This window comes from Monodelphis domestica, chromosome 2 (assembly GCF_027887165.1).
Source record: "Monodelphis domestica isolate mMonDom1 chromosome 2, mMonDom1.pri, whole genome shotgun sequence".
Taxonomy (NCBI): Eukaryota; Metazoa; Chordata; class Mammalia; order Didelphimorphia; family Didelphidae; genus Monodelphis; species Monodelphis domestica.
Window position 1 is genome coordinate 191,860,775 of NC_077228.1, and position 119,260 is coordinate 191,980,034.

The 119,260-nt window shown below is 37.5% G+C and overlaps 2 protein-coding genes across 11 annotated transcripts; one reads left to right on the top strand and one right to left on the bottom strand.

The window, feature by feature from the left end:
• Window positions 1-17,675: 17,675 nt before the first annotated feature.
• Window positions 17,676-73,661, bottom strand: LUC7L3 (LUC7 like 3 pre-mRNA splicing factor). 10 transcript variants are annotated; one of them, XR_008916345.1, is made up of 14 exons: window positions 73,326-73,661; window positions 60,160-60,226; window positions 59,513-59,552; window positions 58,994-59,138; window positions 58,383-58,457; window positions 58,199-58,303; window positions 57,025-57,186; window positions 54,722-55,005; window positions 53,546-53,706; window positions 49,606-49,746; window positions 47,941-49,500; window positions 31,935-32,118; window positions 31,551-31,595; window positions 17,676-24,398 (listed from the first exon to the last, which is right to left on the bottom strand). XR_008916345.1 is itself a non-coding variant. In XM_001364224.4 (12 exons), the coding sequence occupies exons 1-12, from the start codon at window positions 73,422-73,424 to the stop codon at window positions 47,997-47,999; spliced, it is 1,398 nt and encodes a 465-aa protein (XP_001364261.2). In that variant the 5' UTR covers window positions 73,425-73,661; the 3' UTR covers window positions 47,569-47,996. The 10 variants fall into 10 exon arrangements, 3 of the variants coding, with proteins under 3 accessions (XP_001364261.2, XP_056672581.1, XP_007481928.1); XR_008916347.1 differs by lacking the exons at window positions 31,551-31,595; window positions 31,935-32,118 and having other exon boundaries at window positions 47,941-48,009; window positions 49,395-49,500; XR_008916344.1 differs by lacking the exon at window positions 31,551-31,595.
• A 5,135-nt stretch (window positions 73,662-78,796) lies between these two features.
• ANKRD40 (ankyrin repeat domain 40) lies at window positions 78,797-119,049 on the top strand. The gene is made up of 5 exons (XM_001364299.5): window positions 78,797-79,316; window positions 104,075-104,223; window positions 111,522-112,001; window positions 115,300-115,481; window positions 116,509-119,049. Exons 1-5 carry the CDS (start codon window positions 79,183-79,185, stop codon window positions 116,653-116,655), a joined length of 1,092 nt encoding a protein of 363 aa, XP_001364336.2. The 5' UTR covers window positions 78,797-79,182; the 3' UTR covers window positions 116,656-119,049.
• The last annotated feature ends 211 nt before the right edge of the window (window positions 119,050-119,260 follow it).

Sequence of the window (119,260 nt, forward strand, 5' to 3'; positions counted from 1 at the left end):
ACCTCCCTTGTTGTTTCCTCACCACAGAACACCCCCACCTTTTTGATGGACTCCCTTGGGGGAATCTGGGAAATTTCAGTACTAGGAGAAAAGGGAAAAGTTTAGCATCAAGAGAAAAATATAAAACATTGCCCCCATTCTCATCACTGCCCCTTCTCCACCAGTGTTTGTAAATTGCTTCTGGAGGAATGGGATTAGGCAGCCCCCCTGCCTGCCTGCCACTGCCACATTCTTGCAGAGACTTGAGGAGATTATCAGGGGCGAGAATCAGTAAACACACACACACTCTAAGCTGCATTAGAGTTTATCAGAATCACAAGGTTTCTCATGATAGATATTTTTGGTGACTAAAGTTGGATTTGTTCTCAAACTTTGTCAATGAGATTGGAAACTGTAAAAGAGTCTGCTTTACCTAGTCCAGCTTGATCTGCCATAATTGAGAAAGTGGCCAGGAATGGGAAATGGTGATTGACATGAAGCCTGGAGTGTGGAGGATGGAGTGTGGAGGGACTCCTCCAGTGAAGGTCTTAGAGAAGAGACCTCAACTGGAAGAATGATTCATACCTTCTCTATGACTTGATTTTTTTTTTTAAATTACAGTTACATGTTGAAATATATATACTTTTTAAACCCTTACCTTCCATCTTGGAGTCAATACTGTGTATTGTATTGCCTCCAAGGCAGAAGAGCAGTAAGGGCTAGGCAATGGGGGTCAAGTGACTTGCCCAGGGTCACACAGCTAGAAAATATCTGAGGCCACATTTGAACCTAGGACCTCCCTTCTCTAGGCCTGACTCTCAATCCACTGAGCTACCCAGCTGCCTCCATGTTGAAATAATTTTTGGCAATTGTTTTCTGACTTTTTAGGATTTAGATGTTTTCCTTCCCTTCCTTCCCCACAATTTGGTAGGTAGTCTGATATCGGTTCTATCAGTATTTCATGCAATACACATGATAGAAGATACATATCACACATATAATTTAAAATCTCATGAAGGAAATAAAGTGGAAGCTGGCATGCTTTGATCTGCACTCCGACTTCAACAGTTCCTTCTTTGGCTGTGGACAGCATTTTCAACATGAGACCCTTGTGGGTATCTTTGAAACTTTCTTTGTCGATAATGATTTAGCCCTTCACAGTTGATCATTGTATAGCATTACTATTACAGTATATATCATTCTCCTGATTCTGCTTTCTTCACTTTGCATCAGTTCATATAAGACTTTACAGGTTTTTCTGAACTCATCCTGTTTGTCATTTCTTACAACATAATAGTATTCCATTATAATCACATACCACAACTTGTTCATCCATTCCCCAAGTGATGTTCAACCTCTTGTTCTCAATTCTTGCCACTACAAAAAGAGCTACTAGAAATATTTTGGTACAGATATGTCCTTCGCCCTTATTTCTGATCTCTTTGGGATACAGACACATTAGTGGTATTGCTGGGTCAAAGGGTATACTTGGTTTTGGTACTTTGAGCCTAGTTCCAAATTGCTTTCCAGAATGGTTGTGTCAGTTCACAGTTCTACCAACAGGGTATTTATTAGTCTCTCAGTTTTCTCACATCTTTCTCACATCTCACATAAATGTGGGGGGCCACATTTATCATTTTTCTTTTTGGTCATGTTAGCCAATCTGATAGATGTAAAGCGGTATCTCAAGAGTTGTTTTAATTTGCATTTCTCTAATCAATAGTGCTTTGGAGCATTTTTTCATATAACTATGGATAGTTTTAATTTCTTCCTCTGGGAACTGCCTGTTCAGATACTTTGACCACTTTTCAGTTGGGGAATGTTTTGTATTCTTATAAATTTGACTCAGTTCTCTACGTATTTGGGAAATGAGACTTTTGCCAGAGACACTTGCCATAAATCTTTTTTCCCCCCAAATTTGTTATTTCCCTTCTCATCTTGGTTGCCTTGGTTTTGTTTATATAAAACTTTTTAAATTTAATTTGATCAAAATTATACATTTCATTTTTCATAATTTCTCTGTCTTCTTTGGTCATAAATTATTCCTTTACCCATAAGTCTGACAATTAAACTTTTCCATGTTCTCCTAATTTGTTTATGGTATCACCCTTTATTTCTAGATCCTAAAATATCCGTTTTGACTTTATCCTGGTGTGTGGTGTGAATGTTGATCTAAGCTAGTTTCTGCCATACTATTTTCCAGTTTTCCCAGCAATTTTTGTAAGGTAGTGAGTTCTTTCCCCAAAAGCTTGTATTTTGGGGTTTATAGGACATTAAGTTGCCATGGACATTAACTTCCACGTGTTGATTATCTAATCTATTCCATTGTTCCACTACTCTATTTCTTAGACAATACCAGGTTTTTTTCTCTTTTTAATTGTCATGTAAAACACAATTCTATATTGGTCATTGTTGTAAAAGCAAAGTCATACACCACAAAAACCCTACAGTAAAGCCACAAATACACTGATATGAAAGGTGGCTCCAACAGTTCTTTCCCTGGAGGTAGAGAGCATTCTCTGTATTAAGTCTCTCAGGACTGTCCCAGATCATTGCATTGCTGAGAGCAGCCAGGTTTTCACAGATAAGATGATTACTGTTTTAAAATATAGTTTGAGATCTGGTACAGCTACGCCTCCTTACTTCAACCCCCCCCCCCAACCCACATTGATTCCCTCGATATTCTTGGTCTTTTGTTTTTCCAGATGAATTGTGTTATTTTTTCTAGTTCTATGAAATAATTTTTGGGTCTTTTAGTATGGCACTGAATAGATGATTTAATTGAGGTAGGATTGTCATTTTTATTATATTGGTTAGGCCTATTCATGAGCAATTAATGTTTTTCAAATTATTTAGGTCTAATTTTGTTTTGTAATTGTGTTCATATAAGTGCTGAGTTTGTTTTGGTAGATATGCCCCCTGGTAATTTATATTGTCTCGTTATTTTGTATGGAATTTCCTTTTCAGTCTCTTCTTTTGGACTTTGTTGGTGGTAAACAGAAATGCATATGATTTATGTGGCTTTATTTTGTATCCTGTAACTTTGCTGAGATGTTAGTTATTTCTGATAGATTTGGGGTTGATTTTTCTAGGATTATGCCTTGGTTTTTTATCCCAGATGGAACCTCTAGCATTGTTCCTCTTTCCCATTTTTTCACCTACAAGATGAAATGTTTTCTTATTGTCTATGCTAGAACTTTGAAAGGTCATGAATTGAGCTAAGGCTGAGCTGGGATTGAAAGTGAGGAGGAGCAGGCCTTAGGAGTGTCCAAAGGTAGTCAACCCAGAGCTCAAGATGAGGAGCCAGTTGAGCCACCAGGAGTCTATGATCACAAAGAACTAGGCAGTGAACCCTTGGAACTAGTGACCTTCCATTTCTGTAATTCAGTCTGGGGAGCACCAGACTAAGCACCATGGGTTTAGAGGCTGCTGAGATGCTCACCCTTGGACCACCCACTAAGCTTTATGGCAAACATGTATGCCCTTGTTGGTGCAATAGAAAAGAATGCTGAATGTGAACCAAAGGACTTGAGTTCAAAACTTGGTTCTGCTACTTGCTACCTACCTACCTAGGTGATTTAAAAAAAATTAATCAGCCTCTCTGGGTCACAATTTCTTCCTCTGAAGAGTGAGTGATTTGGGGACAGCTAGGTGGCTCAGGGCCACTTAGCCAGGCTTGGAGGTCCTGGGTTCAAATTTGGTCTCAAACATTTCCTAGCTCCATGACGTTGGGCAAGTCACTGAACCCCAATTGCCTAATCCTTACAGCTCTTCTGCTTCTGAATGCATACTTAGTATTCATTCTAGGACAGAAGGTGAGAATTTGGGGCGTGAGGGCAGGAAGTGAGTGAGTTAGAATAAATGGCCTCTAAACATCCTTAAGGTCTAAACCTACCATCCTTGAAGAACAGAATAGATTACAATAAACATATCCATCCCTGAATCTGGGGTGGCATCAGTCCCACAAAATGCTCTGACCCCATGTTGCCCCCAGGTTCAGTGTGGAATGTTTGGAAGCAATCCAGTTATTAAAATAAAGCTCAAGCCTCTAATCTAGTGAATTCTTTAATAATCATTTCAGTCATGTCTGACTCGTTGTGACTCCATCTGGGGTTTTCTTGGCAAAGAAGTGGTTTACCATTTCTCTCTCCAGCTCATCTTGCAGATGAGGAAACTGAGGCCAACAGGGTTAAGTGACTTGCCCATGGTCACATAGCTAATAAGAGTTGGAGGCCAGATTTGCATTCAAGAAGATGAGTCTTTCTGACTCCAGGCTTGGTCTTCTATGCACTATGCACTAACTGCCCTAATAACCATAATAGCTGGTATTTATATTGCATTTTATAGTTTTCACAGTACTTTACAGATATCTCATTTGATCCTTATATCAACCCTAAGAGGTAGGTGCTATTATTCTCATTTTACAGATAAGCAAATTGAGGCAGACAAGTTAAGTAACTTGCCCAGGGTCATGGAACAATAGACTGAATTTGAACTACTGACTTTTTTCTTAACACTTACCTTCCCTCTTAGAATCAATACTATGTACTGGTTCCAAGGCAGAAGAGTGGTAAGGACTAGACAATGGGGGTTAAGTGACTTGCCCAGGATCACACAGCTAGGAAGTATCTGAGGACAGATTTGAACCCAAGACCTTGTAAGGGGGTAAAGGGGGTTATTATAAAAAAGGTTGGACTGGATTATTTAAGAATAGACTCGCCAGGAATTTATATTAACTCCAAAGAGATTTATTTACATTTTATTTACAAAATATAGAAGAGTGAGGTTAGAAAATCAGAGAGAGGATAGGGTTAGATATTTAGCCTAAGCACTAAATAATTTACTCCTGGCCCCTGACTCAACCTGGGCAGAGAGATTTAGTTTCAACCAACCTCGGCAAAGCCGAGGACCTGGGGAAAACTCTCTCAAGAGGTAGGTCTCTCCTGAGGCCAGTTTTTTCAGTAAATCCAGGAAAGGAGGCAGTCTTTTCACTCACCAAGTGTCAATCCAAAGGAAGAGATTTAAGAACAGCCTTACCAGGAACAGGGTCTCAGGTCCAGTTAGCAGATTCTTCTTCAGCTGAAGATCTTAGACAATTCTCCCACGAATCTCAGTCGATTCTCTCTCCATAGGAAGTTGTAACCCCCTTTTAAAGACACTTTCTTTTTTCATCACTTCCTGTGCCTTCCCCCAATTTTACATCTACCAATCACAGTGGAAGCTTTGCTTTAGGACAGCCCAGGGGCAGTCAGTTTAATTCTGACTTATCAACCATTATTGCACCTGTGGGTCACAGACCTCCCCGCACTCAAGTGTGAATAGAGTGTTTACACCTTTGGTGACTAAATCTAAAAGTGGGCAGATCTCCCCACAACTTTAAGTAGGATGTTTACACTTTTGGTGATTAAATCTAAAAATGGGCAGGGGAGTTAATTTAATTTTCACAAACAGGGGAGAGTTCATTTCAATTTCACAATCAGGGGAGAGTTAAATTTAATCTTCACAACCTCCTTACTTCAGGCCTGGCTCTCTATTCAGAGCCAACTAACTGCCTCTACCACCACCCCCCCCCCCTTTGTTAATTTTCAATACGAGCACTTCCAATCTGAAATGGCTACAGATAAAGGCTTGTATTGTTATTTTATTGATTGTTTAGATTTTTTTATGTTCCTAATGTCAATTAAACTTAAAGGTGTGTGTATGTGTATGCCAGTGAAGTAAGCACAACCAGGAGAACTTTGCCCAGTAAAAACCATCATGTATGATGATCATTTGTGAATGACTTGAGGCATAGAATTTTGGACACAACTAATACGAGAATTTGTTTCTCTTGAATGAGCACATTTATTATAATTTATTGCATATTTGTAACAACTCAGATGTATCTTATTATTATGTTATCTATCATATTGTTATATATAAAAAATAAAAGATACATGGTAACAAAAAAGAATAATAGTAGCATCCATCTATAACTGGGAAAAGTGTGTGTGTGTGTGAGCCTGATTGTTAAATATTTATCAGCACATCCAGTATTGCTTTGTACACACTGCTTGAACTCAGCAGGAGAGTCATAGAAAATTCAAGGAATGAAGTCATTGCCAGACTAGAGGCTACTAACAATGATCATTGGCATTAATGCAGTGCTGGAAGGTTTGCAAAGGGCTTTAGCTACATTAGCTCATTTGAGTTTCACAAAGGGCACTGAGGAATGACTTGCCTAGGATCACAGAAACAGGATGGGTCAGAGGCAGAATTTATTATTATTTTTTAATTTTTATTTATTTTTAAATTTGGAAACATTTATTTTGTTATTATTAGTAAACTTAATAAAATATAATAGTTATTGAATATTAATTTTAAAACCCACAGCAGGAAAGTTTTAGAAAAAGGGAAAGATCTACATGAACTGATACAAAGCGAAATAAGCAGAACCAGGAAAACATTATGCAGTGTAACTACAAGAATGTACAATGACCAACTGTGAGAACTTGGCTACTCTCAGCAATACAATGATCCAGGACAATTCTGAAGGACTTATGGCAATGAATGCTATTCACTTTCAAAGAAAGAACTAATGGATTCAGAATTCAGATTTAAAAAATACTATCTTTCACATTGGTTTATTTATGGTTTTATTTGGGGGATTTGGGTCCTATGAGTATTCTCTTACAACAATGACCAATATGGAAGCATGTTTTTGCATAACAATACATATATAACCCAGATCAAATTGCTTACAGTCTTCAAGAAGGGGAGAGGAAGGAAAGGAGACAATTTAGATCTTGTAATTTCAGAAGGTGTATGTTGAAAATTGTTATTACATGTAATTTGGAAGACAAAATATTTAAAAAAAAAGAAAGAAATATTGTAAGATGATCAACTGTGAAGAATTACACTCTTAACAGCAAAGCAAGGATCTTGTGGAGCACATGGGTTATTTCTCCATCATCCACAACTCTTTGGCCCAGGACCAGTCCATCCTTCTCTTCCCGTCAATGAAAGGGATGTGAATTGCCATGTATCTGAAGGGTATTCCATCACACTCCTTGAATCCCACAAGAGCTATTTGTATGTGAGCTTTCATCCTGAGATTTTAACTTTTTTTTTCTCCATTAATGATGATCAACTAACTGTCCTTCACAGGGCCCTATTATTGAAGTAAGGGCAAAGAGCACATCAGTAATGCTGCTGCCAAGGATTAATTTGCTTAGCTGTATGGGGGAGATGATGATACCCCCGTGGGGGGAAGGAGCACAGGGTAGTGATTTAATGGCTGGTGTTGACCTGTTCACATACTAATTATTGGAAGATGGACGAGTCATAGTAGCCCCCCTCACATATAACTTGCCTATCTGTCTTAAAGTTTTATTTGCTATACGCAAATTGTAAGTTATTAATTCATTGGGCAGTTGGTAGCACCGTGGATAGAGTGCCAAGTATGAAGTCAGGAAGACTCAACTTTGTGAGACTAAATCTGGCCTCAGACACTTCCTAGCTGTATGCCATTTGGCAAGTCTCTTAACCCTGTTTGTCTCAGTTTCCTCATCTGTAAAATGAGCTGGAAAAGAAGGAAATAGGAAGCCACTTCAGTATTTCTGCCAAGAAAACCCCAAATGGGGTAATGGAGCATCAGACATAACTGAAAAATGACAACACACATTGATTCCCTAATTTATCACTGCAGGATCTTGGGTGGTGTAGTGGATAGAGAGCCAGTCCTGGATTTGAATCTGGTCTCAGATACTCTCTGGTCATATGACCCTGAGCAAATCAATAAATCTTTCTCTGCCTTGGTTTCCTCACCTGTGTAAAATGGGGGTAATGCTGGCACCCACTTCAAGAGTAGTGAGAAGCAATGATATTTAGATAATATATTTTTATCTTTAAAAGTATTTAGCACAGTGCCTGGTATATAGTAGGAACTTAATAAAATGCTCACACCCCAATCCCCAGCCCTCTTCATGTCTAATATTTAACATTGGTTTTCTGAGTACAATTTTAATTTGAGATTTTTTAAAGCCCTTACCTTAAAATAAACACAAAATGAAAACTTACTGTATATTGGTTCCAAGTAAGAGAAACAAGGGCTAGGCAACGGGGTTAAGAGCCACGCAGCTAAAAAATATCTGAGGACAGATATGAATGTAAATTTTCAAATTTTTGTCTCAAGGCCTGGCTCTCCATCCACTGATAATTTTTCTTTTAAAACCACATGCCCTGGGGCAGCTGGGTGGCTCAGTGGATGGAGAGCCAGGCCTAGAGATGGGAGGTCCCGGGTTCAGATCTGATCTCAGACACTTCCTAGCTATGTGACCCTGGGCGAGTCACCTAACCCCCATCACTCTTCTGCCTTGGAACCAATTGATTCTAATTCTGAAGGTAAGAGTAGAACAATGTACTTGCAGCCCACTACCAACCTCTCTTGTGTTAGATTTAAAATGGTTGAGGTCTTAAACTGTAGTGATTAAAATAGTGGAAGATATAAATTGTGATAGATATAAGAGAGGGTGAGTAAATTTGACCGCAGAAAATATGTTTCACTACAGTGTCTTGGTTTTTAAATCAACTATAAGGTGGTCGCCAGGGAAATATTCCCAATTATTCAAATACCCAAGTCAACTGGGTTTTATAGAGATTTTAATTAATACAAATGTGGAATTAAAGAAAAGAGAGAAAGAGAGAAAAGGAAGTAAGTATGAAGGGCCTTAAGCCAACATGGCCTAGACCTGAGTCTTAAGAGAGATCAGTCAGTCAGTCTTTTAACACTCACCACAAGGTCTGCCTAAGCAAGGATTCTAGTGACACCAGGCCAGCATCATCTCAGCTGCTTTCACCAGCTCCCTCCTCCATCTGAATGTTTCAGAATCAGTCCTTCCTCAATCTGAATGTTTCAGAATGAGTCCTCCTCAATCTGAATGTTTCAGAATGACTTTTAGCTCTTCTCTGAGCTGTTATTTTTAAGGGCAAAATCTCCTATGTCACCTCCCCTAAGTTCTTCCATCTACCAATCACTGTAGATGTTTTCCAAAAGACAGCCCATTTTGAATTCACAGCTGAGTAGATTAATCTCTTTAGTAAGTCAGAAAAAAAATGCTGCTGTGTCGACTAATTTCATTAAGAGAAAACCTCTGAGTAAGTTTTCACCTTTTAGGTCTAAGTAGTTTACAAGTTGCCCCACCTTTATAGGCACTTAGCATCCCATTGTATCAATTCCAAAAATAGGCATGGCTCAAAGAACTCCTTTCCTTTATAAGTATGGTTTTCAAGTACTTTCATTGTTTAGCAAGGAGTTTTCTGCCCTAAAGAATTCTTAAGTATGGGTGGAATAGAGATCCTCCCATAGCAAGGAGTTTTCACATTCAAGTAGAGTTCTCACTATCTGGTAGGGAATTATTTCAAGTGGGGAATTGGAGGATTCCTCAATGTGGAGTAAAATTTTTAACATTCATAAGTCTGCGAAATTTTAAGGTTTACACTTGGAGACAGGGGAGTGATGGAGTGATCACTCAGTCATGGCCCTCCAACCTCTTGTTCCCAACAAAGGTGGAAATTGCAGTCTTCCTTGGAGAGGGGCAAGGCAATGGGGGTTAAGTGACTTGTTCAGAGTCACACAGCTAGGAATAGGTGGTTTTGAAGAACTGGCTTTAGACAGTCCCTTGGGCTCAATATCAAATCACATATCTGTCTGCTTCTGCAACACACACATCAGCCATCTTTACATTAGACATCTAGAGTCCATTTATATTCCCTGTGTTCACAGAAAAGTGCCACCAACTCGTGCCACATATTTGGAAAATAGAAACACTGGTAAATCTTGTTAACATATCTGCTTGGCTTTTTATTCCTGGAAGGAGACAGTGAGAGCAAAAGCTGTATTTTCATGGTGCCTGATCTTTGACCAGGTACGCACGCACATAACCAGAGAGCTTTCATAGCTGCTAAAGTGTCGTGGAAGAAATCTGGCTGTTTAGGGGTTCCCTGGCACAATCCACTTCCACAAAGGTACGAGTTTGAGAGAAAGATTCTCAGGGGAATGTTAGCTTTGGCAGGTACTGAGAAGTCTAGAACTACAACTTCCCATTCCCAAGGAGCCCTGCAGTCTGAGTGTTTCCACCGAACGTTGACGTACGTGCAGGGAACACTGAGACCTGAACAAAAATCTCAGTGGCATTCAACATGTGGCATTTCCAGAACACATTTAGAAGCCAGAGAGGATGCCACTGGCTCCACACCATACTTGCTTGTGTTTGGGTGAGAGCCATGCCTCCTTCTGTTTATGCTTTGGCATCTCAGAAAATGAACGAGGCTATCTCTCAGCTGAGAGAGAAGTTAAAGAAAGCCTGCCAGCTAGCTGGGTTGACTGCAGCCCGGAGGAGCTCTGACACAAATAATAGGAGTGTGATGGAATTCATTTCCAAGAATTGCAGTGTGGTGACAGTTTTGCTGGGAAAAGTTTGGTGTTCAGAAAACAGAAAAGTTAGCAGATCGATGGAAAGCTGTTTGATATTAGGTTGTTGACTGGACAAATTGCTCGTTTATAGAATAGCTCCAGCACATAGTAGGGACTGTATAAAGCCAGTTCATCAAAACTACCTAGACCCAGCTGTGTAACCCTGGGCAAGTCACTTAACCCCCATTGCCTAGCCCTTACCACTCTTCTGCCTTAGAACCAAATACACAGTATTGATTCTACGATGGGAGGTAAAGGCTTAAAACAAACAAAAAAGAATCTTAGAATCAATACTGTGTATTGGTTCTAAGGCAGAAGAGTGGTAAGGGTGAGGCAATGGGGGTCAAGTGACTTGCCCAGGGTCACACAGCTAGGAAGTGTCTGAGGCCATATTTGAACCCAGGACCTCCCGTCTCTAGGTCTGGCTCTCAATCCACTGAGCCATCCCACTGCCCCCCTAAGATAAGATTCTAAGGGTTTGGGGGGAAAAAAACCACCCACTCCCAAAAGGGTACATAGGATCATAGATTCAGAGCTGACAGAGACCATAAAAGTCATTTGGTCTGATCCTCTCATTTTCTGGATGAAGAAACTGAGAACCAAGGAAGTCAATTGACTTGCCCAGTTCAGCTGGGTAGGAAGAGTCCATGGTAGGATTCTGACTCCAGAGCCAGTGAGCTTTTTACTCTGTGACATTTTCTTCCTGATACTTATCACTCTGATGAGTAGGTAGGAAAAAATGATAGATGATGAGCTAAGCAGATTCTGAGGAGAAAGACCCATTGGTCAAGTGGAGAGGCATTTTGGGGGGTAAAATTTTATTTAATTAGTTAATTTAGAATATTTTTCCATGGTTTCAAGAATCATGTTCTTTCCCTCCCTTCCCTCACCCCCCTCCTGTAGCTGAAGAGCAATTCAAGTGGAGAGGCATTTAGTGAGCATCTAAGACACTGTGCTAAACTCTGGGGAAACAAAATAAAAAACAAAAAACAACAAAAAACAAGACAGTTCATGCTCTCAAGGAGCCTACAATATGCAAAGAGCTTGGCAGAAAGAAGCCGTGTATGGAATAACTTGGAGAAAAGCAACGGAGGCAAGGCACCAGAATTAAGGGGCAATCCCAAAGGGCTTCTTGGAGAAGGCAAGATTTGAGCTGGGACTTGAAGAAAGGCAAAGAAGCCAGGAAACAGAGATGAAGGAGAAAAAAATTCCAGGCATGGCAGACAACCAGTGTCAGGAGATGAAGAGGCCAATGAGGCCAATATCACTGGATCACAGAGCATTTTTGAGGAATGGGAATTAAGGAATTAAAAAAAAACTAGAAAGGCAGGAAGAGGCCAAATTATGGAGGGCTTTGAATACCAGATTTTACTTTTTATTCTGTGGTAATAGGGAGCCACAGGAGTTTATTGAATAAGGGAGTGGCAGAGTCAGACCTGAGCATTAAGATGAATTTGAGTATAGACTGGAGTAAGGAGAGGCTTGTGGCAAACCAATAATGTTCCAGACTTGAGATGATGAGGGCTAGCATCAAGGTGGTGGCAGTGTTATAGGTGGTATATATGAGATGTTGTGAAAGTAGAATCAATAAAACTTGGGCCAGCAGATTGGATATGGGAGGATGAGAATGAAGAATCGAGTATGATCCTTTGGTTGTGATTGGCACCTGGAGGGAAACAAGGTTAGGGTACCTTTGATAAGAGGAACTGTATAAGGGGAGGTCCCAAAAACGTTTCAAGAGTGTGACTTGGATGAAGACCCCGCCAAAGAGACTGGGGAGGTGGCCATGATAGCACAGTGTCACAAAATCCTAGAGAACAGTTAGCATGGAGATGAGTGTAGGACCTAGATGCAGCTCATCTAGGAGAGGGGATATGCCTGGGGGGCTGTGTATAGGGGCAGCAGATCTCCTGTCTACAACCTTGGCTTGGAACACAGATAATCGGTGAAACTTGGAAATGCTGATAGCCATCTTGGGCCATCAAGAAGTGTAGGTTAAAAAATGCCAGATTATAGATCTGGTGACAGTAACGAAAGGTGATGGGTGACCAAGAGCTGGAACCAACTGACCTGGGATCAAACTAACTTCCGATGAGGCAGGAGGACAATATAAGTACTTTCCCACCTAACTTATGCTTTCCATGTAATTGCATTGGTCAGTGTACATTGCCTGTGGATTATTTTTAATGCTTTTCATTACCGGGGCTATATTATATACTCCAAGGCAGTCAAAGACCAAAATAAAAATTCGGAGAAGTGTTTTTGTGGTTACAAAGAACTAAAAGCAAAGTATATGCCCACTGATTGGGGAATGGCTAAACAAATTGTGGTACACTATTTTAATGGAATATTACTGTGCTTTAAGAAACTTTGTGTTTTACCTATTAAAGTAAAAGTTTAATCTTGCTTAAAAAAATAAAAAGAAACTATGCATTTGATACAGAGAAACATGGAATTACACAAATGGGCATAAACTGAAGAAAAGCCAAGAAAATAATATATAAAATGGCAACATAAATGTAAAAAATCACCACCCCAAAGCTATCAAAAATGAATAGGGGGGGGGGGCGCGGAGCTAGATAGCTCAGTGGATTGAGTCAGGCCCAAATGGGAGGTCCTGGGTTCAAATGTGACCTCATACTTCCTATATATATGACCCTGGGTAAGTCACTTAACCCCCCCATTGCCTAGCCCTTACTACTCTTCTGCCTTGGAACCAATACATAGTATTGATTTCAAGATGTAAGGTAAAGGTTAAAAATAAATAATTAAATAAAAGTTGCAAAATTCCCAAGATCAAGCTTGGCCCCAAAGAGGAGATAGAGACTTCCCCAGAATCTCTGGCAGAAATTGTAGTTCTCAAGTGTAGAACATTGCATATAATGTCAGATTTTTTTAAATGCATTAATTCTTTTGTTGTTGTTGTTGAAAATTTTATTTAGTCAATTTAGAATATTTTCCCATAGCTATAAGAATCATGTTCTTTCCCTCCCCTGACCTCCTCCTATAGCTGATGAGCAATTCCACTCGGTTTTACATGTGTCATTAATCAAGACCTATTTCCCCATTGTTGATATTTGCAGTAGGGCAATCATTTGGTCTACATCCCCAATCATATCCTCATCGACTCATGTGATCAAGCAGTTGTTTTTCTTCTGTGCTTCTACTCCCACAGTTCTTCCTTTGAATGTGGATAGCATTCGTTTCTCATAAATCCCTCCAAATTGTTCTGGATCATTGCATTAGGGTTGACTCTCTTGGAGGGAATAAAAGAGGAAACCTAAGTGACGTAAAGATGTCAGTGACAACCCATTTTTAAAAAGCAGCTTATCATAGGTCATATAGGAGGAACATATCATAGGATATGTTGGATCTGTAGGGGTCATAGTCTAATCTCATTTCACAGAAGATATACACACGAGTTCTTCTGGCTATCTATTATCTGGGGGATTCATTCTTTTCAACATGCTGGTTGGTTAAATTTTTTTGTTTGTTTTGAACTGTTCTCTGGTTGACTGATAACAAATAAACCTGTTGGTAGGTGCTGGTTGAGTGCTTTGAAATTGGGGTAGTTTTCCTGGGGGCCATGTGAATTCTGGTGCCAAAATTAATTTGGTTTGAGGGAAAGAAGAGTCCATTCCAATTACATGCAGTCATACTTGAAAAACGGGGTAGGGGTTTGGCCTTACCTATGGGATGACTAGATCTATGGTCATATATTGTCCATAGCATTAGTGCAAAAACCATAACGGGGGGACAATGCACAACGGGGAAAAGTTAGGATTGTCTTTCATTTCTTCTGTAGCCTAACAGTCTGGAGCATGGAAAGGAGCCGTATTTCCTTTCTTCTCGTGCCCTTCTCCAGTTCCATCTTAGGTAGCATTGTGTACAATTTATCATTTAACCAATTATTTCTAGCATGCTTTTGCTTGTATTACCAGGGTCTAGCATAGTGCCAGATATGTATTAAGTGCTAAATACATGTTTCTTTTAATACTTGTCCTCCACAAACTGCGCTGGACCATCTTTATTGCCTCTGTACCCTTCAAATCCATCCCACCATCTTCCATCTCTAGTTCTGGGAAGAGTAATGAAATCAGCACTAATATTCCTGGGAAGAACATGTCAATCAGCTGACTGATTGCTTAATTCACCATTGCTGTGATTCCCTGACTCAAAATTCCCCAACTCCTTATACTATGTGTTGCCTTCTTCTATTAGAATGAGGCTCCTTAGGTTTCAGATAAAACTAGGAAGACTTGTATAAACTGGTGAAGAATGGACATTAGCAAAACCAGGGGAAAACATGCAACAGCACTGTAAAAACAAACGATTTAGGAACTCAGATCAACTTAATGCCCAAATACAATTCCAGAAGACCAATGCAGAAACATGCAACCTGACATTTGGGAATTTGTATGAATATTTGTCACAGGGGTCAGGGGGTGGGGTTGTATTTCCCTCTCCAATGAGGTAGGGGAAACAGAAGAGAAAGAAAAATACCTAATGAATTTAATAAATACAACAAAAAAATTTTTTAATAAAAAGTGTAAGTTCTTTGCAGGCAAGAACTGCATTAATTTTAGCATTTGTATTCCCAATGTCATGTAACAAATGCTTAATAGTTTTTATTCATTCATCCATTGCTAATGTCTTTCTCTTCTCCAGATGTCAGTTTGTCTATTGTTGGGCCCTCCTTGCTTGAAGCATGTTGCAGCTACAGCATCTCCAAGTTAAATGTCCAAGGTCAGTGGTTTCACAAGATTATTGCATTGCAAAAAGGCAAGTTCTGCACCTAGCTCACCCCCCTCACCCCTAGGTCTTCAAGTAGTCTTGATGACTACTTCTCGGGAATATTTAGTCAAGATTCCTTTGGTGTATAGGTTGCATTAGATAATTCTAGATAACTTTACATCACATTTTTTGAGGTTTGTAAAGGCCTTTATGTGTTATCTCATTTGATTCTGTCAACAGCACCTTAAAGGGTAGGTGCTATATTATTAACTCAATTTTCCAGATGAGGAAAATGAGACTGAAGTTAAATGAACTGTCCAAGTTCAAACGGGGTCTGAGGCAGGATTTGAAAGTTCTTCCCGATTCCAAGCCCATCACTCTATGCCTAGATGACTGCTGAGGTCCCTTCCAACTCTGAAATGTTTTGATTCTGTCTGGACTATTAAACAACCAGCCAGTCATTTACAAGCTTGGTTTTTCTGTCTTTTACTTTGTCTAAACCTGACATAAGATAGAATAAGATGCAGTGAGGTGAAGGGAGTTAGGAAATTAGTTTGTGTAGGTACTTTTATTATCTGTAAACACATCCCATCCACTCCAGAAGTTTCTCCGGCCAACAGGACTGTCTCATTTTTGTCTCTGTTTCGAGCACTTGTTTGACAAATGCTAAGGACCTAATAAACACTTGTTGATTCCCTCTACAGGTTTTTAATAAGGCTGGAAGGTGTTTAGGGATCAGAAAAAGAACTTAGGGGAAAGTTTCAGAACTTCCTAACACCTTTTCAAAAAACCTTGATTGCATCCTCACTCCTCACTGGGGAAAGTAGAACAAAGTCACATGTGCGTAAGGAGTATTAAGGCTACTTATATAGCCCAGGATTTTCGTCTGTAGTGGCCAGCACAGTCCTAGGATGGAGGGAGAGGCCAGGAGCCTCTGCTCATGGTGATCAACAGTGACCCCTAGTGGATCCCCACAACCTCTACTCTTCCAACAAGTCACCAAGGCCAGTCCACCAAGGACTAGTTTATGGGGATCAAGTGACTCTCATTAACAACCCTTTGAGGCACATGCTATTATCTGCCATCTTACAGAGGCTGAGAGGTTGTGACTTGCTCAAATGTCTGAAGCAGGATTGAAGATCTCTTCAGACCCTTTCTCACTTTCTCCCACTTCCTTCAATTTGGTCCTTTGCCTTTTGTCCTCAATAAAAAAGCCCAAATCAAGTCACACCGACTTGCTGACCTTTACTGCTGATTCCCAAGGGAATTAAAAGTGAAGATCATTGTGTTTGTCTGGTACCATTTCCTCTCATTCTTTTTCTGCATAGAAATCACTCTAGGAATATATTCTATTTTCTTCCTCCAGTCAAGTTTTCTACTATATTAGTATGCAAGTCCACCTCTCTGAAAGATTTTGCAGCAAGTGTTCAATTGACAATTTAGTCAATGTGAGCATCTTCTGGAGTGTTTTACAAAGTGGCCTTGGTAAAGGGAAGAGGACAGTGGGAATGATAAAATAATGGCCAAAATTTTCAAGCACTACCTACTCCCACAGAAACATCTTCACTCTTTTCAATGAAAATGAAGCCCAGATCCAAGTCAACAACAAAAAAAATATACTTCCAAAAGGGAATCCTGTTCACAACACAATATGCCAAAATGGATCAAATGTGAGTTGGCCCTTATCAACTTAGGTATAAACTGCTACCATCACTGTGAGTTGGCTTAAGTATATGACATAGATGAGATCTCCTGCTGCTTGCTGCATTTGACCATTAAGTATGTAAACTCAAAATTTAAAATCTTCATGTGGAAGGTAAAAAAAAATAACATCTCACAATGTCAATCATGAAACAGGCTGGTTTCAAAAAATACAATTTTTTTAAATTGAGAAGGTATATTCTCATTTGAAAGGTTGAATAAATTTAAAATGCATTTCTAAGGCCTAAAATATCACATCGTGACTAACAAGCAGCTTAAAGAGAATCCACTGAAGCAAGCAAAGTTAGAAAAGCAAAGATAATATAATTTCTAGTGAAATATATAGACAACAAAAGCTCCCAAATCCAGAAACGATTATTTGCTAATGTTTATGCTGGGGTTTCACAAGTACTATTACTGATTTGAAAGTATAAAAATAGTTGCTTGGTACAAATATTTTAGCAGCAGATAACATTTAATGAACTGAAAAGAAATCTCTGAAAAGGCACATGTGGGCAGCTAGGGGGCACCAGAGCGCCAAGTCTGATGATAGGGTCTTGGGTTCAAATCTAACCTCAGACACTTTCTAGCTGTGTGATCCTAGGCAAGGCAAGTCCCTTAATCCAATTTTCCTAGCTTCGAAACTGATACTCAGTAATATCAATTCTAAGACAGAAGGTAAGGTTTTTGTTTTTTTTTAAGGTAGATGCAGAATGTTAGTTAGCAAGACAATTTTTCTTGAAAAATATTTGCTTTTAATAATCAAAAACAACCCCCCCCCCAAAAAAATAAACTTCTATGGCACCAATCAATCAACAAGCATTTATTACAGGGTTATCATGTGGTAGACTCTGTGCTACATGTGAGGGTACATAGAAAATATTCCTTGCATCATATAATTGTCTAATAGGAGAACACTGGTGTTACCTGAAGTTATCAACAAGCTGAACCAATGCCCAGTGAGTCATTATGCAAAACAAATCCAAATGGCCTACCAGATAATGAAAAAAAAAGCTCCTTTTAGATGCTTGTGATATGAGAAACTAAAATTTACCATTATAAATGGATGAAACAATATATAGCTAAAGATGATCATTTGATTACATATTGCAACATATTTTGCAAATTTATTCAGGGCAATGCCATGTTAAGAAAATTTCCACATAATTGACAGAATTTTTGGTTAAAATGATATAATATGGAAAAACCATATTGGACTCTGCTGTAATGAACCACGGTAGATATCAGGATGGATGAAAAATGGGTCTAAAGACTGGTTTAAAATTTGGTCCTTTTAATTCTAAGGGACTTATGAAAGAATGCTATCCACATCTAAAGAACCATGGGACTAGAAACAGAGAAAACATGTGATTTAACACTCGTTTATATGGGCATATGATTTGGGATTTTGGTTTTAAAGGATTGCTCTTTTACAAAAATGAATAATATGGAAATGGGTTTGAGTGATATAGATATAGATATGTAAAACCCAGTGGAATTGCTTGTCAACTCTGGGAGGTGGGAGGAAGAAAACATGAATCATGGGGAAAATTTTTTTAAAGAAAAATAATAAAACTTGGTCTTTTGTGCATACTTCATAATCATTTGTATTGAGAAATGGGGGATTTATAGTTTTTCAAGTTATTCCAAAAGTAATTGATTTTTTTTCAAGTTCATTAAAAATAAGATTCTTTGTAACAATGTCCAATGGTATGGGAACAGAGCACATGACAGCTATATAACATACTGCAAAATATACTCTTACCCATTGGTATTTCTAAGGAGGTTTGAGATGAAAGAAAAGTGTCATTTTACTTGGTGATAATAATCATGATGAAGCAAAGTAATTTTTATTACAAAAATCACTTTAAAATGCCCGAGTATAAATAACACAGTATCTTAAAAAGCATACTCAGATCCTGATAACTTCAAGTTACTGCATTTATATAAAAGGTTAGAGCTATGATTAATTTACAAACTATTTTCCCAATTAAAAAATTTTTACCCTACAAAATAAACTGAAGCCAAGATCTAATTATCAATCATCTACAGAAACAACTCGAAAATTTTCTTAAACGTGAATGGCTAAGAAACGCATTTGTCATGGATAAAGAGATCTAATAGGATCTGAGATTCATAGCCATATTTTCATCTTGTATGCTGCTCATGGCTCAGCTAAAAGACGATGATCTGGACATATATTTATATATATATACTGTGTTGTGCCAATTTATTCAACAAGAATTAATCTAATTCCATAAGTGGGTTCTTTGAAGATTTTGGTGGTATTTTTTTTAAATTAGAATCTTCTTAGAATCAATATTAAGTATCAGTTCCAAGGCAGGAGAAGGGTAGGCAACTGGGGTTAAGTGACTTGCCCAGCGTTACCCAGCTAAAAAGTATCCGAGGCCACATTTGGACCCAGGATCTCCCCTTTCCAGGCCTGGCTCTCTATCCACTAAGTCATTTGCCTAGAATTGACAGTTTGGATTTTTTTATAAAAGGCATTGTGATCAGCAGATTGATTCTTTTTGTATGTGGGAAATGATGTAGCAAAGTGCTTTATTCTGAGGTGCCACTACCACAATAAACTATGTGTTCTCAAAATCTGGACATAAATTATAGCCTTCAGGCTCCTGTAGTTAGAAAGTCCCAAAGGATGAAAGAGGTGGTAGGTCCTATAAAAATCACTTCAGAATCTACACGAATAGATTTACACGAAGACCAATAACACTAGGGTTGTGGTATGGTGGATGCGGGACACAAAGATGACTGATAAAATTAAAATGCTGGGATTTTCCTTCTATTTCCAGTCCAATATCTCTTCCCAAATATATCATTCCGAGTTTATTGTGGTAGTGGCGCCTGAGAATAAAGCACTTTTCTACATTTTCATTTCATCCTATTCTCTCCCTTTGCCATAGCTGGGTATATAGGGTCTTCAGTTTGACAAGGATACAGGGGGATGCCAGCACAGACTGTAGCCTGATTTACCTATATCATGCAAGGAAACTCACAATGTGCTCTTAACAGTGTTGGTAAAACAAATTCCTAAATGTAATCTAAGCTTTAAAAAAGTAGGACAGATATCTATGTGGCATCTGAGCAAGAACAGTTAATATACTTGTAGAAACAACACCACAAATTATAAAGACTAACATTTATTTAGCACCTTAAGGTTGGCAAAGTGCTTTACATATGTTGACTGTTTTTATGGGCTTTTATGCTCCCTCAACCTCATTAATAATTATAGTAATTTGTTCTAAATGTTAAAAATGTATCTGGCACATGTAAAACCCAGTGGAGTTGCTCATTGGCTACAGGAGGGTGAGAGGAGGGGAGGGAAAGAACATGAATCATGTAACCATGGAGAAATATCCTAAATTAATTAAATAAAAGTTTTCAGGTTACATTTATTTCTATTTTATGTTTTAAGATTTCTTTTGCTGTTTTAAAAAAAGTGAATTCTTTATTTGAAAAGGACAAAGAAAATGAGATTTTGATAATGCTAATATTTTGATAAGATGCTAAAACTTTGATAAAATGCTAACAAAAAGGTGATAGTCTGGTTGCAGAATATGACATGGACATCATTCTAATAGAAGACAGTATCATATAGAATGTGCTATAAAACAGTAACATGTGATGGTACTCTTAGGAGACTTCCTGGAGGTTATCTGAGATTGATGCTGCAGAAGCAATAGCAGACTGTTCCAGGTTTGCAGACATTAATTTTGTCAGTCCATATGAAGCAGTGTTCCCCTGTATGAAGGAAACTGTCACACACGACTTCAGGAAGGAATTTTGAGCTCTTCTCTTCCATGTTTGTTGCTGACTGGACCTCCCTGTGAGTGTTGCTAGGGGGCCCAAAATGGCAGCCATAGAATAGCCAGCTAAATGAAGTATAAAGTACCTTTATAGTTCTTTCATTTTTCCATTTTTCTTTCTCCCCTACCTTTTATTAATAAAATTATTAATTTAAGGCCAGTCTCATAATTTTCACTCTTACAACCCTAACTGACAAATGAGAAAACTCTTTATGCTTCTGCTTAAGCTGCCCCAACTCTACTAACCACTGGATGGAAAAGGGTTGAAGAGAAAAGCCTCTGCTAGCCCAGGACTCTGAATTCTGGGAGTATGAAAAAGCAGTATTTCTCCCCACTATTAGAAAACTAAATAATGATCTGTGTGATTATATAAAATTCTAATTCCCATTTAACTGGGACCTCCACCCTTCTCAATCATGACCCTCCGTGGTTGTAATAGTAGACATTTCAGCTACTTGTAAAAACTATATGGTTTTCACAAAATTCTAAGGACTTAAAAGTCCTCTTTCTTTGGAATTCTCAGTGTCCCCAACTCCCAAAATTTCCTCAAAGCTCTTCTTCACCCCAACCCTAAAGTTCATGGGGAAGATCAAAAGAAGCACTTGCTTGTCTGAGACCTGCCTAGGGCCTCACCAAACAAGTAATGAGGTTTCACAGAAGCTTCTAGTCTTGCTCTGGTTCCATCCTTGCCACACTTGTCCCAGCTCTTGAGATCAGTCCTGAACTTCTATTTGCATAGCTGACCTTGGCATCCTCCATCACCAGAACTGGTTATAGCACTGGCCTCTACAGGGCCAGAGTGACTTGCATCAGTGCTCATCGACTGATGATCTCATATCCCCTTTCTATGCTTCTGGCCCGGAACCAGAAGGGTACAAATTCTCAAAGCCAGAAAAGAAAAAAAAACACACACACAAAAAAAACACAACACCTAAGCCAGTATAACATCATGGCTCCGTTTTCTCACATGGTCTACTGGCCCATCATAAGTCAGATCCTGTCATCTCTTCCTCAGTCTTCTCATGAGGCTTATGCCAGAATAAAGGAAAAGAATGGACAAAGACTGGATTTCTGGATGTGTGTGGAAGAGCTGTCCACAGCATCCAGATCACCACTTACCCTCTTTAAATCACTTTTTTACTCCAGGTCCAGGGAGTAAATAACAATAATATAAATAGCCAAGAATGTAGATGAATGGGCCCTCTCCCTCTCTCACACTCACAGATGTAAACCTGTGATTTCATTTTTGTAGGGAACTCTTTCAGGGAAAAAAATTCACTTTACTGATACTGATTTTAAATATTCTTCATCTTAAATTCTTAGATAGCGTAGGGGCACTAAGTGATTTACCTACTCTGGGTAGAACTTGATCCCAGGTCTGGCTAAGGGCAGCTCTCTATTTACTATAACACCCTGTACTTGCAGCTGTTGGAAGAATGGATAGAGTCCAAGGCCCAGAGTCTGGAAAATCCAAGTTCAAATCTCCCCTCAGACACTTGCTACCTGTGTGACCCCTGGGCAAATCATATAACCTCCATCTGCCTTGGTTTCTTCAACTATAAAATAGGGATTATAATAGCACCTACCCTTCTGGGATACTTTTTAGATAGAATAAGTTAACATTTGTAAAATGCTTTGTACAGTGGCTGGCACACAGTGGGCACTGTATAAATGCTTATCCTCCCCCCCCCCACACACACACACACACTTAAGCACATATAACCTCAATATGCATGGGATTTTGGTCAGAGAAAATAGTGTCAAGAAGCCTTGGAAGAAAGGTGAGAAGTGAAAAATAACCCCAAACATGGAAGACTAGAGAAGGGTGGTACCACTGAGAGAAATGGCAGAACACGAGTAACAATTTGAGGATTGAAAATTTGGACATGTAGAGTTTGAGTACAGTAAGAAGAGTCCTGGATTTGGAATCAGGAGCCTTGGGTTCAAATCCCAAGTAGTTGTGTGTGACCATGAGTAAATCCCTTAACTTTCTGAAGTCTGAATTTGCTCATAACAATTCTTACACTCTCACAGGGTTGTTGTGAGAAAAACACTCTGTAATGCTTAAAGCACCACAGAAATGAGAGTTATCATCAAAACTAATGAGACTTGACAGGAAGAGAATATTAAGAGAAAAAGGGACTAGGGATGGAACTATGGGGAACATATGCCTTAAAAATGGAGGACAGGGGAGCCAGACAGTAAAGAAGGTCTGGTGTCAGAGAAACCAAAGAAGAAGAATCAAGAAGGGAAGAGCAGCAAACAGCATCAAATGCTCCAGAGAAGTCATGGAGGATGAAAACTGAAAAAAGATCTTTTGAGAATTAGTAATTAATTCAGTAATAGGTGACCTGAGAGGTTGAAGACTCCCAGACCTATAAATCCAGCTTAATCTCTTTAAATTCCAGTTCTATATTAACAACTTCCTACTGGATTATTTTGAACTGAACGTCCCATAAAGAGCTCAAAGTAAACAACAGAGCTTATTGGTTGCCACCTCAAATGCTTCTTTCTTCCAAGTTTTACTATTTCCATTTTTTAAAAAACTCACCTTGTCTTAGAATCATTATTACTAAGTATCACTTCAAGGCAAAAAATTGGTAAAGGCTAGGCAACTGAAGTTAAGTGATTTACCCAGGGTCAAACAGCTAGGAAGTATCTGAAGTCAGATTTGAACCAGGACTACCTGTCCTCCAGGCCTGGAGCTCTAGCTAAACTACTATCTGCAATATTTCCTATTTCTGCTGAAGATCCCACCATCCTTTCGCTTACCCAGGTGCATAACCTTGGTATCATACTGGACTCCTAAATCTCATTCAGATTGCCAAATTTTATCTCTTATATCTCCCCTACCTCTCTCCCATCTATCTCCTCCCACTCACAGTAATTACAGGTTCTCAGCAGCACTTACCTAATACAGTGGCACCTTGACACACAAGTTTAATTCATTCCATGGCCAGGCTTGAACTCAATCTTCTCATTTGTCAAACTGAATTTCCCCCATTTAAATTAATGGAAATGCAATTAATCCATTCCAGCCCCCCCAAACATGCAAATTTTTTATGTTTTTAAATATGAAAATGTATTTTATAAATAACAAATAAATATATTTATAAATAAGAGAATGTAAAGAAATAAAATTGCTCACAAAATATTATTTATCTTCAAGGTCAGGCAAAGATACTGGCACAGGTTTTCATTTCATGCCTAAAATAACTGACTCTACACATGTTATGTGCTGCATTTAAATGCAAAGTTGACCTTACACATTACTGATAAGTTAATTTTATTGCTAAATGTAATTGCTATTTTTTTTACTTGACTTATTTTCTTCATTGAATTTTGGCCATTTCGCCACACTTTCCTCGATTTTACTTAGAAGCCATTTCAAAGAAAATCTTCCCATAGAAGTTTGTTTCTTCCTCCCTTTCAAAATGTTTTGATGTGTGAAACAAGTGGCATTACACAGCTCCAATGCACAACCCATTGCAACTTTTTCTGGGTATGTCTTTTCAATAAACTTTTAATTTTTTTCCCAAATCCTCAACATTTCCTTAATCTCACTTGTACTGATTACCTCATCCACCTCGGGCTCCTCCCCACTAATTTCCTGCAAAACCTCCGTCTGCTGCTGCTGCTGTAACTCCTTCAATTCCTCCGTCGTCAGGACCCATGGTTAAAAGTTAAGAAATTTGCCCAAAAAACTGATAATAAAGACAAAAATAAAGAAGAAAGCAAAAGCAATTCAATATAGATGCTCACATGGCCAGATAAACACTGAACTAAATGAGACAGCCTCATGTAACTTGTGAAATTGAAAGTTTGCCAGGCTATCTAGTGGAGGGTGGCGGAAGCTTGTGATTCAAATATCTGCTCATGACTTAAAGCAAAAAATCCCGATCATGACTGCTCATATCTCAAATTGCTTGTGACTTAAGGTGCTAGTGTATCAAGGTGTCACTGTAGGACTCTTTCCTTACTACTCTTACTCAAGTGATTTTCCTACAGTACAGGTCTAACTATGCCACACACAGATGCAATTCTATTCAGGGAACTCCAGGGGTTCCCTATTAAAGGGTTAAATATAATCACCTGTCATTTAAAGCCCATCACAAACTGATCCCAACCTAGCCTCCAGCTTTATTACACATTACTCATCTTCAAATCCACTAAGATACAATTAAACTGGCCTTCTTTCTACTGTTTTTCATACACACCAATCCATCTCGTCTTCATGCCTAGAATTTACTCCCTCCTCCCATCCACCTCTTAAAATCCTTAGGTTCTTTCCTTGAGGATTTCCAAAGTCAAAACAACCACTTTCTACATAAATCTTTTCCTGATCCTCCTTCCCTGTGGCTGTTAGTGCCTCTTATCCCAAATCCACTCCTATGCCCTCTTTATATACGTATGTATGTATGTATGTATGTATGTATGTATGTATGTATGTACGTACGGTTGCCCTAGGTAGTAAGCTGCTTGAGGACAGAGACTGTTTCTTTACTGCTCTTGTATCCCCAGTACCTAATGCAGTGCCAGATAGTTAAGTACTTAATAAATGTTTGTTGATTGTACAATCAGCTTGATTTGAGGTCTTTTCCAGGAACAGAAAACTACAGCTCCAAAGCAGGAAAGGATAAATCAATCTGATATTAAGGGCATTAACTGGAGATAAACATAAGTGATCAGGAAAGACCAAAGGTCAAGAGGGACAAAGGATTTTAGGGGATGACCCATTGGACTTTGTTTCAGGTTGAGTCCTTGAGTTATCGACTTGGGCAATGAAGACAGGGAAGAGGAATATATTAATCAACAAAGCATTTTTTAAGTATTATGTGCCAGGTATTGTGCTTGGGATAGGGCAGCATTGGTGAACCTTTTAGAGACCAAGTGCCCAAACTGCACATTCAAGCCTCCTGTGAGGCCCCCCTCCCCCCTCTCACCCCTCCCCTCTGCAATTACCCCAGAGCAGAGGAAGTACTTCCATTGGGCAGCTAGGCAGAGGGGAATTGTCCCTAGGTAAGGTGGAGGGGGAACAGACCAGCCCCCTCTGCTGTGGGGGAATGTTGGATAGAGCATAATGCCAAAAATTAGTCTCTGTCTTGATGCCATTCTATTAAATATACAGGTAGGATAGACAAAATAGATACAAGAATGAGGGGGTTGGGAGGGGAAGTTCTGCTACTATGAGAAGCTGGGGGATATTAGGCAAAGCTTCTCATAGAAAACTGCATGTGAGCTGAATCCTAAAGGAAATTAGGGAATCTAAGAGAAGGGAGAACCTTCCACACGAGGACAAGAAACGGACTGCCATTGTCAGGTCAATTTAGTTCATAGGGGGAATGAAAGAGTCATGGGCAGTAAGGATAGAAATGCAAGCAGGGGCAGGCTGTGAAGGGGTTTTAAATATACATTGAAGTCTATCATTAATAAGGCAAGAGTGAAGTTTATTGCCTATATCTGGGAAACAGTCATGAACTCTGGCTCAGTTTTACATGCTATAGTTTTTTCATATGTACAATGGGGAAGAATTATGACATTTTCACCTAGACTCAAAAGAATAAATGAACTTTGAGTACCCTCAAAATAACCAAGTTTTAAGGTCCTAAGATGTCCCTAAATACAGAAGGGCCCATGATTGGGATGCATGAACAATGTTTTATGAAATAAGGGTACTCCCTCCAAACCTGCTTTCAGGAAAGGCTTAGCCACATTCACAGGGCAAGACATATTATTACTGATAACAACTTAAAATGTCTCCCCTCTAAAAAGTACTATTTTAAGAGAGGCAAAATCTTTCAGCTAAAGCAATCCTGTATCCCATAATATGAATAGAAATTTCAAGGTGAGGCATATTTTCCCTTTTAAATAAGAATTTATGTATTATCAAAACACTTATAGAATATGCATTAAATAAATTTTATCTTCTATTGTTCTAAAATTTCATCAACATCTTCTAATCTAGTCTGTCATACATTCAAATTCCCCGGACCCAATACTTTGTGTCAGTAATGATGTCTCAAGGCCCAAAACGGATAGCGGCCACATTAGTTAGTAAATGTTGAGCTTAAAGATATGATCTCTGCTCTTCCAGGTGGGGGATCTATTTTTTTACTTGGAGGAGGTCTCATCTTCAATTTCAATGTTTCTGAAACGACACTAAATAGCTTCCTGGGTAAGGCTGGCTAGATTATGAAGGGACAGGTCTTGGCTTTTTTCCATATGTCAAAGAGATATATTCCCAGACTTGTGGTGTTGGAAAGGGATTAAGCAGCCTGTAAAGGCCCCAAGACCTCTCCCTCCCATATCCTCCATAAAATTTCTCCCACTTCTTTAAATGATCTCTTTTGGTAACATGGTTCACCTCTTATATCCTTCACTGAACTCAAAGGGGTTAGGAGATATAGGAGGTCATTGCTATAGTCATTCATTCACTCAGCATTTATAAGGAGTCACTCTCCCCCAATCCCTGCAAACTCCCAGCTAATGTTGGACTCTTCCCTGTTCAGAATTCTCATAGTAATTTTTCTAGATTTCTCCACTGCACCAATATTCCTGTTCCACAATTTCCTGGCACATCCCCATCCCCAGACACACACAAAACAGTCCAAAGGCAGAGACTATGTCTTGTTCATCTTTGTCTTCCAAAGCACCCAGCACAATGCTTTGAGCATGGCATACATACATTCCACCATCTACTGAGGGCCTATTCTGTCCAAAGTGTCCTGCCAGGCACTGTGGAAATGGCAATCCATGAAAATATTTTTATTAAATGTCTAGAATGTACTAGGCATTGTGCTAGGTTGGAGATACAAATGTACATGTGAGGCAGGCAGTTCCTGCCCTCAAGGAACTTACGTATTACATCAGGGATACAGCATATTCATAGATAAATTAAGGCAGGATAGATCCAAGATGAACAGTGATTGTGGAAGGAGAAGTGGCACTAACAACAGTAGAGCCAGCAAATGCCCATTAAAGGTGGCACTTGAGCTGAACCATGGTGGAGTGTATTCCAAGAGGCAGGGGTCAGGCAAGAGAACATGCCAGGTATGGAAGAAACCCTGTCCAAAGGCATGGAGGTGGAAGATAAAAGTGTTATGTACTAGGAACAAAAATAAGGCCAGTTTGGCTGGATCATATGTGATGGGGGAGTAACATATAATCCAGAAGTAAAGATGAACGGGAGCCAGACAAAGGATTTAATTGCCAACCAGTGGAATTTACTGTTTATGCCAAAGACCAAAGGGAACCCCTGAAGTTTCTTGAGCAGGGGTGTGGCATAGTCAGCCTTGTGATTTGGGCATATTAATTTAGCAGCTATGTGGAAGAAGGATCAGAATAGAGACTAGTAGTAAAGAAGTCCAATTATTATGGCAAGGGGTCCAGTAAGGGATCATAAGGGTTTATGGCTGTGAGTGTAAAGATCGGAGTACGAAGAGATATTTAGGAAACATGATCAATAAGACTTGGCAACTGATTGGATGTAGAAGTGGTAAGGGAAAAGTGGAGAGTCTTGTGACTCCTGGGTAATCAAGTAGGGTGACTAGAAGAATAGTAATATCCATAGACAGAATCTTAACTTTTGTATGTCAAGGCAGCCTGGTAGAGCCTATGTATCCATTCTTAGAATGTTGTTTTTTTTTAAATGCATGAAATAGATTACAAAGGAAACCAATGATTCTGAAACACAATTATTAAAAACAAAATTCTCAAAAGTTCATAAACCCCAGGTTAAGACCCCCTGCTTTAAAGGAACAGGGTCACTGAGGGAGATGGACAGGGATTTGAGCAGAGACAATGTGTTCTGTTTGGAATATGCTAAATTTGAGGTGCATGTGGGACACATCCATGTGGAGGTGTCCAACAAAAATAGTTGGAGATGTGGGATGGGTATGTAGATTTTAGAGTCATCTGCATAGAGTTGACAACTGAGTCCATGGGAGCTGATGAAATCAAAAAGTATGAGAGAAGAGATAAGCTAGGGCAAAGACTACCTTAAGAAGTTTTTAAAAAAGAGGCATAGAAGAAGAGGCTTATACAAAAATAACCAGGAGGTAAGGGGGAAAAAATGAGATCTTAGGAGGGTGGAATGAGAAATCCAGAGGAGGAAACTTTTAGCAGAGTAAGATAAAATGCTGCAACCAAGTCTAGCTTTTCTGACTAATACCCTAGGAAAAATGCAAAAAGTGATAGATGAAGCAGAGCTAATAAAACCAAAAAGCAACACTACAATTCTCTACCCAATCTAAGACCACCAAGATGATGATCAAGAGCTCACAGGTGCTCTGGACAGAGGCAGGAGGTGGCAGAATGGTGGTTGGAGAGCAAAGTCTATATGAGACCTGATATAGAAGTAGGGCCAGGTATAGCCAACCAAATAACAAAAACAATTCTTTAAAAGGAAAAAGAGGAAGAATAAGCCAAGCCTAGTTTGTTCTTTGAGAAACAAGGGTTTGGAGGTACAAACTAGGGACCGAGACTCCCTATTCTCAGACCTTGGCCACCCTATATAGGTACATTGTCTCAGGGCAAGAGCAACAGTATTCAAAATTTAGTGGAAGCAGGACAAGAGCATAAATATCCCATATAAAAATGTTGGAGAAAAGGGGGGGTAAATGGTTCAATGGATAGAGAGCCAGGGCTAGATCAAGCATACATGGGTTTGAATCTAACTTCAAACAGTTACTAGCTAAGCTACATGACCAGAAAATGAGACTGGAGTCATCTGAAAATAAAGAAAAATCTTAATACAACACAATAATACCAAAAAAAAAATCAATATAAGGTTAAGAGCTAGAGATAAATTCAGAAGAAAATGATTTCACAAGAAGTCCAAGTAAAGACTAAAAAAATGCAAAATAAAAAATGTCTCCAAGAGCACATGGAAGAGAAATGAAAGTTGAGCTTGAGATTTAAAAAAAAAATTGCAGAGAAAATAGCTTAGAACACATAATAGAAAACCTTACTCAAGAACCTGATATGCTGGAAAAAAATATAATGAAACAAAAATAACCCAATGATTCAATGAGAAAAAAAAATATTAGAGCAGAAGGCAACTAGGTGGTTCAGTGGATTGAGAGCCAAGCTTAAAGACAGAAGGTCCTAGAGTCAAATCTGACTTCCAACACTTTCTAGGTATATGATTCTACACAAGTCATTTAACTCCCATAGCCCAGCCCTTGCTGTTCTTCTGCCTTGGAACCAATACACAGTATTGTTTCTAAGATGAAAGTTAAGGGTTAAAAAAAAATAGCAGTCAAATTTGACAAAATTGAATATAAGGGGTATATCTCTTCTCAAAAACAACTTGATTTGTAAACCCAGGTTTAGGAATTTTTTTTAAAGAATCAATAAAGTCCCAGAAAATTTACCTACCAAATGAAAAACATGGATACTGTATTTCAAGAAATCATTAAACTGCCTAGATTAGAAGCAGAAAGCAAGATGAAAATAGAATGTGTCCATTCTTTCACCTCTTGAAAGATCCCAAACTAAAAACATTCAAGAATGTCATTCAAAATCCAGAGCTTCCAATAAAGAAAAAAAATATTTCAAGAAGTCAAATACTGACAAATATAATCCTACAGGGTAAAAAATGAAACTTTAGTAAACAGAATTTTCAAGCATTCTTGAAGAAAACCTAAAAGTTGAGGCATTCTCTGAAATGCAAACAGAAAAGCTAAGAAACCTAGAAAGGTAAATATATTTGAGCAACTGGGACTAAATTATGAGGACCAAGTGCTTACATTCTAAAAAAGGAAAAGTGATATTTATTTAGTCCCTTTAGAATCTGATTCTATTCAAGGGTCACAGAAGAAGTAGGGTCTGAGTGAGTATGTTAGACTACAGCTGAAGTATCAAAGCCAGCAAAATTACCTAGTGGGGCAGGAACTAGATTAAAATGTAATTGGGAAATGCTTGACAAAATAAAATTACAGTATGGATGTTTATCTGTGGGTTTTCTAAATCAACATTCAGCCAACAGGGATTGGTTAACTCAGAATCTATCTACATGCCAAAGGAATTAGAAGTGGACATCTTATAAATCTGCTTTGTATCTGAAAAAGGCAAGAGGATGATGATCAGAGTTTGGTGTAGAAATACATTAAATTCATCAGGAAAATAAAAGGGTAAAAGGAAAAGGCAGTGGGGTGGGGGTTGGGGTGGGGGTTGGGGGGTGTAGAGCCAGGGAGGGAATAGTCACTGACAAAATGAGCTTCAGTTATGGAAGGTTGACCACTGAACTAGATGAAGAAGGGAAGGGCAAAAAAGATCAGACCCCTCCAATTCAGTAACCCATTATGATTTCAGAAGACTGAAGATGAAGCAAACTTCCCAGTAAAGAACAAGACATATGTTTTCATATACAAAGTGTTGATTTGTTTTGACTGTAACTTATTCCTTTGTGCAGATTGAGGAAGCAAATTAGTAGTTAGTGATAGTAACGCAAAAGAAAATAGCATAAATACATTAAAAATACACAGAAGAGAGGGCGTTCAGAAGAGATCACAAACAGAGCAGTTTTGTTACTATTATGACATTTAATGTACACTTCTAAAAAACAAATGGCATTTAACAATTCAGTTTCATATATAATCTTTTCTTTTAACTGTGTATTGAAATGTTCGTGTTTAAATTCATAATAAAAAAAGAAAATGTTAAAAAATATAAGGAGAGATCCCTTTTAGCTGCAAGGAATGGCACTCAATCAACGTGAATGAATGACTAAGGCCATTAGTCCATCCCCTCCAAGTTCCTGTTCTCACTTCATTCCCTACCATTCCTCTAGACTCCAGCCTCAGACACCAAGAACTGGTAACTGCTTTGACTAGTCTACTCCTGGGCACACCCACCTAGGCCTGAGCCTGCCTCCTCTTCCCCTCAGTGGCAGCAGTTTCCTGTAGAAAGGAAAAGCCCAGGACAAAGGGCGGAAAATCAAGTGAAACTTATGTATTTCACTGCCCTAGGGTTGGGCATCCAAAGTCTACTGCACTGTACCTCACCCCATCCCCACCCCCACCCATTTTCTTCCAAGGCCATGCCATCTGGAGGAATCCCACCCTTGGGTCCAGTGACACCCCTAGTATCAACAAGGCCATTTACTCTAATGATGGGTTCAACATGTTTAATGATTCCCCCAAAAACTTGGACCTTGAGGTGCCACCCCTTCCTCCTCCATGCAGATTCCCAGCCCAGGACTTTGCCCCTGCCCTTGCCCCTCCCAACCCTCCTCGCACCTGGGGATGGGAGAGAGGCTCCAGGAGCTCCAGCGCCTGTCTCCTCACGTTTAACATTGGGCGTCAGTGGATTTCAGATCCATCTTTTCCTGAGAACAACCCTGGATCTCTGCTAAGGCAGATGCCTATCAGGTAGGATGTTTGTTTCCCATTTGTGCTGTTATTGCTGTCACAGATGTGATTTCTGGGAAGGGGCAGAGAGAGGAGCCTCTTAGTATTAATGTACTAAAGGTTGGGCTTACCCTGAGGCATCAACTTGGAGGGGTCCTAATTATAGTTCACTACCAACTAGGGTGGGCCATCTCTCTCTAGAAGGAAATAAAAGGCTAGAACAGCACCTAGATGCAGTTCTGGAAAGAGTATATACTAGATAAGTATTTACTAACCAAAAATTAACCTATCTTGCTTATGTTTTTTCCAAGAGGCAAGAACAAAGGTCTGAGCCCCTGGGGCCTTAGGCTGTGGCCTACACAGGAGTATTTGGGGCATTTGAGGAAAAGGTGTTGAACTCTGAATAAAGCTTCCATTGATTGGTTAGCTAACACTAAACCATAGATGAAGGTCTATTCTGCCTCCCAATAATTCACACAACAGTGCCTGCATGCTACATGTTAGGAGGTGGGGAAATGGCCCTGCTAGAATTCTAAAGCTGGAAGAGATATCTAGCACAAGCCTTTCTTTCACTGCATGAAGAAAACTGAGAATCCTTGAAATGGCTTGCTCATTGTCATAAAGCCAATGACTAGCAGAGCCAAGCTTGGAACCTGGGTCTCCTATTCCAAGTCTAATGTTCTTGATCCTAATACCAGATAAACTGTTCCTGGCAATCCTGAAGTGGCCATTACTCCAACCTCATCATATATGAGGTGAAAGCAATAGTATACTGGAACTGGTGCTCATTTAGAAAGTAAACCCAGAACTCCTAAATGACTCTTTTTGCTTCAGTTGAACTTCTTATCAGTCATCATAGACACTGGGGATACTAAAACCACAGGTTCTTAACTTTTTTTGGTATTCTGGACCCCTTCTCATTAAATGACTAAAGGAAATGCTAAATTTGTTAGATGTTAGTACAACTAAAGATCCCCCCTTTCCCATTCAAGTTCATTGACCGCCCCCCAAATCTATCCACAGACTTATGGATCCACAGACCCCAGGTTAAGAACTTATGACTTAAATAAATGGACTGAGTAGAAAGCTGCATCTAATTTCAGGCTTTTTTTTTTTTTGCAATGATGGTTCATTTTGCTGAATTATTTTTCCTCTTATTATAAGGGATGACTCTTCAGGAAGCAAAGGGAAGAGGAAGAAATGTATATGATGTAAAATGATATCAATAAAAATATTTTAGAGAAATTATGAATACAAGTATTGAGAAAAGCATAGGAAGAACTTTTATAACTTGATGCAGGATGAAGTAAAACAGAATCAGGAAAACAACCTACACTGACATTATAAATGGAAAGAATAGGAAAAATTTAAACCCTGGGCAACTGTAATCACTAAATTCAGACATAAAAAAATAAGAAAATGCACCTTTCCCCCCCAAAGTGTATGGGGCATAAAACACTATACATATTATTAAGCCATTTCTTTTTAATTCTTGGTTACATGGAAGAGAGGGATATGTGTGGAAATGGAAATGATGTAAAAACAAGACATACACTTTTAAAAAGTAAATATAATTGCACTGAAATTGTCCTTATTGGAAGACATTCTCATACTATGTCAACACTTTAAAAAAAGACGTACTTTCTGTCTTGGCAATTGCAAGGTAGAAAAGCAGCAAGGGCTAGGCAACTGGGGTTAAGTGACTTGTCCAGGGCCACAGAGCTAGTTAGTATGTGAATCTAGATTTAAACTCAAGAGCCCTGGCTTTCTACAACAGAGCCATCTCATTGCTCCCCAATATTGTTCTTACAAGACTGTGGCAGGCCTTAATACTGATTTGGCTACCTACCCATATTTGTCTTCTATCATGTCTTTTAAAATCTGAGTTGGTGGTCCTTTAAATAATTCATTTTTTCTTCCTATCAAGATAATTTGTTTGCATTTTTAGAATTTCCTCTTCAAGGGGACAGGAAGTAATTTGATGATTCCTATTTCTAATAGGGTCATTACACAAAGGTAGCATAATGGAATAGCTGAACCCATTTGAGGCTTTACTTACAAATCTTACTTTTTCATTCATATGAAACAAGAGGGAGAAAGGGAAGGAGGGAGGAAGAGAGGGAGAGAGACAGAGATTATCTCTCTTGGACTTCGCCTGCAGATTTTTAGGCCATGGGATATCCTTTTCTTGAACTATGAAATTTTTTCTTCCAAAATCTGTGGGGTATACTACTAGACTGCCCATAAAAAAAAAATTCTAACATAGAATGGTCACTTTCTCTCAACATTTTCATTATTTCTACATAAGCAATCAATTCCTTACTGATAATCCTCTGATCTTTTGCCTTTTGAAAAATAAAATGATTCTAACAGTAAATCAAAATTATCAGCTACCCTGCTTTTTTGGCAGAGCTCCAACAGTTGCCTATTTAACTTAACTGCCTTCTCACTATTACAATGTCTCCATGCTAGATCTGTGATGTTTTTTAAGCTCATCTATTTATTCCTTTTGGTCACCTAACCAGTTGTATGCTTCCAAAATAGCATCATCTCTATTTCACCCTCCATTGACCACTAAATACTCTCCTGCCATGTGGTTTTTGTTTGTAGTATTATCTAATGAATAAAATCTTGGGCTAGAAATTAGGATCTAACTACTCTAGACTATAGTTCATCTTCAGTAAGTTAACTGCTCTGAATTTCAGTTTTGCCATATGTTATACCAAGAATAATCCCTGGTCTACCCTAAGGTGCTTGTTAGCACCTTGCTGCTAAATGAGGCTAACAACTGTGAAAATGACGTGGAAGTTAAGTGCTTTATGAATGCATGTTTTCTGACACTACCATCCTTCCTAGATTGGGAGTGGAATAACGCTGACCTGACAGATAACTGATCACATGTCTGACCCAGAAAAAAAGGAAAGGAAAGGGAGGAATCGGGAGGTAATTTTATGATTCCTATTTCTAGCAGGGTCTTTACACAGGAATCAGAATATATTGATTCATGAACTGAGTTCTCTTTATCTTGTGAATGAGGAAACTACAGCACTAACTTTGAGTGTTATAGTGACTTTGCCAAGAAACCAGGAGGGTCATCACACATGTCTATACTTGACAAGGGGAAAGAGCAGACTGGTGGCCTAAGCAGTTATTAAATGCTGCCTTCTGACGGCTTACTCTCAAAACATAAATGAGGAAAGATGTTAAAAAGAAACTAATTATTCCTATTCTCATCATAAGGACTGGGATAAAAACAGTACCACTTAGTGAGAACTGTACCCCAATGAAATATTCAAAATCCTAAAGATAACTTTTCTACTCTCCCAGAGCAGTAGCAAAACAGTAGAGATATGGTCCAGAAAATAATAATACAAGCCCCCCCTCCCCCATACCAATGAAATGGAGGCAAGGGTCTAAATGCAGGAATAATTCCACTAACAAATTCTGAGAACAAAGTTATCAGAGGAATTAAAGGAAGTTCCAAAATTTAATGCTGCCAAGCCTGAGGTCCAGGGTTGTGAAAAAGCTAATCTAGGCCCAACTAGGGGGATGAGGATGGTGAAGTGTGCACAGTTGGCTGAAAGGGAGTCAGGTATTGTTCCAGCCTTGGCAAAGAGGCTACATTGCAGGGATGCCAACTCGTCCACCACGTTAATGAACTACAAAATAATATTAGCCATCTCATTAAGTAGCCAGCTAAAGTCATATACTTAGTACATACTGAACATTTCATGCATATTTTTCAAATGTATATTCAGTTTTATAACATTTCTCAATTATCAGATACTATTATAATTACATAACCTCTATAAGCCTATTTCGTTGTCTACAGAAAGGGGAGAAACCTTGATTTAAGAAATATTTAAACACCCACCTACAAAGGGAAGGCACTATGCTAGGCAATGGAGACAAAAACAATGAAATAATCCCTGCCCTAAAGAACTTACACATAAAAGCATGTACAAAATAAATACAAGGCAATTTGGGGTTTCCAAAGATCCTAAAAGTCCAAGAATGGGGGAAAATCAGGGGAGGTCTTACGTTATTAGGTGGTACTTGAGCTGACAGGAAACTATTATCTATTATTTATATCTGCTTACTACTATTCTATTGTATATAACCTCAATCCCTGGTGAAGTAAATGCTTTTTTTTAAGTGCCATTTAAATAAGAGTTATTACCATGTGGAAGTCCAATAGAACTAGATTACTAAAACCTAATTTAGGTTAAAGTTTCAACTCTCGTACTTACTAACACTGGACAATTTCTCTGCCTCGGTTTTCTCATTTATAGAACAGTAACTGATATTTACATAGAACTCAGAGTTTCAAAACTACTACATACATAATTTCAGTGACTCTTTCTTCTAAGAGGTAAGTACTACAGGGTCTATTAACTCTATTTCACAAATGAGGAAATCAATACTCAGAAAAGTTGTGACTAGTCTATAATTAAGAAGTACTAGCAGCAGTAATATATACTCTACTCACAGGACTGAGAAAAATGTTTTATAAACTTTAAGCACTATAAGAAACGAGTTATTTTTATTCATCCCTAGAAACTTCCCCTTTTCTATTCAGAGTCCACATTCTACAAATTCATCCTGACTCTTCATTCTTCCTCACTGTAATAGTCAGCTACAGTCTACAATTTACTAATTACCAGTGTCAGGCACCATACCAAATGCTGATCTATTCTAATTCCACATCTGTCCATCTCTATTTACATAGCTACTTGCCTTAGTTTAGTTCCTTATTTCTCTCCTAGACAACTAAAATGGTCTCATTGGTCTGTCTCTAGTCTTCCTCTCTCTTAGTCTATCCTCCACACATCTGTCAGTGATTTTCCTAAAACACAAGTGCATCTCCCTTGCCTCAACTTCTTTGCAAAGGCCTCTCTCCTCCTGTAAAAAATGCTTTCCCTAATCTTTATCTGGAGGTATCTCCTAGGCCCTTTAAAGGCTTAGACTAAGTGCCACTCTTGACCCTCTCTAGTTTTTATACTCATCTTGTACTCTTCCCCTCCAACTGCTCCCTACTTTTCATATTTCACCAAATAGGATATAAGCTCCTAGAGAACTGTTCCTTTTTGCCTTTATAACCCTACCACATATACAGCAGGCACCTGTTGAACTGAAGCATATGGGGGAGGGGGGATGCTTGTGTGCTTACGGCTTTGGAGAAAAGGCAATGTACTGTGTAAACATTGGTTTTGGATTTGGGAGCTTAAATCTCAGTTCAGATGTTTTGAGTTTCTGTATAACCTCAGGCAAACTGCTTTGCCTTCCTAGGTCCATGCTAGATATCTATAATTCTCTTACCAGTTTATTAACCCATTAAAGTCCCCGGAAATCCCATGACCCAACTTCAGTGTCTGTGGCAAAGAAAAACAACATACTATAACAAACCTGGACAAAAAGATTGCAGTTGCTATGGTTCTCAACAGTCCAATACCTAACTTTGGGGCCAGTTATGCAATAACGTTGTCCACTATTTTGTAGGTAAGAGGAAACTAAAGCACTTCATTGGAGTTTGAACTATATGATATGCTTTTATATACCAAAAGTATTTTTTTGAATTTTATCTTTGAGTTGTAGCAATGTTGGAAATATGTTTCTCATTAAAGTGTAGGATTTTTTCCATATATGTCTTGTGTAGAATTTATATATGTATATCTATCTCTATATATATCTATTAAAAAAACACCCAATCACCCCAATTACCCACCAATAACTGAAGACATAAGACAAAGAAGATATCAACATGCAGCAACACATTCCTTGGCCAGCAATAATTCAATTAAAGTGACACAGAACTATGCCATTCACCACCTTTGTCCATCAGGAAATGAAGAAGCATGACACTGGCCAATTGACTCTACACTAAACTGTGCTGGTGGTAGAGGAGAAACAAAGCATTTCTTAAAACATTACTATAAAATATTTTAAGTATGTTGAGGCTCTTTGCTCATGGATTACAAACATTTCCTCCCTGGTTCACACTGTACTTTAAAAATACTTTGTCAGCTTCTTTATCCTGTTTTGCTAATTAAGAAAAATTAGTTTCACTTGTGAGAGTAATTACTACTCCTTTCATGTATTTTTTTCTTGGGGGGGGGGGGGGGGAACACAGGGGAATGAACATTTGTAGTTAAAAAAAATCTTATGCCTCTTCTTGTTGTTAAAGCCCCAGAGCAGAAGCATGGGGCCAAAAAGATTATGTACTATGCTTCACAGCTATTACTTTTCTTGACTTTCCCAAAAGATTATGAAGAAGATATACATGCAAAAAAAGCCCCTAAGGATCTGGCCCCTCCACCACCACCATTTCTTCCCGGAGCAGAAAATGACACCAGTGCAGGTGAGACCTTAGTCCATACATAGAAATAAAAGTCCTTTCCTGTTCCTTTCTCTGGAAGCTATCAAAAATTTCAAGCTGAGCCTAGTCCAAAAAATGAAACTATTCCTGTTGAGGAAAGTTCTCTCCCAAGTCTGGAGGATAGCGAGTCCCTCATCACAGGAGACTAAAAAAATCACAGTCCTCTGCACCAAAATAACTCATGAGGCTAGCTGATGCCTTAGCCAAAGTGCCTCTGTGGAAAGGCTATTTGTGGACTTGAATCAGAAGTCTTGGATCTGAGATTTCATTAGCATTGAGATTCTGTGCAAGTCATCTTTCTTTGTTGAACTTGCTTCTTTTATCTTTGAAACCATCAAATTATTATCTGTATTACTTATCTCAAAACTCTGAATTAAGTATCGAATAAACTACATTATGTTTAGAAGCAACAACCCAATTAGCATTATATAATCCAACACAAATGCTAATATATTTCTTACATGCCTGCTACATTTGTAATAGCCTAAGCCAAACATAATTAAGCAGCCATATAAGTGCTAGAAATCACGTATTCCATAACCAAATCTTAATTTTAGGTTGGCCTATGCCTCTGCTTTTATTATTGGAGAGTTAATAGCAGTATGCAATACAAATGAATGTTGTCCTCACAAAAATTATCACTTAAATTTCTGAGTAACTTAGAGCTGGTGCTTAAAGTCAGAAAGCAGAGTTCCAGAGAGAATGACTTCATCGAAATTGAACTGGACAGACAAAAACTGACTTATCAGGACCTATTGCAAGTGAGTTATCGGGAATTAGAAATTAACTTCGACCAAGTGGAGAAGATTAGAAAATTACCCAACCCACTGCTCAAAAAGGTAAGTTTCCAAAATCAATACCAAATTGAACCATTGGTTGGAGTTATATTTGGTTAAGTAAAGGGTTCACATTCATTTGGGGGCAAAAAAATCAAAGTAAGGATACACTATTAATCATGTTCTAAAGCATAAAGCTCAGTGTAAAAATCTTGGGTTCTGTTGGTTAGGAACTATGTGCCTTTGGGCAAATCACTGATGAGTGGAGAAATAGAGGAAACTATCAACACTTCAAAACAATATGAAGATCTTATTTTACTAGTAGCACTGATGATTTGTGCACCAAATAAAACTTTCAAAATGTTTAGGTACAAAAGTTTTGTAGTCATCCCATTTGCTTCATAAGTCTCATGGCAGAATGAAACGATCAACAGTGATGGGAGTACCCAAATAACCTGCCTTTGTTTCCTCAGCAGAAGTTAGTTTTAGAAAATCCTAATTGTTATTACTGGATTGCATAATAGTTCTAATACTTGGGAGAATTATGACAATACAAAGTTTTCCTCCTTTGTCAATTGAAAAAAATTAAAGCCCCATTTTAAAATTGTATTTTTTTTAAGTCTCATTTTCTTGGCAATTCTGATGCATGCCATGGTTGTTGAGAAAGCTTTGTTTTCTGACATATACCCTGGCATGAGATTTCTTTAGAAATGTGCAGCATAGATTGTATAGGGATTCATTGGGAAATTCTGAAAAATTGTAGGATGGGAGGAAAGGGGAACCATATGACCAAAATAGGAAGAACTAGTCAAACTGGCTTCAGCACTAACTTGTAGAAAAGTGAAATGTTAGCAAACAATCCTTTCCTGTATCTTTATGTTTCCATAATGATTATACATATTAATCAAAGACAAGTACAGATTTCTTTCATTCTTCACTGACATAAGGACAAAGATATTTCAAGACTACAGAAATTTCAAGAACTAAAACTAGTTCTAGTGAACCATGACCATGGTGTGACAGAATCTACACCATCACTGATAGAAAAACCCTGCTACAATCATGTTGCTGCAAAAATGACTTATTAAGCCAAATTGTATTGCTATGGATCAAGAATCTGGTTCTACTTCCAGCTCCTACCTGTGATCCTTGGCAAGATCTAGTTACTCATCTACATTTTTTCTAAACTTCAATTTCTTTTCTTCCCACCTCCCTCCACCCCCCAAAGAGTGGGTTATATATTTTGTTTTGCTAAGGGAAAAGAAAGTCCACAGATGTTCTTAGACCAGTTGATATACATCAGTACTTCGTTAAACAGAAATACACAAAACAACATCCATCCACCAATAATTTATCATCTTCTAATACCTGGTTGTTCAGTAAGCAACTAGGTCTTAAACCCTTATTTTCCCACACTGACTTGAACTATCAGGGAAGTGTCAAGGAGTGGGTAAAGTTAGTAGTTATGGTATCTCACCTTACATATATAACTACCACGATTCCACAGTGGGCAACTCTGGTCCCTGAACAATCATGGAACCAGTGGGCCCTTTGCTTAAAGCCAAACTAGTATCTGAATTCTCCAAATTTAACATTTCATTTGACTTTAACATTTCAGTAACTGAATTTCTAAGTTGTTAAGTGTTCAATAACCCCTCAAAATGACAAGCCTATCCTGGCATCTTGGTTATCCAAATGTACTTTTTATATACAAATACTTAATACCAGTTATTTTCTTCTACTATGCAATGCTGTCCAAGTGGCTTCCTTTAATGGCTTCTAGTTAAGAAATGCTTTGCTTAGTTTATGTAAGCACTTAATGTATGTTACTAATGAAAACAAACTTGAAGAGACAGTTGGTTTAAAATACCAACCTAAGTCAAACTAAAAAAAAATGACTACATAAGAAATCCTTTGCAGATTACACATTCAAATAAAATATATAAAGCATCTAAAATTTGGTGTTTATACTACTGCTCAACTGTATTAATGTGAATAATGGACTAGCTTATTTCTTCTATGCAGAATGTCATGGTACTCTTTTTAGAAATAAATCTACATAACTGATCATTAGATTCAATGCCCCAAATACAAAACAAGGTAAAATTTTGAAATAAATGTGACTCAAGCACGAAATAGAAAACAAGTTGGGAAATACTTTACAAGTTGAAAACTGGTTTGTGAATTGTTTTGCCTACCCTTTGCATCAACTAAAACATCCTAATTTTTAAGTTACTGTCATGTCACTTAACCTTTTTTGTACCCAAGACTCCTTTAGCAATCTTGTAAATCCTATGGATCCCTTCTCAGAAGGTCTTTAAATGATTTTTTAAAAAGGATTAAAAAAAATCAATGGCACTGAAATGTAGCTATCAAAATGATAAAAATTAAAACTTCACAAAAGAACTCCTATGAGTTTGAAAAACATAACAAAACAAAAACTACCAAGTTAGGAAGCTACTGAGAACCCATCAGTCCTTTGAGAGTCTAACATTGGAGCAGTTAAATTATTTTACTGTAATCCTAACACTAATCAATATATTCTCTTAGTGTATGTAAAATATACTTGCAGGAATTTGCCATTTGAAAAGCATTGTTTGTTTAAAAGTTAATACTTTTAACTCTGAAATGATAGAGAATGGAGAGTCAGGCTTAGAATTGGAAGTTCAAATCTCACCACAGATACTTCCTAGCTATGTGACTCCGGGCAAGTCACCTAACTCCAACTGTCCAGCCTTTACCACTCTTTTGTCTCAGAATCGATAACTTAGTATTGACTCTAAGGCAGAAGGTAAAAATTTATTTAAGGGGAAAAAATGATAGGGAAAGAAACTGATTAAAATGATAAAAATAAGTAATATGTAAGTAAAAGTAACATATAGATAAGATTACTCAAATAAACAATAGAAAAGAATCTGCTCCCTTGGATCCTCAAGATATGTTCACTTAGTCCACTTCTCCCTTCCACAAAGCCAGCATACCTTCTACTTTTAACATATTTTCTTAACCTTTTTTCCCCCCTTTGGTGTCCTGGATCCTTTTGGCAAACATTTAACCTTTTCTCAGAATTTTTAAATAATCAAAGGAAATTCTAAATTTTAACTTAGAGGTTAGTAAAAATACAAATACAAATTCTTTCCCCCATCCAAATTCACAAACCCCCTAAAATCCATCAATGCGTCCCAGGTTAAGAACTCTGGTCTGGTAGTAGTCTCTCGGTAACCGAGGATGACGATTGTCTTTGTGCATGAAGATTTAAGTGGAAAAGTCGATGCACAGAGAGTCCCACTCTCTCGGCGTTGGAAGCCTAGGTCTAGTGGCACAAAGTCATTACACTTGGAGACTTCCTCACTTAAAAAATATGCTAAATATCTAGGAAATGCTGGTACCAAAGTAGGCCTCACCAACTTGGAGTACAAGCAGCCCAGGCTTAGCTGGGAGTTTGCCATAAAGGATCTATGATACTTCCCAGTCTGGAAAGTGATTTATACATACCAGCTATTCCAAAGCACTGAAAGTGCAGGAGCACACAGGTATATACACACATATGAATGCACATCGTTTTTTAAAGGTGTCTTCAAATATCTGTCCCATACTACTAAGCTCATTGAGTTGGAATCAGAAAAGACATCTCTTTTTTGGTGTTGCCCCCTTCCCTTAAATCTAAAACAAAGATCTTCATGTGGTGGGTACTTCGTTGGGAAAATATTAGAAATATAAAAATGTGCTGAAGGTGGTCTGTTGGCCTGGCATTTCTCAGCACAGCAGGCTCATTTATTTGTAATGGTATCGTTCTGAAAGAAAGGTTTCACTGCCTATGGCCTAGACAAGGAAACAAAAGCATCAGTTTTCTGGCAGACACCCAAATGCAAATTACTCTAAGATAAAATGAGATAGCACAAAGAAAAACCGCTATTAGGACCCCAATTTTGACATTTGAGAAAGATATCTTTTTCATCTGTCATAGACACAAAGTAGGAAATTCACTCACCTAAAACAGGGTGATTTTCTAAAACATATGCTATCAATTTCTCTATTTACCTAAACAATCTAGGACCCCAGCCCACTCCCTGAATTCATAACCAATCACTTGATGCTTACCCTAAATTTTGCACTATATATCCTCATATAAGCATTGTGAAAATTGTCCTGCACAATCTTTTAAAAAATAAAAGATTTGAACTAAAATAAAATGCCTAAATCCATTGACCTGGAAATCCCACTGCAAGGCATATAATGCACCTCCCCTCCATCCCCATCAAAGAGATAAAAAGTAGGTCCCTACATACACCAAAATTATTATATAGTAGCTCCTTTTGAGCATTAAAAAAAAAAGGAAACCAAGCAGATGTCCACCAAATGGGAAACAGCTAAGCTCTGTGGCATAAGAATTTAATGGATTATTACTTTGTTAAAAAATAAAAGTGAGGGGGCAGCTAGGTGGCTCAGTGGATTGAGAGTCTGGCCCAGAGACAAGAAGTTCTAGGTTCAAATTTGGCCTCAGACACTTCCTAAGCTAGGTGAACATGGGCAAGTAACTTAACCCCCCCATTGTCTACCCCTTACAACTCTTCTGCCCTAGAACTGATATACGGCATTGATTCCAAGACGGATGGTAAGGGTTTAAAAAAAAAGTAAAAATGAAAAAGAGAAATAGAAAACTTATAATATGAACTGATGCAAAATGAAGTAAAAAGTGGAAAAACAATATTCATATGTCAATATAAATGGAATTTTTAAAGCAACTGAAACTGCATGCTGTGTAATTATAATTACTTAACTTGGCTCTAAAGAAGATAGATGACTGAGTACTTCCTCTTCTTTGCAGAAATGGGAAACTATGAGTGTGGAATATTACATATACTATCAGATCCACCTGATTGATGAGCTGGTTGGCTTTACTCAACTTCCTTTTTTCCCCTTTTTCTCACAAGGTCTGACACAAGAGCGGATTTGGTGTCCCAAAAGTTCTAATGCAGTTTAAAGCTATCAATATCAATAAAAATAAAACAAAGGACTTGCAAGTTTGGTGCAACTTCAATTAAGAATACCCTTCTAATTTTGCTTAAAAAAAAAAAAGAATGTTAATAAACATAGCTTTCCAAATTATTCTTTTGCAATTTTCCCTTATTTCCAAGTCCTTTGAAGTTCCTCAATGACTTTAGTATGTAGCTCATTGAAATGCTCTGCACTCTATTCCTAAGACTTCAATATTCATCTTGCTTACTATTTACAAACTACTCAGATTCATGGAGGAACTTATTTCCTTATAAAGATTTGACCTCATCTCCACATTTCAGCCACATAACACTAGTATTAAGATCTTGCAACTCACCATCACATAAACTATAACACCTCTAAAAATCTAACCTCTAAAATTTTTTCTCAAAAATCATTATGTCTACACTTGTACAACTTCCTCAGTCACATAAAACCTATTTTTTGACACTTATTGTGACCGCTGGTATTTCAGCTCTCTCATCTCCCATTTCCCTTCATTCTGGATACAAAGGACTCCCCTACCCTATACTCACCTCAATAGAAACTTACTTTGATGATATACTAGTACCCAACATCACAGGTTTTCTTGTCTTATGCTGATGGCAATTCCCACCTTGCCAATAATCTTCTATTCCAATTAAATCCTGCCATCTAGTTTCTCTGCCTCTTTGCCTTCCACAAGAGCAGAATAGTATGGAATCACAGGGCGGAACAAGTTGATTTCAACATGATTCTGTATCTTGTTCCCCACATTTGACTATTATATATTATAAACTTTCCCCTAAACTTACTCAACCTCCTGACCTTGTCTCACTCTCAAACAGAAGATGACCACTTATTTCAGGTCAAGACTGGCCATGTGTTCCTTCAATTCCCCTCCTCTAGACTTCCAAGATTTTCTTTGCTTCCACTCAAATACTTTCCCCTTAAAAAGACAATTTAATTTTTGTAACTAGCAATGGTCCAGCAAGTCTGCAATTAAAAAAAAAAAAGTAAAGCTTCCTGGGAAAGAAACACGATTTTGATTCTTCAGGCATACAGAAGGTTTATGAGAACTACTGATGCAAAGAGGTACGGCAAACCCTTGCATATGTTACATAAAATTACAAACAAAACATTTAATACAGTAATAAAGCTAACACTGGAGTGGCACGAGCTTCAGACTGGAGTTAAGATTCCTGGATTTGAGGTAACTGTAACTTTAATGACCAGCCATGAATGAACAACAATGGACTCTATTTTCAAGGTTCACTGATAAGGCTGACACTGACCTCAGTTAAAAAATCAAAATGTTAAGAACACTCTTAGTATTTGGACAAATGGTTTTTATGAAATTTATATAATCCTTTCAGCAGCCTTCTACTCTAGTCTTTATTCTCTAAAGATACAGTGGTGGCTCTTAGCAATTCCATCCTCCCCATTAGGTAGTAAAAATTTGCTCACTGAAGGTACAAACAAATTATAGCCTAAGCAGAGCAAGTACTAAACAAAACATATATGCACTTAATTTAAAAACTTCAATTTCATACATAGCATTACATAAGTTCCTCCACTAAAGTCTTACTTGAGTACTTCATCATAGCCTAGAGAGGACTTGTTTCTCAAAGGCTATGACATCAGGGCACAAGTCTGGTCAAGTCCTATTAAGTTGGGCAAGTCTCAAGACTGCCATCTATTGTCTATGGGCTAATTTAGCTAGTTCAGAATTGAATTTTTGCCAGCCAAAGAGGAATCATAAGGTAGCATGGGAGCTGTGGAAGCCTTAATTTAAATTAAATTAAAAACAAAATAAGAATCCAAAGAGAGGATATAATCTTCAGAGGAGGAGCTTCTCATAATTTTGAAATTATGGATCTTTGAAATAGCAAAATATTAAAAGATGGTGATTAAAAATGACTGCTTAGCTTATACATTTTAAATCAACATTAAAAAGGTAGCATCTCCAAAAAGCTGCAAAATTTAAAAAACTCTCAACTTCTGAAGTTATAATCAAGTGTTATAAATACATATCAGTAATGAAGTTAAAGCATTTAGAAATATCAATACACCCATTTTTCTTTATTTCCCAATAATGAAAACATGTCTGTGTGTGTAAAATATATCACCAACCCATACTTTATTTCAAGTTGTGCTTGCAGAGTTTGCTTGATAATTTTAACATGCCTACATGCCACTTGGAAATTAGTCACTAACCTACTGCAGCAACCATTTTCTTACAAATAAGTTAAAGTATGTGTAGATACTTTGAAAAACAAAGTGCTATACAAAAAATGGCAGGGTTTTTTTTGTTTGTTTTTTTAAACCAATTCCAGGGTCAGGAAAGAAACAAGCATTTGTATAGACTACCAAGTGCCAAGTGCTATGCTATGTGCTTTACAAATATTTTCTCATTTGACTGTCACAACATCCCTGGGAGATAAATGCTGTTATCTCCCGTTTATAGTTAGGAAAGTAAGACAGAAGGTTAGGTGATTTGTTCAGAATCATACAAGCACTAAGTGAGGCCAGATTTGAACTCAGTACATTCTATTCACCATGTCAGCAAGCTGACTCAGTCAGTCTGGGAAGATCCTATCTCTTCCTTTGGGTACATACTCTGGCAATAAATGATTAAATGTGATCTGTCTGAGCAGTGTCTTTTCTTCTGACTCCTCCCTAATTGCCAATGATATCTCTTATAAACTTTATTGTGGTTATTTTTTATGTTCCTCACCATATGTCACTATAACAAGATTAGACAAAAATTTGAACAAACAGGTTTGAATAGATAAACCAGCAATACATGAAATACTCATTTTTCTAAAGACAAGAGGATCTCCCACTTAAGGAACTGTTTTAGTTTAGTTTTTTTTTTTAAACACCCTTATACTGTACTATATAACCCATGTTTCAAAACCAACCTATTTACCAATAGACAAACAGGACCTGCACAGATGAAAATAATCTTGAAATTATTCTGAAGCAATGGTGGTGTTACTTTAACAAAACCCTTAACAGTTACAAGAAAAGGAAAAAAAATCAAAACTAGAATTTCTAGAACAATCCTTTTTCACAATCAAGTATAAGGGATGTTGGTTTGGTTAGATTATCCTTTGCTTTAAATCATTCAAGTACAAAGGAAAACATTATAATACATCAATCAACTCTATGCATCTTTACTAGAAAAGTATAAGTCAGCTTTATTTGTAACCACCTAAAATTGCAGTTGAAGAGTTTAAATTAGTTGATCTTAACAGTATAGATCAAATTGCTGAACAGTACACAAGCACTGTATGATCATTCAAACTAAATTGGGGGACTAGTTTGGAGACAATAACTTTATTAGGTAAAGTTTTAATACTAGAACTTCTCAATGACAGAGACAATCAAATTTGTAACAGAAAGTTCAAAGGTACTTTATTTTCACTTCTATATCAAGAAGCTAAGTATAGCAGTTGTAAAAATGGGATTCAGTTTAGTTTGATTCACACAAATACTAACATTTATTCCTGTCTTCAAAGTCCAAAAATGAAAACTCGCAATTAAGCACTGAGCAAGTCACGTGTTTAAGTAATGTTTATCTTTAAAAGTCTTATTAAAGAAAAGAAAATATGATACAGGACCTAAATTCTCAGTGGCATATAAGCTATTAACACATGTTCTGAACTCTGGGAGGTCACATCAAGTCCTGAATTTATTTTTAATAAAAAAAAATTCTAACTGAGCTTTATACTTTTTCTACGCCACTACAGCTTTCTTTCACCTCATTTTAAAGTCGGTCTTCACTTTACGCTGTCTTCAGAATTCTTCTGAAACTCTTCAGATCATAATCCTACAATGCAAAATTATGGGAAAAATGATAATTAGACAACATATAAAAAGCTCTGATTTTAACTACTAAATGCTGGCCCAGCCACTAATTGCTTAGTGTAATCAACATTTGTGGGTGAAAAATGTTTGAAAAAGATCCATAATTCAAGTTATGTAGGAGTGTATCTTTAAAATAAATGTACCTATGCATAGATATATGTGCTTGTGTAGATGTGTCTATACATACTGTAAATGCACTGTTGTTTTATTTGAAGAAACTAAATGCCCTGAGAATAATCTTTTAATTGGTACTTCCTTTCATTAAAAATATTTGTTCCCACAAAAATCTCTACCAGCCCAAGAATTGAAAGATTATAGGTTTTAAGAACATACTTGTATCCTGATTTTTACAAGTTCTTTAAAAACCCAACTTCTTATATATTTTGCCACTCTATCCAGTTAACAGTTTCCTGGCATTTTGCAAATAGCTGGTGCCTGCCCTATCCAATTATCATTTGCTTTACATATCAGCCAATAACTATTCTGTATACCTATTATGGCTGACTTCAAGTTCTCCTACACAGTAGGAAATATTAAAGACATACCTCTCAAAGACTTGAATTGCATTGAATGTAACAAGGCGATTACTGAGTGTTTATTGTATGTTAAAATTCTTTAAAGATATCTAATTCTGGGCATCACTGCATCCCTACATACAGTTGAAAAAAAATTCCATTCTGTTAACATTAGATTTACACACAATACACAAAAAAAACCCTCTGTGCTTCTTGTAAACAACGAAAGAATACACAACAGTCAGCTTAAAGATCACAGGCAATAGCATTCAAACATGGATGTGGGTAGAGAAAGGAGTACCTGGCATGAGTACCTGCTTAGTTTGACTGAATCCTTGATTTTTAATTTGGCTTTTCAGGGGCCGCTCACAACACCAACGCTGTGTGAGGTATGGTAGTCAGCTGCAATAATTCATAAACCCTACACTTCCATCAATCCAATGCTACTGGCTCTCGAGTTACAGAACAAACTGCATTAGAATGCAAGGCAATAAAGCAAAAAACTAGAAACATCCTTGACAAAGAAATACTAGCAGTTTAAATAAAACAAAGTAGTCCAACATGTGCCTCAGAAATATTTAAGTATTAAAGCAAATGTCTCTGCCAAAGTACCAACACAATATGGACTTAATACCAAAAAACAAAAAACAAAAAAAAATAAAAACAGTTCAATTTTTTTTAAAAAAAGAAATGACAGCAAAATCCCTAAAAAAAAAAAGGATAATTAAATGTTCTATGGCGACTAAATTACAAATGTGGGCAATAGTTCCAAAGAGGCACACTTAATGGGGGCACGAGTCTGCTACAAAATAGCTGAGACAAAACAATGTACCTCAAAATGTTTTGCAGGACTACACTGTCTTTTCCTTCAGAAGGTGCTTTTGTATGTCTTCTTACTCGGCTTAGTTCCATCTTCATCTGTGCATACTTACGCTGCACTGTCAAACAGTAACAAAAAGCCCTAATCAAAGTGAGAAATAATACACTTACCTCTGTCTGATCTGAGGTCTTATCAGATCAGTTTTAATTGGACTGAGTGTCACCTTCAGATTTAATGTCTTCACTGGTCCCATTGACCTCATTCTTAGCATCACTTTCCTTCGATTCAGTATTTGGGTCTTCACTCTGTTTTTCTCGACTACTGGACTTCACACTACTTTTTTTATCATCTGATCCTCTTTTGTCTGTCATGAAAGATATTTAAGCAGATTTTAAAATAAAACACAAAAATAGTTTATTTGTGAGAAGCATAAAAATATGTAACTTTTGGGAAAAGGACAAAGCCAGTATCTATAAGATTATAATAAGAAAATGTAAAGGAAGTAAAATTTAAAGGAAGAAAGGTACAGAAAAGGGACATGTGGGGCAAAATTTACCAAACTGAAGAGTCTAATATAATTAGATCCTCTAACTTAGAACAATAGTGAATTTCATATCAAATGGTAATACTGGCAAAGTTACAACTGTACAAAGTAGGTTAACAATTCTGATAAAGATTTAAATAGCTCTCTCTCCAAAAGGCTAAAAAAAGTTTATAGGTAAAACTGACTATTTTACTGGGTATCATATTTACCCATGAAATTATACAAAGATATAGAAGACTATTACATATAGCATTAGTATCTGATAAAATATAAGTACATAACAAAGACTGTAAAAAAGACAAGAGACTATTAAATCCTAAAATTCTTCCAAGTTCTAAGAAGCTGAACAAACCGCCTTTGGCCTCACAAATAATGCCACTCTAAAAGTATTTTTCCAAGAAAGGAAAATAAAGTATGAGTCAACTGGAAATAAGATTGAACAATGCCAATTTGTAGTTTTCCTAAACGTTTTTAGAATGAAAGGAAGCAATGCCATGCTAGAGATAGAACCAATATCTAGATCAAAAACATTTCTAGCTGTTCTAGAATGCCCATAAGGAATGCCCAAACAAAAAAATTTCTAATGAAAATCTACCATGTTAAAGCACAGCAGGAACTTTCTTTGGATTAAATTTTTTTAGTTTGTACCACAGATGAGAAAATCTGCTGTAGCATAGTTCTACAATTCATAAAGCAGAAAAGTTTCAAGAAAAGTAATGATTGAAAGAAGGTTTAAAAGACAACATTTTTATTAGGACAGAACACCAAATAACAACTGAGGGAGGACAAAGACAAATCACAAATTTGATTAAGATCATTCAAAGAACACTGAAACTGAAGACTTTATGTAAAGGACATCCACTTTAATATTTGCAGGTAATTCCAAAGCTATGGACAAGTAGCTATCTTCGGGACTCTGTCAACATGCTTCATGTTCGCCAATGTGCACTGTGGAAACTTGTTCAGGTACAGTGTGCTCTAACTAACCTTGTGGGAAAGTCTTTGTGCCTTATGGGCTTCTCCGATGCACAGGTAGCTCCAATATGGAAGAGTCGTCTTGTTGACCCGCAGAGGACTAGTAGTCAGTCCAATAATCTTATCTTCTGCCCTATATAAATATGGTAGATCTTAATAGTCCTAAGGACATCCACAAGGTGTAGTGGATTTCAGGGCTATGACAAGAATGGAAAACTCTTCAGATAAAGAGAGTAGCCTATACTAACTTGTATTACAGAAGATCTGTAACCATCAAAATTCTCTCATCATGGAATTAGAGACTGTTTCCTATAAAGCACTCTTGAGGATACTGAACTTATACAACATGCCTTTATGAAGCAGTGTACACTTCTGTGACTATCACTAACTGACTTGTCCATAAATCACAAACTGATAAGTATGTGTACTATATATAGCATTTTTATGTCTTTAAACTGCTTCTGAATAAAATTCAAAAGCAGCAATATTATTTTGGCAATAAGTCTGGATTCTTAGAAAGATGAGTCTTATAATAAGAACTGTTTTGATCAAAAAGTTTTTTTCCCTCCAAATATTACCATGTAAAATCCTATACTCTGTCCTTACAACTTTGTTTAAATGATTTTTTAAAGTTCCTTAAACTTTATGGAAATTTTTGCCTTCTATTTAAAATGGCATTTTGGTTGTTGAATCAGTAAAGCCAATTCCTTGGATAAGTTATGATTGGAAAGAAATTAATTTAAGGCTAATGATAACAAAAATAGCTAACATATAATTCTTAAAGCACTATGCTAAGTGCTTTATAATTATTATCTCACTTAATCTTCCCAACAATTCTGTGAGGTAGGTTATCCCCATTTTACAAATGAGGAAACTGAGATGAACAGAGGTTAACTGACTTGCCCCTGGATCACACAGCTAGTAAATGCCTGAGGCTACATTTTGAACTCCAGTCTTCTTGACTCCAAATCTGGAGTTCTACTCATTACACCACCAGCTATCAAGGATTAAATCTTTTCTCTATAATCTTATCAAAAATTTATATAGATTTTTAGTCATATAGGCAGTCACTACTCTATTCTTAGGTAGTAATGACAAAAACTATATTTAATGGTGGAAAATGAATGAACTGCAAAGGGTAGAATTTAATTAAGTATTATTAGACTTAATGGATCACTAGCAATCACAGTCTGGACTCCAACAATATTAGCACTGAGAAAGATCCTCTAAAAACAATGAAGCAGAGTTCCAAGAAACCACTAGTTTGATCTCTGTTGTCAATACAACTTGGATTTTGAGGGCTGATCTTTTTGCCAATAAAACACACTATCCTGAAAGTCTTACAAATGAAGATCAGACAATTAAAAAAAAAAATCGATGCAATATGAAGGTACATATGACATTAATTGCCTTCTGAACCAGAGATTCACCACCCAGGTAGTAAATTGTCAGCAAAAAAGATCGCAGCTTGATAGTAATTGTGTGATTAAATGCTCTAAAATTATTTTTTATATTTCGTATTCTTTTGAATAAGAGAACTAAAGAGTACTGTAAACCTTCATTCCAGTTTTTTTTAATGGTATACACATAAGGGAGAACTTAGTTATTAATATAGTATATATCACATATTACTATATATAAAATATATATTAATAACATATTTAAACTTCTTCTGTGGACCTCTTATTCATCATTAAAAAAATTAAAGAGATAAGAATAGGAATCCAGGGTAAGACTATGATACTTATTTATTTCCATACTAGGAAGGAATAAAAAAGCATTGTATGAAGACTAGCATATGTACTTTTACGTAAAAGTACATACCAAAGCTATTGATAATCAGATATGGACACAAGTAGAAGGAAGGTAACAATCAAAAGGCTACCAAAACCAGGAATGGGCTTTTCTTTTACAACAATTACAAACTATACAAGACAGGAAAACATAGAAATTTTTTTTAGGGAGGGATAAAAAAAACTAACAACTTATTAGTCTTAAGACTAACAAAGAGACTTAACAGTACAAAGAGAAAGCTTAGATTTAAAGGAATATGAACAAAAAATAAGGCAAAAGTAAAAAGAGGATCTCGATAATGAAGAAAAATGACTTACAGAAAAGCCAAGAAAGTTAGAAAGTTCTTGGGAAGACATGTACAAAGATAAAAGAGATGCTTAAGAATGCCAGGAAAAGCATAAAAGAGTGAGGACTAATGGAGAGGAGAAAAGGAGCATATTTGGTCAACATAAACAATGTAGTTAAGGCTTATCTAAAAGTTGTTTTAGGTGTTAGAATATAATTATTAAATAAAAATACCAATATGGTAATTGACACACTAAAGAACTTCCATTAAAACATACCTAATAAAACGCTTTTATTGTCCAAAGTTAAATACTATTGTCACAAATAACCAAAGAAGGGCAGTGCATCTTCAAAGTGTTACTTTCAGTGTGTAGCACTAAAAGATGCTATCAGAAAGGGATAAACACCAAGCTAATAGACACTACCTACATTAGAATTTTAGAGTAAAAATAAACATTAAGTTCCTTCTGCTTTATATTCCAGTGGTTTCTCAGGTAAAGGAGTTTAGATGGGAGTGGTGGGGAGAGAGAGAAAAATTTCTTATAGAATCCTCATATGAACTAACCTTTTTCCTTAGATTTCCTATCTTGCTCTCTGTCCCGACTTTTGCTTCTATGCTTATATGATTTCCGATCTCGACTTTTTGACCTTCTTCGGTCTCGACTCCGAGATCTATGTTTTCTTTCTGATCTCTCATGGCTTCTGCTTCTCCGTCGATCTCTACTCCTTAATCATTGAAAAAAGAAAAAAATTGAAATTTTAGCCAATGTTACAGTCAAAAGTATTAAAAAAAATTTTTTAGCCTTGAGGATTTTCAAAAAAGGCAAAGCCTACTTTTTAGAGGAAACTGCCTTAAGTTATTTGCCTAGCAGTATATTTTTTATCATTTACAACAAAGTGTAAATGCCTGAAAGGCTTCTTTTCTTTAGAGCAAAGGTTCTTGACCTGAGGTTCATGGATAGATTTCAAAAGATCTTTGACATCTTTTCTTTTTAAACCTCTATCTGAAATTTAGTATTTTCTTCATTTAAAAATATCATTTTTAGAAGGGACCCAAAAGCTTCAACAGACTGGCCAAGTAGTCCATGACACAAAAAAATGGTTAAAAACCATTGCTTTAGTTATATTATACTTAAAAATTTGGCTGCTTCTAAAACAACCATCCCTTAAATACTCATTTAAACAAAACAGCTAAGTTTTGATCATATGTTTTCAAGTGACAGGAAGAGAAATGCTAATTTAAAAAATTAGAAAATGAAAAAAATAACTCATAACATCAGAAAATGAAAGAAATAACTCATTTTGGCACCCCATTTGACACAATAGTGCTGAAAAGGAACTTAAAAGACTCATTTTTAAAATTATACTGTCTGATTGCAATAGATCAGATTAAAGATTTGATGACTATTCTGATAAAACAGGATTAATCTTTCTCTTAAAATCAATTTCAGCATTTAATGATCCTACAACCTTAAAAGAAAAGGGAACTCAAGGGTTGAAAGAACTAACCTTATGCCTAACCCTACCCACAATCAGTAAACCAACTACCTCAAGCTCTCTAAATCAGTTAAGACTGGGGGTAAGACAACTTGCATTACTTAATTTCAAAAGATATGTTTTGAAGAGCGATGAAGAAAAATATGTGGATTACTTTGTATCACCTTCCTCTACAATTTAAAACCATCAAATCCAAGCTACTCTCTGTGGGCAGCTATAAAGTTAACAGAGGGTACAACATTACCTGCTCCGCCTTCTTTCTCTACTTCTTGATCTTTTGTGATCCCGGGACCTACTGCATCTTCTGTCAGAGGTCCGGCTTGAGTGCCTACTTCGAGAACGACTCCTCTTGCGTCTTTCTCTGTCTCGAACCCTCTCCTTTTCCCTTTCTTCCTCTTCTCTTCGTCTCTTTCTTTCCCTTTCTTCCCTTTCTCGTTCCCTCTCTTTCTCTCTCTCTTCTCGTTCTTGCTTTTCTTTTTTTAAACGATCATCACGTTCGGGTTCTTCAGTTCTTTTCCTTAACTTTTCCTAAGGGAAAAAAATTAAGATCCAAACTTCTAATTATTCTTAAAAGACATGTCAGGGGGGCAGGCTGGGTATCTCAGTGGTTTGAGAGCCAGGCCTAGAGACGGGAGGTGCTAGGTTCAAATCTGGTCTCAGACACTTCCCAGCTGTGTGACCCTGGGCAAGTCACTTGGCCCCCATTGCCTAGCCCTTACCACTCTTCTGCTTTGGAACCAATACACAGTATTGATTCCAAGACGTAAGGTAAGGGTTTAAAAAAAAAAAACTGCTCTCTCCAAAATTACCAATGATCTGATGGATCTTTTCTCGATCATCATTCTTCCTGAAGTCTCTGTAACATCTGACACTGTAAACAACTATCTTCCTCCTAATCTCCCTTTTATAGGTTTTCATAACATTATTTTCTCCAGTTCTCTTCCCACCCTAACCACTCTTTCTTAAGTCTTTGAGGCTTACATCCATCTCTTTCACATATACAAAGCTTCCTTCCTGTTGCCTCTATAGTATAAAAAATAAACTCATTTAGTTGGCTTTTAAAGACCTTTACAACATGGTCTCCACATATTTTTCCAGCTTCAGTATACATTACTTTCTTTTGTGAAGATTAAATCTAGCTCTCCCCTGCTTATAACAATGACGGTACTTAGCTCTTCCTTGATTGTGAAGACTGAATAGTAATCCTCTATTTGTTGACTTAATCCCCAGAAATGTAAGCACAGTACTTGAAGTTGAGTGGGAAGATCTGCCCATGTTAGATCTGATCACCAAGGGTGTAAATCTCCCACTAAAGAGGCTGCTTAGTGACCCCCTCCTTTCTGGAGGTGTGAAGCCTCTAGAAAAGGCCCATTGTTTTGAGACTCTTTCCCCCTGGCTGGGGCTTAGAATTTCTTCTAATTGGTATCAGCGGAAGCCAGAGTCTCTCTCTGTGTCTCTCTCTCTCCCCTTTTCTCTCTTCCTTAATATCTTCCTTCTATTATAAATAAACTTCCCAAAGACTTGTACAAGAATATTCATAGCTGCACTCTTTGTGGTGGCCAAAAATTGGAAAATGAGGGGATGTCCTTCAATTGGGGAATGGCTGAACAAATTGTGGTATATGTTGGTGATGGAATACTATTGTGCTAAAAGGAATAATAAAGTGGAGGAATTCCATGGAGACTGGAACAACCTCCAGGAAGTGATGCAGAGAGAGAGGAGCAGAACCAGGAGAACATTGTACACAGAGACTGATACATTGTGGTACAATTGAAGGTAATGGACTTCTCCATTGGTGTCAATGCAATGTCCCTGAACAACCTGCAGGGATCTAAAAAACAATATCCACAAGCAGAAGATAAACTGTGGGAGTAAAAATACCGATGAAAAGCAACTGCTTGACTACAGGGGTTGAGGGGATATGACTGAGGAGAGACTCTAAATGAACACTCTAATGCAAATACCAACAACATGGAAATGGGTTTGAATCAAGAACACATATGATACCCAGTGGAATTGCACGTGGGCTATGGGAGAGGTGGTGGGAGGGAGAGGAGGGAAGAAAAGAAAATGATCTTTGTTTCCAATGAATAATGTTTGGAAATGACCAAATAAAAATAACAAATAAATAAATAAATAATAAATAAATACGACTTCCATAAATTCCATTTACTTTAGTAATTCATTTTGGTGTTTAGAAAATTAAATCCCTGGCGACCACCTATATAAATATTCAGAGTCCAACCATAATTAAATTTAACACTTTCCCCACATACTACAGACCAACCAAACTGGACTTCTCCCCATTCTTCACACATAACACTTCCATCTCTCACCTTTGTACCTTTGCACCACTCATGTTACCAGCTAGAATTCCTTCCTTCCTTGACTTTGCCTGGTAGACTCCTTGTCTGCCATGGAAGGTTTGACATAACTCAAATATCACTGTTTACACATAGCCTTTCCTGATCCCCACCAATCCTGACCACCTTATAAGTGTTTGGTAATTTTTCTCAGTGTTTATAATACATATGTTTTAATACTTACTTTTAGTTCTTCTACAGTGGCTTTAATTTTGGCATAGCCCATGTGTTGTTTTCCCATCAAGTGATCGTCTACTCGGGACTGGGCATCTCCCACTATTAAAAAGGCTCCACACACTTCACAAACTTCCATCTGTTTTTCTTGAGCTGCGAAACTCTCAATAGTCTGAAACAAGAAGTCAGTTATAACAACATGCCCCCCACACCCCAAACTAAAGACAGGCACAAAACAAGATCTAACCTCCAGAACAAGGGACACCAACCTTTTAATGAGGTGCTACTTTTAATTTCCCTGAAGCCTGGAGATTTGGGGTGGTGGAAGAGGGCGCCTCAGGGGATGTGTTGACAGTAAAGTCTTTGAGCAGAGCTGGAATCCTGGCAAACCTCAGTAGGGGGCATGGAAATGCCAACTTGGAAATCAAGCAGGAAAGGATTTGAAATCTAATGGTTAGGGAACCCTGATCTAAAAAAGTCCCTCTCATCAACAACCTGTTTTTCAATAAGACTAAGTTTAAGCTTGAGGAAACATGTTGTTGTATGGATTCAAGGACATATATATTATCCCTTTAAATATCATAGCACATGTTATTTGGAACATGGCAGATTATGCATAAATTAGCCAAACAATGCAAACTGAGCACTTGAAATTCGATCGATATTTTGTCAACATGTAGTATTTGGATATTTCCCAATTAAAGGGGAAGACACTGTTAGAGCACTTTGTTTCACTAAATAAAAACACTAAGTAATTTATTAACTTTTATGAAAATGTGACTCAATGGAAAAGCATATAAATTCTCATCTTAAATTCTATTCTAGTGCCTCTAACACTATGTGTCACTGACATAGAAAATTTAATCTGGTCTTTCCTCAAGTTTTCAAGACTATATCTATTTTCCATAGATCAGTCTAAGTTTAGAGAAGTTTATAATCACAAGGTTGGTCATACAATGATAAATATTTTTGGCTAAAACTCATACAATGTAGAGTGGAGAATGATCCATCACCAATGCAATAATGGATCTTTTGAAGTATTAAATGATAAATGAATACTTGTAACCTTTTAGGGAGGGGGCTAAGAGGATGATGATGTCTACACGATGTTCTTATACTACTCAATTCTCTCTGAAATTCTCACACAAATACAATGGATAATTTAGAATGAAACTGTTACTCACTGACGTTGTAGATCTAAGCAATTCTCTTTCTTCTTTTAATTGTTCAACAAGTTTCATCATTCCTTGGGCCTCTTCTACCTTTCCTTCAGAACCCAATTCTTCAATCTAATAAAATCAGAAATAGTCAGACAGTTCCAAACAAATAACTTCAACATTTTTTTTGAATTATAGCTGTAATACTTACTTGTTGCAGAAGTACATCAATTTTGTCAGTTAGAACTTGAATTTTCTCTTCATTTTTGCCAGTAGGTCCAGCTGCCTGATCAAGAAATAATACAAAACAACACCTCATGAAGAGGAAATAATGGCAAACTTTTATATTCCAACATCATACTGAATACTTTGCAAAATAAAAAGCTTAACCAGAAGTAGTTAGCAAAATTCATTTCTTTCAGATTTCTATTCTTACATTAAGCATAGAGAATATTACAGTTCTCAAATTTCCTTGTTAGTAAATTTGATATCATGCTTACTAGCACTGCATCTCAGCTATAATAATCTTAGGTTGTTGCCTTGGGCCTTGAGCAACTATTAAATGACTTGCCCATAGTTAAAAAAACTGGTATGTGCGAGAAGCAGGATTTTAATCCAGATTTTTCTGACTACCAAGGCTAGATGCCTATCTATTAAACCATGCTGCCTCTCACACTTAACACCATAGAAAATTTTTTAAAAAATAACTGCCTTTATATCTCATGTCATTCTGCAAGTAAACAGAGAAAAACAATATTGTATTGTTTGGAAGATGCAAAGAAAGAAGACTTCAAGACTGAGAAGTCTCATTTCAAAACTTACCCCAGATGACTGCTGGTTTTGAGAGAGTGCCAAACGAGCATGGCCTCGTCGAATTCTGCGCTCTACTTCTGCAAGTAAACTCTGTAAGTATCTCAGGAAATCTCTTTCATAACCAACTTTCATAAAACGAGAGCTCTTCTCATACCTGACAAAATGAAAAACAAAAAACAAGAAAAAACTGTTGAGAGCCAGAGTATACCTTGTGTAGTAACCCTAATTACTTTCATTTGTTACCTTCACTATTCTGAGGTGTTTTTTTGAGCTGAGGTATAGATTACCACAAAATGAGAATTAAGTTGCCACATCACTCTATTACCCTATCTGCTAGTAAGCAAATCATCTCCAAAAGATGCATATATAATAAGATAAAAATGGGATGACTTTGCTACCACTCCTAGTCAAGGATTTAGAAAACAGTGCTGCATACATTCATCTGAAGCCAACTCAAAGGATTCCCTCAATCATTCCCCTTTTAAACCAAAAACTATATGAAAAACTACAAAAGCAGCAGCAACTCACTGTTTCCGAAGATTTTCATCATGAATTTTTTCACATGGGCCTAGGAGTAAAAAAAATAAAATTAAAAAAAAAAAATATATATATATGTACACACACTCATATACCAACCTCTTTCAGTCAATGAAAGGGACTAAACATATCCTAAATTATCATTTCATGCATTACTACCTAGAAATACAATTATATTTGATCTTCGATGTCTTCTAATAACAAATACATGGAAAATGTCTTGGATCAACTCACACTAAAAGGGAATTAAGCATGTTAAATGTATATCAACATTTCAATATCCTGAAAGACACCTATGAAGTTCTTCCAAATAATATCCTTTGATAATACTCTATGATGAAAAAAATATATATACTGGTCTTCTAAATATGTATGTCATTCTTTATAAGACCAAAAGATTCATAGCTAGAAATGACACTGGATAAGATCACCCAGTCCAACATCCCTATTGTTATTATTTTACAAATAAGGTTCGGGGAGGTTAAAGTGACTTATTTTTATATTTTTAAGAGAACTCAAAAATCAAAGATATTAAACTATTGGCAAACTCGAAGAAATCTTTATGGTATTATAAAGAAGAACATTTTTTAAAATCTCTACTTATCAATGATAATGAGCAATTTTTAAAAATTACATACCTAAATCTGAACGGGTATTTGTAAACAATTCAGCAGGACAAAAACCACAGAGGTAATATTTACAAACCTAACAAAGAGAAAAAAGAAAATAGTTACTTCATATTTTTAAAAGGTTTTGATTTTATTTTAACTTACTTAGAAAGGCAGATACCATATACTATTTATTATAGAAACTTACTTATTGCAAAGTAATTATTTTGCTAATATTTTATTTATTAGTTTCTAATAATGAGCTCCATCACTGATATATCAGAGACATTTTCAAATAAGTTGACATTTTACAATACATGTAAAACCGAGTGGAATTGCTGGTTGGCTATGGGAGGGGGGAGGCAAAAGGAGAGGGAAAGAACATAAATCATTTAACTATGGAAAAATATTACAAATTAGTTTAATTTTAAAAAGTAAGTTGGCATTTTATAAACCTCTCCTCAAGATAAGAATGTCCCTTACTAAAGATCTCTTTAACATTCAATGCCATTCAAAGGCAAGTTGTTTTTAAAGCAAGGTACACAGAATCAAAAGCTGAAAGGGTCCTCAGAGGCCAACTAGATTAAAATACATTAACTTTCCTATATACCATTAGCCACTAATCAGTAAACTATCAGTATACAGATTATTGCATCCTGGGAAATATCTAATATTAATGGTCACTTCAAAAAGCAACATCTCCACCCCTTTCCCTCTCCAAAAAGCAATACCTCCCCCCTCTTTTTCATAAAGACAGGAAGTCTATGATTATAAAACACTGCATATGCTATTTATCAGTCTTAGTTTACAAGTTGGTTAGTTCTGCTGAACTGCTTGTTCTGTTTTTATTTTTTGCTAAAACATTTGAAAATGAAACTAGGAAAGTTACTGAAAATTTAAGAAAAAAGCAATGCTAGAATAATCTCAAGAAAATTATATTACATGGCTGTTATTGTACAATACTGCCTAGATTTCAAATGTCATCTTGAGAAGGTTCTGTATTTCCTGTTATATTTTCTAAATATTTGTTTTCACTACCTTTCCATAATACTTAAAAAATTGAGGGAAACAACTTCATTTTGTTATCTAATCTATAACACTCTATATATGTATGTATGAGAAGGAAATTATGATTTACCTTTGAAATATTTTTTTATTATGTTAGTTGTTTGAGGCTTTGTTTGAGTCTTTAAAAATAAGTTTATACTTCTGGAGGTTGGATTTTTAAATGTATAAATATATACACATAAAATTTCTCCGAACTTTCATTTTCATGTCGAGAATTGAATATGCCCACAAAAGTAGTATGCAGTATGTATATAAAAATTTCAAGTACATCTTTTTCTATTCTTTAAATTTAAACCAGAAATGAGTGTCACCACTGCCTATTACCAATATCCTGCAAAAACAAATTAAACTGATATCATTCTTAAATTTTAACTTTCTATCACAAATTTCTTTAAGAAAAGGACCTATCATTTCCCTTTGTAAATCCATAATCTTTTTTCAAACCATTTCCATCATTTTATATGTCCATCAATTATTAAGTAAATTTTCTTGTCTGTACTATCTCTAGCAACACTTGTACATAATAAAATAAGGTTTCATTATAATTGGGTCAATTTTAACTCTGCTAATGCGAAGGTTATGACAATCTGTGGATATGGTATAGTAACATAATGGTGAACCAATGATACAGGGGGGGCATGTAAAAAGTAAGGAATGCCCCTCATGCTCTCATGGAGAGGGGGTGTGGAGTGGCCCAAGCATTCCACTCCCCTCCAGCTTTGTGGCTCATGAGTTACCCACCTTACCCCAGACAGGGGAGAGATGAAGAGCTCCCATTGGGTTGTTGTGCAAAGGGGCAGGTAAAGTGAAAAAATGTCCACAGGCATGGTAGAGGGGGAAGGAAGCAGAGAAGCAGCTCCTCCCAAATCCCTCAGTCTTTCTAGTAATGAACTGTCAGGTGACTGCATGCATGCCCTCTTTGGCATGTACCATTGGTTCACCACTATGGGGAGGGGGAGGGGAGCAGCAGCTAGGGTCTCTAAAAGGTTCGCCATTACTGGTATAGTAGATACCACGAGTCCTCGTGTCAAATCCTGCCTCAGACATTCACCAGTAAGTGACTTGACCTCTCTGTGCCTCAATTCTCTCTCATCAGTATAATGAGTTTGAACTTTAATAGGCTCTAAGGTCCCTTCTGGCTCTAAAACTATGATCCACTCAGAATCCCTGTTTTAGTCAGGCAGCAGTTCCCTTCCTTAGATACTCCTTCCTGATCTCTCAAATCTAATCTATGTCAACCCTCTTCTTTCTTTATACCAATACTATTTCTAATCTCCCCTTTCACCTTGCCCTCCAGAATATCCATTCTTTCAATAAGGAAATCCCCTTAATATTAGATATCTTCTTTCCATGCTCTTTCCAATCACTGAAACCTGGAGGACCTAGAAGACATTGAATTCCTAGCTATCGTCTCCAAGTAAAGTCAACAGACATTTACCAGACTCTGTGCTAAGTGCTAGGGATACAAAGAAAAATCTGTTCTCAAGGAGCTCATAGTCTAATGAGGAGAACTATGTGAACTATGTACAAACAAAATATATACAGGACAAATCGGATATAATCTCAGAAGGAAGGACCCAAGATTAAGGAGAACTGGGGAAAAAAGCTTTCTTCTTTAGGGGACGGGAAGGTTTTTTTTTGTAGATGGGAAGTGTTCCAGGTAAAAGGGGGGGAAGGGAGAGAGGGAGAGAGAGAGAGAGAAGAAGAGAAGAGAAACTGTGTACTAAGCACTCTGGATACAAAGAAAGGTAAAAGACAGTCCCTGTTCTAGAAGAACTCACTCTCTAGCGGGGAGGGAGCTTACAAACAAAATACAGACAGGATAAACCAGAAATAATCAACAAAGGAAACACATTAATTAAGCAGGTTCAGAAAAGACTTCTTAGAGAAAATAAGATTTTTGATGTGATTTGAAGGGAGGTAGGAAGTGGCAATTATGGAGGCAAAGAATTCCAAGAATAGGGAAACAGCCAGTGGAAAAATGTATGTGTGAGAAACAGAAAGGAGACCAAGGCCACTGGAATGAAGAATATGTATGGGGAGGGGGGAAAGGCATGTATGTAGCATGGTCAGACCCCTGAGTTTTAGGAAAGTTAATTTGATAGTAAGGTCTTGAAGGACTAGGCTGCTCAAAGATGCTATACAAAAAAAATCCAGAAGCAAAAATGAGATTCAGATAATATCTTATAAAAAGTTTAAAATTAATTAGTGGAAAAGGAAGTACTTCTTAACCAAAAAAGTCATAAAGATAGCCAAGACAAAAAGTCAATTCTGTAACATAGCTTTTGCACAAATAAAATTAAGACAGCTAAAATTAAGGGAGAAGTTAATATATCCATTTTGCACTTATTGGTATAGAACAGTGATGGCGAAGCCCTAGTATATGGTCAGTTTTTGCAAAGGACCACGAAATGCACAGATATGAGTTCTCTTTAATATTCCTTTTCAAAGGTAGTCATTGGTTAGTCAAATCTAGTTTGGCCAACAAATAAATCATTGACCTCTATATTCTTGTTGGATTCACTCCATTGAACCTGGTCATTGATGATCTCTGAATATGTAATTTTTCAGAAATTCAATCTTATTGTTAGTTCCAAATTCTCTGCCTCTTCCCACCTCTCTCCCCCATCCATTAAGAAGGCAAGAAATACAAAACCCATTACAAATATGTATAGGCATGGAAAGGGGAAAAAAAGAAAGCCTAATTTAATCCACCCTCTGAGTCTTATAATTTCTCTATCTGAAGATATCATGTATGTTTCCATCCAGAATCCTTTGGGGTTGTAGTGAGTCTTACTAAGTTATTACTAAGTCTTTTAAAGTTGATTATCTTTATAATATTGCTCTTATGTAAATTGTCCTCCTGGTTCTACTCAATTTGCTTTGCATCAATTCATTCAGTCTTCCTAGATTTTTTAGAAACCATCAATTTTTTTAAGAAAAATTTTCCATGGTTACATGATCCATATTCTTTCCCTCCCCTCCTCTCAAACCCCTCCTGTAGCCAACACACAATTCCACTGGGTTTCACATGTGTCATTGATCAAGACCTATTTTCATATTATTGATATTTGCACTAGTCTACAACCCTAATCATATCCCCAACGGCCCACGTGATCAAGCAGTTGTTTTTCTTCTGTATTTCTACTCTCACAGTTCTTTCTCTGGATGTGGATAGCACTCTCTCATAAGTCTCTCAGAATTGTCCTGGATCATTTGCATTGCTCCTAGTAGAAAAGTACATTACATTCAATTGTGCCACAGTGTATCAGTCTCTGTGTACAATGTTCTCCTAGTTCTGCTGCTTCTCACTCTGCATTAATTCCTAAAGGTTGTTGCAGTTCACACCACCATCATTTCTTAAAATATAATAGTATTCTATTACATCCATATACTATAACTTGTTTAGCTATTTCCCTTATTGATAGGCATTCCTTCAGTTTCTAATTCTTTGCGACCACAAAAAGAACTGCTATAAATATTTTTTGTACATCTAAGTTCCTTTCTTTACTCTCTTTAGGAGTATGTACCATTTAATAACTTTTTGGGCACAGTTCTAAATTGCTTTTCAGAATGATTAGACTAGTGGGTAATTCCACCAGCCATGTATTAGTATGCCTATCTTCTTGCATCACCTCCAGCACTTCCTTTTTTGTCATCTCAGTCAATCTGATAGATATCTCTGAATTGGTATGCTCTGTTATGGATTTAAAGCATTTTTTCTATTTGGCTATTTATAATTTTGATTTCTTCCTCTGAAAAATGCCAAATCATTGACCACTAGGGATTTTGACTCCATTTCTTATATATTTCAGAAATGAGACCTTTTAAATATGTAGTTTCAATGGAGGTCTCATGCTTTGTATTGCCACTATAATCTAGCACTGTGCCTACCATGTTAAGTGTTTAATAAATGTAATGACTGGCTAAGGGACAGAAGTGAGAGTATAAGAATTAGAGGCATGATGGAGCAGACAGTCACTTCAATCTGGTGATGAAAGGAAAGAGAGGAGATGAAAGCAAAGATGCAACAGGATAGTTAAAATTATTTTTTTAAAGAGAAACTGAGCATGAGAACAAAAGGGAAAGGCACTAATAATTGCACAGATAGTAAAGATATGCTGAGGAATGATTTTAGATTCCAGAAAGGCTCAGAGGATACTGAAAAGTGAAAGAAATAAATCAAGAATACAGCTGAAAGGATTAACATTGGGCAAGGAAAGCCATTTTCTTTTTCCTTGAGATTTGGCAAAAAGGATCAACGAATCAAAAACATTTATTGCTTACTATGTGCCAAGCACCATGCTAAGTATTGGATACAAGGAGAACTAAGGGAGTTATGGTTTTGTAATAGCCAAAAAATGATCAGTGCAACAGGAGAATAGTAATGGATATGACCTTTACAGAAGCAATGATAGTTATTAATTTGATTGCAGTTCACAGAGCAAGTATTAGTTAGAAAGAGGTTCCAAGAGTGCTCAGCTCCTTTTCTAGGCTTATTCTTTGGAGGTCTAGTTTGGAGGATGGAGGTAGAAAATATTAGTATGAATGAAGATAATGTTTTACACTGTAATTCAAGTTCAATTGCTATGTTAACATACAACTTTCCTCTTTTAAAATATTTTAAAGAAAAAGGCAATTAAATTGTTTTTACAGCTTATACATTTGTAGTAATTCATCAAGTCTAAATTCAGATCACATAATTACAGATTTAGAGCTAGAAGGAATTTAAAAATACATAAACTAAGGCATAGAGAAGGTAAATGATTTACTTAAAGCCCCAGAAGTAATAAAAGGTCATAATTCAAACCCAGATCCTCAGATTCCAAACCTACTGTATCTGGCTGTCTCATAAATTTGTGGTTTAAGTTTAATCTATCATTTTAGCCTTTCAAGATTAGTGATGGAAGTAGGGCAATTTTTCATTAAGTACTTCCAACATTTTGTGGACTAAAATGAATCACAACTCCAGAGGATACATGAACACGCTCCCCCATCTCCTAACAAAAATGGTGTTAGGACACTGACATATACACACACACACACCCCACATATGTAAGGGTGAGTGAATGTATCCACACCCATATAATCTCATAGATATCTATTAGCAATTCCAATTTGCTTTGCTTGAGGACGTGTATGTATTTATTTATGTGTAGATATACACATAAAACCCTTACCTTCTATCTTAGAATGATACTATGTATGAATAGTAAGGGTTAGGCAACTGGAAGTGACTTTCCTATAGTCACAATGTTAGGAAGTATCTGAGGCCAGATTTGAAGCTAGGTTCCTCCTGTCTTCAGGCTAGCCATGTATATGCCCCTAAGGATAGATATTTGTTACATTTCTCCCAACTGAAGGGAAAATAATTTTAAATCTTAAAATATTAAGTTTTAACAAGAATATAAAGTCCTTTTGAGTAGGGATTGTTTTTCTTGGTATTTGTGTCACCAAAACCTAGCAGTTTCTGGAACATAAGAGGGTACTTAAATGCTTAATGATAGACTAGTAGCAATGGAAATAGGGGAGGTGTGCCCAGCTTGAATCATAGCATTATCATTTCTGAATATCCTTTCCATGTGATTAAATAAATCATCTCTTCCTAATTGTTGGCTGGACTCTGCCGTGTTTTATTTAGTTCCAATGTTAAGCCTAAACCACCAGACCAGCATAAAATTGGGACTTTTCCAAAGTCAAATAGTCAGTGGCAGAACCAAGACTAGAACTCAGATCCAATTCCTATAAGGTACTGGGTTTTCTCTTTAGACTTTTAGTATTTATTCATTCATTGCTACTTCTTATTCTACTGAATCAAGCCCCATTCATTAGGTTATTTATTGATCTCAGAAGTATTTTTGGGACACAAAAGGATATAACATTTGAAATTTGAAAAGTTAAATTAAATAGAAGAAAACAAGTTAAAATCCCATAGTGGTTTGATCATGCAAATATTGCTATTCTAGTAATGAAAGGTACCAGTAAAATTAATCATTTGGTTTCTAAAAACTCTTAGTTATCCAGTTCAACTATTTCCTTATTTTTCTTTGCTAGGTTTGAAAATATTACCTCTGGGTTTTGCCCTTGAATTTTCTGCAAATGAGTGTCATGAATCAGGAAAGTAAAAAACTTAATGCCTATGTTTCACATGAGTTCCTGAGACTAATAAACTACTAATTTTCTCTTCAACATTGTCTTCTATAAAGTTTCTTCTATTATGTTTCCCAAGCAATTCCTTCTCCTAAATAAGTTCTTTCTTGGCTAAGAAGGTAACAGGCATTTATTAAACTTTCACAATGTGCCAAACACCATACTATTAAGTTCTGTTGATGCAAAAGAACAGATAGTCTCTGTCCTCTAAGAGCTTACATTCTAAAAGGATCAGAGCTAGAAAGGAGCTGGCTACAAATAAGGGATCCCAGAGTGAGACCCCAGTGGCAAAGTCCTTTGAATGAGAAGCACAGAACTTGAATCTAGGAGGGTTAAGTCAGATCAAATAGATTTCTTATCTTGGCTTTTTAATATGCAAGATATCCCAAAAGGCTTAGTGCAAATTTTTTTAAACTGACCTTTTGTCTTAGAATTAATACCGTGTGTTGGTTCCAAGGCAAAGAGTAGTAAGGACTAGGCAATGAGGGTTAAGTGACTTGACCAGGGTCACACAGCTAGGAAGTATCTGAGGTCATACTTAAATCTACAACTTCCCATCTCTGGGCCTAGCTCTCAATCCACCGAGCCACCTAGATGCCCCCTTTGATGTAACTTTTTTTTTAAGCTTAAATTTTTATTATCCCTTTTGGGACATTCTACACATAACTATTTAAGATAACTAAACTCCCTGAACCTTGGTTTCCTAATGTTTAAGGTTAGACTAGATAATCTCTAGGGTCCCTTAGACTCGAATCCTGCAAATATTGAGTTCTTAAAGCTTACAAGACACTCTTAGTTGCTGAAGGAATATACAAAGGAAAATAAAAGAATTCTACTGACATACTGACTTACCAAGAGTAAGGCACTAGAGGGATGCATATGGAAAAAAGGTGAAATTCTGACTTTCAAAGAGGCCCATAGTTTTGGATGGGAGATTTTGGAGGAGAGAAAGGGAATGGGAATTAAAATTTTACTGAAGCTATGTGGAAATTTCTTACCCAGCTAATGAAACAGCAAAACAGTTTACAGGCTAATCTTTTATTCATTCATTATTGAGTGCTGCCTATCATGCACACAGAACACAACTGTTAAGTGATAGTAGAAATACTCCAGAGAAGTAAAGACACCCCTAAAACTAAGCAAACTCTTGATCAAATAATTCAGATTTACTCTCTGTTTGATGGAATGCCATCTTCTTGCCAATCAAACTCAAAAAATTGTAAAATTCAAATTTATTAAGTGAAGCATATGCAATTCTTAAAAACAAAACAGTAAAAAATTTCTAGTGTATTTTGAAAGATGTAAATAAGCACAAAATGTCAACACAAACACAACTTGTACTCAATTATCTGAACAAAATTTTATAGTGATAAAGCTGACTCCATATTTTTGTAACATGCTTTTCACAAAATATCTTAACTACTAGCTGTTATTACTTATGTTAGTTAATACTCAAATATTGTATCTCATGTAAACTTTTTTTTCCAGGTGAAATTTTTATTCTAAATCTCTATATGCATGCTAACACCTGGTTATGAGGCTAGCTGTGAAGGTCTATATATATATACTGCAAGAAAACCTGATGAGATTCTTTTAGTAATATCCTTCAGTATTTAAACTTCTTTGGATTTAATCTTAAACGAACCTACAGGTTCCAATCTTCACTTATGAGTATTCAAGAAATGTTATATGGAATTTAGTATAGTTTAATTTTTAACCAGCACTTTATTTTACTGCCTAGCCTCCATTGGGGGGGCCACCCACTCCATTGGTAAAGAGTACTTAAAGATGGCTTTAGTACCAAAAACTCTATTGTCTATTTTTGAATAGTGATTGGTTATAATTTTAGTAAAATATTTCACCAAATGCCAAGAAGTATACAGAATCTATTAAACAAGAATACTTGGAGAGGGGGATTAGATTCCATTTAATATTCTAGACCATCTGGAAAATTAGAGAATCAAAGAGAATCTTTTTTTTTTAAATGGATGAACAGTTAGTGACATCTTACACACTTTCAATTGAATTATCAATTAATGGCTTAATTCTGATACTTTTGGTTTAGATGTTTCATTTGAAAGGTTGCATTAAACAAAAACCCCAACAAAACCTGGCTATTACAGATAAGGAGTTCTTTGGTTATAGGTTCAATATCTGCCTAGATTTTATTCTTAAATTTCTAACATAAATTAAGAGAGATAACAGAAAATTAAGTTCAAGTAGAATTCAATAAGTAACTTCATTTTTGGACAAAGATGTATAACTGAACCTCAGTTTAGAATTTAAAAATATTTTCAGTTGTTATACCATAAAATCTCCTTCAAATAAAATTAGCAACACAATTCCTTACAATCTTATTTATCTTCATAAGGTACTTCCTAATGTACCTCCTGCTAAACATCAAACAGCTGAAATTCTCCCACATAGTTCAAATTGAGAACTTTCCCTGGGTTGTTACAATTACTCACATCCATGGTTACAGTAGTTACTAGGAACACAGGGGATGCTTAATGTAGAAATAGCAATGTCTTTGATAAATACATAAAAACAAGGAGGGAGATAGAACCAATGATCTCTCAAAACTGCTACAAAATTTTTATATCACTGCAGGTTGAAAAAATATTTCCCACCTCTCAGCTCCCTGAGATTATGACAGTTCTCCCAACCATCTAGAGTAATGCTCTTCACTTGAAAGGCAGAATTTTACCTTTTTCCATTTGCATCCCCCTCTAGTGCCTTACTCTAGGTAAGTCCACCTACAATGTAAAACACTACACCACTACAAATAATTTAGGAGCTTGATAATTTGCATCACAAAACGTTTCTTCATTTACCAAAGGGTTTTTAAGAGTTCTATTTTTAAGAAGCGATCTCTAAAGTGTACAGTTTGGTGGGAGATGATCATCAGTTGAGAAGGTTGGGGTGGAGGAATTGGTAGGAGTCATTGACAGTATCAATTAGAAATGAAGCATAGAGTCATCTATATCCACACAATTTAAGTCTAGGACTAGAGAAATAGAATAAAGTTCCCATTTTGTCAGGAATAGCTAATATATCAAAGTGAAGAATATACTAGATGTATAACATGTAGTCAGAAGACTTAACTACCCTTCTAGGACCTGGGATTGTTTCTCCAAAAGAAAATTGCATTAGATGGCCTCTAAAATTCCTTCCAACTCTCAATCTTTGAACCTATGAAATACAATTAAAATTTAAGAGTTGTTGAACGTCTTAAAGGAGAGGCTGGATGACCATTTGACCAGAGAGTAGAGATTCTTGTTCAAGTATGGGTTGACTACTTAAGGCATTTCCAAGCCTAAAATTCTGTGATTACTGTGTGATCTTCTATTTTCCACCTCTAAAGATCATTATACCATCTACTTCCAGACAGTTGATGGATATAACTTATAGAATAAAGACATATTCTGGAGCTTGGACAATGCCACAATGTTTTTGTTTATTATCAATACAGTGTATTGGTTTTAAGGCAGAAGAGTGGTAAGAGCTAAGCAATGGGGGTCAAGTGACTTGCCCAGGGTCACACAGCTAGGAAGTGTCTGAGACCAAATTTGAACCCAGGACCTCCCATCTCTAGGCCTAGATCTCAATCCACTGAGCCACCCAGCTGCTCCCATAATGTTTTAATCGACATATTTGACATGTTTCTTTTTCTTTTCAAGTTAGGAGAAAATACATACTTGCTAACTGAAATTTTAAATCAAATAAAATAGAAACAAAGGAACTCCAAATTCAAATGGCTTTTCTTGCTGAGAGAAGCCAAGGTGGGGATAAAGGAAAGATGGAACTAAGCTGCTGATAAAAATCTATATTAAATAATCAAGCCTAAATGAGTGTTTTGACTCTAAGAGTAGGAAAGGCTAGATAATCAGAGGCAGGAATTAGTATTATATTAGTCAACTTGAAAATAATATGCAAATTAAATGGATGTGACCTCAGGAGAGTTCATTGTTATAACTGTAATTAGATTCTTAGTAAAACATGGCTTTTATTCTTACCCAATACTACTTGCTTATTACCATGTAAAAAATTATGAAAATACAATTTTTTAACTTTATGAACTTTAAATAATTGCCAACAGCCCTTCAAAAAGCATGACTAACTTTTATCACAAACACTATGTGGGAGGCAGGAAGTGCAGAAAGAATAGCCAGAATCTGTAGACTATAAGCTCCTTGAGGATAGGAGCTCTTAGCCTATTTAAGGATTAGTTTCTCTAAGTTTGCACAGTACTTAGCACATTTTACACATTTTATCGGGCTAGTTAGCATTCTACCACTATCTCTTAAAGCATTAAGACAATAGCATCAAGCATGTCGTAATGCATGAAGGAAAAGACCTTGTTTTCAGGGAAAACAAGAAAAACAAGGTAGCTAAAAAAGAAATTACCCAAGAACTAGAAGTATTATAACTAGGTGCATTTTAATAAGTACCCTTAATCTATTTTACAGGTTTTCTAAGTATAAAGAAAAGTTTCACCTAAGACTTATTAAAGTTCCTTCCGAGCGTTCATTTCTGCAAACACCCCACACACACATTCATTCAGCATGCCTAGCATTGCCCTAAGACACAGCAGGTGACTAAGAGAAAGCTTGCAACTAACTTTAAATATAGTTCTTATCCTCTTTCCATCTCTACTGTAGAGATGAGTGGGTACCAAGTTGGGTGGAGGTGAATCTCCAAAAAATGAAGGCTCTGGTACCTGAAGCTACTAGGGCTGTCTACAGGCCAGAAACTGTCAAGCCCAATGTAGCTTATTATGAATTTCAAGTTTCCTCCTTTCTCACAATTAAGTTCCAATTAAGTGTGAAGAAATCCAATTGGGCAAAAAGATCTTTCGGGAAACTTCCCACATGTTAAAGTATGTGTATGAGAATTACTGTCCACAAAATGGATTAGCTAACAAGCAACAATTCATGATAATTTTAAAGCAGGAAACAACAAAAACCCACAACTTTTTTTCAGTGAAAGGAAGGAGTCAGTTTACCCCCCCCCATCCGTTTCAGGTTCGTCAAACTAATTAGCCACCTCTCAGTCTCACGAATCAGATACTATTTTACAACCTTCCTGGTCTTAGCACGGTACCCAGTATGTTATTAACCACTTAATAAATGTTTGCTCACTTGACTTCAAACCTCACAGAGAGATCTTTGTTTTGCAATTCCTTAAAGCACTTATCTATTACGTCACAGTGTTTATGGAGAAAAAAAAACGACCACCAGAGCAGCAGGGTCTTTCCTTTTGGACAGTGACAAAGTAAAAAAAATTTTTTTTTCACTCTTGGGAAAACTATATACATTGTTTCCCTGCAAAAAAAAAAAGAAAAAAAAATCCCGACTGCACGTTTTAGCCACGATCTTATAGAGTAGACAATCAGCTGTGGAGGGTGTCCTGGCTATTAAGTACCGTCTCTCTCAGGCCCGGGGCCGACGACAGGCCCTCTTCACCAGGCAGGCGAAGTTTCTCGGCGCACACACGCCCTCCCATCCACTCTGACAGGTCTCTCAGAAAGCCACAGAAATGCATACCCCGAGGTGGAATACCTGGGCGGCGGAAGAAGCGCGGGCTGGCCAGGGCAGCGAGGCCCGAAGAGTACACACATATACACCCCACGCTACGCCGAAACTTAACAGGGGCAGTAGAGTGGATGAGAAGCAGGATATGGTGATTCTCTCCCTCCACCCCCCCCCACGCACACAACCCCCGTCCTCCACCCCAGCAGGAGGCCGCGCCTCTCAAGTCTAGGAAATAGAAACTCTCTCCTTCCCGCGTGGGCCTCCATAGTACCATTATTGTTATTATTTACAAAGGAGTTAGCCCCAAGGCGAGCCCCTCCCTCCGGCGGAGGACCGACCCACGAGCCCGAACCACCTGGACCCCTCAGCTAACTCCCCAAATCGCCCCCAGAACTCGCCCCGCCCCGCCCCAGGCCCAGACCAGCCCCAGGCCCCGGAACTCACGCTCTCATGATCCCATCGCACGTTGCTGCGCTTCTCGTCAGGGGCCAAGTTCCTGTCTCGGCCCATTAACTCATCCAACAACTGCGCGGCCGAAATCATGATGCCTCCCAACGGGCGGCTGCTTCCACAGCCTTGGGATCCAGAGAAGAAACTCCCCAGCGACGCCGACGCCGACGCCGTCCCTCGCTCGCTCCCCGCCGCTCTTCGGCAACAGGGGCCGCGGCCGCCGCTGAAAAGGAGACGAGTCAAAATGGCGGCAGCGGCGCGAACAGCTTCCCGGCGTGCCTTGCGCGGGCGCCCGCGAGAACGCACCCAGGGTTGACGGCTCCCACCAATCTCGCGGTCTTCCTCCCGGTGTCTCCTGGGTCTTATAGTCCTTGTTGGACCAGAGCGTCTGGCCCCTCCCACTGCCCCTGCCTCTTCTCTACCTAACCCCTGTGTCAGTCCTTCCAGCCAGTTCCTGCTGGCTCTCTCACTGCCTCATAACCCTGTCTGACCTTTGGGAAGACAAAACAAAAATGGAACATGCTTTGTGAATTTATTTTCCCCCCAAGAATAGTCCTCCAAATCAGTTTCACAGTATTTACTTAAAAGTGGTGTGTTCTAGCAAGGGGGCCAGGAAATCCATATTAAATACACTGCATGATCTTGGGCAAGTCATTTCCTCTCTGGGCCTCAGTTTTCCTCATTTGTAGAATAAAAGGTTGTGCTAGATGCTCACTACCATTGAAATTTATTTTTTAAAAAAATGTACTGTCAACTAGAAAAAACGCTGAACTATTAAATAGTCAAAATCACTCTTTAATCAAGGGAAAAGAGGTTAGCGCTACTAATAGGACCTGGAATCTCTATATTTCCATGTTGACAGTACTAAACTGTTAAAATTTGCGAAGTACTTTCCTTGAAGTAGGACCACTTCCATTTGGAGGCCAGTTAGATCATAAATTTAGAGCTCCCAGGTACTTAGTCCACTCTTCTACAACACAAAATTGCCTTTTGCCTCTGCCTCCCCAGCAATTAGCATAATATAGTACCTGGCCCAGAGTAAGCCTTAATTAAATGTTTATTGATTGACTTAAGTGACTTTCCCTGGTAGATACAGTTAAGAGTCTTAAGCAGAATTTTGTTAAAATACCTTCTAGCTGGAAAGAACTAAATGAACTGATGCAGAGTGAAATAAGCAGAACCAGGAGAACATTGTACACAGCAACTGCAATATTGTGGAACAATCAAATGTGATAAACTTTGCTACTAACAGCAATACAGTAATACAGGAAAATTCTGAGGGACTTATGAAAAAGAATGCTATCCACCTATAGAGAAAGAACTATTGGAGTAGAAATGAAGATAAAACATGATTTATCACTTATTTGGGTATTGTTTTGGAGTTTCAGTTTTATAAGATTATTCATTTACCAAAATGAATAATATGGAAATATTTTACAAGATAATACATGTATAACCCAGACTGAATTGCTTGTCAGCTCCTGGAGAAAGGAGGGTAGAATGGAGGGAGACAATATGGATCATATAACTTCAGAAAAATTATGTGGAGATTTATTTATAAAATAAAATTTTAAAATAAACACAACCTTCTGTCTTAGTACCAATTCTAAGACAGAAGAGCAGAAAGGACTAGATAATTGGTGTTAAGTGACTTGCGCAAAATCACAGGAAGTTTCTGAAGTCAGATTTGAATTAGGTAGAATTTGAAGCAAGGTGTTCTTTACACCAAATCCAGGGCTCTACTATGTAAGAGCCTTCCCCTCACTATTTTGTGATTATTTTGGATAGCTTTTATGTTTATTCTTTATGTATGCATGTTTCCTCTAATAAAAAGCTACCTAAGTGCAAAGATTGTTTTGAGTTTTGTTTTTGTACCTAGTATTCAATGCCATACCTGGCACATGAAACCATTACTATTCCAACTGCCTCATTTTACAGATGAGGAAACATGGTAGGACTATAATAAAGGTTTGTTGAAAGTGTAACTGGAGGTCAGCTAGATAGTACAGTGGATAGAGAACCAGGCCTGTACTCTAGGACCTGGATTCAAATCTGAACTCCGAGATTTCCTATCTATGTGACCCTGGGCAAGTTACTTAACTCCTTGTTGTTGTTCTATCTTAGAAATGATACTGAGAAGGGCTCAGTGGATATCCTTAGACATTTTGTAATTGTCTGACCCTTGGTAAGTCACTTAACTCAATTGCCTGGCCCTTACCTTTATGTCTTAAGAGTTGTTACTAAGACAGAAAGTAAGAGTGTGTTTTTGAAGGAAATAAAATAATAGCATGACATAGTGTATAGTGAGCTAGCCCTGGAGTCAGGATGTCCTGAGTTCAAGTCCTCTCTCTTCCATATTGTTTATGTAACTGAACAAATCACTTTAGTTCTCAGTGAACTAATTATAATTTCAGAGCAGAAGCACGTAGGCTTTGGTAGACTAAGTTGCCAAGATACATTCAGAAGTTTGGACTCCATTCCCTAATCCTCCCCACTCTCAAAGAATGAATACCAGAAACCTGTTTAATTTTGTCTTCTTTGGGTCAAAATCTGAAGTAGGAAGAACAGAAATTAGTCTACTCTGTTTTAAAGAGGAAACTGGAGCAGAGAGGGTTTTTACCATGACTTTTCCAAGATTACAAAGAAAATAATTGTGATGTTTACTATATATTATATGAATGAAAACCGACATGACTACATATGCTGAATCTTCACTGTGGTCAATTAAATTTTAATTCAACTCAAATATTTACTGTCTATACTTGGTATAAAGGAGACAAAAAGAGTCTATTGAGAGTTGGATAAAATTGTATGTCTTTGCAGATAAAGAAATTAGATAAATTTTGTATCACAGAAAGAACAATGAACTAGTTCCATTGAGTTTCACTTTTATAAGAGTTAAGTCTGAGAACATTGGCTTAAATTCTTCCTCTGTTACCACCTATGTGATCTCTGAGCATCAGTTTCCTCCTCTGTAAAAAAAAAAGATGATTGACCAGCAGTGATACTGCTTCAGACAGACTGAGTTTTATGACCCTGGAGAATCAGTCATTTAATCTCTCTGTTTCTTGATCTGGTCAGTTTCCTGATCCATAATAAAAAAGGTTAAGAATAGCACCTACCTTAAGTTGTTATGAGGATAAAATAAAACAACACTTGTAAAGCACTGTGGAAATTTTAAAATATATAGATACTATTATTATTAGGGAGAAGAAACTAAGCCCCCCTTTCTATTATGATATATGTTTGAAAATTTACATGCCACTTTATAACTGCTATCAACTTACATTAGGAGCTAAGTTACATTCAAGAAGCATGAGGTATGCCCTACTTTTAAAATTTTTCAATAGATACACACAGGAGGGCTTTTCCTCACGATCAGCAAGAGAAAGCTTTCTTTGAGTGCACTAGGGAGCCCCAAGAGAAACTGAAATGAAAACTCAACACCTAATTTTGTCCCTTCCTGATTCATTCCCTCTTCCTTCCCTCCTCCCTCAGTGATGTTTCTGAAGCCTCCAGACCTCAAGATCTCTCTGAAGCACTTGGGCTAGCTCAGCTGTGTTTTCTACTCCCCTCATGGGAAAAGCAGTGCTAACTCTAGTTCAACCTTTCAGTAGGTTGATTAGGCAAGGATCTAAATTATATTTGTTTATATATTTATATACATATATATATATACATATATATATATATATATATATATATATATGAACATCAAAGCAAGATTTTAGTCATCTCTCCACTTACCCTCACCCCAATAGCTTTTTAGGATCTTCTGGGAGCAGAAACAGCATACTTCTTATTTAAATGTTTTATTTCCTTCTTTTTTTACTCCTACAATAGCTTTCTTGAGTAATTAATTACTAGTTAACTTAGTTTGCAGCCGGTGGTACATTAAAATAAAAACACATTTGCCTAAAAGCAGACTTAAAAAATCACTTTAAAAGTTTTGCTTTTTTTAAAAAGCCCAACACTGAATACCTGTAATTCTAGCTGTTACACAAAGCAAACTAGACAAATAGCAAGATCTCAAGCACAACAAAAAGAAACTATAATATAGCTATCAGTTATGCAGAGGTGGGTCAAGATGGACTTTATCTAGGAGCACTGACAGTTCCAATCCATGATACTTCCATGGAGGAGGATCACAGCGCAGGTGAACTGCCCCTGATGTCTATCATTTCCTAGTCTATTTCCCCCATTCTGAGTAAGAAATGGCTGAAATAAGTGACAATCAAAGAGGAACTCCATATTTCTGAGTCTGGTCCAAAGGCTTGCACCAGGGGTTTAGTCATTTCTGACTTACAGAGATATCTTTCCCTTCTCCATTATTTGGACTGGAAACGTGGGGGAGGGGAAGAGATGAAAGCAGGGAGGGGAATGGAAAAATGAAGTGGGAAAAAGAAAGAGGGAAGGAGGAAAAGGGAGGAGAGGAAGAAAGTGGAAAAAGTAGGGGAGGAAAGAAAAAAGATGAGTGGAAATAAAGGAATGGGAAGAAGGGGAGAAAGGAAAAGAGAAAATGGGAAAATGGGAGGAGGGGAATGAGAGGGAAGAAAGGTTGAATGTAAAGGAGGGGGAAAGAAGAGAGGGAGGAAAAGAGAAGGAAAAAGAGGAAAAAGAAAAGTAGTGAGTAGAGAAGAGAAAGGAAGGGGAGGAAGGAAAGAGGAGTGAGAGGGAAGTTAGAAGGAGAGAATGAAGAGGATGGTGGGAAGAAGGGAAGTGGGAAAGGGGAAGAAGAGGAAGAAGAGATGGAGAGGGAGAAGAGGGGAGTGGAAGTAAAGGAAAAAGAGTAGGGGAAAGGAGAAAAAGAATGAGAAGTAGGGAGAAAAGGAGGAGGAAAAGATATGGAAAGGGGGAAGGGGTGCTTTCCCACTTTAAATTATGTCCTATTTATATTGTTAATAAGTTGCTTTGTATATGTTTCCTTGCATATTGTCTCCTCTATTAGATTATCTTTTGCCTCTTTTTGTATTTATTTAACACAGTGACTATCACATAGCAAGCACTTAATAACTATAGATAAATCAATTAGGTTAAAGGACAGGAGAAAGGAGAAATAGAGAATAAAAAGGGAGAAGACTGGAGTGGAAATGAAGGAGAAAAAAGGAATGGGAAGGAGGGAAGAGGAAACTGGAAAAGAGTGAATTAGTGGAAGAGGAAGGGAATGGGAAGATGAGGAAGAGAATAAAGAGAAGAGAAAGGGGGAGGAGGAAAGTGGGGAAAGGCTGGGAAGGAAAAAGGAACTGAGAAGAGGGGACTGGAAACGAGGGGGAGGAAGAAGAGAGGAAAGAAATCAATGTGGAGGAGGAGAGGATGTAGATGGAAAGGAGGGAAGAGGAGGAGGAGGAAGGGAATGAACAGGAAAGAGAGAAAAAAGAAAGCGGGGGGAAGGGGAGGACTAAAAATAGCCAGTGATTCATCAATGGCCCATCACCCCGCGGAGCAGTTACATAAAGCCCGGGACAGCCCCGCCGGGCCTCTCGGCCTCTCTGGCCGTAGGAACTGAAAGTATCTAGGTCAGGGTTGTAACACCTAACAGAGTCCCCCCAGAGTGGGCCGGCTGGCGGGCGGGCTTAGCGCGGCCCCCGAGGCAACGGCGGCGCGGGCAGCGGCTGTGAGGGAAGCCCCGGGGGGCGACAATCCTCCTCCCCCTCGCTCTCGCTCTCGCTCACGCCGGGCCCATGGCCTTGGGGAGGCCGCGGCGAGGGCGCGGGCTGGGGCGCGGGCGGGCGCGGCACTGACAGGCAGGCAGCCAGGCCCCAGGCAGGGCAGGCAGAGGCCGCACTAGCTGCTGCGGGCTCGGGCTGTAGGGCTGCTGGGAGGAGGAGGAGGAGGCGGCCCTGGGGGAAAGATGAGCGCCCAGCTGGAGGAGAAGGAGCAGCAGGAGAGGCTGAGGGAGGCCGCGGCCCTGGGGGACATCCACGAGGTGCAGAAGTTGGTGGAGAGCGGGGTGGATGTGAACTCCCAGAATGAGGTCAACGGCTGGTAAGTAGCCGGGCCGGCCGGGGCGCGCAGCCCCGACGGCAGCCCGGGGTCCCAGCCTGGGGCCTTGCATGTGGGAATTGTCGCTCAATACTAGGAAATTCGATGAAATGCGGCCCCCAAACCAGAACCGCTCCGGCCGTACCCAGGATTGATCTGAATTTGGGGTCGGGTTCCATTTTCAAGATCTCTCCCCACGTCAAAATCGTATAACTCCTTATGGGGCTGCTTGGGGGACAGTCATGGTCTTCCCCTCCTCCAATTCGCAGACCTCATGGCCTGACTTCTCCCAGAATATGAAGAGAGCTTAGTCTTGTGCCTGGCTCATAGTAGGTGCTTAAATAATTGCTGGTTCCCTCCTATCCCTGTATATGGCCTATATCTCCTCTTCCCAAAGTTCCCCGTGGAGGGAGGCTTGCTTCACTTTTCCCTTTGTATCCCTGGACCTTAGCAGTTTCCTTGCATTTGGTTAGCGCCTAATAAATGTTTGTTAAATTGAATTTCGTAGTAGCCAACCCTACAGGTCCATGATGGAAGGGAGGAAGAGAGCTGCAGCCCTGAAACTGAAGAGGACTCAGACCTTTTCCATCTCTGTCTCTCTGTCGCTGTGTGTCTATCTGTCTGTCTCTTTCCTCTGTTCTCCCCTCCCCCCAGGTAAAAAGGGTCTATAAAGAGATCCTACTTCTATGGTGGCTCTCACCCCCATTTTGGCCTTGAATTCTTTTTTTCTGAAGGCACTAAAGCTGCTGACTCCGTGAAGATTAAGCAGTAGGACTAAAATAAATTTTCAAGGAGTATGATTTTCCCAAAGAAGTGGGTTTTGTAACAGTTCTTTTACTCATCTCATTGCAGGAGTAATTTCCTGTTGCTGAGTAGACCCCTCCCTTTCTTGTCAAAATAAGGTTTTTAATAATAAAGTTGAAAGTTACAAATTATAATCCAGAAGTTCATAAAATCAGAGGTTTAAAACTGGAATGGACCTTTGAGGAATGTAATCCAATTTACTCCTTTTGCAATGAGGAAGCTGAGACCTAGAAAGATTATATGATTCAACCAGAGTCCCACAGATCCAATGGCAAAACCAGTTTGAACCCATGTCTTCTGGCTCCTAAGCTTTTCTGCTTTATTAACACAACCCTCCCCACCCCTTGACTCCCTTTGACCCAAATATATATCATTTTTCTCATGTTAGATCCTAGATTTAGAACTGGAGGCACTCATCTAAAATTGATCAAGGTTAGACAGGTCAAGAGTGGCAGAGCCAACATCCAGGTCCTCTGCCTCCAAACTTAAGTGTTCTTTTCGCTATACTGCGCTGCTTCTTGAAAATCTATTTAGAGTGAAGTTGACTGGTGATGGGCCTAAATACTTGGGGTTTCAATGAATATTTATGGAGTATCTGTGCCTTCAGGGAGGAATATCAGAAAAATCATAAGGTTTTATAGAGTTTTTTAGTTTATTTGAAAAGTTGAATTTTGCCAAGTTTGAACTAAACTAAGCTTGAAGATATTTTGAAGTAGAACCTTCCTTAATCAGCCTCTCCACCTTTGGTTCTATATCAAAAGCTCTGGACCTTGAGCAGCTAAGTGGCTCAGTGGATTGAAATTTTAAGCTCAGGCCTAGAGACTGGAGGTCCTGGATTCAAATATAATCTCAGATACTTCCTAGCTGTGTGACCTTGGACAAGGTACTTAACCCCTTTGCCTAGCTCTTACCACTCTTCTGCCTTGGAACCAATACATAATATTGATTCCAAGATGGCTCCAGACCTTAGTTTCCTCAGATGTAAAATGAAGATCTTGAAGATCAATCTGTTAAATATTTATTAAGCATTTTTATGTTGCGCAGCCTGTGTATACAGAGACAAAAATGAAACAATTCCTGCCTTCAAGAGGCACACATTCTTTTAGGAGAAACAATAAGAATGCATATAAATAAACACAAATTTTGTACAAGATAATTGGTGTGTGTTAAGGGGAACACTGGCTTTTGGGGATAGGATTGGGAAAGACCTTATGTAGGAGGTATTACTTGGGCTGAACTTTTAAAGGAAGCTAGGACTTCTAAGAGGAAAGTGTGAGGAGGAAGACAGGCCATGCAGAGGTAGGGAGATGAGAAATGTAACATTATTCATGAGAAAGAGCAAGTAGGCTAGAGTTTGAAGTGATCTCTATAGTTCCCAAATCTATGCTTCTACTAGGTGGAAGAAATAGAGACAAAAGTAAAACAAGTCTTTGCCCTCAATGAACTTACCTTCTCCTAGGGGGACAAATAAACTAGGACATCATGTATACATCATGCTAAATCATTCAAATGTAGTTTAAATAAGGGAGAGTGCAAGTTAATTGCATAAGCATCAGAAGGTACCATGTGCAGCAATGTCATCTTTTTACTGTTTTTCTGTTGTCATCATTAGAAATAAGCCACTTATGTGGCATAGCAAAAGAATATTCTATATGCATGATTTTCAAGCAATTCTTCCTCTATGCTTTTTTCTAGTTATTTTTATTTTTAGGGTTTTTTTTTAAAACATTTTAATTTATTATTTATTTTTAGCATTCTTTTCTTGTTAAATTTTGAATTCAAAATTCTCTCCCACCCTCCTACATTTACTGAGAAGGCAAGCAATATGATATCAATTATACATGTGAAATTATAGGAAAGATTTTTCTATATTAACCATATTTTTTAAAAAGACAAGAAAAATTTAAAATAGAAAAAAGCTTCAGGGTTCATCAGTTCTCTCTCTAGCAGTGGAAGACAGTTTTTAACCACGAATCTTTTGGAATTGTCTTGGATCATTGTATTGATCAGAGTAGTAAAGTACTCACAGTTGATCATCATTACAACCTAGCTCTTACCATGCACAACGATCACCCAGTTCTTTTCACTTCACTTTACATTAGTTTCATATAGTTGTTGCCATGTATTTCTTTTTTCTTTTTCTTTTTTAAAAACCCTCACCTTCTGTCTTGAAGTCAATACTGTGTGTTGGTTCCAAGGCAGACGAGTGGTAAGGGCTAGGCAATCGGGGTTAAGTGACTTGCCCAGGGTCACACAGCTGGGAAGTATCTAAGACCAAATTTGAACCCAGGACCTCCCATCTCTAGGCCTAGATCTCAATTCACTGAGCCACCCAGCTGCTCCCATAATGTTTTAATCGACATATTTGACATGTTTCTTTTTCTTTTCAAGTTAGGAGAAAATACATACTTGCTAACTGAAATTTTAAATCAAATAAAATAGATTTGAACCTAGGACCTGCTGTCTCTAGGCCTGGCTCCTAATCCACTGAGCTACCCAGCTGCCCCCTTGCCATGTATTTCTAAAACTACCTCCCTCAGAATTTCTTATGGCCAAAAAAAAAAAAAAGAATTTCTTATGGTACCATTATACTCCAACACAATTATATATCAAAACTTATTCAGCCAGTTCCCCAAATGATGAAAATCCCCTCAGTTTTCAATTCTTTGCACCAGAAAAAGAGCTGATATAAATATTTTTGCACATAAAGGCCTTTTTTTTCTTTGAGGTCTTTGGGATACAGTGGAATTGCCAAGACAAGGGGTATATAGAGTTGTTTGTATGTTTTTAATATCCTTTTGGAAATAGTTCCAAATTGTTCTCCAGAATGGTTAGATCAGTTCACAACTCTACCAATAGTTTTTTAGTGTACTTGTTTTTTCTCCCTCATCCCCTCTAGTATTTGCTATTTCTGATAGATGTGAGATGTTACCTCATAGTGTTAATTTGCTTTTCTCTAATTAGTAGTGATTTAGAGCATTTTTTCAAATGTCTATAGATAACTTTGATTTCTTCTTAAAACTGCCTGTTAATATTCTTTGACTGTTTATCAATTGGGGAATAGCTCTTTTCATAAATTTGACTTGGTTCTATACTTCTATACTATATCTGAGAAATTAGGCCTTAATCAAAGAAATTAAATGCAAACATTTTCAATATTACTTCATTGTCTATGGTTCCTCTCCCTCCCTCCCTCCCTCCCTGTCTCTCCCTCTTCCTCTTCTTCCTAGTCCCTTCTCAAAATTTTATTTTGCTTCTAACCACTGCCTCCCTTAATCTGCCCTCCCTTTTACTACATTCCCCTTCCCCTTCTCTTATCCAATCTTATTCTTGTTTCTTTCTTGGGTAAGTTAAATTTCTGTGTCCAACTGAGTGTGAGTGTGTGTGTGTGTATTATTCCTTCTTTGAACCAATTCTGATGAAAGTGAGGTTTAAACCTTGCCCATCCCATTTCTCCCTCCATCGTAAAAAGCTCTTCTTTGCATGCTTCTTTTATATAAGGAATATTTTTCCTACTCTACTTCACCTGTTCTTTCTCACCTCATTTTTTTGGGAGATATTTATTTCAACATAATCAATTCATACCCGTGCCTTCTGTTTATGTATACTCCTTTTAACTCCCTAATTAAATGATGAAAAGGGCCTAGTCCCAAACCTAGAGAAGAAAAACTCTTGAGTTTCAACTCTGTCCTCCGGCACTTGCTAACTGTATGACCCAGGGCAAGTCACTTAACCCTGATTACTTCAGTTTCCTCAAATATAAAATGAGCTAGAGAAGGAAATGGCTAATCACTCCAGTATCTTTACCAAGAAATCCCCAAATGGGGTGTGAAGAATAAGAGACAATTGAAAAATGATTAAACAATAACAATAATGAGTCTCATGGAAATTACATGTATCATCTTCCGATATGGAAATGTAAATTTAACTTTATTGAGTCATTTATGATTACTCTTTATGTTTACTCTTTTTTATTTAATTTAATTTTATTAATTTTTAAATTTAATTAAAATTTTTTTTATTTTTTTTAATTTTTATTTGGTCATTTCCAAACATTATTCATTGGAAACAATGATCATTTTCTTTTCTTCCCTCCCCTCCCTCCCTCCCACCACCTCTCCCATAGCCCACACACAATTCCACTGGGTATCACATGTGTTCTTGATTCAAACCCATTTCCATGTTGTTGGTATTCAGAGTCTCCTCAGTCATATCTCCTCCACCCCTGTAGTCAAGCAGTTGCTTTTCATAGGTGTTTTTACTCCCACAGTTTATCTTCTGCTTGTGGATAGTGTTTTTTAGATCCCTGCAGATTGTTCAGGGACATTGCATTGCCACTAATGGAGAAGTCCATGACCTTCCATTGTACCACAATGTATCAGTCTCTGTGTACGATGTTTTCCTGGTTCTGCTCCTTTCGCTCTGCATCACTTCCTGGAGGTTGTTCCAGTCTCCATGGAATTCCTCCACTTTATTATTCGTTTGAGCACAATAGTATTCCATCACCAACATATACCACAATTTGTTCAGCCATTCCCCAATTGAAGGGCATCCCCTCATTTTCCAATTTTTGGCCACCACAAAGAGTGCAGCTATGAATATTCTTGTACAAGTCTTTTTCCTTATCTCTTTGGGGTACAAGCCCAGCAGTGTTATGGCTGGATCAAAGGGCAGACAGTCTTTTATCACCCTTTGGGCATAGTTCCAAATTGTCCTCCAGAATAGTTGGATCAATTCACAACTCCACCAGCAATGAATTAGTGTCCCCACTTTGCCACATCCCCTCCAGCATTCATTACTTTCCTTTGCCATCATGTTAGCCAATCTGCTAGGTGTGAGGTGATACCTCAGAGTTGTTTTGATTTGCATCTCTCTGATTATAAGAGATGTAGAACACTTTCATGTGCTTATTAATAGTTTTGATTTCTTTGGCTGAGAACTGCCTGTTCATGTCCCTTGCCCATTCAATTGGAGAATGGCTTGATTTTTTGTACAATTGATTTAGCTCTTTGTAAATTTGAGTAATTAAACCTTTGTCTGAGGTTTTTATGAAGATTGTTTCCCAATTTGTTGCTACCCTTCTGATTTTAGTTACATTGGTTTTGTTTGTACAAAAACTTTTTAATTTGATGTAGTCAAAATTATTTATTTTACATTTTGTGACTTTTTTTCTAGCTCTTGCTTGGTTTTAAAGTCTTTCCCTTCCCAAAGGTCTGACATGTATACTATTCTGTGTTCACCTAATTTACTTATAGTTTTCTTCTTTATGTTCAAGTCATTCACCCATTCTGAATTTATCTTGGTGTAGGGTGTGAGGTGTTGATCCAAACCTAATCTCTCCCACACTGTCTTCCAATTTTCCCAGCAGTTTTTATCAAATAATGGATTTTTGTCCCAAAAGCTGGGGTCTTTGGGTTTGTCATAAACTGTCTTGCTGAGATCATTACGCCAAGTCTATTCCACTGAGCCTCCTTTCTGTCTCTTAGCCAGTACCAAATTGTTTTGATAACCACTGCTTTATAGTATAGTTTGAGATCTGGGACTGCAAGTCCTCCTTCCTTTGCATTTTTTTTCATGATTTCCCTGGATATCCTTGATCTTTTGTTCTTCCAATTTATGCTTACTCTTTATGCTTCTTTTCAGTCTTCTCTTTGAAAGTCAGTTTTCTATTCAGCTATGGTCTTTTCATGAAGAATGTTTGAAAGCCTTCTCTTTCTTTAAATATCTATCCTCTCACTTCACCCCATCCTCTCATCCCAAAGATTATATTTGGCTTTGCTGGGTTGATTGTTCTTGGTAGTAATCCTAGGTCTTTTGCATTCTGAGTATTATATTCTGAGCCCTCTACCCTTTAACATAGAAGCTTCTAATTCTTACGTGATCTTGACTGTGGTTCCACAATATTTGAATTGTTTCTTTCTGGCTGTTTGTAATATTTTCTCTTCTTGACCTGCAAGGTCTGGAATTTGACTGTAATATTCCTGATAGTTTTCATTATGGAATATCCTTCAGAAAGTGATTGGTGGATTCTTTCAATTTCTATTTATCCTTTTGGATCTAAGATATCAGGGCAGTTTTTCTGGATAATTTCTTGAAATATGATGCCTAGATTTTTTATTTGATCATAGCTTTTAGGTAGTCCAATAATTTTTAAATGGTCTTGCTTGGATCTTTTTTACAGGACAGTTGGTTTTCAAATGAGGTACTTCACATTTTTTGTTAGTTTTTATTCTTTTTATTTTCTTTGAGTGTTTCATGATGTCTCATGGAGTCATTAGCTTTTGCTTTCTCAGTTCTAAGTTTTAAGAAATTCTTTTCTTCAATGAGATTTTATACCATTTTTTCCAGTTGGCCAATTCTGCTTTTGAAGATTTTTTTTGTTAGTATTTTTGTGCCTCTTTTACCAAGCTGTTAATTCTCTTTTCAAAAATTTCTTGCATCTCTCCTTTCCTATCTAATTTTTCCTCTAGTACTTTTTATCTCATTTGGGTCCAATTAGCATTTTTCTGAGATTTTTAAAAGCTGTTTTCACATTGTAGTCTTCTGAGATTATGTCATGGCATCATGATCTTCCCTGCCATGAAGTAGCTTTTTATGGTCAAAGTCTTTTGCTCATTTGTTCATTTTTCCAAACTATTTCTTGACTTTGAACTTTATGCCAAGGTTGACCTCTGCCTGGGGGTGGGGTAGAATATATGTGTGTGTGGGGGGGGGTCTTAGCCTGTGTAAACCTCAAATTTCCTTAGACTTATAAATGTTGGAAATTTCACCATTGGGATATTTCATACTTGGAAAATTTCTTACTGATAGTCTATTGGAATGGGAACCCCATTGGCATGGGAGGTTCCTTCTCTTCCCTTCTTAAGATTACTTTAGGACAGAAACCCTTTGCTGAACAATGGAAAGGACTTTGACCTATGCTTTGTTACAAGGGAATCACTTTAAAAGACTGATATATATTAATTTAAGGTCGCCAAGGAATCAGCTATGTAATTCCTAAATGAAAAACTCAAGTCAGCCGTCAGCCTTTTTTGGAGGTTAATTACAATAGGAGCAAGAAAGGAATTAGAGATATATATAGAGAGAGAAAGGGGAGAGAAGGGAATAGGGCTTAAATACCCCCTCTGTTTAGGCTGGGCCAAAAGGCCCAAGCCCTTAGATAGCTGGGGCAAAGAAAAGAGATCAGTCCCTTTCACTCACATGTCCAAAATGGAGAAACAGTCTCAGAGGCCCCCACCTTCAGCTTCCTTCAGAGCAAGCTTCCTCAGAGCCCAGGAACCACACCGACCAAAAACTCAATCCTCTCCTCCAGTCTCCAGACCCTCCTATCTTTAAGGAAACCATCCAAGTTGCCTCCCCTCAGTCCTCACATCTACCAATCACTCTTCATCAATTTCCCTGTCAATGGAGGCTCTCGCTTAACCCAGGACCGCCCAGAGGTTTCTGGCTTTTTGCACATGTCTGTTGAAGGTCATATTTTCCAATGATTAAATCTATACTCCTTTGCTACAGCCCTTTCTAAATCCTGTTAACTTGAGTATGGTAGAGATTGGAATAATTAAATTTTGATCTAGGCTGCAGCCCTTACTCAATCCTGTTAGGACTGAATAGGGTGGAGATTTATTCCAAGTATCTCCATTGTATCAATTCTAAATCAATCAAGACTCAAAGAAATTCCTGTTCTATGCTTAAGCATAGATCAAAGCCCTTTCCATTGTTCAGCAAAAGGTTTCTGTCCTAAAGTAATCTTAAGAAGGGAAGAGAAGGAACCTCCCATGCCAATGGAGTTCCCATTCCAATAGATTATCAGTAAGAAATTTTCCAGGTATGAAATATCCCAATGGTGAAATTTTCAACAATTATAAGTCTAAGGAAATTTGAGGTTTACAATCCCCCCTGATGATCATTGGGAGACTAGTCTCCCCATTGATCATTTAACATAATCATTTTGTAGTTCTAAATTCACTTCTAACTAAAGATATACACAATATTCAATTTCTAAGAGAAATTAGAATAGTGAGAGAGGAAATAGAAAAGAAAAGAAAGCAAAACCAATGTTTGCTAGGCGCATTGACAGAAAGCCAAATTAGGGGCAGTCCCTTTTGGCATAAATGTTACAATAAATGTTCAATCAAAAGTTCAGTCCAATCAATCACATCCAAAGTTCATTCTTGATCTTCTTGATGAAGTGTAGGTTTTTGGCATCTTTCTGCAACAGTTCATTTTCTGGATATAAAAGTTTCAAGCTTCTTTCTTGAAGATCTTTTCTTGAACAAAATCAAAATCTTTGAATTTTTTATAAAAGTAAAATCTTAAACAAAAGTCTTGGATTTTTATAAAAATAAAATCTCAAACAAAAAAAAAATTCAAAAATTCTTAGATTTTAAATTAAAATACAATCCCCCCTGAAGTAAGTATTTAAAAAAAAATATCAAGTTTAGCTCAGAATGCAATGTTCAGTTATGGGGTTGTATGTGTCAATTATCAAAAGACTAGAAAAATAATCAAAAACATAAGAAAAATTCAAAATAGGCCTTGTATAGGTCCAGTTTAAAGTAATTTCTATCCCACAAGTATGTAGGACAGAATACAGTAATATTTCACTTAGCCATTTGTAGCCAAGACTACAGGAAGTTGCCATAATATAAGAAGGAAAGAATTAGAATTCTATTTTGATGGGGAAATGTCATTCCCTTCTCTGATTTTTTTTTTCAGAGATATAGGGAGCCAGCATGATAGTCAAGCTTTGTACTTGTTTGAGTACTTCGAAAGGAGTGTAGATACAAGGAAGTCCTACGACTTAAACATAAGTTAAGCGTCGCAACCTTGAGTCTCACTTTAATATTTCATGTGTGCTCTATTGGCACTATTCAGGTTTAGTCTGTGCTCCTTGTTTTTATCCCTTTTCCTGGAATCAGACACAAACATTAATCACAGTCCTATAATATTTTATCAATAAATGGCAGGTTCCCATAGTTTAAAGCTTTTAGGCATATATTGATATTATAGCAAGAGTATATATATTAACTTGTATTACTGCAGGGAAAAAATATTAATATTAATTATGTGTACCTTCAGTACAAAAATGAGAAAAAATCAAATATTCTGATCAAAAAATAAAAGAAAAAAAATAAGAAAAAATAAGAAAAAAATCAGTAATTCAATATATTCTTGAAAAAAAACCAGCATCCATTTGTCTATGGATTATTATCTCCAATTCATATGATAAGATAGAGTCACAATTCATATGATAGGATAGAGTCAATCAGTCTCAGCAGAAGATGCTTTCTTCACATGTGAGCAGTGAATCCAAGAGTCTCTTTCTCCAATCTTTATAGATGTTGGAGTAGTTAATAATATTTGGAATGGTCCTTCCCATGAAGGTTGAGTTGCTCCAGTTCGCTTGAAATTCTTGATATAAACTTTATCTCCTGGGTTCAGGTCATGCAGAGAAAAGTCTAATGGTCCAGCTTGTACTGCAGCTCCGGATTCATGAAGTTCACGTAGTTTGTGCTGTAACTCCTGTATATAGGAAGCAATAGTAATATCTCCCCCTAATAGCGATGTATAAGCCGGGGAGAAAGGCTTAGCCTGTATAGGCGGATGTCCAAAAAGCATCTCAAATGGTGAAATATGTAAGTCTCCTCTAGGCCTGCTTCTAAGATAAAATAGGGCCAGAGGGAGAATTTCAGGCCATTTTAAATGGGTCTCAGTGCATAATTTGCCAATCATAGTCTTAAGTTCTTTATTCATCCTCTCCACTTGGCCTGAGCTCTGGGGGTGATATGGAACATGGAATTTTGGAGTTATTCCCAAGCAAGAATATATTTCATTTAAGACAGAATCGGTAAAATGACTCCCTCTATCGGAGTCAATACGTGCTGGTAGGCCAAAACGAGGAATAATTTCTTTTAAAAGTATCTTTGCAACAAAATCTGCTGTGGCTCGGGTCGTAGGAAATGCTTCTGGCCATCTGGTTAGTTGATCTACAATTACTAGACAAAATTTATAACGTCCAGCCTTTGGCATTGTTATGAAATCTATCTGTAGATGTTCAAAAGGTGTGTAAGCCAGAGGACGTCCCCCAAAGGCTTTTCCACGATATGCATGTTGGTTATATGCCTGGCAAATAGGACAGGCTGAACATACTTTAGAGGCTACAGTAGTTATACCAGGGGCTATCCATACTCTCTTGACAGAGTCCACGATGCCCTGGGTGCCAAAATGACCATTTTTATGAATAGATTGGCAAATTTGGTTATAGAAACTTCTAGGGAGCAGGGGTTTTCCTTCAGGTGACACCCATACTCCATTAATTTGTTTTGCTTTAAATTTTTGTTTCCATTTTTCCACTTCCTTTTCATTATAGGAGAGTGATAAATTTAAATTATCAGTGGTTGTTAATGTTAAAATTAATCCAGGTCCTTCTATGGCTGCTAGTTTTGCAGCGGCATCTGCTCGGTCATTTCCTCTAGAGACAGGGTCAGAGCCACCTGTATGGGCAGAGCAATGAACTACAGCTAGGGCTTTAGGCAGTTTGAGAGCAGAAAGAACTTCATTAATAATTTCTGCATTAGCTATGGATTTTCCAGCTGAGGTTAAAAATCCTCTTTGGAGCCATAGCATCCCGACTGAGTGACAAATGCCGAAAGCATATCTAGAATCTGTATAAATAGTTGCCTTTTTATCCTTGGCAATTATACAAGCTTGTTTTAGAGCTATGAGTTCTGCTCCTTGAGCGCTAATGTTAGAAGGTAGTGAAGCTGACCATTCAGTGGCAAATTCTGAGACTACGGCAGCTCCAGTGTAACGTATGCCATCCCTCATAAAAGAGGAACCATCGGTAAATAAAATCAGATCTGCATTGTCTAAGGGAGTGTCCAAGAGATTATCTCGAGGCTTTTCTGCCATGGACACTAATGTTTCACAGTTATGTAGTGGTTCTCCTGAAGTGGGTAAATCTGGAAGCAAGGTGGCAGGGTTAAGAGTTGAACAGCGTTTCAAGGTAATATTTTCACTATTTAATAAGGTTATTTCATACCTTGTAATTCTCTGATCCGAGAATGCCTGTGTTCTATGTTTTACCAATAATGCTTCAATCTCATGTGGGCACATTATTGTTAATGGACATCCCAATACTAAATCAACGGTTTTTGTTACTAGTAAGGCTGTAGCAGCTACTCCTCTAAGGCATGGTGGTGCTCCTGCTGCTACTGGGTCTAGTTGGGCAGAATAATAAGCAATTGGGCGCTGAGAAGGTCCCAAAGTCTGAGTTAACACACCAGAGGCTACTCCTCTTCGCTCATGCACATATAAAGTAAATGGCTTGTTGTAATCTGGGATGCCTAGAGCAGGGGCAGACATGATAGCCTTTTTCAGATCTGTTAGAGCTGACAAGTGTTCAGGCTCTAATTTGAGGGGTTCAGGAACCAAATCCTTTGTTAATGCTATAAGGGGTTTAGTGATTTCCCCATAGCAAGGAATCCATTGTCTACAAAACCCTGTTGCTCCTAAAATTGCTCTCAGCTGTTTCTTAGTGGTAGGAGCACTCAATTTTTGAATGTTCTCAATTCGTTTTGGAGAAATATAACGAGCACCCGCAGTCAAGATGAATCCCAAATATTCTACTTTTTGGAGACACCATTGAACTTTATCCTTAGAGATTTTATGTCCTCTTTTGTGCAATTCCAAAAGAAGGTGTTTGCTATCTTCTTGACATGTTTCTGCATCTGTTGAAGCCAAGAGTAGATCATCTACATATTTGATTAATTTGCTATTTTTAAATGTTATATTGTCTGTGTCTTGGCTCAAAATTTGCTCAAATAAGCTCGGACTTTCGACATAACCCTGTGGCAGCCGACACCAGGTATATTGTGAGCCCTTCCAGGTGAAAGCAAAAATATGCCTGGAGTTTTCATGTATTGGTATGGAAAAGAAAGCTGAACACAAGTCTACTACTGTAAAGTATGTAGCTGTGCTAGGAATAGATGAAATAATAGTATGTATGTTAGAAACTACAGAGTGTCTCTTTATAACATGATTATTCACTGCCCTTAGATCCTGTACGAATCTATAGATGTGCTTGCCATCGGGTCCTTTTTTTGGTTTTTTAATTGGCAGGATGGGCGTGTTGTATTCAGATTTGCAAGGGATTATTATTCCCTGTTCTATTAATGAGTTAATAACTGGTGTAATACCCTCAATTGCCTCCTTTGAGAGGGGATACTGAGGGATAGAAGGAGGTGGGCTAGATTTAGTTTTTATCTGCACAGGAACAGCAGATTTGAGTAAGCCTACGTCAGAAGAAGATGTGGCCCAAAGAGACTCCGGTATATCTTTAGGTATTTCAAAAATGGAAGGTTCTTTTGCCTCCTGGTTTTCCGAGAGAAGTACAGGGAGTAAATTTAAAGATTCCTCTGGTACTTCTAATGATAATGAGCCATCTGGGGAGCAGGTTATTGTGGCTCTGAGTTTGCATAGAAGGTCCCTCCCCAGCAAATTTAAAGGGGAGTCAGGCATCAAAAGGAAAGAGTGTTGTACCTCTAGGGGTCCTACAGACACCATTCTAGGAGGAAGTCTTTTAACTCTTTGGGTTATTCCTGATACTCCCATTACATTCTCTGAGCCAATAGAATAACATTGTAAATCAGGTGTTCTCTTTAATACAGACCAGGAAGCTCCGGTGTCTAATAGACAATCATAATAGGTGTTACCCACTTTTAAGGTAACATGGGGTTCATTAGTATGGGGAGGGCAGTGGATAGGGACAACGGGTAGTAGGACATCAGGGTCTGGGAAATCAAAGGTTGTATCCTCTGATTCCTGTGCCCCAGCCCCCCCCGGGCACCATCATTGTGTTTGGGATATTCCTTGGGCACCCCCCTGAAGGGCACCTCTCTGAGGGTCATTAGCACCTCGAGTATTTTTTGGACGAGCTCCATTTCTCATATATTGTTGTTGTTCATTTTCATTATAATTTTCTTTAATTGGAACATTGTCATTAAATTCCCAATTCCTATTTCTATAATTCTGGTTTCTAAAGCTCTTATTTCTATATTCATTATAGTTATTTCCATAGTCATTATTATAATTTCTAGAATTTTGGTTTCTATAACCATTATCATAATTTCTATAGTTATTATTTCTAAAACCATTATTAAACTGTGTATTCCTTCCAAACATCTTAAGAAAGGTTCTACATTCCATCATTTTGTGGCCCTTCTTCTCACAGAAGTGGCAAGTAATGGATTGATAATTGGATTTCTGGAGAGGGGCAATTGTCGTTGGTTCATTATCATGCCCACTTTCTAATTTAGTTATCCTATCTATTACACATCTCATTTTTTTCTTCATTTCCTCCATGTCATCATTATTCTCTTTCTCCTTTTCTTCGTTTCCCTTAAAAACATATATAGCTGTTTTTCGCAATTCTTCAAGGTCCATATCTGACCATCTTGGGCATTGTGTTTTAAAATAATTTTTAATTACTTTGCAAGAATTGTTTACAAAGATTCTTCTAACTTGTCTTAAACTATTCTCTTTATTTAAGTCCCAATCTAAGTATCTGTCCCCAAACTCGATAATTCTGTCCATAAATCTGGAGGGTGTTTCGTTTTCCTTTTGCTTAATTTTTTCCAGTTCCATCCACTTATCTGTACTGTCTGCACATTCCTTCATTGCCGTGAGGATGGCCTCTCTACAACGGTATAGTTGTAGATAGTCCTCAGGATTATTATAGTCCCATTCGGGATCCTGAGATGGCCAATGTGCTGCATTACGCCCCCGGGTTTTGTTGACATGAGCAATTATTTTATTTTTTTCACGTTCACTTAAAAAAGCCTGTAGTAAGCTCTCAACGTCCTTGTAAGACGGATTATATTGAAAAAATATGTCTCCCATCTTTTTTGTTACTAGAAAAGGATCTTGTTCATATGTGGGGATATTTCGTGTAAATTCATTTATTTCTTGGGGAGTAAACGGTATCCTATGTCTTAAAGTCACCACATCCCCATTTCGTCCTATTTCAGGTACTTCTCTTAGAGGAAACAGGCCTCTAGTTGGATTTTGCACCTGTGGGTCAGTTTGACAAGGACAGGTTTCTCTAGGAGGACAAGATCTCCCTTGCATTGGAATTTGGTTTTCTGTAGGAGAAGGAACATGAGAAGCTGGGATTGCAGGGGAAGGGTTTTGGGGATTAAATTCAGACAAGATTTGCACTACACGAGAGAAGCAGTCTGTTAACTGGGCTATAGGGAAGGTATTTTCCATCTCTATTTCAGGGAAGGAAATTTCCTCATTCAAAGGTTCAGAAACAGGTCTGTTTCTGGTAGAGTGGTTTTTTGCCAATTGATCCTGTAAGAAACTTTTTAGATCTTCTAATTGGGCTTGCATTTTATCCTCAATTTTTCCTATTTTATCTTCCATATCTCCCATTTTATCCTCAATATTTCCTATTTTATTCTCAATATTTCCTATTTTATCCTCAAGTTTTTCTATTTTATTCTCAATATTTCCTATTTTATCCTCAATTTTTTCTATTTTATCCTCAATATTTTCTATTTTATCCTCATTTTTTTTCATTTTATCCTCAACATTTTCTATTTTATCCTCATTTTGTTTTATTTTATCCTCATTTTGTTTTATTTTATCCTCATTTTGTTTTATTTTATCCTCATTTTGTTTTATTTTATCCTCATTTTGTTTTATTTTATCCTCATTTTGTTTTATTTTATCCTCAATATTTTTTATTTTTTCATCTCTAAATATAGTATTGAGGAGTACAAAAATGACAGTACCTATTAATATAAAAATTTGGAGGTATCCTTCATTCCTCAATGCCCCTACTTCTTCAGCTGCCATATAATTGTCAAAGAATGTAGTACCCATTTTTATATATATATTTTGTAATTTCACAAAACACGTGGGGAGCAGGGCAAAGCAACAAACTTTCCACAGGGTTTTTTTTTTTTTTTTAATGCAGGAAGTTGTTCCTTAAGGGAAAGGATATTTAGAAACAGTTCTTCCAGCCAGGACTTTAGAGTCCTGTTGCTGAGATTTAAAAACAGCTGTTTTCTGTCTATCAGAGTCACACAGCTGGGAAGTATCTGAGGTCCGATTTGAACCCAGGACCTTCTGCCTCTAGGGCTGGCTCTCAATCCGCTGAGCTACCCAGCTGTCCCTTAAGATTAAAAGGAAGAAAAAGAAAAAACTGCTGATTCCAATTTAACTTAAGGAGAAAAGAGAAAAAGTTTTTTATACTCACGTGTTCTAGCAGCTGTGTCTTTAAGCCAAGTTTTTTGTTAAAAAAAAAAGGACTAAGTGGTGAAACAGTATAGTAAAAAGGCAAGGAAAAAGTTTTATTGAGAGGATTCTTTAGACTCCCATGTGGTCAGCCACAATGTTACAAGGGAATCACTTTAAAAGACTGATATATATTAATTTAAGGTCGCCAAGGAATCAGCTATGTAATTCCTAAATGAAAAACTCAAGTCAGCCGTCAGCCTTTTTTGGAGGTTAATTACAATAGGAGCAAGAAAGGAATTAGAGATATATATAGAGAGAGAAAGGGGAGAGAAGGGAATAGGGCTTAAATACCCCCTCTGTTTAGGCTGGGCCAAAAGGCCCAAGCCCTTAGATAGCTGGGGCAAAGAAAAGAGATCAGTCCCTTTCACTCACATGTCCAAAATGGAGAAACAGTCTCAGAGGCCCCCACCTTCAGCTTCCTTCAGAGCAAGCTTCCTCAGAGCCCAGGAACCACACCGACCAAAAACTCAATCCTCTCCTCCAGTCTCCAGACCCTCCTATCTTTAAGGAAACCATCCAAGTTGCCTCCCCTCAGTCCTCACATCTACCAATCACTCTTCATCAATTTCCCTGTCAATGGAGGCTCTCGCTTAACCCAGGACCGCCCAGAGGTTTCTGGCTTTTTGCACATGTCTGTTGAAGGTCATATTTTCCAATGATTAAATCTATACTCCTTTGCTACAGCCCTTTCTAAATCCTGTTAACTTGAGTATGGTAGAGATTGGAATAATTAAATTTTGATCTAGGCTGCAGCCCTTACTCAATCCTGTTAGGACTGAATAGGGTGGAGATTTATTCCAAGTATCTCCATTGTATCAATTCTAAATCAATCAAGACTCAAAGAAATTCCTGTTCTATGCTTAAGCATAGATCAAAGCCCTTTCCATTGTTCAGCAAAAGGTTTCTGTCCTAAAGTAATCTTAAGAAGGGAAGAGAAGGAACCTCCCATGCCAATGGAGTTCCCATTCCAATAGATTATCAGTAAGAAATTTTCCAGGTATGAAATATCCCAATGGTGAAATTTTCAACAATTATAAGTCTAAGGAAATTTGAGGTTTACAGCTTAAGCATAGAACAGGAATTTCTTTGAGTCATGATTGATTTTAGAATTGATACAATGGAGATACTTGGAATCAGTCTCCACCCTATTCAGTCCTAACAGGATTGAGTAAGGGCTGCAGCCTAGATCAAAATTTAATTATTCCAATCTCTACCCTACTCAGGTTATCAGGATTTAGAAAGGGCTGTAGCAAAGGAGCAAAGATTTAATCATTTGAAAATATGACCTTCAAGAGACATGTGCAAAAAGCCAGAAACCTCTGGGCGGTCCTGGGTTAAGCTAGAGCCTCCATTGGCACAGGGAAATTGATGAACAGTGATTGGTAGATGGGAGAACTGAGGGGAGGAACTTGGATGGTTTCCTAAAAGATAGGAGGGTCTGAAGACTGGAGGAGGGGGAGTAGTTGGTCGGTGTGGTCTCTGAGAAGCTTGCTCTGAAGGAAGCTGAAGGTGGGGGCCTCTGAGACTGTTTCTCCATTTTGGTCACGTGAGTAATAGGGACTGATCTCTTTTCTTTGCCCCAGCTATCTAAGGGCTTGGGCCTTTTGGCCCAGCCTAAACAGAAGGGGTATTTAAGCCCTATTTCCTTCTCTCCCTTTGCTCTCTCTCTATTTCTAATTACTTCCTCCTATTGTAATTAAACTCCATAAAAGATTGACGGCTGACTTAAGTTTTCATTTAGGAATTACATAGCTGATTCCTTGGCGACCTTAAATTAATATATATCAGTCTTTTAAAGTGATTCCCTTGTAACACCTGTCCTAAGCTTCAGGCTGTTTCATGCTGCTGTTTTTAAAGGTAGTTCTAGGGATCTATAGGTTTTTTTGGGTTCACAAGAGGATGTGATCCTGGGAGAAGTATAGTTATTCCTCTCCTGATCTGAACTCTGACCTTTAGCTACGAGGCCATCTGGTCCAGTGTTCCTCTTTGCTTTGAACCTGACTGGGGCTCCGGCTTCCTTTGTGATTGACCTCCAGCATTCCTCTCTATCCTGGAATTATAACCCAGAACTGTATATGGACAGTAGAGTTGCCAATAATTACCAGCTGTGCCCCAGTCCCAGCAAAGGTCCCCTGTAATTTTTTTTCTAACCAGTTGTTTGATGCCCTTATTGCCTCTGGGCTAGGAGCTCTGGGAGCTTCTGCTGAGGCTGCTATTGCCACTGTTGGGTGGGGGTTCCAGAGAGGTCTCCACCCTGTTTTCATAGACTTCTTTCAGCCTCTTAAGTTTTCTTAGGCTAGAAAAATGTTTTACTCTAACCTTTTTTTTTTTACTCTGCTGCTCCAAAATTTGATATTGGGCTTTATTTTAAACATTGTCTTGTGACAAGGGAATCACTTTAAAAGACTGATATATATTAATTTAAGGTCGCCAAGGAATTCAGCTATGTAATAACTAAATGAAAACTCAAGTCAGCTGTCAACCTTTTATGGAGTTTAATTTCAATAGGAGGAAGAAAGGAATTAGAGATAGAGAGAGAGAAAAAGGGAGAGAAGGGAATAGGGCTTAAATACCCCTTCTGTTTAGGCTGGGCCAAAAGGCCCAAGCCCTTAGATAGCTGAGGCAAAGAAAAGAGATCAGTCCCTATTACTCACGTGACCAAAATGGAGAAACAGTCTCAGAGGCCCCCACTTTCAGCTTCCTTCAGAGCAAGCTTCTCAGAGCCACACCAACCACACCGACCAACTTCTCAACAACCCCCCGAGTCTTCAGACCCCCCGATCTTTAAGGAAACCATCCAAGTTGCCTCCCCTCAGTTCTCCCATCTACCAATCACTGTCCATCAATTTCCCTGTGCCAATGGAGGCTCTAGCTTAACCCAGGACCGCCCAGAGGCTTTGCACATGTCTGTTGAAGGTCATATTTTCAAATGATTAAATCTTTGCTCCTTTGCTACAGCCCTTTCTAAATCCTGTTAACCTGAGTAGGGTAGAGATTGGAATAATTAAATTTTGATCTAGGCTGCAGCCCTTACTCAATCCTGTTAGGACTGAATAGGGTGGAGATTGATTCCAAGTATCTCCATTGTATCAATTCTAAAATCAATCATGACTCAAAGAAATTCCTGTTCTATGCTTAAGCATAGGTCAGAGTCCTTTCCATTGTTCAGCAAAAGGTTTCTGTCCTAAAGTAATCTTAAGAAGGGAAGGAGAAGGAACCTCCCATGCCAATGGGATTCACATTCCAAAAGTCAAGACCCACTATCAATAGGAAATTTTTCAAGTATGAAATTTCCCAATGGTGAAATTTCCAACATTTATAAGTCTAAGAAATTTTGAGGTTTACAGTCTGGAGGAGAATATTCAGAGTTTAGCAGGGTGGCTGCCCCTAATTCCACCTTCATGGCTCTCTCTAGTACTTTTTATAAGCTTTTGAAAATTCTTTTGATTTGCTTTGGCAAAGGGAAGTGGAGCAGAGAACATAATACCCTTTTTCTTTTTTCCTTATAGGGGCTTTTTTTTCTCTTCAGTTTTTGCTTTTAAGATACACTCAGAATGAAACAATGGTGACTACCGTTAAGTCCCTAATTTTTACAAATTCACTGAAAATGTATTGAACATATAATCACTGATAAAGACACAAAAATTGAAATATATACTTTTTACTTCCCCTCCAAGATGTAAAAGTGCTTGAGAGAGGCACACAGTATTATTAAACTTTAAAAGAAAATTAGAATTGAGAAATTATAGAAGGCTACATGGAAAATTAACATTTGAGTAAAGCCTTGAAGGATGGTTAAATATTCATTGTAAAGGATGGTAAGAGTGGATAAGAAGGGTCTAGGCATAAGGAACACTGATTAAAGACACAGTAGTAATCACTTTTAACATTGAAGATCTGTGAAGGTAAGGGGCAGTCATATGAAAGAGCCAAAAAAATGAATTGAAGCCAGATTGGGAAAAGAAGGCCTTTTGTACCAAGATAAGAATTTTCCACTTGACTTGGTAAACAGTGTGAAGCTGTTAAAAGTTTTTAAGTAGAGGCATGATGCAGTTATTAAACTGCCAACAGTGTGGAGGATGAACTGGAACTTTTTTAAGTTAATTTAAGCTGGTACAACAGTCCCTAACAAGACGACATGAAAGCCTAAATTATATGGTGTAGGCAGTGGACAGGAGCAGTAGTTGACTTGACTGGAGTTGTTAACAGATTGCATAGAGGGAGAGGTAGGACTGAAACTTGATCCATGTCTTGTCAGCATCCAGATTCTCTTGTTTTGTTTTAGGAAATTGTTTTGCCCAGTGGTATGAGCAGGTATAGGAACAGTAAATTGTCTCCTTCGCCTCCAAGTGAATTTCTTACTTCCAAAAGAAGCATGTTTTTCTCATCATATTTATATCAAATAACTGGACTAATGATGAACAAAAACAGAAATAGTGAAGTCAGAAGAGAAATAGATTTGCATTGGGGAGACTCATTTGACATACCAGTAGAACTTCCTGTTATAGTTTCTAAAGCAGGCATTTAAAAATCCTGGTCTAGAACTGAGAGGTAGGAGAGAGTGATAGAGATTTGTTGCTTGGTAAAAGCAGCATCAGCAATAATGAGCATTGTTTAGTGACTCCTCAGTGAAAAACTCACTATATTGTGGTATTCTAACTACAAATCTAAAAATTTTAAGTTAAAGCTTCAAAATTGATTCCCACCTCAGTTCTAATTCAGATACAAGAAACCGCCTAGGTACAAGGAGCTTTTAGTTATTGCAGCCCTGGGCCTTGTAACTGAGCTGGAAGTGATGATCCATAGGTCTTGAATTGCTGTATATGATGTGCATTGCTAAGTCTTGTCAACTTAACCTCACATTACATCTATATTTTCTTGTCTCCTTGTTTTAGCAAATTGTCTTGCCCAGTGGTGTGATCACAGATTTGCTAACAGTAAATTGTCTCTTTCACCTTCAAGCTTGTGCAAACAGATGATTTACCTCTGGACAAATACTTTACTTCTAAATGGAATATATTTTTTCTCATCATACTCCATTCATTAGAAGTGCTCACTTAGCTCACTTTTGTAAACCTTAAAATTTCTTAGACTTATAAATGTTGGAAATTTCACCATTGGGAAATTTCATACTTGGAAAATTTCTTACTGATAGTGTATTGGAATGTGAACCCCATTGGCATGGGAGGTTCCTTCTCCTCCCTTCTTAAGATTACTTTAGGACAGAAACCTTTTGCTGAACAATGGAAAGGGCTTTGACCTATGCTTAAGCACAGAACAGGAATTTCTTTGAGTCATGATTGATTTTAGAATTGATACAATAGAGATACTTGGAATGACAGAATCAGGTCTTGGAAAATACAATTTCCACCCCACTCAGTCCTAACAGGATTTAGGAAGGGCTGCATCATAGATCAAAATTTAATTATTTGAGAATATGACCTCCAACAGACATGTGCAAAGCCCAGACCTCTGGGCGGTCCTGGGTTAAGCTAGAGCCACCATTGGCACAGGGAAAATGATGGACAGTGATTGGTAGATGTGAGAACTGAGGGGAGGGAACTTGGATGGTTTCCTTAAAGAGAGAGGGGTCTGAGGACTGGGGGGGTTGGAGAGTTTTGGCTCTGAGTGGTTGGAGAGGTGCTCTGAGAAGCTTGCTCTGAAGGAAGCTGAAGGTGGGGGCCTCTGAGACTGTTTCTCCATTTTGGTCACGTGAGTAATAGGGACTGATCTCTTTTCTTTGCCTCAGCTATCTAAGGGCTTGGGCCTCTTGGCCCAGCCTAAACAGAGGGGGTATTTAAACCCTATTCCCTTCTCTCCCCTTTCTCTCTCCCTCTCTCTCTCTATCTCTAATTCCTTTCTTCCTCCTGTCTGTAATTAAACTCTATAAAAGGTTGACAGCTGACTTGAGTTTTCATTTAGGAATTACATAGCTGAATTCCTTGGCGACCTTAAATTAATATATATCAGTCTTTTAAAAGTGATTTCCTTGTCACACTTTTCAAGTCACCTACACATATGCAATCTATAGTGACTTTAACTGACTAGAATCAAAGAATGCATGGCACCATCCTACTCACAAGTTTCCCTTGGATAAGATTAGAAGTTCTCTTCCTTTGTCTGGCCACCAAAATAAATAGATGATTATTTTCCAAAAATAACATTCAATCTATGATAGGATTCAGTGGCTTATAATCCAAAGACATTTGGATAAGATAGTAAGTGATGATATTGGTAAAGTATAAGTCTGCATCATCATCAGCTGGCCTCCTTAAGAATTGTTCAAACTAAGGGTAAATTAAACTCTTCCTAGGAGCCAAATGGATTTTTCTATAAAACTTTCCTCCTCAAAGAAGTACCCTAACACTGTCCCAGAAATGGGACCACCATTATTTAGCACATCTATATATTCAGTCTTGATTTTGCAGTCATTTATTTCAGTTCATTAATATGATTATGGAAAGTGGGATACATCAAAGCAGGTTAAATAATTTACTTTTTATACCTATAATATGCATTCTGTAGTAGCCATTGGATTACTTCAGTAGATATTAGTTATTCTTTCATTTCTGTTAGGCAAGATTAGATGTCTATGTGCTAATTACATTTCTATCCAACACTAAGCCAGTAGCTCTTTAAATCATACCTTACTCTTTAGTCTAAATAAGTTATTCAGAAATTGCTTTTGTAGAAATGGGTAGAATACATTAGAAGAATATGTGATGGTTAGGGAGATATTTTGTTAGTTTATTTGCATTTAACTACAAAATTTATTTGGAAATTATAACCCAGACATTGACTTGCCATTAAGCAGATGATACATTATGTGCCTTTGGGAAAAGAATAACAGGTAAATATGCAAGAAATTGAATCAGCTTTATTTTCCTGGAAGTTATTACTTCCAAAGATGTGTAATCTAATTGATATGGACAATACTTAAAGCCATACGAATCACAATTCTTCCTTTTCATTATTTACCACTCTTGTCAGTGTGGTTTGATAAATGTTCTACCCAGGCTGTCTGGGGCTTCCTCTAGGTCTGTTGACATTTTTCTGGGTACTAAGGGAGCACACATGCTACCTGTCCATCAGTTTCCCTTAACCCTTACTACATAACTGGGTCACCTTTTCTAGTCATATACTTCTCACTCTACCACAGAGCTTCTCTATGTATTTATGATTTAGTCCAGTTGCCTTTCTCTTATTTTTTTCTTTAACCCATCTTTCTCTATAAGACTTAACAAATGAGTATATCCTAAATTGATTTTGCCCTTGCATGGCTCTTTGCTTGGCCAAAGAGCAAATATTGACTGGTAAGGCAGTTTCTGGGGTCTTTACATCTCCTTGTTTTAGCAATTGGTTTAAAATGATTAAAATTCTTTAGAAAATGGTAATGGTCAGCAATGTCAGTTTTCTTAGCTTTTTCACATTTTTCATCATCAATAGCTTGTTTATATAGGTCAGGTTGGAGTTGCTTTATTATGTATGCCTTATTTTCTCATTTTTGTTTTTCTAGTTTGGTATTGATTTTTATTTTGGCTCTAACAAGGCAATGGTCTGATAATGTACAAGTGACTGATTAAGCATATTGGTAACAAGTCTGTTACACTATAACCAGAATTTTTTTTTATGATGTTACTTGGTATTCACTATACTCAACACCTCTCATTCCTCTTATTTAAAAAAAAAAATCATTGGTTGTAGACATAAGGTTTCTATGCCTTTGACTCTCCTTTTTTTGCACTAGAACTGTTATCTCATATATTTTCACTGCCCTTTGGCCTATTTTGTATTGAAGGCACTGAGTTTTAAATATATGTTGATTTAATCTGCAGGGTCTTCTAGAGTTTTTAATAGAATTTCTTTCCGTCTTAATCCTTTGCAATAGATGTTGGCACATAAGCTGCATTTATTTTCATGATGGTCTTGTAGATGAGATCCTTGCAATAGATCCATAAAATGATACTTATTATTGCTTGTAGACTAAATAAAATCAACTCCTTTTTTTGTCTCTCCAAGTAAAACCTGTGAGCCATTTTTCAATTTGCCTACAACTTGTTTTTTTCTTATGTTTTCTTTTTTAGCAATGATATAAAATTGATGTTATTCATTTCCTCCAATATATATATCCACTCATTGGTCAGTGCACAAGGACTTCATATTTATAATACTAACAACCAAGCTAAAAATGAATCCTTAGAAAGCAGATATAGGTTATTGGGAAAAGATTATGATTACCATAAATGAAGAGAATAATTAAGAAAGTTCTCATTTAAAGAGAAGAGGGAAAAAAAGGAAGAGAGCTCTTTCATTCCCTTTAAAACAAAATTCTTTTGTCAGAAAAGTAATTTGAGTGGCGACCAAATTGAGGCTACTGGAAGGTAATTTGGTAAGAATCATTGAGTACAGATGATGTATTTGTAATACTTTTTATTAGGGGCCACAAAAGTTTAACCTGGTAAATATAATTTTTCAAAATTGATTTGAGCAATTAGCTTTTTAAGGCTTTTAATTTAGATTTTTAGGCTCTCAGTTAGCAATACTTTTCTCATAATTAAATTTTTATTTATGTTAATAGTTTGTGAAAAATCATTTCAAAATCTCAAATTCTTCCTTCCAACTTCTTTCAAATCACTGTTATCTTCATCATTTAGGACCTGTTTGCACTGGGCATGCAAGCGAAATCATGGTCAGGTGGTCTCTTACCTGCTAAACTCAGGAGCTGACAAAGAGATTCTTACTACAAAAGGAGAAATGCCAGTCCAACTGACATCAAGAAGAGATATCAGGAAAATTATGGGAGGTAAGTCTGGACCACTGAGCTACTTCTGATGATGTCAACCTTATTCATGGCTCATGATCATGTTTTCTGTGCAGTAGGCTATATTAAATAACCATTCATGAATGTTTATCAACTGCATACTGTGTGCAGAGTATTGTATTACATATTGGGGAAGGCATGAAGTTTGGATGAGACCCATTTTCTGTCTATTTAGAGTTTACTCCCTAATAGAAGAGGTAAAATACAAACATAGTTGATTGTTATATACAGCATTACAAAATAAGTGTATTAATTCAGTGTTATGTAAGATCCAAGGTAGCAAATTGGTACTAATAGGGGATGGAGGTAAATAAAGCCTTTTTCTTTTTTGAAAATTTTATTTAAGTAGTCAATTTAGAATATTTTTCTTTGGTTACAAGAATCATGTTCTTTCCCTCCCCTCTCCCTACCCTCACCCCTAGCCAATGAGCAATTCCACTGGGTTTTACATGTGTCATTGATCTAGAACTATTTTCATATTATTAATATTTGTACTAGGGGGATCGTTTAGAGTCTACAACCCCAATCATATCCCTATCAACCCATGTGATCAAGCAGTTGTTTTTCTTCTGTGTTTCTTCTCCCACAGTTTTTCCTCTGAATGTGGATAGTGTTCTTTCTTAGGGTGAAGCTTTTTTCATAAAAGAGGTAGCATTTGAATTAGGATTTAAGGGATGGGTAGGGTAGGAATTTAGCAGGAAACAGGGAAAAGGAAGTCATAAGCTTGAGAAAAAGTGAGCAAAGATATGCAGGTAGGCATTTTCACAACAAACTCAGGAAGCAGAGAGGAATCCAGTTTGACTGCATAGAGAGGGAAATGAGGACAAAAAGATAGGCAATACTAGATTGAAGAGGGTCTTGAAAGCCTAACTAAAGGAGTTTGAACCTTGCTTAATAATAATAATAATAAGGAGCTACTGGAGATTTTTTTATAGCAGAGGTGGGACATGATTATATTTATCTATAAGAAAGATCATTCTTCCAGTGTTATGAATTATTTCACTCCTGAATGGAAGTAGGAAGAACTTTTAGAGGATTGTTGCATTAGTCCATGCAGGTGGTAATGAGGGCCTGTCCTAGAATGATTACAGTTGGAAAAAGAGATGAATGTGAGAGCTGTTGCAGAGATGAAATTGACAGGGCTTGGTTACAGATTGGATATGAGAAGGAAAAAAAGAAAATTAAAGATAACTCAAAGTTCTGAACATGAGAGACAGGCTAAATAGCTATGGCTATAAATAGAAATAATGAAGTCAGAAGGAAGACCAAGTACAAAGGGAAAGATAATAAGCCTGATTTTAGACATGTTGAGTTTGAGGACCTACTAGGACATTCAGATAGAAGTGACCTGCATGGAGGACAGACCAAGATAACAGAGTGGCAAGAAACAATACAGTGAGCTCCACTCACAAAAATTACTCCAAACATGTAGAAAATGTACAAGATTAAGCCATGATAGTGAAAGTCAGAAAAAAGTCACAGTTTGTCTATCCCAGGTTGACATCCCAGGTCTGTAGACACTGGGGAGAGAGTCAAACTAGGAGTACACTGAGTTTGGAATATTCTTGCCTAATATAATGCTGAACAAAGGTAAGAGTGGGTCCCAGACTATACCCTGACACCAGATTCATTGTCTTAGACCACACTGAGGACAGGTGTCTGGTAGCTTTGTTGACTATTTCTTAGTTCCAAGTCACAGATAAAAGTCAGACTAAGAAGGGAACCTATATCTTATAGCAAAACAACTCACCTGGAAATCATATTGAGAAGAAAAGAATTTAAGAATTATCAGATCATCTGAGTGCCATAACCAAAACAAAACCCAGACATCCTGTTTCAAGAAATCTTAAAAGAAAAATGCCCAAATCTCATAGAACCAGAGGGCAAAGAGAAAATGAAAAGAATCCAATTCTCATTGTCTGAAGAAAAAAAGAAAACTCCTGGGAACATCATAGCCAAAATCCAGAGATTCCAGGTCAAATGAAAAATATTGGAAGCAGCTGGAAATAAAGAATTCAAGTACTGAGAAGCCACAGTCAGGATCAAATATGATTTAGCAGCCACCATGATAAAAGAGTGGAGAACTTAGAATATAATATTCCAGAAGGCAAATGATACTGGGTTATACCCAAGAAAAACAGCCAGCAAAACTGAGTTTAATGCTACAGGGGAGAAGAAAATGGATCTTTAATGAAATTGAAAACTTCAAAGCATTCCTGATGAAAAGACTTAAGTCATTATCCAAATTTTGAAGCTCATACACAGTAATGAAGAGAAACAATATAAGGTCAACAAGGGTAAACTGCTTACATTCAATCATGGAAAGATGATAGATGTATCCCTTCTAAACCTTATCATCATCAGGGACCATAAAAGAAGTCCAGTTCTATCTTTTTTTTTTTTAAACCCTTACCTTCTGTCTTAGAATGAATAGTAAGTATTGGTTCAAGGCAGAAAAACAGCATCACCTGGGCAATTGGGGTTAAGTGACTTGCCCAGGGTCACAGAGCTGGGAAGTATCTGAAGTCACATTTGAACCCAGGTCCTTCTGACTTCAGGCCTGATGCACTATCCACTGTGATACCCTAGCTGTCCTAGTTCTTTTATGTCTTGATCATCTTAGGAATATAGAAAGAAGAAAAGAGGAATACATTGAGAGTAAGGAGAAGAAAAAGTAAGGTTAAAGAAATGTATTTCATATAATCAGAATGTATAAATTGACATCTATGCAACTGAAAAGGAACTCATCTGAACGGGCTAAAATAAGAGGAAAATGGAGAGAGGCAATTAGAGGGAGGTTAGATTAGAGGAGGGATTATTCCTAAGCAAAACAAATTCTAAGAATATATAAAAATATTTATAGTGTTTTTTGAGGTGACTAAGAATGGGAATCTGAAGGGGTGCCCGTAAATTAGAGAATGGGTGATCAAAGTACATATATAAAGATGAAAGAAAATTATTATGCTGAACTCTTATTAGGATTACAGAGAATTAATGACAAAACATGCTATCTCCTGATAGAGAGATGAAGGACTCAATGTAGAATAAAACAACTATTTTTTTTTGGACATGGTATATATGGAATCTGCTTTGGTTGACTACGTATTTGTGTAATGGATTTTCTTTTCCCCTGTGTTCTGGGCATGGGATGGGGGATGGAAATAAGAGTGAGTGGGGGAGAGTAAGAAGGCAGAGCTTCAGAGAAATTCAGAATTGCAAACCCATAGGAATGAAGAAAAACAAAAAGGTCAACATTAATGAATCATGATAAAGGACTAAACAGATAAATTACTTACATTCAAATATGAGGAGATGATAAATGTATCCCCTTTTATCATAGAGTCTTAACAGAGAAGGACTGGAAGTATTTTGTGATGTTTTGATGATCTTAAGAGAAGAATGGAAAGAGAGGAGAACAGGAGTATTTTATGTAGGAAGGGAAAGTTATCTCACATAATTAGGCAAGCAGATGCCCCTCATAACTTCATTTCCATCTGAATTGGTCAAAGGAAGAAACAATACATACATCCACACACAGTGCTGGGTACAAAAGTATATTTTACTTAACAGGTAAAAAGATGGGGAGAGAGACAGAAGATTAGGGAAGGGAGTAGTCCTAAAAAAAGCCAACTTTAAGAATGTAAAAATAAAGTATTCTCAACAATAGCAAGATCCAGGACAATTCCAAAGGACTCATGAAAAATACTATCTACCTCCAAAAAGAATTGACTTAAGTCTGAATGCAGATTGGAACATAGTATTTTTCACTTTTTTTTGTGGGTTTTTTGGGAGTCTGTTTTCTTTCACAATATGATTATTATAGAAATATATTTAGCATGATTGCATATGTATAACATATTAAATTGCTAGCCATCCCAGGGAGAGGGAAGGGGAAGTAAGGAGAGAATTTGTAATTGAATTTTTAAAAACTAATGTTAAAAATTGCTTTTACACATAATTAGAGAAAAAATACTGTTTTTAAAAGAATATAAAAATATATTTATAGCTCCTTTTGAGGTGCCAAAGAATGAGAATCTGAGGGGATGTTCAGAGCCAAACAAATTATGATATATAAATGTGATGGAATACTGTTATAAGAAATGGTGGAAGGTATTGTTTTCAAAGAAACTTAGGAAGGTTTACATCAACTAAGATAGAGTGAAATTAGCAAAATCAGAAGAACAATTTACATAGTAACAAGTACATTGCAAAGACAACTTTGAAAGACTCAAGATCTCTTATTGATGCAGTAACCAACCACAATGCCAAAGGACCAATGACAAAGCATACTACCTTTCACCTGACAGGTGATGGACTCAGGATGAGAATGGATATGATCAGTGTGGACATTTGTTTTGAGTAACTATTCCTATTTGTTTACCAAAGTGTTTTTTTTTTGCTTTGTTTTTTTGCAAAGGAGGAGGGAAATAAAGAAGGAGAAATAAGTTATTAATTTTAAAAATGGTATTAAAAAACAGACATTACAAAGAGGTCAAGAAATGTGAGGACAGGGAAAAGGACATTGGAGTTAGCAATAAAGAGATCATTGGTGACTTAGGATAGCACAATTTCAGTCAAGTGTAGAGATGGAAACCAGCTTGATAGGGGAGGTGATAAAGTCAAAGCAACAGAGAAAATACAGCTTTTTTTGGAGTTTGGCTTTGAAAGGAGGGAGAGAAATAGGATGCTACCTGAGGGTATGATTGTGTCAAGGTAAGGGTCTTTAAGGATGGAGGAGGGGGGATGGTATTTTTTATAGGTGGCAGGGTAGGAACCAGTGGCATGAAAAGAAATTAAAATTAAGGAGAGAGAAGAAATAATGAAAGTAGGAGACTGGAGAAGAATGGGATCCCTCTGCACAAGTAAAGGGGCTGGAATTGGCAAGGAGAAAGGACCACTTTATCTTCTGAGACCAGAACAAAGGAAGAGAAAAGAGATTTGTAATGGGTAGCCTTAATGGACTATGAAGTAAAGCCTTTACTGAGAGGGAATTGGGAAGACCAGCAAAAGGACTGTCCACCATGTGGAGTGTAATAGAGAGTTGTAAAGAAAAATGAAGGGATTGTCATGCAGAAGCAAAGGGCCAGTTGAGACTGGGAAACACAAAGTTCTAGTGACTTCAGCCATTATCATTGCACAACTTTGTTCATACATTCTATAACCCTGAAAAAGGAGCAGAAGTGGGGAGGGCTGGAAGAGAATGATATTGCTATGGGTGAGATAAGATACGAAGATACAAGGGTTGAGGACACACCTTTGAGATGTACCAATGTTACAGGTTTGAAAGGAAAATGAATAGGCAGTGAAGAGTACAGAATAGAAGCAGTCTTACAGAGATAGAGTAAAAGAGATCCAGGTACAGTTTCTTTGAAACCAAGGAAGTGTACGCAGTAGGAAGTAATACAGGTTCTTTCAAAAGCTGCTGAGGTAATGGAGGATGAGGACTGAAAAGAGTCATTGGATATGATGATTAAAGGTAATTGGTCTTTGAGGAAGGCCTTTTTTTTTTAAACCCTTCCGTCTTTGAATCAATACTAAGTATTGGTTCTGAGGCAGAAGAACAATAAGGATTGGGAAATTGGGACTAATTGACTTGCTCAGGATCACTCAGGTAGGAAGTGTCTGGGGTCAGATTTGAACCTAGGACCTGCTTTTTGATCTCTAGGTCTGGCTTTCTATCTGTTGAGCCACCTAGCTGCCCTGAGAAAGGATTTTTTGATAGTATGGAGGTGGAAGCCAGATCACAAGGAGTTAAGGAGAGAGTGAGTAAGAGGATAAAGAGATGTTCATTGTAGACAACTCTTGAAAAGGTTTAGCAGTGAGGAGAGCTGAGAGATGGTAATTGAATGAAGTCAAAGGAAAGAATTTTTAGAATTGGGAAGACCTGAGTAAGTACATTCAAATGAGGAGCCAGTGAAAAGAGAGATTGAAGATATAGGAGAGAGGATGTGACTGCTGGAAAAAGATGGGAAGTGGGATGGAATGAAGGAAGGGATGAATGAATGGATGGATGGATGGATGAAAAATATATTAAGTAATCACTATATGGGAGAACCTCAATGAACTGATGCAGAGTAAAATGAGCAGAATCAGGAGAGCACTGTACACAGAAAGTAAAACATCATGGAACAATCCAGTGTAACGGACTTTGCTAAGAGTAGCAATGCAGCAAGCCAGGACACTACTGAAGGACTTATGGGAAAGAATGCTATCCACATTGAAAGAAAGAACTATAGGAGGAGAAATGCAAAAGCAAAACCTGTGACATTGCTTATCACTTGTCTATATGGGGATGTGATTTGGTGTTTAGGCTTTAAAAATTACTCTATAGCAAAAATGAATATGGAAATAGGTATCAGGTTATAGATAACATTTGTGCAACCTAGTGGAATTGGCTTGTTGGGAGGAAAAGAAAATGCATTATACTAAGTGCTAAGGGTACAAATAGGAAAAAACAAGACATGGCTTCTAAAGAGGTCAGATTTAGGATGGTTGAAAAGACCCCAGAATCCATTAAAGGTTCAGCAGATGGCAAAACCTAGGGGTCCTTAGATACCACCAGATAATGTGACTGCCCAAGGAAGGTCTAGAAAGCATAGTGAAATGGCAGATGATGGTAAAACCTTGGTGGCCTTTTATCTTACTGGAAGACTTTTTGGTGACTCACATCCAAGAAACAGTCATGCCCCTTTTCCCCCCACAGTTGCCACATGGGCTTTAGGCAGTCGTGGTTGGGGACGAGGTGAAGGGAAGGCAGTGGGTTAGGGCCTCTCCTCCTTGCCAGGCTGGCCTTGATAGGATTTCATTGGATCAGGATCCATTGAGGTATTAAGTCTTAGGGAGCTTAGTTCTGCCAATGAGCAGAGAGAATTTTTCTATGATTAGTGAGGACAAAAGTGTGAACCATGATGCTAAGAAGCTTTGAGGAATGTGAAACTAAGGATCCCATGCCAGATGGGCTGTCTTCTCAGTGAAGTAGAAAGCCAGGTCATCTGCTGCAACTGTTGAGGAATGGTTTGGGGGAAGAGCTCAGGGGGAAAAAAAAGATTTGGAACAGATACTATAGGGAATGAATAGGGAGTTAATAAAAGTAGAAGGATTGTTGGGCCTCACTGAAGTGCCATAGTGATAGTGGGTGAAGTCAGTTTGATTCCATGATTTCTTTCAGGGACAGACAGTAAACCCAGTATGTAGGAAAAATTCTTATAACATTATTAATTAATCACTGGTCAAAGTATTTGGCATGTACAGTTTCCTAATTGTTTCTTTCTCCTTTTCAGTGGAAGATGATGATGATGACCTTCCAGAGCTGAAGAAAGATTCAGAACTGCCCTTTGTTCCCAATTATTTGGCTAACCCCCCTTTCCCTTTTACCTATACCACCACCACATCAGATGGTTCAGCTCAACTGCAAAATGGGAGGTCCTCCACACCTCCAGCATCACCTCCAGCAGATCATTCACTTCCCTCAGTACCACCTGGTGAAACATCTCGTCTAGGGTCCTTTTCACATGACCATACCTCCTTGGCAATCGTCCAGAATGGGGATATGTCTGTCCCCTCTGCCATATTTAGAAAACCAGAAAGCACAAAACCTGGGCCTGTTTGTCAACCACCTGTGAGTCACAATCGCTCCTTATTCTCTCCTGTCACACCCAAGCCACCAGTGTCTCTGGATCAACAGAATGGGACTTTTACAGGACCAACACCAGCATTCCAGCCATTTTTCTTCACTGGAGCTTTTCCATTTAATATGCAAGGTAACTTGTTAGTAGACCTGCTCTTGGGACCAGGCAAATAGTATAGACCCTGTGTTTCATCTACTCCTTTGTGAAGTACCAAGGTTGCTGGTAGTGATAGTACAAGTGTACTATGAGGCTACTACATAGACACATGCAAAAGAAAACAAGTAAATAAACAGAAATAGCTGTCATGGTTTTTCATAAAACAAGGCCCCAATTTGATGGGGACAGAGAAAGAAGATAAAAGTTTCTAAGGAGGAGAGCCCTTAAAAACCAAGTATCTATATTTATAGTTCTGTCATATTAATCTGAGATAAGATTTTACTTAGCAAAATTACCTCTTTTTTAGTGATTCATCATTTTGAGATTTGACACATTCTTTTTTACAGTTTATTTATTTAATTAATTTATAATATTTTCAATGGTTACATGATTCATATTTTTCCCCTCCTCCCTCCCATAGCCAATGAGCAATTCAACTGGATTTTATAAGTATCATTGAAGATTTGACACATTCTTGCTGATAGTATCTGAATACTTTCTGCTTAAGCTAATCTTAGTAACCAGCTAGCCCCCTACCTTTTGCCTACCTACCTTCTTTCCCTTCTCTTCCTCCCACCCTTTTGTAATCTAGTTCTTTTTTTTTAAATTTATAATATTTTATTTGATCATTTCCATGCATTATTCATTAAAGACAAAGATCATTTTCTTTTCCTCCCCCCACCCCCCCGTAGCCGACGCATGATTCCACTGGGTATCACATGTGTTCTTGATTCAAACCCATTTCCATGTTGTTAGTATTTGCATTAGAGTCTCTCCTCTGTCATGTCCCCTCAACCGCTGTAGTCAGGCAGTTGCTTTTCCTCGGTGTTTCTACTCCCACTGTTTGTCCTCTGCTTATGAATAGTGTTTTTTCTCCATGATCCCAGCAGATTGTTCAGGGACATTACACCGCCACTAATGGAGAAGTCCATTACGTTCAATTATACCACAATGTATCAGTCTCTGTGTACAATGTTCTCCTGGTTCTGCTCCTCTTGCTCTGCATCACTTCCTGGAGGTTGTTCCAGACTCCATGGAATTGCTCCACTTTATTATTCCTTTTAGCACAATAGTACTCCATCACAACCATATACCACAACTTGTTCAGCCATTCCCCAATTGATGGGCATCTCCTTGTTTTCCAATTTTTGGCCACCACAAAGAGCGCAGCTATGAATATTCTTGTACAAGTCTTTTTCTCCATTATCTCTTTGGGGTACAGACCCAGCAGTGCTATGGCTGGATCAAAGGGTAGACATTCTTTTATCACCCTTTGGGCATAGTTCCAAATTGCCCTCCAGAATGGTTGGATCAGTTCACAACTCCACCAGCAATGAATTAACGTCCCTACTTGGTCACATCACCTCCAGCATTCATTACTTTCCTTTGCTGGTATGTTAGCCAATCTGCTAGGTGTGAGGTGATACCTCAGAGTTGTTTTGATTTGCATCTCTCTGATTATAAGAGATTTAGAACACTTCTTCATGTGCTTGTTAATAGTTTTGATTTCTTTATCTGAAAACTGCCTATCCATGTCCCTTGCCCATTTATCAATTGGAGAATGGCTTGATTTTTTGTACAATTGATTTAGCTCTTTATAAATTTGAGTAATTAAACCTTTGTCTGAGGTTTTTATGAAGATTTTTTCCTAATTTGTTGTTTTCCTTCTGATTTTAGTTACATTGGTTTTGTTTGTACAAAAGCTTTTTAATTTGATGTATTCGAAATTATTTATTTTACATTTTGTGACTTTTTTTCTAGCTCTTGCTTGGTTTTAAAGTCTTTCCCCTCCCAAAGGTCTGACATGTATATTATTCTGTGTTTACCCAATTTACTTATGGTTTTCTTCTTTATGTTCAAGTCATTCACCCATTTTGAATTTATCTTGGTGTAGGGTGTGAGATGTTGATCAATTCCTAATCTCTCCCACACTCTCTTCCAATTTTCCCAGCAGTTTTTATTGAATAGTGGATTTTTGTCCCAAAAGCTGGGATCTTTGGGTTTATCGTATACCGTCTTGCTGAGGTCACTTTCCCCCAGTCTATTCCACTGATCCTCCTTTCTGTCTCTTAGCCAGTACCAAATTGTTTTGATGACTGCTGCTTTGTAATATAGTTTGAGGTCTGGGACTGCAAGGCCCCCATCATTTGTGTTTTTTTTTCATTATTTCCCTGGATATCCTTGATCTTTTGTTCTTCCAAATGAACTTTGTTATGGTTTTTTCTAAATCAGTAAAGAAATTTTTTGGGAGTTCCATGGGTATGGCACTAAATAGATAAATAAGTTTGGGTAGGATGGTCATTTTTATTATATTGGCTCGTCCTATCCATGAGCAGTTAATGTTTTTCCAATTGCTCAAGTCTAGTTTTAGTTGTGTGGCGAGTGTTTTGTAGTTGTGTTCATATAGTTCCTGTGTTTGTCTCAGGAGATAGATTCCTAGGTATTTTATTTTGTCTAAGGTGATTTTGAAGGGGATTTCTCTTTCTAGATTTTGCTGCTGAGCTGTGTTGGAGATAAATAGAAATGCTTATGACTTATGTGGGTTTATTTTGTATCCTGCAACTTTGCTAAAGTTGTTGCTTTGTAATCTAGTTCTTAAACCTGTTTCTAAGCTTTTATTGGCTGACATTCAGCCTTGTCCTTTTTATATATAAGACAACAGCACAGATTATACAGTAATAATTGATATTTTTAGGACATACCATTTCTTTCAGTTTGATACAGAATTGGTCATGGAGACTCACCCAAGATTCCATGGTAAATCAGCTATTCAATTCAATGCAGAAAACAAACAGTTAAGTACCTATTATGTCCCCAGCAGAGGAAAAAAAATGAAAATAGGCCCTTCCCTCTAAAAGAATACATTCAAATGGAATTCTTTTCCCACTATTCTGGAATTCCTGAGTCCTGTAGATCTTTATAAAAGGGAAATTTTCTGAAAAGCTATTCATGTGTATGTTCTAATAGCATAGGATATTTCTTTTCAGCCACTTTGATAATGAGCTGATCAAAATTACTTCTATTAGGATCCATATTTTAGCACATAAGAAATCTACCATGAGTTGTGACAAGTTCTAGCTAGGATTGGAAATCAGAAATTTGTTTTCCTTGGTGGTGAGTTGTATCACTAACCTGCACAGCTTCAGGAACAGAAATTTCATATGAGAAAGATCTGAAATTAAATGGGATAAACCATACAAAGAGCATTTTCAGGAAGTTGGATTTCTTTCTAGAAGGCAGTGATTAATTAATTTATTTATTACCTTTTTTTAAGAGCTGGTACTTAAGGTGAGAATTCAGAATCCATCTCTTCGAGAAAATGACTTCATTGAGATTGAACTTGATCGACAAGAACTCACCTACCAGGAACTGCTCAGAGTGAGTTGCTGTGAACTGGGGGTTAATCCAGAACAAGTGGAGAAGATCAGAAAGTTACCAAATACTCTGTTAAGAAAGGTAAGAATGTGGGACCAGGTTTGAGTACTTGTTTTTTGGAAGTCAGAATGCTACATTGATACCCCCAATTCCTGTTGGGCTTGATGTGAAACCTAAATAGAAGAATATTGGGTTGAAAATTAGCTTGGCTATATTTCTCCAAATTCTTTTCTATCAAGTCTAGAAACAGTCTATCATCCCTAAAGACACGAAAGAGAATATTTTAAATTAGCTAATCAGCTGAACCTGTCCTAATGGTCATTTGTTTTCAGCTACCCTCATAATGAACTGATCAGAATAATTTCAGTGCCCTCTTCTAGTGTGTTAAAAGTTAGATCATTTGAGGTATATTAAGATTTGCACATAACCACCAGTACTTTGGGGTTCCCTGGCTTAACAGAATGCTCAGGGAGAACTGATCTGCTCATTGTGGTGTAGTGGATTGATTGTGAGACTTTGAATCAGGAAGATCTCAGTTTGAATCCCACTTCAGACCTGTACCAGCTTTGTGATCCTGGACAAGTTACTTAATCTCCCTAAGCCTCAGTTATCTCTTCTGAGGATGATGTTAGCACCTACCTTCTCAGACTGCTACAAGGATCAAATGGTAAATGCAAAGCACTTTGCAAACCTTAATGTATTACATAAATGCTATGTTTAATATATACGTGTAGGTAACCCTGACTGCTGTCTCAGCTGTCCTCTGTGCTTTTTAAAAAATCCTTACCTTCTCTTAGAATCAATAGTAATATCAGTTCCAAGGCAAAATCGTGGTAATGGAAGATAAGTGACTTGCCTAGTCACCCAGCTAGAAAGTGTCTGAGGTCACATTCGAACCCAGGACCTCTTTTCTTCAGGCCTGGTTATCCAATGAGCCACCTAGCTGCCCCTTCTGTACTTCCTTTAAAACCCTGATCACTAACAGTGGAGATGTGTCTGTTTCTGGGACTGAACAAGAGCCAGGATGTGGGCATCATGCAGCACATTGTACATTCATATGAAAACAAATGGATCCTCCATTATTCATTGTTACTCATTTTTGTTTTAGGACAAAGATGTCGCCAGGCTTCAAGATTTCCAAGAGCTAGAACTGGTTCTAATGATAAGTGAAAATAACTTTCTGTTCAGAAATGCTGCATCAACACTGACTGAAAGGCCTTGCTATAATAGGAGAGCTTCCAAACTGACTTACTAACAGCATCAGGGATCCTTACCACTGAGTATTGGGATGATCCAAGTCATTTCCTAACCAAGGACAGACCGTTGATCTAAAAATCAAGGCTAATGCCCTCATTTCTGCACAGTTACCTGAGAGGGTCACAGGTACCCCAGCACAGTGCATACTAACACAGTTCTGCCCTACAGCCCTCAATGACAATTGCAGAGCAGATTCATTAACCTGTTCTGACCAAGTAGAAACCCCTACCCCACAAGCAGTGGTGCTGCTCTTCCTTGTCTCTTGGTGCACAAACTCCTTGCTTAAAGCTTCAAATTTCTGAAAAGTTGCCCAGAGAGACAAAAATCTAAAGGTTTCTTTATCTGCAAATTGAAGGATTTCCCAGGCAAAGGGACAAGGGTGGAACTTATTCCTATACCAGATTCTTAAATACTCCTTTGATGAGAGGTAATGCTCCTTTTCTGGTGGTGAATGCACACAGCTCCCATTTAGTATGAGCTAAATGGAATAGGGCCTGGCCCAAAAAAATCTGTCTGGCAGAGGACAGCATTTCAAAGCTTCAGTATATGTTGGGGGCACGTACAGGTACTAGACAGATGAATTTATGTGACTTGCAGGTATAAGGTAATGTATTCATAAATGTTACTCAGGTTAAAGGTATTTAAGGCTACAGTATAACATACCCTAGTTGTAAATATGCTGTTGACCAAACTATCTTCCCTCCTGGTTTCCTTTGTAAAAACCCATTTATAACCGCTTGTCTGTTCACAGTATGAAAATCATTGCCTAGAAAATCGGTCTCTCAGCATTCCCTTCTTAGTGGTCACTAGAGGTCTCTCTAATGCTTCCTAAAAGAACAACCAGATTTTTTTACTTCATGAAGCAATTACTGTCATCGACATGCTTAATTTCAACATGTAAAAGAGCCCAAATGCTGCAGTCCCAAGGTCTCCACCTTCATTTTCCATTGAAAAGCAATTTTAAGGCTGTTCTGTTGCTATTTTGAAGGCTATTGTGAAAAACATGGCAGAAAAGGGGTTAGCATCTTTATTTTTATATCAAAAATAAAGGTTGTTTTAAAATTATTAGAATTTCTATGCAACTCAAAACTCTGTTGCTTTTGTAAGCAAATTATGTTGGGTCTTTGAGTTTTGTGTTTTTCTACTTAAAGCCAATTGTAAGCCTCACATGACCTTCTGGAATAAGTTAATTGAGAAAAACTGATTAAACTCTTATGCGTGGCATAAGAATTTTTTAATGGATTAATTCAAGATTCTTTTTTCTTCGAATAACTTTAGTGCTAAAGAAAAGCTACTGTCTTGTTTGAACTAACAGCTTAACTTCAGAAATAAGAATTAGCACACTTAAACAAGATGGTGGGGGACAGGAAGCCAGCTGTTGAGTGGCATCCCTGCTGTCTTAGGAAGCTTTTTTCCCCATAGTGCCTATAGTTTCCAAAGAAACTTAACTTCCTAACTGTGTTAATTTTATTGGAACACTACAATTTAGTGAGAATGTACAAAAAATGTCAGTGGAATAGAATGTTGTCCTGAGGTAATGGCCTCCTGCTGCTACCTAAATGCTAAAGCTGGGTTGAGGTGTTTTTCAAGGCCAGCTTAATCCTATGTCAATCTGTTGTGCAACTAAAATTCCTGTCCTACCAAATTACAGATTGTGACTTACCCTTATACTAGGTGTTTGTATAGTAGAATGAAGGTTATTTATTACTTACCTACTTTCTCCTAAGTGGTTTAAGGTAGAGACCTCCTTTGTGCTTCAACCAACTGGAAAGTAAATTTATCTAAAAATACTAACCCTTCTTTGTTTTCTTTGGAAAAAGATTGAATGAACATTATACTGATATGATTCAGGCCAGGTCTCTAGTAGAGGAAACAAGCCTATGATTATTTCACCTCAAACCACTTGGAATAAAAGTCTTCCAGCTATTTGTGGTAGGAGTTGGTGGCTGGATATATATTTCCAATGTAGTGACAGGTAGATACAACCCAGTTCTTGCCTTCAGTGAGCTCTGAAAGTAGTCAAAACAAAGGGACTTGGGGACCCAAAGGTTTATTATTGGCCTTGTCTAGACTTACCCTAAACTGATCTCTTCCGAAAACTTGTATATGGTCAGTTGGCTAAAACTCACATTTAGCATCTGAATTATAATGCAGAGTTGCTGGTAGGTGAGTTTAATGTCTTAATCTATGCATTCAGAGAAATATTTTTATATGCTTTGTGTAATTTATAACAAGGATTTTTTTTAGCTTTGTTAACTGTGAATCTCCCCCAACTGCATAATTAAAGCATGTGTTCACACCATGTATAAACATCAGAAGGTTTTTCTCTTCATGCATTGCTGACTATTTAAACATAACAAGTATTATTAAAATTAAATATTAACTGCCTGAAGCCTGGGTTATTTCATTCCTGGTTCTTGATAAAAGCAAGTAGTGAGCACAGCATATGTAAACTAGGGGAAAGTGGGGAAGGGGGGGGCAAGAATCTTTGGAATAAGAGACAGATTCTATTCCTGGTCCTCCTGTAGCTGTGTTTTCATTGTCACCCAGAGATGGCAAAATTTCTACAGGAGCCTTTATTTCCTCAGAGCAGTCAAGCATTC

Bases quoted from the DNA above. Each gene is read 5' to 3' on its own strand.
- LUC7L3 (XM_056816603.1), bottom strand. From the start codon at position 73,424: ATGATTTCGGCCGCGCAGTTGTTGGATGAGTTAATGGGCCGAGACAGG. The intron at 58,304-58,382 runs GTAAGTATTACA...TGATTTTATTAG, and splicing joins TTGATGTACTTCTGCAACAA to ATTGAAGAATTGGGTTCTGA. The intron at 49,501-49,605 runs GTGACACTCAGT...ACTGTTTGACAG, and splicing joins TGAAGACATTAAATCTGAAG to TGCAGCGTAAGTATGCACAG.
- ANKRD40 (XM_001364299.5), top strand. From the start codon at position 79,183: ATGAGCGCCCAGCTGGAGGAGAAGGAGCAGCAGGAGAGGCTGAGGGAG. The intron at 79,317-104,074 runs GTAAGTAGCCGG...TTCATCATTTAG, and splicing joins CAGAATGAGGTCAACGGCTG to GACCTGTTTGCACTGGGCAT. The intron at 115,482-116,508 runs GTAAGAATGTGG...TTTTTGTTTTAG, and splicing joins CAAATACTCTGTTAAGAAAG to GACAAAGATGTCGCCAGGCT.